General features: G+C 40.5%; 8 protein-coding genes across 11 annotated transcripts in view; 4 read left to right on the plus strand and 4 right to left on the minus strand.

The window, feature by feature from the left end:
* The first annotated feature begins 29,458 nt into the window (after positions 1-29,458).
* atp1b1a (ATPase Na+/K+ transporting subunit beta 1a) lies at positions 29,459-37,607 on the plus strand. Its single transcript, XM_063465739.1, has 6 exons — positions 29,459-29,697; positions 33,951-34,079; positions 35,341-35,493; positions 35,597-35,766; positions 36,614-36,694; positions 36,808-37,607. The coding sequence occupies exons 1-6, from the start codon at positions 29,604-29,606 to the stop codon at positions 37,060-37,062; spliced, it is 882 nt and encodes a 293-aa protein (XP_063321809.1). The 5' UTR covers positions 29,459-29,603; the 3' UTR covers positions 37,063-37,607.
* Positions 37,608-38,079: 472 nt separating this feature from the next.
* Positions 38,080-60,344, minus strand: nme7 (NME/NM23 family member 7). 2 transcript variants are annotated; one of them, XM_063465737.1, is made up of 12 exons: positions 60,242-60,344; positions 58,239-58,340; positions 57,872-58,038; positions 56,124-56,234; positions 54,736-54,786; positions 54,408-54,615; positions 54,209-54,314; positions 47,783-47,847; positions 47,102-47,170; positions 46,249-46,350; positions 38,712-38,819; positions 38,080-38,210 (listed from the first exon to the last, which is right to left on the minus strand). In XM_063465737.1, the coding sequence occupies exons 1-12, from the start codon at positions 60,242-60,244 to the stop codon at positions 38,178-38,180; spliced, it is 1,125 nt and encodes a 374-aa protein (XP_063321807.1). In that variant the 5' UTR covers positions 60,245-60,344; the 3' UTR covers positions 38,080-38,177. The 2 variants fall into 2 exon arrangements, with proteins under 2 accessions (XP_063321807.1, XP_063321808.1); XM_063465738.1 differs by having other exon boundaries at positions 60,186-60,302.
* Positions 60,345-60,684: 340 nt separating this feature from the next.
* zgc:172121 (uncharacterized protein LOC337599 homolog) lies at positions 60,685-65,360 on the plus strand. 2 transcript variants are annotated; one of them, XM_063467016.1, is made up of 8 exons: positions 60,685-60,963; positions 62,592-62,659; positions 62,729-62,886; positions 62,965-63,068; positions 63,748-63,909; positions 63,992-64,197; positions 64,369-64,448; positions 64,531-65,360. In XM_063467016.1, exons 1-8 carry the CDS (start codon positions 60,805-60,807, stop codon positions 64,593-64,595), a joined length of 1,002 nt encoding a protein of 333 aa, XP_063323086.1. In that variant the 5' UTR covers positions 60,685-60,804; the 3' UTR covers positions 64,596-65,360. The 2 variants fall into 2 exon arrangements, with proteins under 2 accessions (XP_063323086.1, XP_063323087.1); XM_063467017.1 differs by lacking the exon at positions 62,592-62,659.
* Positions 65,361-65,467: 107 nt separating this feature from the next.
* On the minus strand, positions 65,468-74,645 carry LOC134620734 (basic immunoglobulin-like variable motif-containing protein). The gene is made up of 10 exons (XM_063467014.1): positions 74,356-74,645; positions 71,522-72,064; positions 71,311-71,440; positions 69,313-69,408; positions 69,101-69,205; positions 68,924-69,018; positions 68,713-68,845; positions 67,771-67,854; positions 67,597-67,693; positions 65,468-67,517 (listed from the first exon to the last, which is right to left on the minus strand). Exons 1-10 carry the CDS (start codon positions 74,384-74,386, stop codon positions 67,221-67,223), a joined length of 1,611 nt encoding a protein of 536 aa, XP_063323084.1. The 5' UTR covers positions 74,387-74,645; the 3' UTR covers positions 65,468-67,220.
* Positions 74,646-78,020: 3,375 nt separating this feature from the next.
* Positions 78,021-80,118, plus strand: si:ch211-201h21.5 (uncharacterized protein LOC555526 homolog). Its single transcript, XM_063467167.1, has 5 exons — positions 78,021-78,203; positions 78,952-79,134; positions 79,277-79,388; positions 79,465-79,601; positions 79,679-80,118. The coding sequence occupies exons 1-5, from the start codon at positions 78,021-78,023 to the stop codon at positions 80,042-80,044; spliced, it is 981 nt and encodes a 326-aa protein (XP_063323237.1). The 3' UTR covers positions 80,045-80,118.
* A 1,020-nt stretch (positions 80,119-81,138) lies between these two features.
* tmem131 (transmembrane protein 131) lies at positions 81,139-117,253 on the minus strand. The gene is made up of 41 exons (XM_063466758.1): positions 116,987-117,253; positions 111,486-111,547; positions 111,308-111,348; positions 108,071-108,139; positions 105,932-106,052; positions 99,778-99,894; positions 99,556-99,678; positions 99,387-99,467; positions 98,945-99,095; positions 98,807-98,863; positions 98,643-98,704; positions 98,446-98,554; positions 97,938-98,046; positions 97,685-97,838; positions 97,171-97,341; positions 96,798-96,908; positions 96,284-96,418; positions 94,072-94,176; positions 93,909-93,995; positions 93,602-93,754; positions 93,436-93,511; positions 91,857-91,971; positions 91,626-91,764; positions 91,428-91,537; positions 91,270-91,342; positions 90,974-91,125; positions 90,746-90,888; positions 90,087-90,273; positions 88,113-88,298; positions 87,204-87,359; positions 85,276-85,697; positions 85,011-85,192; positions 84,797-84,927; positions 84,432-84,550; positions 83,524-83,658; positions 83,281-83,431; positions 82,991-83,109; positions 82,818-82,899; positions 82,331-82,434; positions 82,091-82,248; positions 81,139-82,008 (listed from the first exon to the last, which is right to left on the minus strand). Exons 1-41 carry the CDS (start codon positions 117,153-117,155, stop codon positions 81,730-81,732), a joined length of 5,406 nt encoding a protein of 1,801 aa, XP_063322828.1. The 5' UTR covers positions 117,156-117,253; the 3' UTR covers positions 81,139-81,729.
* A 12,751-nt stretch (positions 117,254-130,004) lies between these two features.
* cnga3a (cyclic nucleotide gated channel subunit alpha 3a) lies at positions 130,005-137,533 on the plus strand. Of its 2 annotated transcripts, none has more exons than XM_063467792.1 (9): positions 130,005-130,251; positions 131,685-131,810; positions 131,937-132,026; positions 133,367-133,540; positions 134,502-134,561; positions 135,008-135,220; positions 135,339-135,440; positions 135,514-135,620; positions 135,722-137,533. In XM_063467792.1, exons 2-9 carry the CDS (start codon positions 131,716-131,718, stop codon positions 137,116-137,118), a joined length of 2,238 nt encoding a protein of 745 aa, XP_063323862.1. In that variant the 5' UTR covers positions 130,005-130,251; positions 131,685-131,715; the 3' UTR covers positions 137,119-137,533. The 2 variants fall into 2 exon arrangements, with proteins under 2 accessions (XP_063323862.1, XP_063323863.1); XM_063467793.1 differs by having other exon boundaries at positions 130,006-130,251; positions 133,412-133,540.
* A 112-nt stretch (positions 137,534-137,645) lies between these two features.
* ube3a (ubiquitin protein ligase E3A) overlaps positions 137,646-142,777 on the minus strand; it is a 17,721-nt gene continuing 12,589 nt past the window's right edge. The window contains exons 8-11 of the mRNA XM_063467791.1: positions 141,495-141,650; positions 141,337-141,410; positions 141,097-141,240; positions 137,646-140,981 (exon numbers count right to left, since the gene is read on the minus strand). Of these exons, the coding sequence (XP_063323861.1) occupies positions 140,861-140,981; positions 141,097-141,240; positions 141,337-141,410; positions 141,495-141,650 (495 nt within the window). The 3' untranslated portion in view covers positions 137,646-140,860. The remainder of the gene's footprint in view (positions 140,982-141,096; positions 141,241-141,336; positions 141,411-141,494; positions 141,651-142,777) is intronic.

Consider the following 142,777-nt stretch of genomic DNA (forward strand, 5'->3'; position numbering starts at 1 on the left):
TCTAAATGGACAGTGGATGGCAGCACAGTAGCTATTTCCATCTTTTATATACAGCCTTTAGCCCAAGAATGGTTTTTTTTCCAACCACCACATGAAGTTTTCCATATATACTAAATTTACTGTGTGGAAATTAAACATGAGAAACTATTAAAATGAGCCTCAGTGGCCCTAGGAGGTGCTGTGGGTGACCATAAACATGGGTGCTGCAGTTAAGTGCGGGTCACTCCCACATACTCAATGCTGTGCTGTGAATTTTCACTACCATGCCAAGGAAATAGTCCCAAAGGAAAACACTGATTACCCCTGCTCGTGCAATGTGTGATTTTAAAAAAACAGAACACAAGAGCCAAGCTGCTTAGGGAAACTACTGAGCCGTTTTAAAGACATTAAGCTCTACATTTGTGACCTGTTTTGCATGGTTATAAGGAAGTTAGAGGAACAGCTTCAAGTTAGCATTTAATATCATAAAAAAAACTGGCATTAGACCTCAGCAGAGCAATATCCATTACAAACAGTAACATACATGACACACCTTTAGAATTTGTGAAAACCAGGCACAAATGCACATGCACATGGCACAAAGTACAGTGGATGATTGCAAAGTTTCCTCGCTGTTTGGCGAAAAACCATTATTAAACATCTCCACAGTTTCTCCTGTTCCTGTGAAACAGCACTCCTGTAAAAGCATGACTGCTGTCAGAAGATGTGCTTGGATTATTTATGAAGCGTGGTGTGAGAATCATTTCTGCAGGTGTTGCTTTTGGTCACGCTTGCTTATTTTATGTCCTAATTTAAAAAATAAAAATCTGACAAGAAGACGTCACAAGGGATCTGGAGCACATCTTTCACCTCATTAAGGTGCCAACACACTGTTTTGTTTTTTTGTATATGTAAATTTAATATAGACAAAAACACGTTTGGAGACTGGATTTATTTTATTTTCATTTATTAATTTAATTTAAAGATATATTGTTCATATGATTAAATATGAGTAGTGACCTGAGTACTGGATTATAAAAGGTGAGGGATTCTTGGAAGAAAATATTGAAATATAGCTAAATATAGGGTCCTATTTTTAGCATATACTGATCCATCCAGACAATAATAATAACAATCTTTTTTTCATCTTTTTTCTCTTCAGCTACATTTAAATAATACCAGTTTGTCCCAACTCCTTTTTACACATAGGTTGTACTTTTTACCCTGCTATATTATTCTTATGACTTTAAATGTTTTATTTCTAACCACAATGTTTTTTAAATATATTAATTGCTTGGAAAATATGATGCTTTATTATAGTCATAAGACATCACTTGCAAATAAGTCAATGGTAAGTCATACAAATTTTTACACATATTTAATTATGTCATAAATTTGAAGAAACACACACACACACACACACACACACACACACACACACAAACAGTGTGGTGAAAGTTATGATCAAACTAAGGTTTCACATTTAAAGATACATTAAAATGTTAGAAAATATATATATATTTACTACAGATTAAAGTCGTCAACTGTGTATCTAAATGTAATAGACAAAATGTCTGTGTGTTTATTTCTTCTACAACTTCTACACAATCAGGAGTTGCAGTATATCAGGTATATCTTGGAACTTGAAGGTTCTTACTGTATTAGATTTTATGATGTCATCATGTTGCCAAGCAAATATCCAGCAATTGTCTGAAACAACCCATCTTTCCCTTTTATACACCAATTACAGTTGACGAAAGCATCATTTTAATTTCAATAGGATAAAATTACCCCTTTTTGACATTCACTAAAAAGTCTACCTGTCTGTTTTTAACTCTTCTTAATCTGATTAAATATATCAGATTACAATAATACAATAACAGTACATTAGTACAACTCCAAATCATAACAAAGATCACCTGAAGACGCTTTATATTGCAAGGTGAAACTCTACTACAATGATACTGAAAAAACTCCAACAATCAGAAGACCCCCTATGACCAAACACTTGGCAACAGTAGGAAGGAAAAACTCCCTTTTAACAGGAATAACCAGGCTCAGTTAGAGTCAGCCATCAGTCTCTAACTGGTGAAAGAATTATTTTAAAGAAAGTAGCAACATTTTTTACTTTAAAGGCAATTTTTCAGATACAATCCCAAACATTTGAAGCTTCCTGCTTCTTAAACATGGAATAGTTATTTGGATAAAAGAAACACCGTCAAACTGTACCTTTGGGTTCTCGGCTATAACTATCAATTATTTGATTGAGAAAATAATCAGCAATTTATGATTAATTAAAAATTATTATAAGAATTATTACCACAATAAAATGCCGCTTACAGTCACAGTAGACCAATGTTAGGGGGTTCAACATACAACTTTTATTAGTGCAGTGAGGACAGAAATCCATTCGATCACTGTGTGCCTGAGAAACTGATCCCATGTGAGAGGCCATCGTCAAAGCATCTAAAAATAAATAACAGCACATGCTCATCAGGAATGTGAGTGAGTCACTGCAGGAGTTCCACAAAAGTCAAAATGGAGCAGATCTGGGGGGGTATTTATAGACACTATTGTCTATTTAAAAATCTCTATTTAGAGCAGTTCTGTTGCTGCTCTGAGAATGTAGGGCTTCATTCATGATACTTTGATCTGAATGTGACATACACGCTCTACAAGCCGAAGATCACACAGAGGCGGCGGCCGGGCCTCTGACTGAAAGTGGCTTCTCACGGTGTCGGTGTGCCGAGGTCTGAGCTCCAAAATCTCCTGCATGCAAACGATTTGGCAAATGAAAGATAATTTAACATAACTGGTTTCTAACATCAAGATGAGTAACATGAACATGCTGAAAAGATTTTTGATGCAGTATGTGAATAAAAAAAAACATCTTTGAATCAGATGTGCACAAATAAACGCAAACAGGCATCTGCTTTTCATCTTCAAAGCCCATCATCATTCAGACAAGAAGCAGCAGAACCCCATTTGTTTACTGTGTTTGGCTAAAGAACACAGGAAAGTCTGTTTGTATAAATGCTTCATAATTTACCCACAGAGATATTAAATGTACAATTCACACCATACGTCAGAGTTTACACCTCTGTGGGTCTGTTTGAAGGCACTTTGGCAAAACACTAAAGTCAGCATGAGCACATAACTGATATTTGCCTCTAAGACCTCAGCCACACAGCCCTGGAGACCAGGCAGCAACCTCTAGGGAAAACACGGCATTCCCTAAATGCTTGGCAAGTGGTTGCTGGAGGTTACTGGCTGTTGCTGGGTGAAATTAGTTGCAAAGACGGTGCTGTACCAAAAGCCTCCTCATGATTGCTTTGGTTGCTAGCAGGCTGGTAGACTGCAAGTCATTATTTCCCAGATAATTGCACTGAAGAAAAAAAGAAAGCTTGAAAAGGCACCAAAACCATAAACATCCAGAGATCCAGCTCAGGGACTGTAATAAGCTGAGGTGTAGCCGGCCTAGGTTGGCATCCAGATGTCAGTAAAAGCAGTCGATGTCACGAATCTACAGAGCTTGTAGATTGATGTGAAGTGTTAAGATTTAAAATTCAGACACACAGATGCAGATAGAGTAAACAGAAAACACACCTTTACTGGTGGATACGAGTCTAACAAAGTCATATAAAGTCAGACCCAGCAGGAGTCACACCAACAAAGCCACTGAGAGGGAAACGAGAAACTCTGACCAACACTAAGCAGGAGACAGCGCTATATATACACACAGGAGGGCAATCGGGGTGGGGGGGGGGTGGAGACAGCTGGGAAAAACAAGACACAGCTGAACTAATCACAGAGGACAAGACAAGAGACACCAAACACAGAGCCTGAGACTAACAAGATACGCACACACAGGGGAGGAAGGATAAACAAAACCATAACCTGCAGGTTTTAGTACTTCCACAATGACTTCATGTATCGGATTGCTGCTTGAGGTGAAGCAAAAAAATCTTTTTGACCTGATGGTGGAAGAGGAAAAAAACTGTGGACTTTTTGGAAGACACTAAAGCATTAAGGTTATTCTTTGTATAAACACACTGGCTGAGAAAAACCAGTTTTCCCTGCCCAGTGTTTCATTCAAACTCTGTATGGAGAACAATGTCCTGTCTATTAATTACTCTGGGAAAAAGGCTAGTTTCTAAAGTCTGTCAGCTCAATAAAACTCAGTGAAGCTGGTATTTGGACACGAGCAGCTGCCAAGTAGATGCTGTTCCTCTCAGAAATGTCTTGAAACAGTTTGTACAGGAGCAGAACAACCTGTCGTCTTCCAACTGTGTACACTGTGTGGCCAAGTAAAAGAAATACAAATATTCAGCAATTCTTCTTATCTTTTGTGAGAAATGTTTCCATGTAACACATTGGAAGTTTCAGGGGCTGCTGCGGCATTCAAGGTCATAAATGTCCTTTTAAACTAATTATTCTTTGGCCACACTTCCTTCTACATAAAAAAACAACAACACATAGATTTATAGCTAACAAATTTTGTTTCCAAGAAGTGAAATTTACATTTACAAACTCCTAAAAATGGATAGTATGGCCAATTCCGAGCATATGTCCCACTCTTTTTTCCCCACAACTAAACACAAAACCTAATTTTTCAGCTCCATTGACAAAATGCATGACTCAAAATCTATGTGGCAAAATGTCACAAACTCATCAAATCTGCAAAATGTCTGCAGCTCCCTCACACACACAGAGTCAAATTTTTTTAAAGTGTTCAGGATATGCAAGTCAAGTTTTCCAAACTGCATGTGGCTGTCTCTCTGCAAAAAATACAAAATAAGAAGTAAAAACAGAAAAGGATCAGAGGGCTGTAATACAAAGTGAGATTGAGCCTAAATGCAGAATGTTCTGTGTCACACAGGCTCCTTTCACCATGGTAACTCATGCTGAACATGGATATGGTCAGAGTTTCAGGTTAAACTCGCCTGGAAGTTGATTTTTTCAGCATGCTTTCAGTGTGATATGGATCGAATGAGATTTCTACATCTCCTTTTTTTAGTCTGTGGTACAGTAAGCTTTAATGTTTAACGTTTCTGAGCTTTAATCTGAAGCCATTACCTTTGAAAAAAAAGCTGCAGCGCTGAGACCACACTCAGCCATAATATAATGAGCTGGAATTAAAATGTCAGTTTTACTGCTCTGTGTATGAAATCACAGAGTTAACGATTTTGTGCAGCATTAATGTCTTGCCTTCTTTTGAACTGCGTTGTATTTCACTGTTTATAGCTTTTGTTTTGACCCGGGTCATAATTTTGTGTATTGTTTTTGCTCCTCCACGTCTGAGGGTGGCATTGTTCGTTTTCTCTGCATGGATTTCAAAGTCTTGTGTAATCCCTCCAGCACACCCTGACTTTCTAGCTGACAGGTACTAGACACTTTATGCTTAATAGCCAGCACTGATATGAAATTTGATCTGTGGTCAGTTTGAATGCATTTTGGCAACTCAAATGTGGAGAAAAACTTAACCAGTGCTTTCACCACCGGTTTTGCCCTCAATGAATGCAGCAGGGTGGCCTCGGGAAAACGCGTGGCGACATACAAAGTGATGAGTACATATTGAAGACCATCTTTGGCAGGGGGACCTACTCAGTCAAATACAAATTGGATGTAAAGAAGCTGGAGGGATTAACTGGTTGAGTTTACCACCCATTAGTGCTGGGCGATATGACGATATATATCGTGTGGACGATAGAAAAGTGTCTATCGTGCCATTTGTCTTCTATCGTTTCTAACCCTAATTTAATAAATTATTACATAAAATATATCATTAACCCTTTACAACCGGTCGGAGCAGGCACACTCCGTTTTCCCTAACTATTTTTAAATCCCTGTAGAACTGGAACCACGTAGCGCAATAATTTTTTTTAGGAGTTGTACTTACATCTTATTCCATTAGCTTGTCCAAGGTCACGGTTTCCTTCCACATATAGCTTTGCAAAAATTGCATAAAAAGCACTTGCAGCAACAAAAACATAATATTCCAGAAACACGCTTTGCCGATCCGATCAGCTGTTCATAACACTTCCTAGTTGGAATATAAGTCAGCGCGAACTATCGCATGTCCGCCATTACCTGTCCGAAACCGGAAGTGACGTCATTTTCGCGGAAAATGTAGTTTTTTACCTTCAAAGCCTATGTTGGTGTTTTTAAAAGTCATGTTTGACTTTATGCTCTTCTGTATCGTTTCTGGGATGCTTAGAAGTCAAATTACACTGTTGAAAATAGTTTATTTTAATGCACATGCTGTGTTTTTGCAAATTTGCATTTATTTATTTTCATTTTTCCTGTAGTATATAAAAATTTGTGTATCTCAAAAATAAAACTATTAAGACACTCAAAATAAATTTCTTGTGGTTGGAAACTATTTTGTGCAACTTTTTTGTATTTACAGTTTTGAGGGATAAGCCTCTTAAATTTCTAGAAACTAGAAATATATGTAAAAAAAAGATTTTCAATTTTTTTGTAGTTTATTGCACTTTTTGCAATTTAAGTAGTTACTATGGACTTAATGCATACATATTATTAAAATTTGGGCTATAACGGTTGCATTGTTGTATAGCAACTTGAAATGCTCCCACAAATGGCACTACAGCATGTAAAATGTAAAGATAACCTCTGGCAGACTTGGTTCTATGGTAGGTCTTAAAGGGTTAAATAGCCTGTGGCAAATATATTAGTGTTGTCTTCTCACTATACATCCTCTTAACTTTATGCAAGAGAAAATAAAGTATAAAAAAATGATATTTTTCGCAAAGAAACTCCATCTTGTGGTTTTGCGACATGGTGCTGCTTTACGTGCACCCGGATTTGCGACATGCTTTATGGTAACTCAAAACAAAGACTCTCCACTCGCTGTTTACAGACTGCATACTTTCCAGATGACCACAGGTCAGGTGGTATATCGTGATATATATCGTTATCATGATATAAAATAATTCATATCGTGATAAATATTTTTTCCATATCGCCCAGCACTACCACCCATTAGACATATAAGACATGATTGACAGTATCTGGCAACATCAGATTGAAATCCTGGTCAGAAAAAATGGAGGAGCACTCTGTCACGAGTTTTCCTAATTTCTAAGTGCCCAGACAGATGGTGGTCATGGGCCAGGCTTAAAACTTGTAGACGCTAGTCTTTTGGCACCAAAACCTGATTGACCACTTCACACTCCATTCCAGACACTGGAGACCACTTACACAGCAAAAGACTGGTTAAATAGGTAAGACACAGGTTGGGTCACAAGTGATTGTTTCTGGGCAGCAGACAAAGTAGCATCAGATACTTTAATGAGCTGCTCTCTGTCTATAGCCAAACAAAAATCATCTGGTATCACATCAGATGACACAGTTTCATTTTAACTTCAGGAGAAGGGCTAACAGGAGCATCAGACTCCACCACATCACCGAGCATAGGAGCCTGGGCACTAGTAACGATGCATGCCAGAAAAACTGAAGAGATACCGAGCCCAGAGGGGGCATGAAGGCAAGTATCAGCAGCTGTTTTTTCAGTGACTTCGGGCGTGGCAGGAAACACCTTTCCCCCAGCCAAATCACATCAAGATCAACATCAGCAACTGGCAGCTCGTCTCGCACTCCCACTCCCACTGTGCCAGACACCAAGGGGGAAAGTAGTGCAACTGTATGAAGCAACACACGCAAAATACTCCTTTTTATTCCCCACACTGGTCAGAAAAAGCACTATACCTCATCGTGTCACAGAATCCTTTGCATCGGTATCTCTTAAAATAGTGATCGCAACTTGGTCCACCTCACTGGCAGTCAGTGAAAAAAACCTGAAGAGATAAAAGGCTTGGACACTTTATCTATCTCTACCGAGTGGGGTTTTAAGTTTGTTCGAGCCAGCTGATGCAAAGAAAGCCTGGCTGTGTTGAACTTTGTTCGCAGTTACACTCCTCTGACAACAGCATGTACCTTTGAGCAGAGATAAAACTGTTTTGATACATTTTTTGTGGTTTTACCAGAAGAATTAAAGGTTTTGTGAAACGTTTCTTTCGTGTGTGTCTTTGCCATTAAAAAAAACCCTAATTGGAGACTGCTGTTTGTTTCCTGTTTCTTAACTGTGAGTCAGGGTTGCTTTCTTTTAATGACTGCAATAACTGTAAACTTACCCTTTAATGAGGCCAAATCTAAAACAGTTACTTTAAAGGAGAAATATTATGCTCATTTCCTGCCCCATATATTATTTTAAAAGTAGCTTTCCGTGGTTCACATTTTGGGATGTCTGTCTTAACTTGTTTAAATGTTTGAATACATGCGAGATATTTCATATTTGACTATAAAAATGAATATTTCTTTTTTTGGGAAAATAAGCAGCACTTTCCACAGCTCTCCATCTACTGAGAAGCACAGAAGATAAGGCTGGATTTTCACCAGAAAAGGGGTTAGGCTTGGCCCTGCTGGGGGTTAACAGGGTGCTATCCACTCGTTCTACCGCCTACTGTGTGTTTCAAAGCCTGAACAGCTGTGTGGTGTATGTCTACCAGCAGCTCTGCTTCAGACTTCAGATGCCCCACCGATCTACTATACGTTCTCTAATTATCTTCTATAATTAAGGACCATAAGTGGACCAGGGTGAGCAGATAAAGTAGAATGGCATCATTGTCATTGTGAGCAAACAACAAAACTTAGCAATGTGGCGTCAACATGGTGTTTAAAATAAACCATTGAACACCAAAATGCAGATGAATAAATACCATCAATAAGTTAGAAATATTTAAAATGGACAGAAATGCAGCATAGTTAGCTGTCAGTACAGACATTTATCAAAAAAGTGTTTAGGTCTTTGGAAAGAAAGAGTCTCTGAATCTAGGGTGTTTTGTCTGATATGAAGCTTCTTCCAGAGGGTAACAGATGGTGAGCAGTCCCTGATAATGTTTTTTTGTTCTTTTGAGGTAGTGAGAGTTGGTTATGTCCTCCAGGGATGGCAGCTGGCAACCAATGATTTGTTCTGTTGTTCTCACCACTCCTTCCAAAGCTTTTTTGTTTGCTACAGAGCAGCCTGAACAGCACATTGGTAAGCAGTATGTTAAAAGAAACTCAACTGCAGCATATTAAAAACACATGAGTAGTCTCCTCTCCATGTTGCTCTTCCTGAGTGGAGTCTCTGATGTGCCCTCTTCACCTCTTCATGAGTAGTGTTGGCTGACCAATTGGTTGACACAGCACAGAGTGGGGCAGGAGGTGGGTCTGAGTTACGCTGTTGTTCAGTATTACCTCTTTGGTTATAGTGGTGTTCAACAAAAGACTGTTCATAGAACACCATGCTGATAGTCGCTGAATTATCTCTGTATGCTAACTCATCTTCGCCTGAGGAACAGTGAACACGACGGTGATGGATGAGTGGACAGGACTACAATTATATGTATAGAGTGGGTTAAAACAAAGGACTCAGCACACAGCCTTGTGGAGCTCCAGAGTAATGGATAAGCAAGTGTGGGGCCCAAGTTTGATGTTCTGAGAATTATTTCTTATGAAGGCAGTGATCCAGACACAGATGGTAGGAAGAAAGCCCAGGTTTGTTGACTCAAATGTCTGGGATAACCAATTTTTAAGAACAAAGGTGATGTGTAGATACAAAGTTGATGATCCATACCATCAAGCTGTGCAAAAGATTTGTTGGGGTTAGGATAAGGAAACTGGTGACGATCATTGAGCAGTAGCATGGTTTCATCCTGAGAAAGAGCATGCTTTCTTAGTGAGCACTGATGGAGTATCAAGGGCTAATGCAAAGTTTTGGACTCAGAAGCAGGCACGATAGGCAACAGATCACTCAGAGTAAAGACTTTATTTAATACAAAGGACTTGGGCAACAGGTAATCACAAGGAGTGAGCATCACATGGGATAGATTCATTGGTAACAAGGAGTGAAGATTCTGGAAGGGAGGCATCCAGGTGAGTGTGCTGTGCAGTCTGTCCTAAAACTGCAGGCTCTTAACTGCAGGTAATGACATGCAGGTGTGTCTGTAAAGAGCAGGAAACCAGCTCACCAGAAGGGAGGTACCTGGATGCAGAGGCAGGAATGGAAAAACAACCTGACACTCAGCCTGGATGATGACACGGAGAAGTACAGAGAAGGTCAGAAAGAGCTTCACTGTGTGGATCAGAGAAAGCAGATGACTGGCTGCTGAGATAGGAACTGTGGTACTGCACGAGGAAGTCATGAGTGGCAGAGAAGAATATGAAGGTGGTACAGGACATGTACGAGGACAGTGACAAGTGTTGATGTTTATTTGGAAGGCCAATGAATATTAATTAACATGAGCACTTAGATTAACCCACTTAGATTAATCATATAAATATACAGATTTAGCTACACAGGCTAATTTTCATGTGCTGTCCCTGGCAGGTTGATGGCATATAAGATTATTAAACAAAACCAAAAATACAGCGATCTGTGAGTATAATTAAAGACAGAAACATTTGTAAAATAAAACACATACCCCATACAGGTGTGGGTGGTAGGTCTGAGCCCCTTCTTGTTTGCAGTGTGATGGACAGGTTGTCAGATCAGGTAAGGCAGACGTCTCCAAGGACTCCATGATGATTGTAGATGCCATCCAAAGAAAGAGGTAGACAAGATGGTAGCGAGACCTACTATGATATATTGTTTGGAGATGATGGCACTGACAACAAGACAAGAGGCTGAGCTGGATGTGGCAGAGCTGAAGATTTTCAGATCTTCATTGGGGTTTACTAGAATGTACAGGATTGGAAATGAGTGTGTCAGAGGGACAGCTCAAGTTGGGCGGATTTAAAGGCAAAGTTAGAGAGGCCAGGCTGAGATGGTTTGGACATGTGCAGAGGAGGGATAGTGGATATATTGGACATATATTAGACAAAGGATGCAGAAGATAGAGTTACCAGGCAGGAGGAAAAGTGAAAGAACATAGAGAAGGTTGATGGATGTAGTGAAGGAAATGTGATGAAGGATCTTAGGGATAGGGTGAGAGTTTAGTTTAGAAACTACTGCTTTGAGGCAGGTTTCATCTGATTGGTTTGAACAGTGAGTGGGAGGGGCTTCAATACTCTCAGCCAGAGATGCGTGACCATATTGGGGATTTGTGTTCTCTTTCACATCATACAGAGCTAACTGTATTGATGAAAACTTTTAAACTGCGTGGGAACCAGTTTAAAATGAACATCCAGTACCGGAACAAGAAATAAGGAAGAGAACATCATTTCCTTAAACAAGTTAGTAATTTATCCTTTATCCAAATAGTTATTTTCCCATACAAAGTAAGGAATATTAGCAATCACTTTCAGAACATATAATGCTTTTACTCATAAGGCTGATAATATTGATGATTGCTTCTCTCACCCCAACCGGTCACAGCAGATGGCCCCACCCCTCCCTGAGCCTGGTTTCTTCCTGTTAAAAGGGAGTTTTTCCTTCCCACTGTCACAAAGTGCTTGCTCATAGGATTGTTGGGTTTTTCTCTGTATGTATTATTGTAGAGTCTACCTTACAATATGAAACGCCTTGAGGCGACTGATGTTGTTTGGTGCTGCATAAATAAAATTGAATTGAGTTAAATTGATGACAAGGCTAACACTCATCTTGCTGTTGTGTTACACAGTTGTGAAATGGAGAAGGCTGCGATAGAGTTTGAGGGTGTGGTTAAAAAATAAGCATTTAACAGGCGGAGAGTTTAGGAGTCAAAATGGTCACCATGGTTATATCAGTTTCCAGTAACTGGTGCAATGGGTGTGATTTCATCAGAGTGAGTATGGCTCAGATATTTCCTGTGACTTCTCGTCACTTCTGCTTCACTGATTGATTCCAGTGTAGTGCTTGCTGCCATTACTGTTAACTTTAATAAAATCAGCATCCTCATCCTCAGTGGATTTCAGAATGGACTCTGTGGAATACATCGCAGTAAAGACCTCAACGCTGCCTCTCAGCAGCTTTCTTAATGGAAGCAGTCGCTATAGGGAGGGTCACACAAGATACTATCAGGCGCCTGAGTTTAAGGTGCAGACCATGAACCACAACATCCTGTCCAAAATCCTGAGTGGGGATAATTCTTTTATGTTACTCTCTCTCTCTTTCATTTTATTTTCTGTAATTATGTTAGTTGGTTAATGAATAAAACAATGATCCTTTTAGGGGCTCGAATATTTTCATTAACTATTAGGATACTGTCTTAATAAACATCGGTCATCGAGGTGCTACATCCTGAGCGCCTTGTATAATTTCAATAAATAAGGTGTATAGTAGGGATGGGTATTGATAAGATTTTCACGATTCCGATTCCATTTTCATTTCTGTATAACGATTCGATTCTTTATCGATTCTCTTATCGATTCTTTTTTTTTTTTTTTAAAAAGGAGAACACTAAGGTCGATTAGCTTAGAACTTTGTTTTATATCTTCTCTTTGAACAAGATAGAAATTTAGGAGTAACATAGCCTTACAAACCCAACAGTGAGATCTTAAGAGATCCAGCCTATGGCTCTTCAATGGGGTGTCACAGGGTCCCCGGGGAAAAAAATTGTAAATGTAAAATAAAATAAATATTCTTCTGTAGCAATAACAAAGTATAACATAAATTATTCTGTAGCAATTACACAAGAATATCCAGTAATGTCCCTGCCTACAATTAAACACATTCTGTCATGCGCCGCGGCGCGCGTGCACAAAAGGGATCCAGACGCAGACTCAGCAGTAGCAGAAAAGACACTTTATTATAATAACGAAAGGCGACCCGGGAAAACTAGGGAGAAAAACGAGGAACTAAAAACCCGGGGAAATAATGACACGAGGAAGCCGGAGTCGGGACCGTGGGGGCTCGGGAGGGAAGTGTGGCAGTCCGTGAGCAGGAAGTCCGTGGAGATAGTGAAAGGGCCAGATGATGCACCGAGTGATCCAGTTGAGCAGGAGGACAGGCAGGTGGCAGACACTGAACGCCGGATCGAAACCACTGTGAGGTGATTAACGGACTGGCGTGGAGCATCCGTCAGCGCCGGGTTAAGTAGCTCTTCAGGTAATCACCGCGATGGAGAGCAGGTGTGCCGGTGATGGCCCAACCCGGGGGTGTGGCTACCCGAGCATCACACATTCCACAGACACAGGACCACGGACCATGACACATTCACTTACCGAAAATCGGGGGCATCTGGTCTGGCAAATGCCTTTTACCACAAACTTAGTCACTGCTCGGTGACATTCTGGCCTGAAAGGAGACGCTACCGGTAGACTGCAGCGAAAACTGCCAGCATCTGAGCCAGCCAGATTCTGTCTGTCTCTCTCATCATGGTCACCTAAATGCAGCGCACAGTAATGGCAGGTTTTGTAATAAGGCAGATCGCGCTAACATAATATGCACTGTTAGTTGATTATTTACCTGCCGCATTAATGGGAGAGGACGTGCAAACGTTACAGCTGCTGCTGGGTTGAGATTCACGAGTCCAGAGAGGAATTAAAAAGACGACATTCATTTAAGGTTATCGCGTGTTTTGTGAGCAAATGCTTTTGCATATTCGTAGTGTTTCCTCCCTTAAATGAAATATCTATTTTGCAAGTATTGCAAGTTGCCCTGTTGTCATCCGTTCTCGTAAAGTATGACCAAACTTTTTAGCGTTTGAGCCGCCATGTTTCCTGCCAGGTAAATGAGGCTCCGCAACGCGGTGACGTCATTCGGGGCGACTGGAATCGATAAGGGAATCGTTTGCAAAAGTGGCAAACAATTCCAAGGAATTGAAACAGTGGGAACCGGTTCTCAACAAGAACCGGTTTTCGATACCCATCCCTAGTGTATAGGTTTAAAAAGTACAAGAACAAGTGTTCATCTGATCACCAGGTTTCAAAGCGTGGAAATCACAAATTGCACATAAATTGTGTAAGTGACAGCTTGATAAGCCACTCAGAAAAAAAGTTGTCTTAATGAGAAAGAAACTAAAATGTCTAGTGTCAGATTAACTCAGGGGTTCCACTAAGGCCCACTGAGATAAATAAGGGCTAATTAGTGTCCAATAATTAAAATATGGTGCCAGAAGCAAGCACGGCAGGTCTCCTTTAACATAATTGACTTTGAAAATATATTGTCACCTGTAGCTATAATAACAAAATAAATAGTGTGATACTTAGCTTCTTAAAAACCTAACTATCTCTGGCATGTCGTGTTGCGCAACTGCAACTGTGAGGATGTCAAAAGGTCTCTCGGCATGGTGCATTTTTCCCAAAAGCCATTGCTGTTTAATAGTGCTTCACTGATTAAATTAAGAGGCCAGCCAAAAGGCCACCATAGTAACGTGGACAAAACAAATCACTCTGCTTCAGGCTGTAACCTCGTTAGAACAATGCGTCGTGGTTGTTTGGAGGCTGTGTCTGAGCCATGGCTGCTGAGGGAGGCAGGCAGGCAGAGATAAGCCTCACTGACAGTAGTGATAACATGAGAGCAGGAATAATTGCCCAGAAATTAATCACCCCCCGAGTACTTCAGGCACTTGATACCCTGTTTTCATTTATTTGTATCCACTGAGGCCACAGCATCCGCCTCAGGCTTCAAAGTAATCTGAAAGATGATGTGCGAGCATCAAAATGATTAACAGATAGGGAACTATACTACAACAAAACTAATTTACATGATCTATTTTCTCTGATTACAAATATATTTAAAATCTCCCTATTATATGTTTAATATTTTGACACTGTCACTTACAAATTGAGTGAATAGGCTTTAATAGTTCTGCTTGGACAACCAGCACAGTTCAATAACTCTGATCTCCTCTGACAGATCCTGGAGAGTCAGAGCAAGAACAAACTTATTTCCTGTGGTTGTACTCCTCTACTGCAGAGGTTTCAGTAATAATTATGAAAGTCAAATGTAAATTTGAAGCCTCCTTACTTTAATCACAGAGTTTTATATTTTCAGTACAAAGTGTGTTGCACCCACATCATATAGCATAATGCTAATTGCTGACTAGTTCACATCACGTCTTCTTTTACAACATGTGGATGATTGGGTGTGTCTGCATCGCTTACTCGAGGAACACCTGGTGCCAGGATACACTATAGGAAGAAGGCGAACCGGTGGAGGCATTGTGATGCTTTGGGCAATGTTTTTTTCAATATGTTTGAAAAATGTCACTAATGATTTTTTCATTAAAATCATATTTTTGAATAAAAAATAGCTTTAAAAAATATATATAGATATTATTTATAGCTCTCTAAGAAATACACATCCTGGACATTCATCTTTAATAGCATAGTTTTTCAGACTTTTAGGTCCCTGGTTTTCTAGAACTTGCAAAGCACTGCAGAATTTAATTTACCAGAATCCTGTAACTGCAAACTATGGCTACTGTCTAATAACAGTTCTATAGTATTATGCGAACTACCTCCAAGCACAGCTTTAGTGTGGTCTGTTTGCTAAGGTTAGAGAGTGAGGTTTATCAATAGTTGATCAAGACGTCACAGCAGACTGTATAAAAATTTCAAGGCATATTCATAGCCTGTATAGAAAAAAGCCACAGTTGCCTTGATGTCAGCCATTAATACTTGACTTTACATTTTGAAGCTTTAGTATTAGTATGTACAGAGTATGTAGTTATCAGCTAATAACAGGACTTCACTAACTTCTGTTTGCTATGTAATACAAAGAAGGTCATTCAGTCTATACACAAACCTGTCTCATCTGCAGTGGAAGTGGATTAAAAAAACACACACACACAAATGGACTTAGCTAATGTTTTTCCTATTTCCCTCTCTTGGTAATATTCAAATGACTCAGAGGAAATCAGAGCGTAAACATTTTTTCACTAATCTGAGTATTTATTTTCCTCCTACTGCTCATCGGAGACTTTTCCAGCATATTTGAATTTCAAATCAAAACTGTTTGATGTTACCTTAAAGGACAACTATGTCCAAGGTCACTTGTCATGTCACAAACTAATTGGACTTTTTCTAAACTCACTGCTGGAAAGGGAACCTGGTGAACCATCTTATATCAACATCCAGACTGAATCTGTCAAATCCTGCTGATTTCTGTCCTGTTTAGGGATGGGTACCGGTGTCCGGTGCCATGATGGCACCGGTTCTGACATAAACGGTAGTAACCAGACCGAAAAGCAGCGCACATTTCGGTGCTTTATTTCGGTGCTTTTTTTTCCTGAGCCAATTCTAGCCAATCGTTTTACGTTTCCGAGGATAGTAGGCGGGCCCAGGTACGTACGTTCTTTTAGAGCAGAGCTACAGATTAAAAATGCCCAAGGCGAAGCGGTCAAAAGTCTGGCTGTACTTCACAGCAAAAGATGCAAACTCAGCAGCCTGCAACAAGTGCTTTAAGCTGATACTGTGATACTGTGCAAAGGAGGTAACACCTCGAATCTGATGAAACACCTGGCGACGCATAGCGGGTTTTTTTAAAGCTGAGAAATGCACCGTATTTGATAGCTTGCTGTGAGATCTCACACCGAGCACGTCTACTGCGGGTGTGGTGCCTGTTATCGGACCCGGAGTTAGCAACATCCCCCAAAAACTCGAAGAGTAGAGTCCTGGCCCCTAGCCCTGCCAGTGTAGCAGAAATGATGAGGATGATGATGGCAGCAGCAGCCGTTCTTCTCTGCGTGAGTAGCTTGTTCGTGTGTAATTTATGTTGAGTAGGCTAACCATGTTATTAAATTAATGCATGTAAGGTGAACTAGCAAACACCGTCGTAGTTACATGCGGCTGTCTTCTTGTTTGATGGCAGATACTCCCTTCACCCTGGCCAAAAAGGCTAAAATGACCACAAAGAAAAAGTGGAAAACAGTTAAACATGAGAGGTTTTTGGACCAATTTTGTGTTTTTTCCATTGTTTAAGCACTGCTTCCAGCCAAGAGTGATATATGCCCTATAGCTGCAGAAAAGGCTAACATTGTTATCTTTTTACAAAAAACAGCTGAACATGAGAGGTTTTTGGACCAATTTTGTGTTCTCCATTCTTTAAGCACCGGTTCGAGCACCGTTTAAGCACCGGCACCGTTTCAAAAGTACCGGTTTGGCACCGGTATCGGATAAAACCTAAATGATACCCATCCCTAGTCCTGTTACATAATATCAATTTACTCACATCACTTTTTTTCCCATTTTTTTAAATGACACACTCAGACTGCAAATTTATATCTTTGCTCAATTTGAAGAAGTAGGTCAGTGAATGCTGATGGGTGGTGGGGTTGCATGTAAACACAACTATTACCCTCTACTGCTGCAGGTGACGCTTACATTTCACACTGGAAAATATGGATTTAGTTCCATTTTATTTTACACAGTGAGAATCAAGTTTAAATAAAGCTTCCACGATGCTTTTTTAGAAAATTATGGAGACAAATTAACAGGATCCTGGGTGAGAGGGACACTGATAAATGATGCCACACGTTGTAACCACATTCTAGTTTATCCTGATGTCATTTTCTCTTTTTGTCCAACTTAGAATTCTTACATAATAACTGTAAAAAATTGATCAAACAGTCATTAAATTGAGAAAAATGTATTTCTGACTCACTAAATAAGCCATATCCTGTGCACTGATCAGGGTCTAACTACGAAACTATTTTTTAAGCACAAAAAAATAGCATTATGCTATATTGCTAGTAATACCTGAATGGCTCTACCTTGCTAAGAACCAAAACAAATCCTGTTCTTCCTCGCTTTTTCTGGAATGCGCTAACTTGGGACTGACGTCACTCCCGGGGGTTGGTTTTGTAACTTCATAGTAACATAGATGAAGATAACTATGCAGCTGAGTGGCATTAGGCCAGGTTGGCATAAAAAGAAGAAAATAAAAACAGCTTCAGTCCTGAAGAGCACAGAATAGCAAAACAGGTGCAATAAAAAGGAGGAACCAGGATGAATTCTATTTTTACACACTGAAGAGAGAGGGTGGAAGAGGGGAGATCTGTGAAGATCATGATCCCGAAAATCTGGAATGAGACAGCCACTGAAGGAAAAAGAAAGATAGGACAGTCATAGGTAAAGCAAAGAAAAATATGTCACAGTGTAAACAGGATTATAGTGCAACATTAGACACGAATCGATTCAGTGAGACCAACCCAAAGCACTAAAGATAATTATAGGTCATTTAAATTATAGGGGCAGTATGATAGCAATTAACTGAAATTTTAGACAAAGATGAGTTTTTAGTTTGGATTGAATGGGCACGGTGGAGTCAGACAGTCTGGTGTTTTAGAGGAGGGGAAAGGTTTTAGTGTCAGGGATAATACATGTATTTGAAACAAGGGAATGCATTTTATGGACTTATTTTAATCAATGTCAAAAGTTAATCTTCCCTGTGTTGCACAGTACCAGTGTTGAGCACCTGTATCTTGAGAACTTGAAATCAGGAAACTCTGAAAGGTGAATTAGTTTTACCTTTGGAGAGAACAGGCTACTTGTTCTTTATACTGAGCTAGTCTAACTTTATTTATCTCTCTTGTCATCAGTATAAGATCTGTGCAAAAGATGAAGGATGTTTTAATTCAAGAGAATAAATCAGGAACCACAAGCCCACATTACATAGATAAGGCTTTCAAAGTAATGTTTATAGTATGGTTATGAATTTAAACAAAACAAGCTGTTCTCTTTCTGAATGTACACAATATTCTCAGTCTCAAGTTTACTCCTTTCCTTTTGAAGGCAAAATCCAATTATGTTCCATTTTAAGATGAAAGATGAAACCCCTCTTCAATCAACCATCAACAATGTCAGAGGTTAATTGTTGGTTTTAAAGTGATGGCAAAATGGATGTGAGATGAAGTGTTTTGTGATTGTGGTTTATAAAATGCACTTTGAATGGCCAGTAACTCTAAGCTACACAGATCAATTCAATTTATACGCTGTCACTTCCTGCTTCTCAGAAAATAATCTGACTGACATTTACTACTTTGGCCTTGTTCTCAGCTGGAATATTTACAGGATCTTTTTGTAAGGGTCCTGTAAAATATGAAAATTTTTTGTACCAAATCCACTAAAACAGCTTGGTTTATATAGACAGGGGCTCGGAAAGAATGTGAAGGTCTTGTAAAGCCATTTCTAAACATCTGCAGATTTCAAGCTCAACAGTTCAAACAACAGTATGAAAATACAAGTGACTCAGATGTGCAACCACCTTGCTGAGGTCTGGGAGAGGACCCAAACTGTCACCCTCAGATGAGAGAAAATTTGTTAGGATATTCAGCAGCAACACAGGAACCACCCAGGCTCAAGCCTGACATGAACTGAAAACTGCTGGAACACCAGCATCACTGTCAACAGTGAAGCCAGTTTTACATCTCCATGCCCTGAAAGGGTACCGCCCAAGAATTAAGCTCCCTGCTCCAAAATTGACACCTTCAACCTGACTGAAACGGGTGCCCAAGAAAAGTTTTGTGGTCAGATTAAATATATATTAATCCACATATTTGGAGAAATAAAGGCGAGGCCTTCAAATCTAAGAACACTGTAACAACTATCATGCGTGGTAGCATCATGCTCTCGGGAGGTTTTGCTGCCAGTGATATTGGTATATCCCACAAACTGGATGTAATAATGAAAAAGCAGGACTACCTCCAACTTCTTAAAATTCACCTCAAATTGACAGCTAGATTATTGAAATTTGGATACAATTGGGTGTTTAAACAGAACAAGGATCCCACACAGACATATAAACTGGTTTTGGAATGATTAAAGAGACTAACATTAAGCTTCCGTAATAGCTTTCCCAAAAGTCTGACCTCAACCCGATTAAAAATTTGTGGACACTTAGTAAAAGATTTAGGTGAGTGTATGTACATATTTGTGTATATGTTTATATTTGACCCTGTGTGGATTAGAGAAGATCCAAGATAAATTCAAACATACCCAATTCTCACCTAATTCTTGTTTTTAAAGTCATTCAATAGTCAGTGGTAACTTTATTGTCCCCAATGGGAAATTGATTTGCAACATGTCAACACACACACACACACACACACACACACACACACACACACACACACACACACACACACACACACACACACACACACACACACACACACACACACCAGCCCAAATTTTATCAGTAGCATTAACAAAGTGCAATGTGAAGTAGTGATGGTATCAACGCTTATGGTTTAGTGTTGTTAATCATGATAATAGCAGAAGGTATAAAATACACTCTGTGTCTCTTGGTTTTCACTGCAGACAACCTGAGAGAAGCAGCTGAAAATCTCTAAAGAGAGGATGGTCTTAACATGACAGAGGTCGCCATCATCGGCACCTGCCTGTTATAAACTGTTTTCAAGAGAACAAGCTAGACCTGAGACCTCCCTGAAATCTGACCAGCCACTTTAACCAGCTTACCAAGTCTGGTCTTAATAGGCAAGGAGAAATTACCATACCAAGCAATGATACAAAACATTAGAACATTTAAAATTTTATAAAAAGGTGTCATCATTCCAGATGAAACGTTAAAAACTCTCAATCTCCTTTAATAGTACAGTCGTTGTTGGACCTCAAAAATGGGACTCAAAGGACAGAATAAGCAATCCAAATACAATGGCTAACCTTGTGTTGTGGATGGATCATCTCTGATTTTCTCTTGAACACCTGAAGTTTTGTCCATTTGTTTCTACTCATCAGGACATTACATTTTATTTTAACACTTGGGAAAACAGCAACACTAAAATAAATAATTGAAACAGAAAGAATTTGGGCTGTTTCAAACTGTCAGACAGGCGTCAGAGTTTGATTTTGAAGGAACTGAAGGAGCAACGGAACCTTGAAATGGTTAATGATGTTAGAGATGGAGACAATCAGCTAAACCCTGCTAATAAAGTCAATTTCTGTTTACACTGCACAGAAACAGGCCAAAGAGTAAGGAAATCCTTTCTATTCCTGCCAGAAAATCAGTCCCAGCTGATCAATGGGTATGATTAGTTCCCAACATGTCTAACTGTCCTTTTAATAAATCAGAGGTGCAGTCAGGCAAATTTCTGTGTGTTACCAGACGAACAAAGGGGTGTTTAAAAGTGACACAAAACAGCTTCAGTTACTCTATGGGTGACCAAATAAAGAAACAGAACTCAAGGGCTGATGGCCAACCAATACATTACGCCCATTATGTTTTCACTACACTATTAGTAATAACCTATATAATAACCATTTACTGTTTAAATGACAGCTTTAGCTTTTATGTTCAGCTAAAGGCTTCAGTGGCATTAAATGCTCTATAATTCTGTAAGTCTTTGAGCTACTATACAGCATCGCTTAATGAATAGCCACCAAGGCTAAAACATAGTAAGCCTTCCACGGATTGGCTCTGATAGAACTCTCATGGGTTCGGTTTGTAGAGAGACATCTCTTTCTGTGATCACTGTATGGAAAATAATGTGACGTTCAGTTTATTGATTTTGCTGTGTAACCCAGACAACCCTGCAGGGCATAATCTCAATCAACATACTCTACAGCAAGCATTCGCTACTAAGACTCTGTACAGCAAACAATTCAGCTCATCCAGTTACAGTTTACATTAACATATTTAAACCCCACCAGGACATCGGCTCACCATGACCCTTATGTTTTCAAAAGCCATCCAAGCTGCTATTAAGAAAAGAAAAGTCAGTCTGGGGAGCAGGTTAGCATCCACTGGACTGCCAGAAAACCATCACATACATTGTAGAAATCCACAACTATATGCCAGCTAGTTACACTCATATTCCAACTAGGTTAATCTTTTAACATCCACCAGGTTGTGGATCCAGGTTTTGGCTAATGTCCAGTATTCTACAAAATGTCTGCCCATTTTGAAAACCCAAATATAAAAGCCTTATGAGAACGTGTAAAATTTTAAAACAGCATCAGCTAAGATCAGCTGAGAAAGAGTGGTGCAGTGAACTGGAAATTGGCTAATTCATTTCAGTAGAAAATATTGATGCTTCCAAGGAGAAAAAATAATATGGGTGGAAATTTTCAGAAGTAAATCCCATCTTGTATGCTGCTATCTGGATGTTTCTGCTTTAAAAGAAAATGTACTTGCTACGTTATGTGACTTCATCCTCACTTTTAACCCTTACTGATACTGCACATATCCAGAAACTACAAGAAAAACACACCAATTTAGTGGTTTTAACTGTTCTCATGGCAAATGAGTTTTTTTCCACTGAGTCTCAATATAGTCTTAAAAAGAGAAGCCATTCAAGTTCAGTGTAATGAAAACTCTAGACTTAAATTGAGTCAAATATCATGACCATGTCACATGATATGACATTCACAGCAGTTTACAATGAAAAAAATGGGCTGTTGTGATTGGTCACAACTCACCTATGATAAATGCTTTTACTTTTTTCAGAAATTGAAACATTCGGTTTCATGTTTATGTAAATGTTTATTTTGATCACTGAAAATGATAAAATAAGAAAATACTTCTTACAGGGAATCAGGATAGGCCTCTTATTTGTCCTGCTTAACTTAAGGGTCCATTTACCATTTGCCAAGACAGTACATTCCCATTATACCCAACGCATGGGTACTTGACACACCACTGGTGACTTCATCACACAGCCACATTAATTTATGCTGACACAGAAGCTCTGCAGTATTCTCCTGAACAGTAGTTATCGCCAGTCACATAAAACCACAATGTCAGGGCTGGTATAGAACGAAAATAGGTTAAAAAAAATGGGAGTTTCTTTACTGATATATCATTAAAATGGTGGTAATAACTATACATACTTTAAAAGCTTTTTTTCTTAACTATTTACACACTTACCTTTACAACCACCCACAATGCTGTGGGAGTTTTGACAGTATGCATCAAATCTGTAAATATTAGGAAAGGAATGAATTGAGGAGTTTCATCACAAATATAGCAAGAAATTAAAGTGTGGTTGTTAAAACGCAAGTGTTTTACTTATGTCCCCATAGTAACACAAAAACAAGAAGTGGGCGTGTAAGTGGGCGTGCGCACGCGCTTGTGTGACGTCACCGTCATTGGAACGTGTCCTTTGATGTGTTGTGTCTGCATTCTACTTATAGGGCTCAAATAGGAGTCAGTTTGACACTAAACCCAGAAACACACTCAACTTTGAGAAAGTTTAAACAGAGAGCAGAAAACATCACTGACAAAAAAAACTCCAAATAACTTTACTTTGTAATTACTATGAAACCTTCTATAAGTGAAGACATAGAAAACATCGAAGTGAAGGAAAATTATCCCGAGATCACTTTAAAAAATATTGTCAAAAATACAGAGCGGTCAACAATGACTGTCAAAGACTCTGTATCTACAGATACACCACAGGGAGTCGTTCAAGTGAAGGAAAACTCTGAATCCACCTTGAATGAACAACCAGTGCAGACATCTGCTGATCCCTTTTCCCCCTCAGGGGCTCCAATGGGAGCAAAAAGCCAGGATCAGCTTCGTTTATTTGTCTCTGTGCTCACAGTAAAATTACTCTCCAAATGTCACGCCATTAAGAGCCGGAACCAAGAGGAGTATGTCACACACATAAAGCGCCTGGTGTCGCAGACACTGGAGGGCCTCCCTGTGGCTGAAAACTCCTGCCCACATATAAGGACAACCAAACAATTATGTAAGAAAATTCTTAAGGAGCTGGAGAAGAAATTTAGTGGAAGGAGGAATCTAGAATCACTGATAATACAACAGGATCAAGCAGTAGATGAAGCCATTGTTCAGTGTTTTAGAGCCCACATCACCAACCCAGCAGCAAATGAAACATCCAATCACTGCTGGTGGAAAGATGTTCTGAAGGGTGTGGGCTTCGCTCTAATTCTCCTTCTGGGGTTAATTTTCATCGCATTTCTTCCTCTTTAACATTCAGAAATCCTACATCAGGAAAATCTTTTGAGAGAATGTGTTAGACATTAGTAAAGGAACTTAATTCATAATTCAAAGATCCAGAACTGAAAATCAGCAACAAGTGAGATCGCCCAGCAAGCGGTTCCACTCTGAGGCAGATGACACCTAAAAAAACTTTTTTTCCACTCACCCCCCAACCAGTCACGGCAGATGGCCGCCCCTCACTGAGCCTGGTTCTGCCGGAGGTTTCTTCCTGTTAAAAGGGAGTTTTTCCTTCCCACTGTCGCCAAGTGCTTGCTCAGAGGGGGATCATATGATTGTTGGGGGGGTTTTGGGTTTTTATTTTATTTTATTTATTTATTTAATTTGACAGCATGTAAAATAAATTCAAAATAAACTGAGATGAACTGTTCCTGCTTGATATTTTAAGCTAAAGCGAATTGAGCATTTGCTGTTATGGCTTCCTAATGTACCTGTGTCTTAATTTTTACATTTCTGTAAGTTAAATAACAGACTTCATTATGTCCTTGATGTTCGTGACTCACTTCCATTTTAATCATTTATCTTTTAAGTTTTATGCTATTTTTAATTTATTGTTTACTTTTAAGTCACACTGTGTTCAAATGCACTGTGTTAATGTATTCTTTACTGCCATATGAGATGAAAAGAGAGATGTTTTTATGTTGGCATATTTTAACTGACAGACTGTTTTAGTTTACACTTGACAAGTACTGCTTGTCTTGCTTTCCCCTGATAGAAAGTCACTTTATTTCTACCTGACGTAATTTATATTTCTGCATATTTGGTTTTGTTGAAAGTGGAGCTTGACATAAGAACATTTGATGACAGAAGCACCAGCAGAGTCCATTCACTCATCCAGAAGTGGTCCACTAATGGATGAGTGCCACTTGATAAATGTGTTTCTAAATAAACTGACTTGACTTTCTAATTTGAATTAGTCACAATAAACAACAACAAAAAAAAACAAAACAGATAATGTATCTATTAATAAGAAACTATGCCAGTGTTCAACAGTTTAGCTGTGAAGTGCGAGCTGTTTCAGCTGTGGACAGTCTGTGAAGTAGAAATATGAAGTACAGCACACACTCACACATGAAAGAGAATAGCTTTTGCACATTTCTACCGTTCATTCAAAATTAAAATGCATTAAAACAGGTTTTGGCATCTACTGAAGATGAAATGGTGGATGATCGCAGGATCCTTTCCTGATAAAGAAAAGCCCTTTCTTTCACAGCATCCAGCCAAGTGCATGACATTTATCATTGATCATTACCAGTCAGTGTCAAGAACAGGAATGCCAGATTAAACTATGTCAAAGAAAAACAAGCAAAGCAGCTCAGTAACAGTCATTTATTGGACAAACGATGCACAAATTTAGCCCGTACCAAAATGCTGGGAAATGAAATGGATTCAAAGAATTTATTAAGGTTCCTAATCAGAAACACAAAAGTTCACCCCAATAATCCCAGACAGTGGTAAAGTCCAATTACTGAATGTATTTTTAATATTAGTTAGCAATATTACATTCACTTTATCACATCTCTTTTAAAATTTAGACTCTAAGACATTTCTGTGAACTTGGCATGAAAACAGTTCATTAGTTGAAGTTCTTTTTTCTTTTCTTCTTGTTACACCTCATTTTTTCATGTTTTGATTTGAGGTGTTTTGGTACATATCCAAAGAGCTGATCCAACAGTGGTTGCTGCATAGACTCACTATTGTTGGTGAGCTCAAGACCAGCTCAAATGCTGCATACCACAGTCCATCCACAGTCGCTCTCAGAATGCTGCACCTCCTGGTAATCTTGGCAAACCCTTGATGTCTGTTAACAGTGGGCCGCTGTGTTATCACTGCACTATCAATGGCTTTCCAAAGGAGTGCATTACACTGTTCACTTTTAATATTATTGGTGAAGTTAAGGTGCTTTTTCGTTCTTCTTTTTGACATATTTGAACTTTAACTTCTGAATGTTTGTCTTCTTATTTCCTAAACATAGTTTTCTGAAACAAGTACTAACAAAGAAATTCTGTTTTGATAAGATCTGCTTCCACAAACTGACATGGAGTCGTCGCTGCTTTTAATCACCGTCTACCTCAGGTCATTTATATTTCTGTATGTGTTCTCTGAGCTAACTGTATTTTTTTTACAAGAAGAATTGTGTTGCTGGTGTTTCTGCATCATATGGAAGCCTACATTTTTATACAGGTGATAAACCTTGTACTCGGTCCTGTCTGTCTTATTCAAGAAGTAAGATCATAAATTTGCTGCATGTGGAAATTTACAGAAGAACATGTCACTTCTTGTTTGCTTCAAACAATGCATGCACAATGTCAACACGGCGAATGTGTTTTGTGAGTGGGAGTGGTAGATGCAGCGCTTTTAAGCTTTGCATGTATGTTTTATTCTATGTCTCTGGTATGCATTTTATATTTTATAGATCGTTTAATATTACGTGCACCAGCCTAAGGGCAGCAACTGGGAAGCTAGCAGCAAATCTAGTAAAAGGCATCTTTTTCTCACATGGAATCGATATTGTTATACAAGATACCTGACAATTAAAAAATTAAAGTTGTCTAAAAGGTGTCATACAGGTCACATTGTATGTTTCTAATTTTTTAGCTGTTGAAACAGTTTTAACTTATTTCAGCTGCAGTTCTGTGTGGCTGGTTTCAGTTGGGCTACATCTACAGATCAGCACGTTTTTAACCACAGCGTTCTTGTGACGATCACAAGGACCGTGTCACTACTCCCACAAAACTTTAAAGTCAAAATTTACAAAAAAAAAAAGAAACTGAGAATAGCTTTCCATTGGCTTCAACCAGTAGAGTTAGTCATTTTGGTCTTCATTGGTTCATTTCCTTTAGTATGTGCTAGTTTCCATCATATTCCACAGACAACGGCAAAAGGTTCTGTCTTTATGGTGACAGATTTCCCTTACTGAGGATAATATAAGCAGGAAAATACAGTGACAAGTTAACTGCACTTCACCCATGGTAGTAGCCTTTGATAAAACCCAGACTGTCCTGGAGTGCTGGCTTCTGTAAACCACCATGAATCAAGCAGTGCCATCTACTTCTGCTCAGCTCCTTGTAAAATTCCTTTGTCTTATGCAGTGTTCACTAATATATTTGGCAATGATGACTACCTCTCGGGTGTCCAGTCATGACTTCGCTCTCGGATGTCTCACCATAGCGGGATCTGTGATTAATGTGATTAACAATCGTGTGACTCTGAACTTCAGTGCTTAAGTTGTAATCACCTCTGTAAATGATGAATTCAGCCACCAAAAACAACAGATTAGGTGCTTTTTAGAGCTGCAGGTTAAAGTTAAATGTCATGCTGCAATGTACGTCGCTCCCTTCCCTTATCCTTTCATGTTGAACATCTCTTCCTCTTTTTTGTTCTGGTCACATGGCAGTTTGTTGCTTCACATACATAACTCAGACTTTAACATAAATGAGAATAATTTTCATTCTAAAGTTATTGTATTGTTATTCTAATTAAAAACAGCAATTTGCTACCATCTAGTAATAATAACAAGGTTGTTGTGTTTAAGTGAGACTGTCCTTTTGTAAGAAACAGGTTTCATAAAATCCTTACGCAGCCTTTGTGACTAATGTTTGCTGCTGATGTATTGGCCCTGTTTCCTGGTCCGAGGCTCTCCTTTTGTTTAACGTGTCGCAGTTCTTTGTCTTTTCTGTTTTCAACAAATGCGAGTCCCCAAAAACTATTCAGTCATCAATCTCAGCCTCTCCACCAAATATTTGAGAAAAGAATCAGTCTCGGTCTGACTAACATTTCAGTGTGGACATGAAAAGCAGGGTCAGGATGTTTATAAAGAGTAATACAAACCACACTGCACATCATTCATTTCTAACCTTGTGCTGTGGACGGATCCTCTCACACGCTCTCTTGGCTGAAGTTTGGTCAGTTTGGGTCTATTTTGGTTGACCCGGCCCAGCAGCCAGACCCTGAACTTAAACAGGTAACAAACAGATGAGCAGCCTCCGTTTCACCTGTTCATGTTTCTCTGTGATGACTGCTTTGAAGTGTCTTTGTGCTGGTTTTCATATTTGTTTTCCATTCATACCTAAATACTAAGAGTAAGATTATATGAGAAGAATAGGGGTTTGTGTTGGTGTGTGGTGCTGTAGCCTATAGATTTATGTCATTAACTGGTAAATATGAGATAATGCATTTCAGGTCATTTTATGGAGAAATGTGAAATAAATTCATTAATGTACCTCTTTACTTTAAACAGTTGTTCTGACAAAGAGGGGAAATCCTCCAACATGCACAAACATTTGACCACACAGCTTGTAATTCATTTGCACGAATGTGATGTCTTTGATACACTGCATAGAGATGGTGGTGACTCTTAAAGCTGAGCCAATGAAAATCAATAAGGAATTGAATTGATAAATGATGTCGATAAAGGAATCAGAATCACTAAATTCTTATCAGTTACTATCCTTACCTGTGTCGTTATCCACCTGTCGGTCAAAGAGGCCACGCCTCTAACATCAAACAATAATAATGTTTAAAAGAGGGTTGTTTTTTTTTTAAATTAACTCTATACAGTTGCTATGGAGTCTATGGGCCCTGATTCACTGCTGAAGCCTCTAGTGGCCATCAGAGGAACTGCAGCTTTTTAACTTCCTCATTAGCTTCATTTTGGGCCCCCGCAGGGGCGGATCTAGAGAAATGTTCTTAGAGTGGCGTGAGGGTGGCATGGAAATCAAATAGTGTGGCAAAATCAAAGCTTTTTTGTTTGTTTTCCACCTGGAGACGTTTGCCTACATTGCAATCTGCCTTTGTGACATTCATTAGTACCCTCGCTTACACACAAAAAAACAACAACAATGACACAACACACTAACTATACAAGATAACACAACACGCTAACTATACACTCCACGCTAAACGTCGAAAATCTCTCCCATCTCAAAACTCGCTCTCTTTCTTTGATGTTTTCGTGCTGTCCTTAGAAAACTCTTTTTGAAAAAAAAAGAAAAAAAAAAAGGCTGTGACATTGTAAATAGTATTTAGAAAAAAGCATGGCTTATATATATATATATATACATACATACATGTGTATATATATATATATATATATATATATATATATATATATATTGTGGCCTGTCATTACAATTTAAAGACTGGTGTGTACTTTGAAGTCTGAACTTTGGGGGGGGATTTATATTCATATTGAATATAGAATTTATATTCAGTGTTAACTGTAGCTAGGCTCAAGTTGTTAATGCTAACTTATTTTAATAGACAACACTGTCATATGCAAAACTAGGGTGGCAAGAGATCATTGTAGGGTGGCACATGCCACCCTTCTAGATCCGCCCCTGGAGGTTTCCTGACAGTACAGGTCATATTTTTCTTCCCGTCTTTTTCTCCCCCACCCCAGAGTCAGCGTGATGCTTGCCATGACCGCAACGTAGACTGACTGAAAGTCGTCTGCAGCAGCCGTTGGTCGCGCTCTCCGTGTGCTGATTAGCCTTCCTACCTCTAACTGCCGCTCTCTGTTTGGCTGTTTTGCAAAGAGCAGGGGCAGGTTGTGATTTGCTAGCCTCAGCCCTCCTCTCCGGGGCTGGACTTGTTCACGGAGTTTGCAGGCGGAGTCACTGGTTTCCCCTCTGAGATAAATAGTGCGCGGTACAAGTGGGAGCAACGCGCAATCGACTGTCCTTTTCTGTTTCCTGCGAGGGACAGTCGACAGTCTCAGCCTGAGAACTGAGACGCAGTAGAACCGTTAAAGCAGAGAGAAAGCGACACGGGGGGAGTTACCATGTCTGGAAATAAAGACAGCGACGGAGGATGGAAGAAATTTGTGTGGAATTCGGAAAAGAAGGAGTTTCTAGGGCGCACCGGAGGCAGCTGGTGTGAGTACTCTTTTTGTTCTTTATCTCCGGCAGGCGGGCTGCTGGTTGTTGATGGAGCAGTTGGGCTGGAGCAGAGTGGAAGCCGACCGTGCTCACAGCGGATTATTTGTATTTTGACTCGGTGTTTTGCCGGTGCAGACATTCGCACCTGTTAGAGCTCCCAGCCGGAGGCGCGCCGAGTCGTGACTTTGCCTTTTTAACGGAGGCTGCGTGCGCAAGTTGGTGTTTAAAACGAGAATGAAGTGAAAAAAGGTGAAACACGAAGGAGGAGTGCTCGGTACGGATCGATTGGAGTCCAAAACAAGGACAGTAAATGAGGACAATAAGCCAATTTGGTCTCCGTGGACGTAAATGATTTCCTCCTTTTGGGGTGTTTCTGTGCATTTTTCAGGGCTCCCGCGGTCATAGGTGTTCATTACGAAGGCGTAGCCCTGATCAGGTCATTGATTAGCTGCAGTCTTTTATGAAAAGGTCATCTTGAAGGACAGCCGAGACTTTTACCTGAACCAACAAGTTGGTGGCTGCCGCCGTTCATTTTGTTATTCTGAGTGTCAGCCCTCCGCGGGGAGCAGGAGAAGGGCTGAGGACATTTTATTCCTGCCTTTAATAAACCCGAGCAGCTGATCCCTGGACCCGACACCCGGGCCAAGCTCTGCCTTCCCCACGTTTTAACTCGAACCCGGGATTATTGGATCCGGCTCTAATCGTTTCAGCGCCGTTTTCAATACTTTAAGACGCCTAACGCGGTCCGCAGCGGTTGATGGTTTGATGGGATCACTGCCCTGCATTACATAGCGCCAATTAGGCTCGTTAAACCGTTTTGCACGTCAGATATGGCGTGTATGTGTGTGTCTCCCCCTCCTCTCCAGACGCCGCACGGTGATCACGACTCACATGTCTCCCGGGCCGCCCCTCTCTGTATTTTTATCCTGGAAGAAATGAGGCGTCGCTGTGTGCGCGCGTTAAAGCGCATTCTTCGGGGCTTAATGAAAGCTTCAAACTAACACGTTTATTTCTGAGAAACGGTAATTCTCTGTGGCTCGAAGCACAGCTGTGTGTGGCGATTAAAATCAGGCGCTGCTCTCGGGTGGAACATTTCACTCACTCCATGTTCTAGGTGGTGGTGTGGGGTTACCAGGCTGGTAGTTCAGTGTCCCGGCTGCTCTGCCCGAGGAGCACACACAGTGAGCCATGTTGCTTTAGCAGCAACAGGTATGTCTGCTCTAAGCATCTCAGGCCATCAGTGCAGCACAGCCCTGATCACACAGACTTTTTTGAGGCTCAGAAACCGCCTCTGAGTGTGACCCAGTCTGTATCCCCTCACTTAACACAAGCCTCTGTGGTTGTCTTATATTTGGCCATTTCATAACCACTGATTTATTTTAGTTTGGGTTAATTAAATGGCACATGAATATTCTTACGCTTCAAAGTCTTCTTTCATTTCAAGACTCTAAAGAAAGAAGCCCTGATTTGTATTTTTTGGAGGTGACTACAAACATATCCGGATCATGAACACAGCACCGTCATCTGCTCATTGTTTTCATGGTGGATGACGGTCAGGTTTTTCCATAAAGGACTTTTTTTCTGGTTTGAAATGGGCCTTTTGGGGTGGAGGGGTGTCAATTAACGTCACTTAACAGAAGTCTGTGCTTTTTCCTGTTACTTTTTCTGCCATTTTTTTCCTTTTAATAAACAAAAGCCTTTTTGTTTTGTTCCCCCCCCCTCCCCCTCAGTCATCCTCATAGCTTCAGTGAAAGCCCAAAAACATGTTTGACTGGACCAGGGATTTTTATTTTTTTTATTTTATTTTTAAACAAATAGCTGGGTTTAATTTAATCAAAGTTCAAATACAGTTTCATCAACTGGCACAAAAGCAGTCAAATACAGATAACACCGATTGGTACCTTTGGGTGCCTTTACCTGCAGCATCATGTGCTGGTAGATTTATAATTTAAAATCTGCAAAGCTTTAAAACATACAGTGTGCAGTACAGAGTAAATCATTAGCACATTAAACTGTGTTTCAGTAAAATGCTCGTGTGCTAATTGTGTGCCATGTGAGTCGCTTGCACTTCCTGCACTTTTCAGAAAGTCACAGACAGGAAGTGGAGCAGTGACAGCGTCAGTCTTGGCGCTCGTTACGTCTCCTCCACGTGTTTGTCTCAACATGTCAGACGGAAAGTAGGCTGCGGGGCTGTTGGAGGCCTCTGCGAGCGTGGAGACACATGTGGTATGAATACGGGGACAGTCCCTTCACGGCATGCTGCAGCAGCCTGCTGGGGGAGGTGCTCTCCATTCAGAAGCTGCCTTTCACCACCCCCCACGGCTCCCTCCATGCTGTTTACTCTGAGCCCTGCAGCGTTTCAGGCCGCTCCGATCACTCAGGTGAAATCACACAAACTGACAGCCAGACAACAGGCTGTACACATACTCAGCCACAACATTAAAACCACTAACGGCGCGAACAGCCGCCCTCACGACGAAAGCTTCTGAGGAATCTTTAGTCCTGGCAATCCAATGGGTCTTTACTTTGACACAGACCATCAAAGCCCTCCTAGTGTTGCCACTTGGCAGCCATTTTGAAGCATGATCTAAAATGAGCTGAGTTTCAGAGGCGTAGAATCTCCAGTCAGCTCTGAAAACTGCCCCAAAAGTTTGTTGAATTTGCCCCAGAGAGGTTTTTAAAAGCTCTTTTCTCCTAATGAATTTTTACTTCCACCACTATATTTCTGAGTGCCATGTCTCTTTCTTTTAACATCTGTGGTGCCTTCAAACATCTCCCTCCCTCATGATAAGGTGACTGCTCCAAGAAAGTCAAGCAAAGCAAGCACCCCCAGCACATGGAGAAATTGGCCTGACCTCAATTTGGTCTGATAAAGCCAAAAAAGTCTGCTGCTAGTCACCATTGCAGCGCACACAGAGGGTACAAAGTTTCAGGCAGGTGGTTCTAATGTTGTGGCTGATCCTGTTCTGATTTCAACAGACCAAGACGGTTAAAGAACACCCAATTGGATAGTCCTTCCTGCCGCTTGCCACGCCTGTTTTGACTTCTTTTCACTTGCGCGCACACACAAGGAATAAGCGGTTATTTGTTTTGCAAATTCGCCTCCCCTGCACAGCAGGCGGTTATTGCAGCATATTTTCCCGAGATGGCACACTCCTAGGAGTTCACAGAACTGTCAGAAACCCGCGACTATTGTCAGGCACTGCTTCATAGGACACTAGCAGACACTGCTTGGGGCCTGACTAGACTCATCCCAGAGTCTAATCATGCTCTGTATTGAGGGGGGGGATTTGAGGAAAAAAAACCAAACAAATTCTACTTGCGTCTTTGCTATCACAGGCAGCTAGCCAAGTGGCCTTTTAAGGCCTTAAAGTGAACCTGCTTTCAGACTCGCTGAGCTCTTTTCTTCTTGATAGAAAATCAGCATTTTTAACCTGCCACAGATCATAACTGGGTGTCCGGGGCCTTTTCGGGGGTGACTACGCCCTTAAGCACAATTGTTGATCACAGAGTTACAAAGAGTCTTTGTTACCCTAGTTAACAGAGGTTTAAGCATCTCCCACCCCCACTGTTTTGGCCATCTGAACAAAAACCTTTTAAAGCTTGCTGAAATTAAACCACACTTACAATTTACAAGTTTGTTTGATCTCATTATTTTCCTCTGGAACACCAAAAATATGATGGGGAAAATCAGGAAATATGATACTGATCGTTTGATTGCATCATACAGGGAAGCATGTGCCGTTACAGTTTTGTTCACTCGCGTAATGAAGCGTTTGCCTTGATTCATCACGTTTCTGTGCACAGGAACATGAATAAGGGCTTCTTTTTTTTTTTTTTTTTTTTCCTTTCTTTTCTTTTTTCTTTTTAATCCTCCTTAAGTGTTTTTACTGTGAGCCCGTTGAAGGTGACACAGCCGGGGGGTCTGCAGGACTGAACAGTGACTCATCCTGTTGCTCTGGAAGCACAGCCATCCCACCTTCTGCGTGATCTGTTTAAGCTTTAAATTAGGTGAAAAGAACCTGGGAAAGGGGTTTATGAAGGATATGTTGCTGTTGGGAAGAAATGCGGTACATTTTCCTGGGTTTTGGGTAGCTGATGCTAGGTATGTTCTAATAAAGCAGTCCATCTTATCACCTTCAGGTGCTTGTGACTCCTGAAATCTGAGGCGATGTTATATTTCACATTTGAAGAATTTCTTTCTTGCTTCTTTCATCTCAGTAATTTGATTTCTTTTCCTTCCTCTACAGTTAAAATCCTCTTGTTCTATCTGATTTTCTACGGATGCTTGGCTGGAATTTTCGTTGGGACCATTCAGGCATTGCTGCTAACATTAAGTAAAGACAAACCCACCTATCAGGACAGAGTTGCTCCCCCAGGTAAGCACATCCTCTTCCTCCTCACCTTTCTGACTTTGCTGCTGCATCAGCTCAGTGATCAGACAAAAAGCCTGTTGGTGGTTCGTGGGCGTTACAGACGACTGTTTGGGAGGGGTGTGCCTCTGAGCAGCTCCTCTATCGGCAGTCTTTCTGACCTTAAATAGGTTCGGCCATTTTGTCCTTCACTCCCCTCAGCCAGTCGATGTTCCCCCCGTGGGCAACAGGGGAACTAAAACGTGTGCTATGATTATGCATCACAGCTGACACGACTGCATGTACATGCGTGACTAGAGTTTGTGGCTCGTTTCTTCAAAGGAAGAAAAAAAGTTTTGTTTTTCCACCACAGCTTTTAAAGGCTTGAAGGGGGGGAAAAACCTGTGTAATCTCGTGAGAGTGGCATCAGACAACGCTGCAGCAGTTTAAAAATTTCCTGTGAGCTCTGAGACTGATTTGAGTGCCAAGCCTCGTCTCGCGGTTTGCACAGCACATGCTCTGCCCCTTAGCAGTATTTTTAGCAGCCATTCTAGATGACTGCCTGCATGTGGCTGCCGTTTTGTTCACAACTGTTGACAATAAGAGATTAGGGTGAGCAGAACAACAGCGTGAGCGTGGAGAGCTCTGAGCTGAAGCAAGTTTCCAGAAGTGGCATGATCAAGGAAGCAGCGAGAAAGGTTCTCTTTTTTTTCTTTTTTCTCTCCCTTCGGAGCGTGATCCCGCCTCCCACTCAGAGGCTAAAAGTTTCCATTGTGAGAGAAACACACGTGAGAGTGGATGGGTGGGGGTTGGTGAACTTTCACAAGCCTCCTCTGACACTCAAACTGCTGCTTCTCCTCTCGCCGTCTCTACCGGCAGCTCGAGTCCCGCTCATATCTGCGGCAGCAAATAAAACAGGTCCTGCAGCGAGGCCGACAAGGGTTTCACGACTGTTATGTTGCCTCTAGCTACTCTCACTGTCACACTCTCCCCTCGCCACGCCTCGCGTACCAACTCTGTGGAAAATTACTGCTGTGAGGAGCTCTCAGAGGAAATCCCCAAGACCATCACATTGTCCTTAGATAATGGAGAATGCTCACAATGGCTCACGTGCCATGTCATGTTGCTTCTCTAAGATATTTACACTTTTTTTTTTTTTCACACAAATTGAGTTGTTTTTTTTTTCTTCTTTTTTTTTTAATAAGATGTTTTTTCTGTGGTTTTTATTTTTATTTTTTTTATCCCATGACTTTTGTCTTCCTACCAAACCAGTGTGGTGTTTTTGCAGGTCTGTCACACACCCCACGCTCAGACAAATCTGAAATTTCTTTTAAGAAGAGTGAGCCGAGTTCATACAGCAAGTATGTCCAAAGCATGAACGAATTCCTTGAGATGTACAATGACACAAAGCAGGATGGGGACTCCTATGAGGACTGTGGAAGCAAGTATCATACAATGCAATCAGCTTTCACCATTTGTCACTCATGAGTGGATGTTTGAAGATCTAAACTTAAATTTTGTTTTCTTACTTGTGGCATTTTCAGAGTTTCCTGGCACGTACAAAGATCGAAGTATGGAAGAAACGAAGAAAGTCTGCAAGTTTTTTAGGTCTTGGCTGAAAGACTGCTCAGGCACAGACCCTGACTATGGCTTCATGGAGGGGAACCCATGTGTTATCATAAAGCTCAACAGAATTGTCAACTTCCGACCAAAGGTATAGTTACCGCTTAAATTCAAAGGCTAATATTAAGTAGCACAAAATGGCACCAGTCCCTTTTTTTTTTTTTTCTCTCTCTCTCTCTTTTAATGAGCTTAGGCTCACCTCAGACATTAATTTAACCTGCAGGCATGAAGTAAACTGTAGTCCTGGACTGTGCTGCTCTGTATCTATATACCTGAATATCAGTATAATAACAGCACAGCCAGCTTGGAGGTGATATGCTGTGTAGCTAAGTTAGAGCTAGCTGGCTAACATCCCCCATTTTGGCTGTAAACTTGTAAAGCTTTGCTTTGTGGCCTTAAGATGTAAGTAATCTGTACTCAATCATCTGGCTACCTTAGTGGACTGTTTCTGAGCGAACAATCGTAGCACTATAGAGCTAGCAGAACTGCCTTTTCAAGGAAAAAAGATGTTGTAAATGACAATGGAAAAACATCTCTTTCCCATCTACTCGTAGTCTTACTGCCTCTCACTAAAACAAGTGAGATGTGCCTGCAGTGAGCTCTTGCTCACAGAGTAGAGTTGGCGATCATTTGTCTCAAAGGTCAGATGTGTGGTGTCAGGGGAGCTAAGGGGTCAGAGCAAACAAAACCCAAATCCACAAACAGAAAAGTGAACCCCCCCCCCCCCCCCCCCCCCACAAAAAAAAAAAATTACAGGGAGTGCATTTCTGTAAAGGGAAACCTTACAGACATGTGAACCATCCATGAAGCTTTTTCCGTTATGTCTGAAAATGGAAAAACCTTCTGAGGAGCTGGAGCTTGAAGTTGCATTGTGGTTAATGTAGGCACCAATAAGTGAAAGTTTAATTTAAACCAGTTATTGCTTGTTTGTTCTTTAGGCTCCTTCAAACAGCTCATTACTAGAAGACCTGTCGGCAAAAGTTAGCCCTAACGAGATCCCCATTTACTGCAAGCCTAAGGTACGTTTGCAAGAGCGTGTGGCTGTGGCCTTCCAGTGCACAGATACAGGGAGAATGAATATTTGTCTTCAAAAGGACCAGCTGTAAGTCTCACTCAAGTATTGTGTTTGCAGAGAACTGAGGATCAAGGCCAGATCGGAGAGATAAAGTACTATGGGATAGGCCAAGGCTTTCCTCTGCAGTACTACCCATATTACGGCAAACAGCTGCACCCTAACTACCTGCAGCCCTTGATGGCCGTTCAGTTCGTCAATGTGACGGAGGGAAAGGAGATCCGCATCGAGTGCAAAGCATTCGGAGACAACATCAATTACAGCGAGAAGGACCGCTACCAGGGACGCTTTGACATAAAGCTCACCGTGTCGTGACCTGAGCTACAGCGAGCACTCAATTTGAAAACGAATACAACTTAGAGAAAACAGTTCAGATAAAAACCACCACTAGTCTTTGAACATTCATAATATACAGGACCTACACTTAATCCGTGTGCTTTACACTAGCTTTTCTGTGTGTTCGTCGAGGGTTAGAATGTAAAATACAAAAGTAGCAATAGCAAATATTTATTCTACTGTACATGAAAAGATTCCTTGAGCCATGGGAAACGTTCATCCATTTACTGTAAAACGGCAATTCCACTACTGACGTGTAGCGAGTTGTGTTTTCTGTCCCGAAATACTTCACCCTTACGTGGTTTCTATATATTTTTGGAGTGTCCAGTGCTGTAGTCTAGTCCCAGCTGTAACCTCTTTGTCTTATGTCCGCTTTAGTGGTCCAAGGTGTGTGCGCGCGTGTGTGCTCGTGTCTATGTGCAGGCGTTTACAGGAGTGTGTGTTCATGTGCTCTGACTAACTGAATTACTGGCATGGTACTCTGAACGTTTAAGGCCCACGTCTGAGTAAATAACTGCTCTGTGTTTGCGCTTCTTCGTCCCGTTTATTGGAGGAGGGGCACATTTGTTTTGTTCACCTTAGCTGTTAGATATGGTTTGATTACATTTATGTTTGATACTTTCATGCAATTTTTTTTTTTTTTTTTTTGATTTGTAGTGTAGAGCTTTGTGGGTCCAGCCTAGAAGACCGTCACCTCCACAGAAACAGTGGCGACTCAGTTCTCTGAAATCTGTTTTGCTGGAGACATCACGTGACATGTGATGCTACTTGCTATTGAATGTTTTAGCCATTTTCATGGTGGACGAATTTTATATTTATGCAGTTGTACATTTTATTTTATTTTTTTTCCAAAAGTGTAACGTATGAATCTAATACCAAAGTCGCTGGTCAAAAAGTTCAAGAACATCAGAGGCAATGCAGTATCCCGTGTAATACGTTTTAGTTGGTGTTAAAAATACTTAATTCAGTGTTGAAGATCAAAACACTTGTCAGGAGTCTGCTCTTGTTACTTTATTTAATCTGCATAAGGCTGGAACAATAAACAGAAAAATGAGAAAACTGGACGTGTTTGACTGTGTAGTTCAACATGGTTTTCATCCATCCAAAATCTTGAAGAAATACTGCACCTGGAAAAGGAATTTAAGGGACATTTATAGATACATCTGATGAATTAACACTGACACCTCAAATGTCTCTGCACAAGCCCTTTCTTTGCTACTGTTCCAGTCAGGGGAAAATGGCAGCTCAGTCAGTCATAGGCTAATGTTTAACAAGGAGGCATTTGTCCAGACTACAGATCAGGAGTTTTCCTGAACAATGACGCACGATGGGTCAGGCCCACTCCCTGCAAAACAATGGTTTTGTTTCAAATTCCTCTGCCATTCTTGCTTTTCTAAAACCAGTGTGATCTGAGGCTGCCCCGGCCCACAGAGCGCAATCATGAGACTGGACATGGCCTCAGAGTCCAGGAAGGTTTTGTTCTTGCTAAATGTGAGGTACTTATTTATGCAGGGGCTCAGACACGATGAAGAAATCTATCTGAAAAGAATGGGAGGAGCTATACAGCTAACACATTATGGGTGTAGTTTCAGTGTATGGAGTGCACAACATGCGCATGTGCCACCCACCTCTAGAACACCGTCTTCGGGGAGGTCAGTGCAGTGGACGGCGTTTTTCACTTTGTCTTTGCCGTACAGGGCGCGCAGCGTGGTTGGACGAAGGTGCCGTGCAATTTCCTGTTGGATGGAAACATCTGGATTATAACGTGTTCATTAGCATTGCACTTCAACATTAAACTAAGTGAATTTGGCGGTGTGACGCCATCTCTATCCTGGTGTCATAGTCTGTGGACAGTTGTGAAAGTCAACATCCTGTACCGGCAGAGTGATTACTCAGCGGCCAAACATGTGATCCTGTGGAGGAAGTGACAAAACATCGACACTCAGCAAACTTTCCACTGACTTAGGGGTGGGGGCCTCGCTTTTCAAGCACATTTTCACCACAGCTTTTCAAAAATGACTTCACTTTTTGCTCGTCTTTTGCAGAGACCAACAGGCAAAGCAAACTAACCTTCATTAAATAAATAAATAAACCCTCCCTGAATATGTAACACACTAAATGCTGAGTACTGTACAACGAATGGCTGTTTAAACCTTTCAAACGGACCTTCAAACCTTTTCCAATATTTTTGTTGCTTCTCTTATTTTTATTTCATTTCCATGATGGGTAACTTGTTGACTTGTAGTTTTACAATCACATTTGGAGCCTTAACCTCCCTGTCTGCTCGGTTAAGATTTGACTTTCTAGCTGCGGGCAACTGTTTAAGAAATGGTTTAGATTTTCAATAATATACAAAAAGGGCAAAAAAAAAAAAAAGTAAACTAGACACTCGATTAGTAGAAGGTCCAGGCAGCAGACAGCTAGCAGTGATTTAAATGTGACCGAGCGTTTGCTGTTACGAACTGGCTTGATTCATCAGTTTCTTCTACTAACTTAATTATATGAAGACTTTATAGTAAATATTCTTATACCTCATATCTATTACATGTTTAACTTACCATCTACATTTTAAAAATTGATATGAAACCATCCTTGAAGTTTAAATTTTGAGTTTTTAATCTTTAATTTTAAGCTGTTTTTTGTTCGCATTGGGGTTTTTTGTATTTATATAGAAAGCATTTTGTGACACTGTTTTACAAATTTGACTTTCAGACTAAAACCAATCCCCTTTCCTTTATTTATAGTTAAGTATAAAATAAATTTTTTTTCATTTTAATTTCTTACGGGCTACAAATCAAGTCTTTTTATTCAACACTTTTGTCTGACCGCTATAGAACAGTAGCCATCTTCTTCCATGCAGCACATTTATCTTCAGAGTCTATTTCTGACACTCCTAAGGTCAGAGCTGGCCTGGCCCGTCCTCTTGAGTTTCCAGGAAATGAAACCCTCCCAACAATGTCTGCCATCAGGAGAGGGGTGTCGGATGAATAGTTCATTTACCAAAATGCCTGTTTAATCTAAAGCAAATCTTACGCAACGTGAAGTAATATTTGATATGCTGGGAAAAGCAAAAAATATGATGGTGTTAACACAGCAAGGGTTGTGTGGTCTTTGTGTTCGGCAGCAGGGAAACATTTCTGACTTGTTTATCCTTCGGTGGATTATGAGCCTGCAGACAAAAGACAGGAACCAGTTTGAAGGTCACAAATCACCCAAGGCCGCCTCTCAAAGAGATGCATTGTCTTTCAAAAAAACCAGTTGGAAACCTATCTGCTGTTCGAACAATCGCACTACACAACACGTAAAAGACTACAAAGGAAAATAAAGACTACAGGTTCAAGGACTCGTAGCTAAAGATCAGCTGGGAACTTTGTGTCAACTGAGTTTTTTTTAAAGCTCCCTTTTAAGGTTAGACATTTGATTAGGACGTCAGTAATGGCGGCTTTCCACCAGGCTGCCACCGGATTTTGAAGTTAACATCTTAGCAATAAAAATTACACTTACAGCTTAAAAACTAACCACCAACTAACACCCATTACATCAAAAAAGGAACTGTCACTAACAAAAAGTTGTTTTATAGGTTTGGCCAGCAAAAGACTACCAGAAGCATGATGAATCTCTTTCACCTCGGCCTTCTAGAAACAAAGTCAGGGATGGCAGTTCATGCAAAAGACAATGAAGATGACTTTACTGAGTGTGCAAACAACGCTGAAATTTGGTTGAAAAGTGAGGTCAAAAGTTGTCACTATTTTAGGCCATACAGAAGAAGATGTCCCTCACTCTCAGAACACTAAGTTTGGTTGAATTCAAGTCGTAGACAAAAGGGGGACATCTTTTCAAAGGCTGTGATTGGCTGAATTGATTAAGCTCAGAAAACATCCATGGATGTCCAGCGTTCAACTCCAATTTTACAATCTACCAGTTTCTGATCAAGCACATGTTAGCATGCTAACAAGTAAGCAGACTTCCCTCGTCCTGGAGTGAGGATTGTGGATCCCTGGAATAAGGCCTGTGGTTATGGTGAATCCTACACTTTTTCTACAACATAAAATACAACAGTAAAAACACCTTCAACATTCGGCATCATCATGCTAAATACAAGCGGTTAACGGTGCATTAAAGTCGTGCACCTGCGGTACAGCTTATTTACAGCCTAACATTAACTTCTAAGTTCTTGCAACTGCGTTTACGGTTCAAATGAATTATACAACTGGAAATTTTTGTGGAGATTCTCCTCACCTCTGGAAGACAGCAGAAACATCAACAGGTCTCCTAATATGGCTGTTCGCTGAGTGTGCGTGCTGCTGGTGGGAAACAGAGTATAACATCCTGTGCAGAACTGCAGCTGGTTTATGTGTCCCGTGCCACATGAGACTAAAGCCAGCGATGGCAAAGGGGAAGTCAGGGGAAGATTTACTTAGCAATAAAAGAATTCTTTGCAAAACACTGCTCTCTGTAATTGCATTATCTACCCATGAGTGGCCTGCTGTCAGCGTTTAATTTGATTTTAATGAGTCCCATAGTGTACCAGACTGATGCTCACATAACAACTGCTAACTCTGGTGGCCAGCAAAGACTGGGGCAGAAGGACCTGGTGGTCACATGAACATCCAGATATGCCTGATCCTTCACGCCCTGCTGACTGTCCCACCCTGCTGAGAAGAGCAAGACATTGAACTGATACTTGAGTACACCCACTGTACTGCACTCTTTGAGCCTAAAGTTACAAATACTACAAAAAGTGAAGTGCTTAGATTGAGAGTTTTCATGCTTTTGCAAAATGCAATTTCATTTTTAAGATATTTCTATCACCAATATTGAAGAATGTAAGAAGAAAGAAATTTCAATAAGGCAGAAATTATACAGACAGAAAAAATTAAAAGGGAAATAAAACAGCTCAGTGAGAAAATGTCTAAGTACAAGCAAAAACAGTGTAAAAATCTGAAGTTACAATAAAAAGGCTCTACAAAAAAAAACAACAAAAAACTGAATAAAACATTGCAGGTTTGAAATTAAACCACGGAGATGAGGGAACAGATGATTGGCTGCTGTGTTATTTCTTTAAAAAAGGAAAAACTCAACTAAGCAGTATATCCTGTCTTCGACCTCTATCCTTGCAGCTCTTTCGCTGGAAACGATTTCTTGTTTATCTTTTTCCTCTTTTATTTTCATTCCATGAAACAGATAAAAGAGAAGCAGATCCTGAAGCTGCTGCCAAAATGAAATATGGGCACGGATGTCTCAGTAGACCAACTTTAAAAGGAACAACGAACGTGTCTGGTTACAGTTTCCATCGTTAGGGTTTTGGGTGCTCTAAACTGGACTAAATTTAGCACGGAGACCTCTACAGAGAAGCCGATACTTTTTTCCACTAAACCATTACGCCTCAAAAATCAATAGGAAAAGCATATTTTTCACCATTACAATGCAGGGCTGGTTTGATAGCCTTGTGTAACGGGAAGTTTGGGCCTGTCGGATCATCTCTTACAGTAATATCTTTAGTTGGAACACAGTGGCCATCCACGCTGCTTGTTGAAGGGCGGGGGAGCGTATAATCTAAGAAAGTAAAGCTGTATAGACGACCGTTGTGTCTGTCCACTCTGATAAGAGGACACATCACAAGACACGGTGCAATCTTATGACTGAGTGAGTGCAGCGCAGGGAAGCTGAAGGGTGGAGGTGTGAATATACCAGCACTCTTTATGCCTAGTTAATGCACTTGGCTGTATATTTGAATAGTTTCTGCTCCCTCCTGTATGGAAACACTGGGATTAAATTGATCTTGCATCCACTCTGGCATGATGAAGTGGGTTCGAGGTCATTGAATCTGTGCTGTGTATAGATTAGTCAAACAGAATTAAATCAATAGTCTATTCTTACCACAAACAACTGACCCTTGACTATGAATAGACTTGTGGGGGTGACAGTGTTTGTGCAGTCTAATCTGTCAGCCTGATAGTGACGTCGGGAGTGTCTTTACGCACACATGGACGCACGCGAACACACACTACATTTGATAAGAAAACATACCCTACTGTGCCCGCTGTTTAAAGAATAATGAAGTCTACAGGGGTAAAAACCATGATTTTTGTCAATATTTAATCTTCATTATTTAACTAAACTGAACTGTAAATATTTACCAGAAAATTCAAATTTTTTTAAAACTGGAATGTTGAACCTTTGGACCAATTTAAGAAAAAAAAGAAATCAAATATCAATGCATTTATGAGTTTTAATTTCCATGAGGTGACGTAAAGGTCTTAGAAACTACAACATGGTTATTAAAACGTAAAAACCCCTGACCTTCTGCTTCCAACATTATGAGTGAAATGCAAACTATTTTCAATCTACTGTTGTACTCTTGACTGAGCTGCTCATATATTTTTTGTGTGCATTGTTGACGTGGTCAAACTCTATACCGACTGGATTTAGCTACATGTGTCTGTCCACAGAAAACAAGCAGAGCGGGCAGCGGTTCCTGGGATAGATTGTGGGGTTGTGCTTGCAGAGCTGGTTCTAATGTTAGCCTGTAATGTTGGGCACTCAACCATTTATCCAGTTTTAAACTGTAAGGAGGCATGGACAGTGTTTTTGTATAATTAAGGAAGTAATAAAGTACTCGATAATCAGATTAAGCATGACCTATGCATGCCAGTAAACGTGAGCATCAGTTGCATAACAGAATGAGAGCGCGTCCCATATCTGATGACGGTTGTGTGTGAAGTGTAATAATAGTTTCGGGTTATTGTCCTCATAAAGTTCCCCACCCAGTGCCTTTTCCCGTTTCTATCAGCCAGTAATTTGTAACTGTTAATACACGCTTTCATTTTCATCCTGTCTAGATCACTTTAACTCACTTGTCACTGCATGTTTCAGTTCTCTGTTCAGTTGATGCATAACAAAAGCCAGTGGGTGATCAGCCCCGTTCCTGCTTTCTTTCACTGGCTTCCAGTGAAATTTGGAATTTATTTTAAAATTGAATTAAATCCATTCAAGGCCATCCGCTCATACAGCAGACCTTCTGATGCCTTAAACTTGTGCTGAAACCTACAGTAGAAACTTTTACATCTTTTAGATGGGTCTTCTTGACCAGAAGGCCATCTTGGCTTAAGCTGAACTAAACACTGAGTCAGTCTGGAAACAAAAAGGGTGCACTTGATTTATATCACAACACAAAAATGGCAAAAGTCAAATCCTTTTACGTGTTTTCTTGTTCTTCTGAAGCTGCAGAAGCCAAAATTGTAACTGAAATTAAAATCCAGCTAATCATCCAGCCCTGATTTTCTTCTCAGAGACCTCTGCCCTTATGTGACTAATCTGATGGATCACAGAGGTGAACTCTTCTGAAGAGTAGGAGTGCTGATGTTTAGGTGATTTGTCAGATTATAACGAGGTGAGAGTGAGGCCATGTGGTGATTAAACTGTTTGACCTCCCAGTTAGTCAGAAAACTCTGAAGCAATCAAAGCGGTTAGAGTCCTGTATGGGGCAAGAGGGCTAAAAAGAAATGACAGCAGCTCAGTGAACAGTCTCCTCAGACTAATCGGAACCACAGCTGCAAAAGTTATGCATTATATTTATTAGCTTTATAGTAACTTTTCAACTAAGTTAGAGCTTAGATTGCATTTACCCATTTCAGTTTGGAAATGTTTAGTTTTTAATGTGGATTTTTATTGTATTTTCGTTAGTTTGTAAATTTTGTGTTTGTTTTGTTTTCATTCCTACTTTTAGTTTTTTGTTAACTACAGTAACTATTAATCTTTGTTAGGGTCAATGAAATAATTTCCCCATTAATCTAAACACATTTGTTCTTCTGTGTGGGTTATTCCATATAAATCAGACAAATCTGAAAAGGTTTGTAGTAGCCACCTGATTCCTCAATAACTGAATATTTTTACCGGATCGATGGAAAGTTTTCCTTCACCCTATGAACATTTTAATGAGTAATGGGCTAAAATTGTAGAATCCTCATCATTTCATAAATACACCTGGTGACAGACTGAATTTTGGTAACAGAACTTAAACGTGTTTTTTCAGCCTGAAAATTTCATGTGGACATCCTCCTGTGCTTTTATGTTATGTAAGTTATGAGGGTTCAAAAATGCTGGGAAAAAAAATCAAAAAGTACCAAATCTGGACAGACACCTGTACGCTATTTAGAATAATTTGTTATAGACTGAGCAGTGGAAAATACGTCTTTATTTCGGCATCAATGAGCAGCGGCATAGAGTCATGTGACCTGGAACGCATTAGCTAATTAACTTAAATCTTCAGCAGAGCTGATTACAAGTGAAAAACAAGTTGAGTGTTTGATATTTTAAGAAGAATCACAGCTGAGTTGTCAGCAGCTGCTGCACCTGTAGCGGGTGCAGGTGTGGAGTCTGTCACTGTTATGGTAACCGAGCAGAGCGTCAGATCATCAGATTTCACATCACACACCAGCACAGTCACGCAGCTCAGGCTTCATTAATACGCGCGCGCGTACACACACACACACTCAAATATTTTTTTATCTGTCTAGTCTGACAACAAACAAAAGCTTAAAAAAACAAAAAACAAAAACCAAAACCCCAAACTCCTTCAGCACTGAGCTATGTATTATTTTTCCTGTAAGCAGCATCAAACCAGTCGAAGCCAAAAACCAAATAGTGAGCTCAGTCTAAATTAGAAATATCAGGCTTCTCCTTCACTGCTGTCCAGCTGCCAGTTTTAATTACTTCTCAGCAGATGTTTCCCAAAGAAGGTGAATAAGAAGAAGGTGCAGAAGATTTAGCCAAGCAAACGGGTATGTAGGGCTGCACAAAGAAGGGGGGAGGAGCGTGAATATAATTGTCTAAACTGGATCTACTCAGGACAATAAAAAGTTAAGCCACAGCAGAGAAATGTTATCTCTTAAGACAAGATACTTACCGTGTAATGCTGAACAACTTAAGACCTTTCATAAAAGGAGGATTTATCGCTGGGCTGCTGGATTACTTAAAGCTAGGTGCATGTGTGTGTTACATGTTGTATAATCACTTCATTTTTTGTGAAGAGGACATTTGGAAAACTCCCTTTTAAAGACTGATGATGGAAGGATAATCGTTTGCAGAGAATATTGATGAACATTTTGACATTTCACTTGTTGAACAGGCTGCTCCTGCAGAATTTAAACAGGAAACACTCACCGGATCAGCAGGGCCACAGAACTCCCTGAAGGTCTTTGGTGCGTCTGTGCCATGAATCTCCAGGGCCATGCAGGGTCCAGAGCACAGCTCGGTCACCATGTTCTGCGGGAACCGAGTGGAGTTAAAACCCACCTGGTGCTATTATTTTGGAGTGACACTGTGTACTTATATTATTATATTATATTTATAAACATAGGACTTCCTGCTAAGTTTAGAAAATATGTTTCAATAATTTGATTCCAGATATTGGTCGCACTCATCCTCCTCGTGCTTGCTGCTGTGGGTGAATATTATCAGGTGTCCAAAAACACTCTGGCGAGTGCACGTTTGATATGGACCATGAGAATCGTTTCATTTTTGCTGCCACACATGCATCACAAGGCTGACACTAAAGACGTATCTCTGACTAAACAGCAGTATCTGACGCCATTGGCGCCATTATTACATAATGTCTCCTATCAGCTCCTATCAGTTCATTTTACACAAACTAATGATGTAAACAACTAAGATTACTAATCATCTGTATGCATTACTAATATACTTTCAGTAAAAATAAATATTTACTCAAGTTCAACATTCAATTTGTTTATTAATGATGATTATCACAAAATGTGTGTTTTTTTTGTTTTTTTTTAACTTAGATCAGTTTAAATACTCATTATGGCAACAATCAAAAACTGAGCTTCAAATATGGGCTGCTGGCTGGGAATCTGACACGTCTTGTTACTCTCTGAGGAGCTTATGACTTCCTTATCGCACAGAATTTGTTTTGGTGTCATCAAAAGTAGCAAGGGGCAGAGCAGTGATTCTAGGGCTTCCTGTGAGGGCACAACAAGGCAGTGTTTATACTCACAGGATACTCTGTGACGATGCCGTTGTAGACTTCAAAGAACTCTTCGGCGTTCACCCGGTCCATGTTGAACTGCGAGGAAAAATTATTAGACATGAAAAACAAGCAGGAAATTACAAAATGGAGATAACACTCCAGGAAATGACAGATGAAAAATAAAAGGATACAGACAAGAAAAATTTGGCTTTAATCAAATGGACAGACTTCACTCAGTTAGGATGCTCTGTGCTTATCTTCTGTTACTTTCTGACTCTGTATCTGATGCCATACCCAAGTATTCCTGGGGAAACACCTGTATAATTTTGCTCAGTGCAGCCGCTTGGTAAGAATGTCCCCTCTCTGCTTGTGTTTAACATCGCATCTATTTGATTGCAAATTAAGATCAAGGATTTTAGCAGAAAATCTGGTTTCCTGGAATTCTTTTTCGATTTATCAGGGACCTGTTATTTTCATTTCCAGGTCCATATTTTTATGACTTAGGCTCTTCTAGAATAGCTCAGCATGATTCACAGTTCAGATTGTCTGAAACAAGCAGTTTTAGCTTCCTTTAAGAACGCTTTCTATCCCCATCTTTATTGACAAAGTATGTGTGCACAGGCCTTATTACTTTAAACTCTGGTATATTTCATATAAACATCTACCATTACCACTAATTTGCATGAAGACCAGTGGAAGAAGATTTACCATCTGAAGAGCTGAGATCTCAAATCCAGCAGTGGATATGGAGTTCAGGATCTTCCCAGCCAGACCTGTGGATATATCAGAACAGTTCATATCTGCAATCTTCTATAATCTTTCTGTCAAGTTTACCCAGGCTGATAAGTGAAGTGTATAGTGGGGCAATAAAACCTGGAGTGAGATCCAAAACAAACAACCTCTGCAGCAGCAGTCATGATTAACTGATTAATATTTTGAAGTTAGAGTTATTATTAGTAAACGTGCAGTGAAGCCATCATAAAGTTTCTGTCCATACATGAGTGTTTATTGTGCAGTGACCTCAGTTTCTCCTTTGCATCGAGATTGTGTTATTAGCGTCCTGTTAGAGGAAAAATGATTTTCTTCCTGACAGCCTACTATTTAGAAAAAGGTGCACGTCTCATTGCAGCCATCTATTACTGTAAAATCTGGCAGAGCTGCAGTGACAGTGAAGGTCAGACTGATGCAGACACATAACTGAATGAGGGCGCCAGTCCCATAATCTCAGTCTGACTTCCTGATAAAATGTCGTCTGTGTGCTCGTCAGACCGGACTTTCCATTAACTCTAAACGCCACCGTGTGGATTCATGACTTGCACTTTTGGCATCGATGAATCTCCTTCAGTCCAGTTGTGAGGGAAGGAAGCAGCTCCCGCATCCTCTGTGCCCTCCCCAGGCAGCAGTCGGCAGCCGGTTCAGGATCGGCACACGCTCTCAGCAGCTGGTGCTGTTGCTAGGAGATCGTATTCTGGGTGCCTGGCAACAGTAGCTTCTCTGTTCCAGTCATGTCTGAGTCACCGCTTCCTTCATCACTGATGTGATTGGCTGAGTCCTTCAAATGTAGCTGTCACGTCAGTTAGCCTTTTAAGTGATCCCCGAGGGATCGGGGCTGTTTGGGCACTGATGATCTCAGTTTGGTCTCAGCTGCAGCAGCAGAACATGGACAGATGAACAATTTTCTAAATTCAGTTTAATAAAATTCTTAATTATTCTAAGCATTAATAAAAAAAGGGGGGGGGGGACATATAACTTTAAAAGTCGCATTTTTAAAATTTAACACAAATAATTTACAGGACAATATGCACTTACAGGCCAAATTCAATTATCCTTACGGATTATGCTATAGGATAAAATTCTTTGTGATTTTCTATTAAAAATGTATTTTGGAGTTGTAAAATTATTTTGAATCAGATTTTTTTTAATCTCAAGAAATAAAAGGAAGCTGAACTAACAACACTAAACCTTGGTGTTCGAAACTACTTACTATTATTCTTTATTTTATAACCCATTTCTGACCCTGAACTAGTTTCATATCTCATTGTTAGTTGGAAAGAATTTAATCTGAAAAATCAAATTGTTTATGCAGAATCAAGTAAACTGTCAGAAGATCAAAATGAATTCATGAAATTGCAAAGGAAAGGTACTGAAGACACTTAAAAACCAAAACTATATAAGCTGAAGTCGACTAAAGTTATATTTCACAGGAAGACACAAACAAAACATATAAACAAAAACATTTTAATAATTCTCTCTCTCTCTCATCTCTGTTCAGGCCTCTGGTAGAGCACCTGAGCTCATAATTATTGCTATTATCCATATATTTTCAAATTTACTGACTAACAGGAAAGAAGAAAAAAAGTAGTAAGAATCATTATTATTTTTTGATTAAGATGCCAAATTTAGGGCTGTCAACATTAATGCGTTAACCCTTCATCACGATTAAAATTTTTAACACAATTAACCCATCTGGAGTGCAGAATGGACAAACTGCCTGAAATGTGTTGACAGAGACATTTCAGGGATTAGATGGGTTAGTTGCATTAAAAATTTTAATCATGTTAATTGTGATGACGTGTTAATGTTGACAGCCCTAGCCAAATTACAGTTATTTATTGCAATCCTGAACAGAAAACTAACTTTTCAGGGTTCACTGTTATACTTGATTAATATCTGACTTCTCAAACACTTCCAGTGTCCAGGCTAATATTTGGGTATAAGTAATGAGGTAACCAGATAAGTTTCCAACACATTCCTAAAATTTGTATGTTTTCCTTTTTTATGACAGATGATCTAATAAAGTTGGAAAGCACTGTACAGAGCATATATCAATATATCAATAAATATACTGATACACATATTTAGATACAGTGTACTTGTCCAGCAATTTTTCCCATTCTTTTAAATGCATTTCACTGCTTTATGACTATCTTACTCCATCAGCTCTACATAACTGTTTAATATCTGTTGCTACAAAAAATGATTTGACTTCAACAAATGCAGACCTGATTTTGAGGCGAATGTCCCTTTAACTATCAGAAAACAAATGAGCAAAAAAAAAAGAAAAAAAGAAACTTTCAAGTTATCGTGCCTACAGCACAGCTTTCCCAGCATTATGTCAGCAAATACCTGCTAAGCCACCAGACCACAATGATCACAGAGAAATTTGTGGTTGGACTTTGTGAGATTGTGCAAGATCCTCCTTAAATAAAGATAAACAGTCTGTACTGTAACAACATAAAACAAAAAGTTCTTGAAAGCTAAACAGAGTGAAAACAGCCTAAATAACAGAGCAGAGGTACCAGGGTTAACCCTAACCCTTCTTTTTTTACCCAAACAATAAATAAATAAGAGTATAACACAGGGGAGAGCTTTTTACAATAATTAAAGTGGACTTAATTACAACAGCATCAATGTGTACAGTCAGCACTAAATGAGCAGCTCCATCATAAGCCACAAGTCTTCATTCACACATACTTCACATCTGAGGTCATTTACTGCGGCAGCAGATTGTGAGATTAACAGTTGCTCAACGAAACCCTAAAGAAACCAAAGAAAGCCTGAGTGCAAGTTATGCAAGTTTTTTTTTTTCCCATTTCACGCGTTCTCTCTCACGTCTGTTTCACAACATTTGAACAAGTCACAGCAGGGAGACCACAGGTGTAATGTTAACAATGGCACCATTCCCTTTAGGTGTGGCAGGAAGTCATACAAGAGAGCAGCATGCAATTCAGCAGGGTGTTGGCGCACACACACACACACACACACACACACGTGTGCATTTTAAAAATGTCCCCCAAGGAGAATGGTCTGCACTGTGGAATAAGACATTACGTTCCCCTCACCAACCCTCTAGGCCACAGCTTTAGAGTTTTACTGACCTGTGGAAAAAAACAGGAATCCAGTTTTCTTAACTCGAGAAAAATGTACTTTCTTGCACCCAGGTTCAGTCTGTCTCAGTCTCCTTGTTCCTCAACTCATCCTTGCTGTTTTAAACCATCTTGCTGAGTTTAACATCTTATCTGCACTTGAAATCAATTTTACAGTCTCCATGCATCTCTTTCTGTTTTTCCATTAATGTAAAAAGTACCGACAGCAGGAAAAATGTGTTTGGAAGACTTTGCAGGTGGAAGCCTAACTGTGAAGTTCAGAAATGTCATCACTGGAAAGGCCATGAGCTGGTCAAACAGCCCCATGCCACAGGTGGTTAACCTGTGCCTTAACAGAACGCAATTTCAGTCTGGTCCACAACAGTAAGTGTAAGATAAGGTATACTTACTTTACTACTACTTGGGGAAAATAAAACTAAGACTTTGTTCCGGGACTTCTAGAGAAAGCAGCAGCACAGAACAGATCATCAATGACAGCAGAAAAGACACTGATTAAGTCAGATACAGCATTAAAGGAAAAGCTGGGGTGGAGGTGGGTTGCAAAGCAGTTTGCAGTTGCAGTACTTACTGAGTACAAATTAAAGCACCTTAAATAACACGCTGCACACAACGTTAGCCAGTTAGATTTATAGAAAGGTATCAGCTGATGTGGACTGGCACTGAGATCAGCTGATTTGCTCAGAGTGTGGGAGAGCTGTGTGGTGCCTGAACTAACACTATCCTTGGTTAATGGTATTATTTTTGCTGTTCCAGAAAAAAATTTAAAAATATAACCTGTAATGGAAATGGATTTTTAACCCAGCTCAAACATTTTACGATTTGTTTAATCAGATTTGGGTGGAATTTTTCTTTTAGGAAGGTGCTCAGTTTAGCCTGAAATAACTGTCAACACAGCTGTCTAGTGGCAGGACTTGTTTCTAGAAGGACTTTGTTATAACTAAGGCTGAAAGGAACGTCATTATTGGTTACTTGCATTTACAGCAATAACAGGGAGCCTGGTCCAATCTGATACTAAACAAATGACCACTGAGGACAAACACTTGAGGCTAAATGAGGAATAAATTGAATTAATTCATGAGGGACCCTAGTGAGCTTGTTTACTCTAATGCACAGCGCTCCAGGACAACGAGCCCAGGTCTCTCCTCAATCAACAACTCTGTGTGTGCATACTTCAGCTCTTATCCAGAGAATTTCAGATTTCACAGGTCAGAGCTCCAGAGGCATGCTCTGTGAAAAGGGATCAGGGCAGGGATTTGGAAAAATCCAAATCCAAATGTGGTAACCACGCAGTGCCTCCTTGTGACACAAACGCAATAACAGTCATGCATGGAATGAGTGTCAACCAACAGTACTCATGTGCAAGTATTTATGGTAAAACTGATTATTTAGATCAGTGGTTTCCAAACTGTGTTCATCGAGGTTGAAAACTCAGGAATGCTGTGGGACTTTGTGACAACTATATATTATTTCAACTTCTCAAAAAATAACAACTTCATTGTTAGTATTTATAAAAATCCTTCAAAAGAGAATCAACAGTCTGTCTGTGCAGCTGTAAGGCAGAGGGAATTATGACACATGAAAGGTCCTGACTATTAGTGAGAAAGTTAATATCACAGGAGTCAGTACCTTGTGTTGAGGGAACTAAAAGGGAACACCAGTGCAGATGACCCACCAATTAAACACAATAAGAAAGAAAACCACTGCAAAAGTTACATGTGTCAACATCACGTCAAACTAGCTAAAAAGGCACTCCCTCGGAGAGAAACCTTTTAAAAGATTTCCCAGAACCAAAAGCTTCAGACCTCTTTGTCTTTTTTGTAAGAGCGATTGGAGGTAAGGTATGAGGAGGAGCCAGAGCACAAACTAAACAAACCCTCAAAAAAACAAAAAAAACAAAGCTGTAAGTTGGGTAGGAGGCGCATGAAAGGGGGCACGCACGCTTTCCTAAATACTTCACACTTTATATAAACAGAACGTGGTGTCAATAAATGACAGATAAAATGTCAAGTCTGTCTTCACTGACTTTCTCATCCAATGGATGGACTCCAACTCCACCATGTTTAACTGGAGTTTGCGACAGAAGTTTTTGTTCTGTTCTGCAGCTTCAGTGAACCCGGCAAACTGGCACCTGAACCAGATACAGGGATTAAGCTAGCAACCTTCCAGTTAGTGGATGACTTGTTCTACCTCAACCTACTGGTAGGGAAACAGGAAGAGCTGAACAAGGATTGCCCAACAGTAAATTCTCAAATGATAAAATAAAATGAAATAAATAAATAAATGTCACACGTTATACCTGAGCTCTATGTGAGGGAAACCCTGAATAAAAGATAGAAGCAAAATGTGTTATTTTATTAACAGCAAATGTTAGCCAGGTTTTTCTTTATAATAGTCTGACTATTATTGACCGACTATAGTCTGACTATTAGATTAATTTAAGTAAATTAACTAAGTTAACTCTAAGATCTGGAGGCAATCAGGCTGCCTGAATATTAGTACTTACGCTGATATTTCTGGTTTCAGTGGTGTTAAATGTCCTAAACATTGGTTGTTTTTCTATTTTAGGCTTCAGCTCATGTACACTGGTCTAATTATTTTTGGTATTTTTGCTGTGTAACTAGTCAATGCTGATTGTTCTGCTGTTTGTCTTAGCCAGGACATGCTTGCAAAAGACATTTTTAATCTCAAGAGTCATTTTCTCCTGAAAATAAAAAAATAAAATAAAGATCTATGCTCTTCATACAGTAACAAAACAGAAAAAGAGTCAATTTATGGGTTTGTTTGCAATTTGTATTGTTACCTTCTTTCAGTCTTGCAGGCCTGTATTTTATTTTATAAAATAAAAATATTGAGTGGGTAAGTCATATGCTGAAAGGCAGCATGAACACGGGTTCAGTCCCCCCACCCCCACCCGGACTTTTTCCAGTGTGCTATCTCAACTTGGGCTTTCTCTATTGCCCCGTCAAATAAAGGCTGAAAAAATGCCCCCAGCAAAAAAGACTTAAACTTGTAAGTTTCTAGCAGAGAGAAACTAAACAGTTGGTGGGAAAAGAACCATGGAGTATTCTGAAGAAGTCTGCCATATCTAACCAAATTCATGGATTTTAACATGTTTCGGCACTTTTTGTGAGCTGATGAATGTGTGGCTAACTGCTTGTATCCAATTCAGTCTGCTGAAATTTTGCTGTGGTGTGTGATTTGGTTCACCTTCAGGTACAGCTACTGTTAGTAACTGTGTTCTCCTTACCTTCGGATATGGCGTGGGGTTTGATGATGCAGCATGTGCAGTCCGTAAAGACGGCTGTGTTAGGGGGACCGTGCCCAATCGTGGAAGGGAAGAAAAATTCAGTTTCCTAACAAGAATAAAAACACTTTGATCATGTCTGGGCTACCAGGGCAGATGTGAGGATGAATAAAGTCTGGAGGTCACAGAGTAACATCCTCACTCTCGCTGCTGCAGCGGGTGAGTCGGAGCCATGCCCGACATTTTTGATGCCATCTGTTCCAAATTGGGCACGGACGCTCTGTGGCGCCTCCCTCCGCGCCACAGCAGGGTCTGCAGTTCCCAAGAGCCCCCTCCAGATAGACATGGCCTCATCACCCATCAGCTCCATGGCAACCACCGGGCCCGAGGACATAAACTGCACTAGGTTACTGCGAAATGGAGCAACGTGTTTGTTTACATTTAGTGTTAGGATTACTTTGAATAATATTTTTCTTCTATCAGATATCTTTTCTACTGAAATCTGAGGCATCATTCACCGGGGCACTCACTTAAAGAACGGCTTGCCTTGATGTTCAGTGTAAAAGTCAGCTGCCTGGCTCCTGCAACGCAAGAAACCCATAAAACAATGAGTAAATGAGCAGCAAAATGAGGCTGTTTACTGACAGAGACATTCATAGAGGTCATCAGTCTTCTTATCTCCCAGCTTTTTATCTGCGGTAATAAACTCATTCTACAATCACACTATTTAAATAAAGTGACATTTTAACATCAACATTAATTTCATGTCCTTGGATTTTGGGAAGTAAATGATAGGCACTCCCCCCCCCAATGATTCCACCAAGGCTAGACATAAAAATTCCACAATTTCAAATGTGTAGGTGATAAGAGTTATGATTAATAAACTGGTACCAATTACAGAAAAATATTCTGAGACAATTACTACTCAGAAGTGGTTTTTTACAGTTTTACAATTGACCCAGTTATAAGTTCTGCTACTTTTGGGAAGCAAAATTAAATGTAAAACTTCTGAATTTTATTACAGGCAATGCCAAAGATGGCAGTAAATTCAAACCTTGAGCCTACAGTGGATTAAGTGGTGGATGTTCATGTTAAACATGGTCAAGGTTCTAATAATGAGGTTAGGGTGTGCACAGTAGGGCTGCAGACTGCTGTAAATGCTCATACAGTTTTTCCACTCTTGGATCTATGTTTTTGTGTTTTGCGACATGTCATAAAAAGGGGATATCCTTGGATTTGATGATCTGACTCCACAAATTTAAAAGCAGAAGGATGTTTAGATGCAGAAACAGCAGGTTACAGACAAATGCATAGACAAAATGCTGTACATAAACCCCAGGTATTTAACTTATACAAATACAAAATAATCAATAAAAAAAAAAGGTTAATTTTACGCAGAAGAGTGAACAGATGAGTCAAAGACCACTCATTTTATGTGAGCATTCTCAGAGACTTGAACATAAAGAGAAAGTTGATACCACCGTTGTGATATGACTGTTATCCCGGACTGGGCTTTTAGGTCTTGTTGAGCCATCACAGAAATCCCGGATATGTTCAATGTCTTTGTTGTATAACCCCTGAACTCAAAGTTCACTCAACTTAACAAGCATTATACTTCAAACTGTACTTTCAAATTAAACACAGAAAGATCAGATCAGGGTGAGACTGGGCTAATGTTGTGAGGTGATCCACCTGATAAAATTGCTAGTGTTTAATTAAAAGCAGACCTTGTTTGCCTCTTGGCTCGCCATATGTTCCTAATGTGTGTGAGAACGGAGAGCCATCCGTCTGTTTATACAAGGACACTGGCACCAAACAGCCCGTGTTTCCCTCTCCCACAGCTTGTTTGATACTTTCCCACAGTGAGATTATTAGTATTATTATTTTTGGACGTTTGGCAGAGAGGCTGTGACTTTACCACGTGAGCCTTGTCATCTTGGCTTTGGTCACTATCAGGTTGGAGGAGTAGATCAGCTCAAGGATATCTCCGATCTTGGTGACTACGTCTGGCTTTATCAAAGCAAGCGTTCTGGAGACACAGGGAGAGGAGAGGGAAAATAGGAGATGAGATTGGACAGCAGATGTCACAGCCAACAGAAGGCTGCACATCAAGATCACACTCAGGACACAAACACAATAATGTAGGTACAGTGAATACAGAAAGTCTACACAGTTATAGTACCAGGCTTTTGTGTTATTCAAGATAAATAATTTGAATTTTTCCACCTTTGATGTGACCTTTAGCCTGTCAAATAAAAAATAAATAAATCTTTTAAGGGGGAAAAAAGTGAAAACTTACAATAAACTGGTAGAATAAACATCCAAACCCTCAAACTAACAGATATTTAAAAATCCTCACTAAATTAAAGCATTCAGCCTTTTAAGTTCGTGTCATTGCAGCACATTTAGACCTCCACTATTGGCCCACTTTTCCTCACAAAGGAGCTCCAAATCTGTCAAATTGTGAGAGCGCCTTCTCTGCACAGCCCTCTTCAGATCCTCCCACAGACCTCCAGCTGGATTCAGATCTGGGCTCTGGGTCATTCCAAACGTTTAATACGACCTTCAGAGGGGTTGTTGTGCTGATAGCTGAAACTCCTCTTCAGCTTTCTAACGGACATCTGAGGGTTGTGTGCTAACTGACTTGACTAGCTAACTGACTGGTATTTAAAATTGGTCACCTTGACTGAGGCTCCAGTTCCACCTATAGAACCCCCAAAGCATTATGCCGCCCCCACCGTGCTTCACCATGGGGATGGTATTCTGTGGTCATGGGCAGCGTAGTTTGTGGAATTATGGTCATAAAGTTCAACCTTGTTCTCATCAGACCAAAACACATGCCTTTGGGAGATTTGACCTATGCCGACGTAAAGTTTTGCTGGGTTTGGATGTTGTTGTGTTTTTTTTAATAATAGGCTTCTTATTTTCAAGCTTCAGACATATGAAAAACACAGTTAATGTTGTCACCTGTGGTGCACAGGAAGTTCCTGTCAAAAATTCTTGCAGCTTGTTTAATTTTCCTGCAGGCCTGTTGGTGTCCTCCCTGACCAGTTTTCTTCTTCCTCCTCTTCAGCATTGATCATCTTTCAACTATCCAGTTGCTGGTGATGTCACTATTCTGCCATATTTTCTCCACTTATCGATGTCCATCTTCACAGTGTCCCGTATCTTTGTAGTGCTCCTGTTACTTCTCTACTGATCTTTATTGATTTACAGTCACTTCAGAGCATTCACCGTCCCTTAGTGTATACTATACTACATTATCTATTTAAAACGAAATCTACAATCTTTATCCACCAAATATCAACAAAGTCATTCATAACCCAGCACTGGAAACTCTCACTTATAAAAGCATTCAAGCCTTTAATTCAGTACTTTGTTATACAGCTCCATAGGTAAGTCTTTACAGTGTTTGCACACCTGGATTTAGTCTTTCCATATACATTTTATTCTGTGTCTACACAGCTTGTCAACGTTTATAAAAATCACTAATTTCAACATTCAAGCGCCAACAGCTTTACTGTAATCTCTACGTGGGTGTTTTTAATGTCTGTTACTAGGTTACAGTTAAAGAATTTATTTGTAAGGCCATAACTTTCCAAATAGATCAATCATGTCTACATGGGTAGACACCCCCCCAAATGTAAGTTAGATGAATGATCATACCTTTCTTTTTTACTGCCGAGTTTGTTTGCTGTGTACTGATCCCCATAATCGATCAGATGTAGCTGTCGTGAGAACACGTTCACTCGATTCCCAATAAATAAGTCCTCCTGATGGATGTCATCGTATTTGGTCCTTCTCAGAAATATCCGCTGGTTCTTTACATCAAACTGTAAAACAGGTATATTTTTCAGAAATGCTAAAGAAAAAATCTGAAATTTTCATCAATATGGAGTTAATTAAAACAAATAAGCTATTTACAAATTCCACTACAAGGTATTCATATTCTGGATTAAAAAAAGAACATTCATAAACACACCTTCAGGCAGAAAAAGAGAGACAAAAAGTAAGCACTGGAGCAAAAGCGTACCATTTCTACTGAGCCATCTCTGGGGTAGTAAAACAGTTGGTAACGCCGCAGGAGGGCGGAGGTGGGGTCATACCACTCAGTAAGAAAGGCAAACCGGTCCTCCTGAAAATAAATAAATAAATATAACTTAGATATTAAGCTTCTTTCTGCAAAGGAGAATTTCTGGCAACCCCCCAAAAACAAAAGAAAATCAACCGATTCTTTTTTCACCCACATGATTTAATTTCCTCTAGCATATTTGACATTTCTCATTATAAAATGATCAAAAATAACACAAAATTGACCATTTATTTCAAAAAACTGAAACTAACTTATGAGGACAAATCACGTGTGTTTTTTCAACCCCAAAGGCCCAGTTTGAGCCAGGAAAACCCTGAATCTGTGCCAACAAATAAAACATACTGAGCTTTTAAAAGGTCACCATGTCGCCTGAAACCACAGGCCAATGTTCAGGTGAATGCGCAAGCCTCACAGATGTAAACTAGGAGGCATGAATCCACACAGCTCAGGTTTATTTTTACATTTTGGTCCATTTCCACAAATGTGTTTATTAACAGAAACTGAATGCAGTACATAAGGTGGTCAATATTTACAGTATCTGGCTTTTTACAAACCAAAGGCTTCTGTTATTAATAAGCACAGAAATGTTATGACTCAATATGATCAGGTATGCTCACCTGACTAGTAGCAGACTTTATTCAGTTCACCTTGTCAACCAAAAACAATTCAGCAAACACGGATAACAATCGGTTAGCACTGTTGCCACTAAGCAACACAAGCCTGGATTTGGTTTGCAGGTCACTTCCTGCAGATCAGACCTTTCACCAAACGAAAACATTTGGAGCATCACAAAACCAAAAATACCACAGAGAAGATAATTTTTTGGGTGTTCTACAGCGAATAAAATATGGGCTCATGAGATTTGCAAATCATTGCATTTTGCATTCTGTCTTCCATCTTCAGGACATTGAAGTTTTGCGTTTCCACACTCCTTATCTTCCTCATGACGTTTCCTATTTAGATTAAGCCGTTAGGAAGACACAGGAAGTGATTTCACAGACTATTTCGCTGCAGTGATTGTCCTAATCACCGCCAGGCCAGTGTTATCATGTTTAAAGGATGATTTGCTGAAGGTGTCTCCTGGTCTTCTGCTCATCATTAATCCAATTGTTTTTGCAAAGAAAACGTTCCCTATCTCTTGCCCCACTGCTTCATGAAGCATGGCGATAATCCGGGTCTTGTCCCGAACAAGCAAAACATCAATGCTAAATCTACTATTACTTTCTAAGTTTGTATATTCAAAGCAGTGCTCCTTAAATGTGGGATGGCACCACTGGAAAGGCTGCACTTCAGGCTATTTATTTTGTAATGTTTTATGTTTTCAATTATTTTTAAGATGCTCATAATGTTCGTCCTCTCATATTCTGTTTCATTGCATTTTGTTTTCTGTAAAGTATCTGCACCCACCTCCTACAGGTGCTACACAAATATAATTTGATTGATTAATCAGACTGCAGTTTAGCATTAATCAGTCGTCTAACGCACCATGTGAAAGATGAGGATGTCTCTCACAACTAAAACCTCAGACCATCTCCTCCACTCAGCCTAGTTAATAGAATAAACAGAAAACATGGGCACCAGCTGAATGGATAGAAACTCTTTGAGCAGAAGTTTGATGCCAGGTTTACCAGCATTAAAAGCACCTGCTCAGCTACACCTTTAGCTAATTTAATCACAGCTGATGTTCACCATTAGACATTAACCATACAGCTACCTGTAGTATCTGTAGTTAAACTGTGTATAAGCCATAAATGATATTTTTGAAGGAGCTAACGGCTAACCCGTTAGCCTGAAGCACTGATGTTTAGAACTGCTCGGCTAGCTTGTGTTTATTATGCTAACGGTAGCAAACAGCAACCTGTTTCAGGCTCTAACGGAAGTTTTTACCTTCACCGAAGCCCTCACGCCGCCCGGTTTGATGACAGGAGGGAATCTTTACTCACCATCTTTTAAAACATCCCAGTAAACTCTGTGTGACAGCACACTGTTGTCAGCTAGCAAACATTAGCCGTACTTCGTTTCTATAGTAACTGCAGAGGTGCATTCACGTGTTCATGGGAAGTCTGACCTTTCAGCACAGTTTTTGTTATTTGTTTTTATGCAGACCTTAAAATGTAATATATTAGTCATAAATGATTGGATGGATATCATTAATCAAACTGTATACATGATCATTATAAAGCAGTACAAAAGAAAAGCTGCGCTGTCTTGCTCCAGTGGTTGTTTATAAAGTAAAGGAGCGAGCAAGAATCGGGTTCTGGTGAAATACACTGTTCATTTATTGTGTAGGAGGACATCTAGTGGCGGTCTGCTGATGCTGCGAAGAAGTTCAGTTTTGAGCGGCCATAAACGCACCTTTTCATTGCACTGTTACCCGGAAGAACAACATTATGAAACATGAAGGATCTGATGTTGCACTTCACTCTCTTCTGTGTGAATAATTAAGCTGCCCGGGGGTGTTATTTCAGAGCAGTCAGCGTTAATAACTTGACTGAATGATCTTCTTATGAAAAGCAGTGCAAAGAATTCTCCAGTAAATTTTTTAATAAAGTGTTGCTCCATGGGCTCCTCTGCTCTTCTCACACAAATGGTTAATGATGAAGGGCCATTGATCCTAGATGGTGGACTGGCAACTGATCTGGAAGCGCATGGAGCCAAACTGCAGGTAAATCATAAAAATAACCTGCAACAGGTCACCATTTTCTATTGATTAGACTAATTTAATTTCTCTCTGGAGATGTTTTGTGTCTATTTTCAGTCAATCCATGTCTCCATGGTGGCTGTGCTATTTGTTTTGTAGTTGTGTTACTGACTTATACAAGTAATTTTAAAGCTGTGGTTCAGAGACCTTAGCCAGGCTTATCAGATCCCAACATACTAAATATGTGAAAAGTATGTTTAGTGTTTTATTTCTGTATATTTAAAATTTTAAACATCAAACATGTAGCAAAATACTCTAAATAAAAAGAATGTTCAATAAAATAAAATAAAATAAAATTTGAAGTTAGGATTATTAGGGTTAAATTTAAATACAAGCATTAAAGCAACAGTCTACAGAACGGTGTGTAGGATGTAAATAAAAACACAGTTAAATGACTGCAAATCATAAGCCCATATCTTATTCACAGTAGAATACAGAAAACTGAGAAAAAACATTAACAACAAGGTTATTTTGAAGTTGATGGCAGCAACATATCTATAAAAAAAAAAGGGGTGGGACGAGGCCATGTGTCTGGGAACTGAGGAGAGCAGCTGCTGGACTTATCAGGAGAGGAATGTCATCCCATTTTGGTCTGATACAGGATTCTAGCTGCTCAGCAGTCCCGAATCTGCTTTGTTGTGTTTTTGGTTTCATGATGCTCCAGACGCTTTGCTTGATGAAATGTCTGGACTACAGGCCTGCAGTTCAGCACCCAGACTCAGATTTGATGAAGTATGCTGTTTACCATCATCCTGCTGAAATACACAAGGCCTTCCCTGAAAAAGACGTCACCTGGATGGGAGCATATGTGGCCCTGAGAAGTCCAACCCACTGAATCCTAGAGATTCAAAAGTGCACAAAACAAAACGGCACATCTGTTTGTTAAGTTAGAAAAACTCTGTCCACTCCACCCCAGAAGCTTCCAGTCGTCACCACACCTGCATTTCCTTTTACACGTGCTGGTGAAACTTGTGCAACTTGGGACTTGTTAATTGCTCACAATGCTTCACCTGGGATGTAGACTGCAGCTATTCCCTACTTAGAATCACAGCTTGCTGAACTTTACAGAGTCAGTCAAACCTGAGCATCAAAGGCCCATCAGTGATCTGAGTGTACTCTGTATCTTTGCAGAAGAAAATACCTGCATGGTTTTGTATTTATTTTCAGAGAGATGGTTAAATGACCTGAATATATCCTCTGGCCTTGTTCTCACAGCCTGTCTGTGACTGTGAGTCACTTGATTTTCACAGCTTTTATTTTTTTTCTCATTGTATTATCTTTACTGAATTTCCCAAATCTGCCCTCTTGACACATTCCCTCCCTATAATGTAAACGATAATAATTACAAAAACTAAAAAGATTAAAACTAGAAAATATAAAACTATAATAACTCTGAAGGTTGAGATGCTGTATTGTTACTTTCTAGTACATGATCTATACCAAAACTTGTGTTTTTATTAAATATAAAGTACGTAAACACGTGAATAATATTTTTATCTGGTCTTTACAGATCAAATATAAGATTTTTTTTATTAATATTGCTCTGTGAATCTGGACTGAAATTCGTGTGTGTGTGTGTGTTACATATGCAGGGAGACCCTCTGTGGAGTGCCAGGCTTTTGCACACTGATCCTCAGGCCATAAGAGATGCTCATTACAGGTGTGTCCATGCAAAATGTTGGTAAATACAAATCAATCAGCACTTAATGTATACACTTTGTGTGAACAGGTTCCTCCTCAGTGGTGCTGATGTCATCACGACAGCCACATACCAGGCAAGTATCCCAGGATTCATCAGCCACCTCAAGGTGAGCGCTGAACGCGCCAGAGAGCTGCTGATGTCCGGAGTTCATCTGGCCAAAGAGACGGTGAAGAGGTTTGAGTCAGGTAGGAGAGCTTACGCTGAGCTGTGCCGACTCTGGCTGTAAACTGTGATATAATCTCACTGTTTATTTCTCTGTAAAGGGCAGAGACGCCCCCTGGTGGCGGGCTCTCTGGGGCCGTACGGGGCCTTTCTCCACGATGGCTCGGAGTACACTGGAGCTTACGCAGAGCAGATGAGTGTTGAAGTAAGTACCCCTCAGCCACGTACTGGACTTTATGCCTGCTTTGAGAAGATTACCCAGAATGTTTATATCTCCCGTTCTGGTTCTGTTTATATTTTAGGTTCGTTCCATGTAAAATCATTAAGTACCTCCTTTTTTGAGACAATAACTTCAGTATATTTAATGACACTATGACACTTTTTACCTTAATACTATGGCTATTTTCAGAATTACAAAAAAATTAAAGCATTTTGAGTACAACAGAGATTTATATGACATTTTAATTGTTAAACACATTTAAGCTCTGTAAACTAATAATTAGCAGCAAAACTGCAGCAGTTTAACATCTCTGACGCAGGGGAACAAAAACCAGCATAGGTACCCTGGATGCTTTATATGTTTTTGGATAATCCACTGGAGAATACTTCAAAACGTGCATTCTGGGTAAACATTCAGCTCATATTACCATATAAAAGCATATGAAAGGTCTTCTTTTTTACCTACATTGTACTTTGAGCGCCTTAAACTGAAAATATTCACAGTATGAAGGGAACATTTCGCATGATTCTGAATCTGAGGGGGTCAGATTTGATTATTTATGTTGCCTGATCCTTCTGATGTTGTTCTCAGTAAGTTTATAGATCCATTTACTGCTGAGACAGGTGTGAATAAATGTTCTCAGGTGTCTTTAATCTATTCGAAGGAGCTTAAAGTTTGGCACCGGCCTCAGATTGACTGCTTAGCAGCTGCAGGAGCTGATCTCATCGCCTTTGAGACAATCCCGAGCATCAAAGAGGCGGAGGCTGTGGTGGAGCTGCTGAGGGAGTTTCCAAACTCGAAAGCCTGGCTGTCATTCTCCTGTAAGGTAATCGCTGTAGATGAACAGCGATGACGAAAGATACATATTAGTTCGTTGTTAGTCACACAATGACTCGCCTCGCCATCAGGACGAGAAGCGTATATCGGACGGGAGCCTGTTCGCTGATGCCGTGCGGGTCGCTGGGAGATCCACGCAGCTGCTCGCTGTGGGAGTCAACTGCTGTCCTCCAGACGTGGTGGAGCCGCTGCTAGACTCTGCTGGACCGCTGCACGTCTCAAACATGAGCTGGGTGGTGTACCCTAACAGCGGAGAGGAGTGGGACACTGAGCGGGGGTGAGTCTGAAGCTAAATTAACACACGACTGTCTAAACGCCTCACATCAACGTGTTTACATTCTGTAAATACAACATAAAGCTACCATAAAAACTTGATTCCTTAAAGAGAAAAAAGAAAATCTGCTAAATATCTGTGTGGATTCAGTAAAGGATCTTTTTTCATTCAAAGGTGGCAAACATCAGGAAAACCATCAGCATGGACGCCTGATCTGAGCCACATGTGGGTGAAGCAGGGCGCTGCTCTGATAGGTGAGCTCAGCTGCTTTCTCTTATACTCAGTCTTCTTCTGTTTTGCAGCATTTTCTCTGAGCACCTCTTCTATGTCTTACAGGGGGATGCTGTCGTATCGGCCCTGCTCACATAGCGGAGCTAAGACAGCAGTTAAAGGGGCGTTGAACCTCCAGCCTCTGCAGAGAGGCCTCAAAACTTGGCTGCCTGCAAGAACAGGACATGCTGAAGGAGGCAGAAACCTGTCACTGCTGACTTTGTGCAAATTCTAATGAAATCTGTGATTGATGACATAATGCTGATGCTCACACTCTGGCTGAGCGGGCCTTCTTGTTTATGCACGGCTTATGTTCACTATAAGAGCGTGAGGAGACTCAGAAGAGAGAGAATAAATTATAATATCTGATTCAGTCGTGTTGTGACTAACTCACTTAAAAATGCCACTGAGCAAGTTAAAATTCAATTAGTGGCTCCCATCCAACACCAGCTCAGAATCAGCTGTTTTGTTTTATAAAATAAGCTTTCCTAGTTGCAAACATGCAGGTGGGTCCAAATCTGATTCACAAATTTCTGTGCGGTTGCGTGGCTTCTCTCCGGGTACTCAGCCTTCCTCCCACAGTCCCACAGCCCAAAGACATGCAGTTAGTGGGGTTAGGTTAATTGGAGAATCTAAATTGCCCATAGGTGTGAATATGAGTGCGAGCGGTTGTCTGTCTCTCTGTGTTAGCCCTGTGTCTGGCTGGTGACCTGTTCAGGGTGTACCCTGCCTCTCGCCCTATGGTAGCTAGGATACACTACATCCTCCCTGCATCCCTGACAAGGATAAGTGGATGGATGAAGAGAATGGATTGATGAATTTGTCATATTTGCTCAATCCAGCAGGAAAGGTAAATAAAAACATTTTGTGACTAAGACTTTCATGGTAAAAAGGGTTCTACATGCTTTATTTGACATGAAATGAGACTCAGGGCCGTGTGAATACAAGCAACACCGGAAGAGTCACAATAAATGTTAAACAAAAAATACGAATGCTGCAGGAATTCTTAAAAATCCCATTTTATTGTAAAATAAGTCAATAAATAAACCACTACATCAAACCCACTTAGGTACACAATGACTGTGTGTGTGGGTCAGAGACAAACGGACCCACAAAAGGTGCAAAGAAACATGTAAAGGAACTGTTCGTGTCTGAAATAAACCATGAGTGTCACTCTGAGTGTCCGACGTTTCTACAGCTCCTGTGTTTAAACACCAGGATCGTCTACCGTCCCCCCGGAGATTTCACGAAACACAACACAACTCCAGCAGCTTTCACGATACTTTAACTGAACGAGCCGCTGAACGCCAGGTGAGAAACGAGCCCACCTCCTGTACCTGTACGCTGAGCTGCGTCTGAAAGAATGTACAGTGGATGTGTCGGTGCAGCTCAGATTAAACCTGCAGAAACGTGTTTGTGATGAGCAGCAACGCTGTGAGGTTTGCTTTGAGTGGGTCCGACTTCTCAAAGCTCCTATTAGCTTTTATTTATTATTTATAGATTTATTCATTTATGATCTGCGGCCAAATCTCTTTGGACCCAGTATGAAAAGCGGGAATGATTACAGCAAACCAAAGCATCCTCCGTGTTTCTATTAGAAGAAAATGTTCTGCTGGGATATTCTGCAGAAGTGTTGCATATTTTCTGATTGGTCAAATATTTGAGCTTTTCACAACAGGCGGCTACAAATGAGTTTATTAATTTCAGTTCTTCTGCTGCGTCTCGACGCAACAACACAGAGCTACTGAAGAAATTCTGCTGCTGCCAATCCACGTTTCCACAGGCCGAAGAACCAAACTTGCCGTAGTGTTACAAAGAGAAAGTCGGGACGATTTACATGGGATACATGTATTTGAGAATTATTGCTGAATTTTTAAAGGTTGGGTATTTTGGCCCCAACACTCAACCTTTTTCCAGAGGAAATGACTGTAACTGGTTCAATGTCGCCCCGGTTAGAAGGACGCAGACGACTGATGGCCTCAAAGTTTACTTCGTTAGTTTGTCGGTTTACTGCTTCAGACTCAAAACACAAGGCTGGAAAACCATTTCAAGTTACTGCTGACCTGAAAGCTGCACGCAATGCTACATGGGCCAGAGATTTCATGTGGAGCTGCCTCTGTAATGATTGCAAAGCAGCTGTCTCCATATTGCTTGTCTTCACTGCTAAAGGACAAAGTGAGCAAAGAAAAAGGATATGGCCACGGGAGACACCCTCAGGAACAAGAAGTGAAAACACCCTAAAGAGAATATCTGCTTCAAAGCACTAAAATGAGCTGAACATGTCGTAGTCTTAAATATTCAAAAAGGACTCTTGTGATTTCTGTAAAGCTTCTACTGTCAATAAATTCAATAAAAACTGCTTCCTGGTCACTTCCCTCTGTAGGTTTTTAACTGGGAGGAGACCCCCTAGCAGACCCATATCTCATTTTGACTGGGAACACCTTGGGATGCCGCAGGGGGAACGGGAAAGATCACTGGGAAAAAGGCTATCTGGCATAACCTGCTGAGCATAGAGTAATACGATTTTGGATAAGCAGAAGAAATGGAGATGATGATGATTTAAAAAAATGAAACTATGTATCTGAGCTGTTTTTGGAGATTTAAAGAGTCCTAACATTTCACTAACAGTGCATGTTGGTGTTTTCATGCCGTTTATTAACAGTAAACTGCAGAAAACCCCAGACCTATTCTTTAACTTCATAACTTCACTACTGTTTAGATACTCAGTCCTCATCCTGCTCATCCCTAAGAACCTTTCAGTCTGTGATGTCTTCTTCGAGGTCGCTGTCGGGCGAGCTGCGCTGTCTGTACTCCGTGCTGTTGGACAGGCGTTTCCAGCTGGTGTCTTTCTGGCTTCCCATGCTGTGTGAGCGGCCCAGCTGGGCCATCCGCTTGGCTGACGTCCTCTCTTCGCTGTCGTCGCTCGCGTGGGCCCTTTCCGTGGCAGATTGGTGAAAGTCGTGCCGCAGGTTTTCCAAATTCAGCGCCCAGGGGCCAAGCTTCTGCCAGTTGACCCTCTGGAAGGCCATGATGCAGTGCAGGTTTCCACCTACCTGAGAATGAAGAAGAATTTTAATTATTCACCATCTCAGACACACAAACATTTAAAACAGCTGGTCTGAGAATTGGAACCTTTTTGGTTTTGCGACGCTGAATCCCCCTCTCTGTGTGGCGAATGTCCAGGTATTCTGGATTTTGGGTGTTGAGGTCAGTCACGATATCCAACCACCTGCAGAGAGAACTTCCCGTTAAACTGCTTAACAGCAGCAGACGTGAAAATGGAGTAAAAACTGAACAGAAACATACTTTTTACAATGAATAGCCGGATGTTTTCTGCTGGGTTCCCCGATTAAGATCCAGTATTCCATTTCATTAGTGGGAAGAGCGCCCCTTCACAGAAAACAGGACAACATCTGTTACTAAAAACTAGTCAACTAATCTGTTAATATTTTTATAAAAAGAGCTATTAAGACTACAGATCTTCATATGGTGACATTAAGAATGTAAAGTCTCTTGTTTAAGTCCATAAGATTTCACATCTCAGGACATAATAAAAAAAAAAATCAGCTGTTCCTCAGAGGGTCAGAGGTCAGGTTAAAATTAGGTAAATTAAGTTTTTCAAAGTGTGCTTTCATGGACTTTAACCTTTAACATGCTAACTCTGGCCTGTAGAGTTATGGAGTTTATCTAAGCACTGCAGGGTTTGAGCAGGGACTGAATATGCTGGGATGTCCACTCCTGGGAAGACTTAGCACACACCTGAATGCTCCAAACCAGCAAAGTGCCGAAGCCTCTGCTTTTAAAGAGGTGTTCACACTTCCTGAGCACCTCTAAGAATAAACAGTTTCCTGTTACTTACCCTCTAATTCAAGTGAAGACTTTGTCCTCAGGACTGCAAAGAGTCCCATCAAAACATTTTTTTCACGCAGCCAAAAGATTAAATAAAATCTCTAACAAACGTAAACTTAGAGCAAACAATGCAACAAAGAAATATGACAAAACAAAACAACTCTACACAAAAAGAAATGAGCTATATTAAAAAGAAAAAAAAAAGTCAAATAAAATGAACGAGCATCATCAAGTAAAAATCTACATAAAACAAAATGAGCCTTTAATGTGGATCAATGCAGTAAACCGAAACCTCATTCATTATATTTTGTGCAGGGGCTAGCAGAAAAATGTCAAAACACAGCTTTTAGTGAGCACTGATCTAAATGAGCAGTTCTAACTGCTGTGACGTGGCGTTACCTGTACGCCTTTGCTGCTTTGAGCGGCGTGGCTTCGAACCCCACTGGGCAAAAGTAGTGGTTCTGACAGTGGTAAATGTAGGCCATGGACTCGTCCTTCAGGCCTTGTGTCAGTTTCATCAGAGCTCCTTCAGCTGAAAAGAAGAACGAGTTTAATCACTCAAGCTGCACATCTGTAAGAATAACAGCGCTGAGTGGATCAGCTGACTCGCCTGTTTCTCCTGCCGTCTTGTGCTTTCCGTGTGGTTTGTACAGAATATAGGAGCAACCCCGCACTCGGAAGTTGTCGTTGATTTGTCTGAACCACCTGTAAAGAAAATGCACTGACTGCAGACCTGCGCACTCTTTAGATTTTTTTAAAAAAAGTAAAAGACGGGAGGTTTGTGTACCGCATCAGTGTAGCGTTGCCGGTGAAGGGACCAAACTTGATTTCTTCAAACGGTGGCTGAAACCCCAGAATATGCAGAGCTTCCTCCTGAGAGATGGGTGGCAGACTGGCAATGCAAACAAACATTTACACCTTTTATTCATCGCCCACACTTCATGAGTTGATTTTTTTTATTTATTTTTTTATATATGAGATAAGATGCAGGCTGCTCACTTTCCTGCGCCAAGCGTGCTGTACAGGAAGTTCCAGCAGGAAACCAGCGAGGAGATCCCACAAGACGTCTTATACTGTGGCCGACTGATGCAGTACCTGCAGAAAAATGGATTATAACACAAAAGACAGACTTCTGTTAAGGTAACAGGTCCTCTCCGAAAGAAGACAAGAGCTTCTGGAGAATCACCGGGGTTGCAATGAAAATACTTTTTTATGTGGGGTTTAATTTCTTCAAGTATTCATATTGGTTTATCAAAATTGCCAGAAATAACAGGAAATGCTGGACTACAGTAGGAAGGTAACAAATATTCACTGCCTTAAATCAATGTGCAACCATTCAGCAGAATGGCCGAGTCTTACTCAGGAAAAAACCCGGAGGACAGAGGCAAACATTTGGCAATGCCCTCACAGCTTTCACTCATCCGCCTGTGCAATTACAATTCCAGATAAATGAACACTTCTAGATGCAGCTGTCACAGCCACAGCGACAACAAAACGAGACAGCCATTGTCTGTGCTGTGAAAGAAAAACTCATTCAAATAAACACAAATGCGATGACCGTGTCCTCGCTCTTTGGTTTCTAAACTTTACTGCCCTTCTTTAGTAAATCCTGACCCCAGGCGGCAAAAAATGGCATTGAGCTGGCTCTAAAGCTCTGCAGTGAAAATGGAGAGTGCAGAGAGTCAAATCAATCTCCCCCCTTTTATCTCAGACAGTCAAAAAGCTCCTGGCATGTTTGCATCCATCCTCTACATGACTGCCATCATGTGGCCACAGTCAGCAGTTGTCGCTAAAGTTGCGCTTATTTCACGCACATTGGAGACCGTAGCTCCCTCTGTTATATAGTCGTGTCTGTCTCCCAGTAACACTGACCGGAGCTGAGAGGCCAGCAGCTTTTTTCTGATGGTTTGCATATGCACATTTTGGATAAACCTCTGGTCTGGTCTGATAGGAAACAAGAATGCAAGGGAAGCAACCCCGGCTCTGCTTTCACTGCTCTGATATCAATTATGATTGACCCTTTGTGTGGAAACACAGCTTAGTGGTGGAGTAGCAAGTAAAAGAGCTTCAGTGATTTACTGTTGTAACAGAGGAGCTTGCTCCTGCTAATCACCTCAGCCGACATGTGTGATGTAGAGAAGATGAAGTTTGAAAAGGATGTTAATAACTCCTTTAGTACATTAGCAAGGGAAGCTATAACCATAATGGACATAATGGACAGTGGCTCTGACCATGTCTGGTCTAATAAAACAGGCAAGCTGAGCAGGTGCAGGCTCAGCAGCACTTTCAGAATAGCATCTATAAAAATCTCTAAATGTAATAGGTTTAACCAGCTGTTTTGCCAACACTCCACCAACATTTTCCATCCATATTTTAATCCCCCGATAGATATTGACCATTAACCACGTCACACAACACTCAACACTTTTAATTCAGATTATTTTTTTGTGATTAATATTTTAATATACTTTTGTAGACCTGTATTTATCAGCTCATTAACTTTTTTAGAGATCATCGCAAACATGCGATGCTGGACATTAAACATTAAACAGAAAAACTATTTAAAATGCACTCAACCTTAAACATACACAGCAGTTATATGTTTAAGGTAATATAAATAATACACAATTTAACACCGAGAGAGAAAATTGTTCTGTAGAGTAATTATTTTTACTTTTGATATTTTAGGCACAACTTTCCAATAAAACAGTTTCATGTATACTGAGGTGTTTTCATAGTGTTTTATTGGTTCTTTTCCTAAACAGATCCAAGATACAAAAATGTGAAGATGTCCATTTAGAGTGCAGATAGGCAGCATGAACGGTATGTTTTAATCTGATCTAGTTTATCTTGTTAAATAGTGAGTAAATATTAAAGAGAGATGTTTTTTGTTTGCGTGTACAGGGAGATGGAGGGGGATGGTCTCTGCTTTCCTTTCTGTAAAAGTCACTGCACGAAAATGGAGGAAATGAAAATGGAGGCTAAATATAACATTACCATCTTCTGAGGTCGAGCACTTTCCTCTGTTTGATCTCCTCCAGCGAGGCGTGAGGAGGGACATCTTGCAGGTTCCTGCTGGGTCTGTCGGATGACTTCATCTTCTTAGTGCCGCATTTCTTACCATTGCCTGAAAAAGTGTTTCAGAAAACATCAAAGTGTGACATCATGTAAAACAAACTGATTAAATTCGCTTCCAGACCTTTCTTACTTGCTCTTATTTTCCTTGTATATGCAGTGTTGAAGTCTGCTGTGTCAATCTCCCAGGCCAAAATAGGCTTGGACACGTCCTCCATGTCACAGTCCTCGCCTGTTCCCCCATGGGAACCTCCAGTGTGTGCGGCACTGAGCTCTGTGGAGGGTTTGGGCTTTACACGTGGGGATCCGTCATCCTGCTTCTTCGAGAGCGCGTCCCTGCCTGCGTTTGGGGGGCAGTACACGGAGGCAGCCTGGTTTAAGAGGGCATAATCAGAGCAGACTGTGTAGAACTTCTCACGGGAGTGTGTGACCGGGCAGGTCCACGGCAGGTGGAGCTCAGCACTAGAAGCCCGCCTCACCCTCGCGGCATCCCGGGCCAGGGACCGAATCAGGCTGTGCTCCTCCTCCCTGTCTGCGGTCCGCTGCAGCCCTGATGGCTCCGCAGACCCAGACAGGTTTGTTCCCTGACCCTCTGAGGTGTTAGGCATCGAGCGGCCGCCGAGCTGACTGGCAACAGAACCGGACGAGGCGGAGCGTGATGATGGAGAAGTGACCTCTGCAGGGAAAAAAGGAGGTTATTCAAAATATATGAGAAGAAGATGAAAGTGCACCTCACACTGTGCACTCAGATAGGAGAAATCAGTCAGCTAATAGTTTTATCTGACACAGAAACATCTGTATTACATCAGGATAGCTCAGCTCTGCTGCCACAAACACAGACACAGGGGAATCTTACATATGTTACATATCACAACAGATTTTTATTCACCAAGCTCTTTCTGTGTATTTGTTCTCCCCCTCCTTATTCTATGTAATTTTTACCACACTGAGCTTGTCTTCCATTACTGTATTTTATTTTACCAAACTATTCTACTTTATTTTTGCCTTTTTGTTGCACGTGATGTTTAATATTTTTGCTTCTGTGAAAGGAATTTGCATCCAATCACCTGCCTTCAAATGTATTTGGATCATACATTGGAGAGAATGCAGAACCAAAAAGCACCTGAAACACATTAACCAACTTTCTTAGTCTAACAGTTACCATAACTAGCAAAATTCATCATTATCAAAAACTGCCAGTGGACTTTTCAACAAGATTGCTTAATAATTAAGTAATTAAGTCCTACAGAGTGAGGGGATGCCTGAGGAATGGAGAAGTGCACTGGTACTGATTTTCAAGAACAAGGGTGATGTGCCGAGCTCCACGCCACGAAGCTGTGGGAAAGAGTTGTTGAAGCTAGGTTAAGCAGCAGCAGTATGCCTTCATGCTGAGAAAGAGCTCTACAGATGTAATGTGTGCTTACGGAGTGTTGATGGGGGAGTACAGAAAAGGTCAGAAGGAGATTGACGGTGTCTGCATGGATCAGAGAAAGGATATTATAAGGCGCCAAAAGAGGAACTGCGATACTGCATGAGGAAGTCAGGAGTGGCAGAAAAGTATGTTAAGGTCGTGCAGGACATGTATGAGGACAGCGAGACAGTGGGGAGGTGTGTGTTAGGAGTGACAGATGGGTTCAAGTTGGGGGTGAGATTACATTTTTTGCAGTGGTGATGGGGAGGCTGACGGATGAGGTCAGGCAGGAGTTTGCAGATGACACTGATCCGTAGTGAACAAGTGGAGTCTGCAGAGGTGGAAGTCTAAGGAAAGAAAAGCGTCTGCACTTCTTTAAGTGGCTTGAAGACGTTTCATCTCTCATCCGAGAAGCTTCTTCAGTTCTAGGGTCAAATGGTGGAGAGTCCCAGATTTAAACCCTGTGGGAGTATCCCCTCAAAAGGGACAAAAGGACCCCCTAATGATCCTCTACCTAATCACATGAGCCAAGGTGTGAAAACGGGTGTGGGTCACAATCAGCCAAGGTTTCGGGTGAGCTCATTGTGAAACCTAGCCCCACCCTATCATGTGATTTCCTGAGGTCATATGGCCCAGGATGTGAGTGGGCGTTAAGGCGTCTGGGAAAGGGATCTCAAAACTGGATTATAGATGGCAGACAGTTGGTGTCGTAAACCACCGCCTCTGTTCAAAGATGGTCGCTCACAGTGGACATAAATGGCTTCTTTTACTCCTCTTTCAAACCATCTGTCTTCTCTGTCCAAAATGTGAACACTGGCATTTTCGAAAGAGTGACATTTGTCCTTTAGATGCAGATGGATTGCTGAGTCTTGTCACGTGGAGGTGGCTCTTATATGTTGTGCCATGCGTTTGTGAAGTGGCAGCAGAGGTGGAAGTATATACTGGAGAGAGGATGAATGGAGATCTGTAAAAGCAAGTCTGAATACATGTTTGTGGATGAAAGAGAGACGGATGGAGCACAGGTAACGAAGATAGATCGGTTTAAATAACTGGGGTAACTAACTCTCTCGACCGCGGACGAGAGAGGTGAAGACAGGAGAACAGCAAGAGTGAGAGGGAAGGTTCACAAGATGGTAATGAGACCTGCTTTCATGTATGGTTTGGAGACAGGAGGTAGAGCTGAAGATGCTCAGATCTTCATTGGAAGGGATGGTGGAAAAACATGAAGCAGATATCAAAAAAGACATTTTATAGACAAAGTGGAGTGTTAATAGGCAGAGGGTCTTATACAAATGTAAAGCAAGCTAGCGCCTTCATTTATATACAATCTTTAAATCGTCCCCCTGGCAAACCCAGTGTTGGTCCACGTTAACGAAAACACCTGAAACTATGAACATAACAAATTCCAAAGCCATAACCCCGAGTGTCACTTGTCAGACTCACGGAGAGACAAACAAGCACTGTTCCTCTTAGCCTTTAGCCTACAATGAGTCACCTATCATAGAAACAGACAGCATGGCTCTTGATATCCACCTAAACATTAACTAACGGTTCACCTGTAAAGCTGATGCGATCACCCACAAACATCCAATTTGGTTAGCGGACGTAAACACGCCCAGCCGTCATTTTCAGCATCACAGATAGACTCATAAAATCTTCAGTAATGACCACCCTTGGCGGGGAGGCGGAAAAAGATAAAGCTGAGAGCAAACTACCAAATCGTCGCACACATTAGCGCGAAAAATGTGGAAAATAGCCGAAAATAAGCAACAAACGTCGTCCTCCTGACCCGCAGCCTCTTCCTGAGTAGGTTCATCGGACTATACCATTCTGAGGAGCAACCGGGAGGCAGGGAAATATCAACGTTATTAAATTCTTATAAGATTTAAAAAACAAAAACAAAAAACAGACAGTTTAAATGAGCAAAAACACTTTTCATCGCACACATGTGTATGTTATTGCACTGCATTAAATTTACTACATATTTGGACGTGTGCAGCTTGGCGCCTCCTCTTCCCGTCTCAATAAAATTATTTCTCAGTTTAAACCAATCACAGTAGAGCACTTGGATGGACGAGTCTCGTCAGCGTCACGTGATACATTCAGATAGTTCCTGGAAGTGCATACCGGGCAATTTAAATTTGTAGACTCAGAGACACATCCGTCGATACATTTATTATTTGTGGTAATTATTAATCTCTAAATGCATTAATTTAAAAAATATTATCTTATATGTAGTTTCATTAATATATATGTATGCGGTAAGTAAACGGTCACCGTTACCCACGGCGTTAACGGTTGTTACTATGGCTTTAGCGCCATTGTAACAAGTTAACATTGTTTTTCCATCCACCCATCCATTCTCCTCCGCTTATCCTTTTTCAAGGTGGGGGGCTGGAGCCTATCCCAGTTGTCATAGGGCGAGAGGCAGAGTACACCCTGGACAGGTCGCCAGTTTGTCACAGGGCTAATTTAGAGTTATATCTTTGGACTGTGGGAGGAAGCCGGAGTACCCGGAGAAAACCCACGCAAACACGGAGAGAACATGCAAACTCCACACAGAAAGGCATATACTTAAAACATTTTCCAAAAACCCAGGAGTTGAGAATCTCAATATCTCCATTGGTATTGCCGAGAACAAGTTAAATGCAGACATGCAGTAGGCTTGAATGGGAAACTGCCTGCTGATATTTAGCAAAGAATCATCAGTTACTAATGTAACATAAACCTTTATAAACCTATAGACATGTAATGACATGTAGAGCTGCATATCCTGTAAATCAAACTATCTACTGTAGAGTTAGTTTCTGTGTATATGGAAATAAATATAATGATGTTAGTCTGCAGGCACATTTTGAGGCAGATCAGTTTGTACTAAAAAGGGAAAGTTGAGACTGAAGGCAGACGCTGTCCGAAGCATCTTTATACATCGCCCTGTGGTCCAGAGGACGATCCCTGTACCACAATGAACACAAACACATATCAATACAGAGTGCATAGCTGCTGATCACAGCTATACTGTTAAAAGTGTATGTCACTTTTAACAGTATAGCTACAAAAAATGTTAATAATAACAGCATGAATAATAACATAACGGTTAATATTTTTCTGCATTATTTCAAGGTATTATTTTAAACGTTTAAAGGTTACCAGTGCCATGCCCTGTACTCATACCAGTAAGAAAGACTGAGGGAAAAAAATGGAAGAGATTGAGACAAGACAGTGTGACAGAGGGGACACGGCTATAAGAGAGAGACCGGAAATGTGTCCCTCTGCGGCTCACGAATTACTCGAGCGCCTGCGGTGGCTCTTTGAAGCTCACGCACGCAGACCTAAGGTGAGTCCGTTCATTGGAGATCCGACTTAAACCTTTAAAAGCGAAAACATAATTACATTACTTGCAGTTTAAACCGCACGATCACTCTATAAATACAGATTGGCCGTTTTTTAGTGGACATACTGTAATTTCTTTCTTCTAACAGGTGACCTGACTCTAAAAACTATAAGCAAACCTGAACTTTGATCTTTGCGCGTCCTCTGGCGGTTGTGGCTTGCTATTGGATCACTTCCTGTTCCTGTTACTACTTACAGTGGTGTCTTTCAGCAGGTTCATCTGTGCAGCTATTTTAATTACATGCTTTTGTTTAACGGCTCATTTCACATTGTAACCTTCACGTCCTTTATCAGAAACACACTCTTTGCTGAATCATCTGCAAATTATAAATATAATATTCACTCATTGTGTGTTTAGGAAGCTAACCTTAGCTCTATTAGCTTAGCTTAGCCGAATCACTAGTAGCATGACTTCTCCTGTCCCTGGTGGTGTGCTATATGATAACAAGTAAAATACAGGGCCAGTTTTACCGATACGGATACTTCAAAGTTATAAAAGCAGTTTATACAGAGCAGTGTGCTTGAACATGTTACAATGGTCACTAAATCACAGTGATTGTAACTTTCCATAATAATTAGTTAACACAGCAAAACAACCCTTAAAGCTTTTCATGTATTTTGAAACGTTTTGGTTTTTTTTTAATTTAATTTTTCTTTTTAGAAATCGGGTTTTAAAGCACCTTGGGTCAACTTCTGTTTTAAATATTTGTTCATGGTTAAGATATGTTCATTTTTCAGTTCCAATACTAGAATTTATTTAACACATTTCAGTTGACTATATTATTTGAATAACCAATAACACTTCATTTTATTTACATAACGCCAAATCAGATCAGCAGTTGCACCAAGATGCTTTTTATTGTAAGGCAAAGAGCTAACAATCAAGATGACCCCCTATGAGCAAACCTCACTTACTTACTTACTTAAATACTTTATTAATTCAGCCCAGAAGTAATTGAGTTCATTATTATTAGGTTGTTTTAAAAACTTTCTGAAAAGCCTTCAGCTTTCAGGGCTCTCTTTGGTGGAAGCAGCTCCCAGTTTAGTCAGATTTGTGTGGGATATTTTGCTCTTCGTAACAAGTAACAAATATGATTGATGTGATATTGGTGTCAAAACTTTTTTTTTCCCTGTAAAAAGATTTTAAATGCGCCTTTCAGTACCTTTCTGAACTAAAATGACACCACTGACTCAAGAATTATCTGTAGGTTTTTCATTGCTAATAGAGCATTTCCCTGGCATTTCTTGTTTTAACAAACACAGAAAAGAAAAAGGGCCAGTCAACCCAAAGACCGCTGAGGGGTAAATCAAACCTGATAACAGGATAACACTCCTCAGAGGTCATGGTGAGGAATATTAAACTGCTGTTTAATCTTTGATTGAAGACTTGAAGATTAAAATGTCAAAAAAAACAACAAAACAAAACTGTCTGTTGCCAGAAAGAGTAACCTCAGAGTCCAAAGGGTCATTGAGGAGAAGTTAATCTGTATGAGTGTCTCCACCTACCTGTGCTGTCACAGCCAGGTGTGAGGCAACAAGAACCGAGGCAGGCTCCAAAGGTACAGAAGTCCACTAGAGGAGTTTCTCTCAGCAGATACAGGTAATGATGACAAAGGTCCTTCAGACAGCTCTGAATACTGAGCAGGATCTAGTGTGTGAGCTGAGAATCAGGATCCTGGAGATATTTGATAGGCAGAGCAGTGAAAAACTCTGAGAGCTCCTCTCTAATGAAAAACCAGGTGGTGCGTATGTCCGCCTGTTAGGAGCTCATCATGTTTTACTGTTTTACTGTTAATGGATTGTGTTGTTTGTAATCTTACAGAAGACCATGGAAAAGAAGCTAATGATCATCGACACCGATTGCGGCATAGACGATGCTCAGGCAATAATGATGGCGTTGGCGGCGCCTAACATCCACATCCTGGGCGTCACCTGCGTGTTTGGGAACACGGCGGTCGACAATGTGTGTCAGAATGTTTTGAGGGTGCTCTCAGTCTGTGAGCGTAACGGGGTACGTTTACTGAAGCTGTCTGAACAATCACAATCTGAGAAAATGCAGATTTGTGTATTTTAATATAGATGTAATGTTCTTAAATGATTCATTTTATATGAATTGTTTACTGAATGTTTCACCTGCTGTGCAGCACTTCGGTTCACGTGTGTTTAAATGTGCTGTAGAAACAGTCTGACTTTAAGTTGTTACTTTTCAAAGTATTGATGTAGCGCACAGACTCATTAGTCACAACAATTAGGGTATTGTCGAAATTAGAAGAGCACAGACCTCCAGCTATTCAAATATCAATTATTAAATAAAAACAGCATCACACACACACACACACACACAAACACACAGATGTTATGTTTAGAAACAATGATCTGTTTCTAAACTCCCCTCTCTGAGGTCCCTTTAAGGATTTTTTTTTTCATACCTTTTTAAATCATCCATTGGTTGTTTAAACAGATGGAATTTGTCTGCCTTTGAGGGTCAGTAACAGGCTTCCTGTCATGCATGTTCATAAAATGTTAGTTTAACCAGATTAGGAGAAAGGCTCCTGGACTAGTGAATTTCTGCTCACATAAACACAAATGGCAGCATTAAAGTAACTTCCTTGGCGGAGTTTAATATATTGTAATCTTTGGTATTTTGTGACAAGTCTTGCTGAGCCTGACCAGCAGGGTTTACACCGCAGTGTTGTGTCAGCAGAACTCAGGTGTTAATCTCTAAGGAAAGCTGCACTAATCTGAACTTCCTCCTGTAGATTCCAGTGTTTCGAGGTTCTGCTGGCCCTCTGGTTGGAGCGGGAAACTCACCCACTGACCACTTTGGAAGTGATGGACTCGGAGATGTGATAAAGGAGAAAGATCCTCGTTGGGAGGAGAAAATCAAAAAGGAGCATGCAGTTAGCGCAATGATAAGACTGGTGTCCGAAAACCAGAACCAGGTTCCAAAACTCCTTCATTTAGTCACAGTTTGATCTTAAATTGTGATGTTTCCCAAAGAGCATGATTCTTTGTTCAGTTAGGCACAGATCTCAACAATTCCCTTTGAGAAAACACTAATGGAAGAAAACATGTCCTCCACAGGTCTCCTTGGTGGCTCTTGGCCCGCTCACTAATCTGGCGCTGGCGGTCAGACTTGACCCCCGTTTTCCCCAAAAGCTCAGGGACCTGTACATCATGGGCGGCAACATGGAAGGTAAAACGGCCTCGTGGTGACCGGTGTTCGAGCGTGAGGCGTTTAGGAGTGAATAATGGTGCTTCTGCCTTGACAGGAAAAGGAAACGTGACTCTGTGTGCAGAGTTTAACTTTGCCATGGATCCAGAGTCGGCCTATATCGTTCTTGAGGAGTTCCTCTGTCCTACCTACCTGGCATCGTGGGAATATGCGTGCAGAAACGCACTGGCGTGGGTAAGATCTCCACACTTACAGAAGTGCATGGCCCTGCTGTGTGGGTCACTTCAAACTGAAATTCCTGATTTGTGCAGGAATTCCTTGAGGAGCTCGTCAATCAGGACGCTCCAGCTGCACGCTTCATGAAGATGATAACGTCTAAATGCTGGGCTTATTCCAGAGAGGCCATGATGACTAAGAGAGACGTGTACTTTGGGCCGGGCTTTGTCTCCTATGATTCCTACGCGATGGCGGCCTGCATCGACCGCAGCGTGGTGACGGAGAGCATCGAGTGTCCCGTCCGCGTGGAGCTCCAGGGCTCCATTGCTCGAGGCATGTTGGCGCTGGATCGCACAAATCAGCTGAAGAAGAGCCACAGCGTGTTTGTGTTGACTAAATGTGACACAGCCAAGTTCAGCGAGCTTCTGAAGGAGTCCCTCAGACAGCCCTGCAAGAAGTAAAGTCTGGACTTCCTTCATTTAACTGCTGCATCACTAAGTGCCCTTTGACCTTTTACTGACATCATTTTATAGCCACAAATGATGTCAGGGAAGATGGTTACTACTAAAATATTCCCACCTGACCCATCACAATAAGCTGGATTCTTTGGAATGTTTTATTTAATAAAGCAATGCAACCTTTTACTGTTATAGGCTATTGTGATTGTTTTCTGAGTTAAAATCCCTCAAGAGTACATCAGAGTGGCCTGAAATCTGCAGCTTAATTTTATTTACAGCATGACGTTTTCAGAGCTAAGGACATTTAAACTGCAACCAAATCAATTTTAGACCCACTCCAAGTGTCACAATCTAAAAATAAAAGCTATATCAGAAAATTATTTGGACACAGGGGGATTCACGGCTAAAAGATGAGTGAAATTTTACAAAGAATGCACTTGGTAAAGTTTTTCTACGATTAATAATCAGAAAACGGATCGAACATTGAGGGTAACAAAGCTTGAAACTTTGTCACATGAAAGTTGTTTGTACTCATCTCACAAACACACCAAATCATACTGATTACAATTTTATTCTTTTTCCCAATAATAAACTTTTAGCATCAGTAACATGCAACGTAACAGCACTAACGTAAAATCTCTTACATTAAAAATTACAATCTGAGACATAAGATGAGGATGCTCATCGTGTAATATACACATATTTATGGATGAGGAACAGAACCAGCATTGTTACCGTGGATATTTGATCTGTTTTCTTCAAATAGTAGTTTTGGGTAAACTTTTAGGGCTTAAGCTTTCAGGTGGAGCGCACAACAACCTAAACCTCTCTGCTGTTCCATGTCCAGTCATGGATGCTCTGTGTAATGAGGTCAGTGTACGTACCCGAAGCTTCAGACAGCTCTTCACTCATTCTGAGGTTTTTCTACGTCTTGGGTCATAAAGGCTGGCTTTAGACACAGAATGCACTGAGGGGCTGCAATGAGGCCCAGTGTCATATAAAGAAGGATCATTTTGAATCACGCAAAGCTGTTGTAAAATCCTAAAGCTTGAAATGTTTCAATGGAATAAAAAACCTGAAACATGAGCGTTTCTGCTGAAATCCTTTATTTAATTTTGCTGACAAATCGAGGTGATGTACAATACAAACCTCAAACTTAAATATTTTTTTGATCACCTGACCAATTTATTCCCACAGAAGACTTTGAAGAAAACAAAAGTAGGGGGGACATGAATTTTCTTGAAGCTTTTTTGGGGGCTGTTTCATGAAGAACAACTCTGGATTTATTCAAGATCCCTGCAGCCAAATAAAAGCCTGGTGCAATGACAGACCTCAAAGCCACCAATAGGAATCAAAGTGATGGTGAAAGCGGGACTTATGGCTTCAAATAGACGTCTGTTCCAACATTAATACTGAACTTTAGAGATTTTGCTCCAAGTGTCACTTTTTAAGGACAAACGCAGCCTTCACCATGCTATCAGCCTCTTAACTTTAGGGAAACCTGTTAAAAGAAATCCAAATAAAAGTGAGCATCCCTCCCCACCCCCACCCCCCGGGAATAAAAAGCTGCAGAGACCTATACGCAGCGCTGGGCTGGTGATCGCTCCAGGCTGCTTCCTGTTAGGAATCTGATTACAGGAGAATTTGCTTTCTGAGTACAGAGACTTAAGTGCTACGGCGTGGCCTTCTTAGTTGGTGTTGTTGGAGGAGCTGGGCCACGGCTCAGAGCTGCGCCTGCTCAGGGTGGGGCCCCACATGCTCCAGGGGTTGTAGGTCCGACTCATCTCGGTGGAAGCCACCACGGCTGGCGGTGGCGATGGGGCGGAGCTGCTGACGAGATCGGTCAGAGGTGTCGAGGTGGTGGTTGGAGGGAAAGGGTTTAAGGCTGGCTCTGCACTCGTTGACCAAATGGAGCTGCCGAAGGGTGTGGTCGTAGACCACGGGTTGCGGCCGTTTCCCAGGAGTGACTAAGGGGAAAAAATTTAATAAAATCATGAACAGGAAGTCGGAGTATCTGCGAGCTGCATCATGTCACAGAAAAGTTCTCACTGTGGTTGAGGCAGGCGTAGAGCTGGGGGTGCTGGTCCAGGAGTGCAGGGGATCAGTGGGGCTCGGTATGTCCCAGATGGAGGAGGGGACAGCGGTAGTGAACTCTGGCCAGCTCTGCTGAGGCTCAGATGGCTTTTGGAGACTCATTCCACTGAACACTAAAAACAACAGACACCACACACATTTTAGCTGGAAGGCTGTGAACAATCTGAACACGATGCTCTGCATCCGTCTGCTTACCTCCCGTCAGGTTGAAGTGGTTGTTGGAGCCAAAAGCGGAGAAAGAGTTGGCTGACTGGTAGTTTGGACTGCTGGTCGTGTCGATTGGACTCCACAGTCCAGAGCTTTAAGATAAAAAGGAACGCTCAGTTAATAGAGCTGGCCCTCGGACACCGATCCAGAGTACTGCACATTACAGCAGTGTGCTGATCTACAAACAAGGACACAGCCACTTCATTTCAATCCAATCCAAACATTTGTGGAGAGAACTCTGTGACGAGTTTCAGGACAGAACCAAAGCCTTGGCACCTGTTCACAGCTTTGAGCCATTCACCTGCGCCAATGCCATCCTCATTATATCTGCTCTGTCATTCCAAATAAATGAACACTCCTGTGGCAGAGCAGAATATCACCTCATGCTTATTTCAACACTAATTTCAGCTCAATTTGCAGTAAACTGCCTCTAAAATGAGATATTTGTGCTGGTGCACACTTTCCTTCCTGTTACCTGTCTGAGCTGTCGCTTTCAAAGGATCTCATGTGCTCCAGACTCTTGCCTTGGCTGTCAGTTTTACCTGCGCCAGAGCCACCTGAGGGGAGCAGAAAACATCCCGTAAACAAAGCACAGTGGAAAAATTGTTCCCACTAACATAAAGGATTGGTTCAGCGCTCCATATTCACCTGGGCTTTTGTCATAACCTTTAGTTACAGCGTCAGCAAAGGTGAGATTCCCGTTTTTGCCCGGCTGCGGGAGGGCTGCAGGCAGTTTATTTCCTGGGGCTTTCTTCTGGTTTATCTCACTGTGAATATACAGCACGTTACTAAAACAGCATGTGTTCAGTACTCTCTTGTTAGAATTGCAGCATGCTTTATTCTGACAAATCAAGATAAAACAAGTCCTGTCTATGGCCTTGGCGCCTCTCACTGTTAACAAGAGTCCTAAACGACTGACTGTCCTGCATGTGAATCACCTGTTGCTGCTGACCACACTGCTGTAGGTTCCTCGAGACAGCAAACTGGGGGAGGTGGGTGGAGGGGAGCAGGTCCCAGCTGTGGCCGATCGCTTCAGGAAAGGATCTGCATTTATTGTCTGCAGGGAGATCTGCTGAAGACTGTCAGCTGCTGCAAAAGGAGACGGAAGTAAAGCAGCTCGTTAGACTCGTCGAAGACCGGTCTGAACGCGAGCCAACGCCACCGATTGGGTCTGGACTTACGGATGCTGTTTTTGGAAAGAGGGACGTCCCACTCGGGTGAAGCGCACTCCTTCTCTCCTTCAGAGCTGCTGCTGTGTCCCAGCTCTGACGCTTTGGGGAAAAAGGAAGGCCGCCCGTCCTCCAGCTTTCCGTCTACTGTGAAAAACACGCCAAAACCACCAAGGTCATTCTGTGGAAAGTGCCTCTTAGCTGCCTGCTGGCCTTAGTGGATCTGACTCTCTAATTGGCTGATTTTTTTTTTCAGCATGTTACATGACGCCATGCAAAGTTTTACCTTTATAATATGAATATGTTCTGAGGTATCGACCCTCCAAGTACACAGAGTGGACTGAACTTTGGCACTGCTTATTCGTGTATTTTTTTTCCTTCCTCGTAATTTCGAAGACAGACGCATGAAATCTATGTTTGTATAAAGGTATAAAGGAGACGTTTAATATCCTGCAAGTTGTTTTGAGCAGCCTCCCAGCCCACATGAAAATATGACCCCGCAGTGAATTTTCAGAAACAGATGCAGGGCACTATTGCTTTCTGATTCTGCTCCTCTACATCACAGACATTAAACTGCTGCTTTTTATTCAAGGTATGAGTCCATCATAGTGACGCTCAAAGAAAAAAAAACCCATAAAGAACAAAAACATGATTATATCTTGCTTTAGACCATCAGATAGATAGATAATCAGGTGCTACACCCACTAAAAGTTAAAGGACTGAGCCGTCTTTAAATGTGTTTTTCAGCCCTGGAAATTTCAGGTGAATATCTGCTGTATTTATGAAGACTCAAAAATGGCAGTAAACACAAGGAGAAACCCCTATGTACTTCGAAGGCCTGTAATACTGAAAATATTCACAGTATGAAGGTCAAATTCTGGATGGCATAATTAAATAAAGTTATTGTATACAAAACTTACATCTAGGTTTCTGTAGAGGTCTCGTCTTTGCGATGCTGGTGAGAGGATGGAGAGATTTGGAGGGGAAGTTCTTCCGCTGCTTGGTCTCCAGCGGTGTTACGTAGGGCAGCTCGAGAGAACTGAGAACACGAACGATTTGTCAGGAAGAGAACAAAGTGGAAGCAGTGGCTTTTAGTTTAACTTGTAGGTGACTGCGTGGAGTCACACTGAGCATTTCTATGTGCCACTGATGTTTTTTGTCATATGCGAGTACAAATAGAACATTAAGAAAAGCCTTCTGTGGAAAACGTGAGGTCATAAATGAGTCCACTGTGTTATTTTAGTCACTTTAAGATGGAAAAAAAAAAAGAAAAAAAGACTCAAACCTGGATTTTTCTGCTTGGTTCTCCTTCTTTGTGGTTCCTTGTTTCTTCGTTTTGGGTTTAATCAGAAAATTTGATGTTTCTTCTTTTGCCGTTTCCAGGGTTATTGTCCTTCCTTTCTTTTTTACTGGTTCCTGGAAAAAGTGAAGCATATTTTTAGCAAACAACAAATAGAGAACAAGAGCTGGCACGTACTTTTTTTAAATTTTTTTTTTACCTCTTTAATGTTGGTCTCCACATCTGGATTGGAGGTCTCTGTAGTCGTGGAGGAGCTGTCGTCGTTGTCGGCGAGATCTTTGAGCTCGTCTCCCTGAGTCTTCACTGTTGACTTTTTCTCCTTCTCTTCCTTCTTCCTCTGGGCTTTTGCTTTAGCGCGCAGCTTCCCTTTGGATTCCAACACTGCAAATGATATCAGCACACACTGTAAAACGCTGTGAACGACCACAGAGAATTTCTCCTCTCATTAAAAGTTGTGTCTGTACCTTTGCTTGGTATGGACTGAGAACTCTGCTCCTGAAGAGTTTCGGGACCGAGCGGCTCTGGACGGTCGAGGTCGTTGTCCATGGCTCCAATGAGGTTGGCGAACTCTGCTTCGTCGGGGCAGATGCCTCTGTGAGGCAGCGACGGGCCGCCTAAGCTTGGACTCTGGAGGTCAGGCTGTTTGGTGCTGCGAACTTTGCGGTTGGTTACCTGGCAGGGAGCAGGAGGGCCTTCGTTGCCCGAGGCTGAACTTCCTTTGGTGAGCTGGGAGGAAGGAGGTTGCATAGGTGGGCGGGTGAAGCTGATCCTGGACCTGTTACCCTGGCTGTCGGAGTCTGGCGAGGGACGGCTGCTGTTTTGTCGGCCTCCCCGAGCTGCCCCGTTGGTGGATGCGTATAAACCTCTGGAGTTCTGTGGTGGGTCGCTATAGATGAGTGTTCACAAAGAAGTCTGTCAGTAACTCTGTACATGCTGCATCTTTATAGTTTTAACATTTAAACTGTCTCTGGGCGGTGATAAAGAACATCAAACACGGCGGCTTTTCAAAATCTTAATTTGAGGCAAAATCATCAAACCTCCTAGGAGGTTTGACTGCCGAGTCTATAAATTATCAAATTATTTTAAATAATTTGTTAAAATAAATGTTCAAATAAGCTCCCAGAACACTCTAAAGATGGGTGCTGAGTGAGAAGATTTGCATGTAGAACTATTTGGTCTCAATTTGAATTCTCAGCTGTATTGAGAACAAGCACGAGATAAAAAAGTTTATCCGCAACTATAAAGTTTTGCTTTGTGCTCCGTCTCAGTCCGCCTCCGATTAAAATTCAAATCGACTGAATGGCCGGTGATAACGGCCAATAAGCTGTTTCAGTGCCAGACATGGTAAAAACTGCAGGAAGCGGTTAGCCACAGGCAAACGGCCATCAGCAATCTTCTTGGCATGTCAGAGGCATTTAATCCAGTTAATAAACAGCAAATCTGTGTTCAACAAAAACAATCCTGCAGCAAAGAAAATGAGACTTTCTTCAAATGTTTGGACATTTTAATGACTGAAGCCTGAAGTTTAAGGAGTGCCTGATAATAAGGGCCAGATCTGGACTGCAGGTCTAAATTTTGAATGAATGAAAAATGACATTACTGAGAAATGATGCTCATTGGAGTAACTACTTAGTGCACACAGAGCTGTGGGATTAACATGAATTTATTAATCTGTGAATTCTATAAATTTCAATGATACCTATATGAGGAGAGCTCACATGAACGCATGAATGTGTAGAGCTAAGGATGTTAACAAATGGGAAATGCTGGGGTGCCCATCATGGTCGTTGTTCAAAAATGTATTTTAACATCAGCTTCCAACTCTACAAGAAAGCAGCTCTTAGTCTACAATAAACACACACACACACACACACACAAAAGCTTCACGCTCCCGGGGAAGAACAGCTGGAGGTGATGGACGGTCAGTTTCCAGGTTTGGTGAGATCCGAAATATGTGCGAACAGCATCCTAATAAATGACTTCAACATGCTGAAAAGGACTGACAAGCTGGCTACGGACGCTTGGACGGACTTAACGAGTCCAGGTGAGAGTCACGCAGGTAAGTGTGCACCAGTTCTTTTTGTGGTTAGGTGGCTAGGAGCCAAAAAAATTCAGTTTGGTGTGAAAACGACACTAATAATAATAATATTACGTTCACCCTCACATTCAGATGTTTAGAGGTTGGACACTGATCCTGTTTGAACTTTAAAAAAAAAAGTTCTGCACACAAACACTTGAAAGGCTAATTTTTAATGCGCGTTTGCTGCACCACTTTTACATCCTCTTTCTCGCCTCAAAAATCAGTTCTCTTTACCGAGATGTCCTTTGAAAACACCCGCTTATGCCACGTGATTGGGCTTTGCCCAGGTTGTCACTGAGCATTTACACTTACTTTGAATCAGTGTGAATTTGCACAATGTCCCTGAGATTGAAGGGTCTCCCCGTCTCCAAGGTGGAGTTGGATTCCACAGACACGCGCCTCTTGAAGGGCTCCCATATGCTCTGAGCCTCCAGGTAGGCCGTGGTGATCACTATCAGAAACATGGAACTGTAACACAAACAAACAGCACACATGAACCGTTTGTCAGATTGAGATCAAGCTTTCTGCTAACTTAGTTTAAACTGTATTCCAAAGCCGTTGCTATACAAGCATAATTGAGGCTTATAAACAATCCCATGCAAACATGTGACCTACCTGCAGAACTAGATTAAGTATCCTACCATTAAACCTGAGTGCAGGGTTACAGCGTGAGCGTGACAAGGCTGCTGCTATAACAACACTTTTTGTTTCAGTGTTTTAAACAAACATCGGGTTCATTAATAAAAGTGCAGCTCTGTCTCCAGGTAAGAGCACCTGTTAGCCTTGAACACCACCCTGTTCCCTGTGGGTGTGTGCAGGTGGAGCTGCATGAAGCCCCGCTCACAATGAGTGAGCAGCACTAAATAGCTGAGAGCAGAAATGCGTGCACACAGATCCTCTCTGCTCTTTCCTCATCCTCGTCTGTCTTTAGTGAGCATACAGTCTTTGCTGTTGCTTTTCTAGCAAGCAAATAAAGTTTTATTTAAATCTAATCCTGCTTTAAAATAAAAAGAGCAATCCCAATGATAAAGAAAGAAGAGCATTGGTTATGAGCAGGAGGAGAGGAATTAATATTAAAAGTTAGATTAAGGGTAACATAATCTTGATGGCCTAACTGCAGAAATTCAGGTTAAAACCCTGAAGTCAACTCTACAGCTACTCAGTTTTGTCACGTGGAACTGTGTTCTGCATGTTTTGCTTGCGTTGTGCGGCGACACCCACCTCATAATGACAGACACAATGATGTAGAGCTGGAGCTCCCAGGTGGGCCTAGGCAGGGTCTCTGCACATGTGGCTAACATGTGATAGGGCAACGAGGCATTGAGGACAAACACAAATTCTGAGCCGCCGCACGACACCAGCTTCAGCTCCCGGATCACTCGAGAGGAAGTGAAATCGGGTGTAAACCTGACAAGAAAGGAGAGAAAACACTGAGCAGCCTGTCCTGCGATCCACGTGAAACCTGTTCATGGGAGGAAACACCTGGAAGGTATCTTTATGATTTATGAGCTAATGAGTTATTTATATACACAAAGATATGTACAGTATAAAGATGAAGGGTGTGTCTGGTTTCAAAGTTTCTTTGCCTTTAATAAACATTTGAGAGGCTTTTGTCTGAACGTACACGCCTCAGAGGATCTAGCCAAATTTCTCTCTGTGTCTAAATCTTTAAAAACATCCATTGTGTTTCACCTGACTGTCCCGATCAAAACAAATTATATTTACAGCCCAATATCACAGGTAAACTCTCACCGAGGCAGAAACAAACCAAGGACAGCAAGAAGGTTGCGTACATATAAAAACTACCAAAAATAAACCCTTGTTATTCAAACTCATCAAATAGGTGGGTAAATCAGACAAATACACCAGTTAGAAAGATCTACAGTAATAAGTATTACTATTGGGACATGAGATGCAGTATTAATGTTTGAATTGTAACCAGGTGTGTCAGCACCTGGGTGTTTCTGTGTCTGCACAATAACAACAGCGCCCTGGAAAAGTACAGGAATTCAAACGAAACAAAGCCATGAAAACACATTTATGGAATTCACTCAGCTTATTCTTTTCATATAACACACACACACACACACACTTTTTGTGTCCAAGTGCATTGTTCCTATTTGGAATATTCGAGTCATGACTTGCAGGAGTTTTTTCTAGAACCCTTTTCACTTTGAATACATTTTCACTCCATTCAAACAATATATATTCTTTTATATTCTGATATCCGTCCGTTTGTACGTTTTCACGGGTGGTGCAACCATAAACACGAAACTTTTATCACAAAGCAAAAAAGGAACAACAGTAAAAATGCTTCATCATTCAGAGGACCCCCTGAGGTTGAATATGGAAAAATTAATTACACAATAAAATGCACACCAACAACCCCATAGGAGAGATTTCAAAGTGCTTCTGAAGCAAACTCTTAATGAAGCCTTAATCTTTGAAATTTACACAACCCCCCCCCCCCAAAAAAAAAAACGCAACAGGGTTGACCAATCTAGCTTCAACTGTAAACATTATCAAAAATGAAAGCTTGAAAGCTGATCTATAAAGCAGCTTTAAAGAGAGGGCGACCACAAAGAGCTAGAAAATAGCAGAATAGATTAGCTTTAGCATAAAGTAAGCCTCGAATACGAGTGAAAAAGCTTTATAAACTCGTGCCCTGATAAGTTTGATAAGTCATTGTCATAGTGTCCTATATTCCCACTCTTCAGTCTCACTGCTGTGTGGGTTTGGGTCTTTTCATACACCTGTCAGGGCAGGGTAAAGAAAGGGTAAATTTCTGCCTCAGGGCTTCTGCAGCCGTAAATCCTTCTCCAATCACAGCATGGCTCTCCTGGCCACACCACTGGGCCAGATTCTGACACCTCTTTGTTACGTTTTATTTTACAAATTTAGGGAAGCAACGTTTGAGTATCAGTGACTGTGTTTTTGTAGAATTACTGGAAAAAGTTGAATTAATGCAGGTGTTTCCATTATTGATTCCCCTGCCTGACAAAAGCACTTGTAACTACTCCCCAGTCAAGTTAACTTTCAACAAAGAGAACATTTAAACAGCACTTAAATGAGCTTCTGTGCCTCAGATGGGCGTATTTGGGATGGCTCGTGTGGTGAAGGGGGGAACGCACGCACACACGCACGCACAGGAAAAACCCTGACGATGGAGGTATGTGTGTAGCAGTGAGTCCTTACAGTATGACGAGGTCTTTCGAAGCATTTGGCTTGAGTGCAAATTCTTGACAGTTGAGAACTTTGAATCCGAATCCTTCGCAGGCTTGTCCATTGATTTCTGCCGATTTGATGGTGATCGGGAGCAAACCCGTGTTCTCCACTCTGAACGTCTTTTTCAGAGTGAAGTTTGGCTCTTTCACTTTTGTTTCTGAAACAAAAAACAGGGACAATAAAAAGATTCAACTTAATGTTTCAAAAGAGGAAAAATTAGATAGAACATACTGATACACACACAGTAAATGTACTGGAATAAAACCTGTTAACAGCAGGGCTCACTACGTGTTTGGATATTTTAATTTAGGATGTTTAATTAATACATAATGTTGTCTTTTTCTCTGTGATATTTTACATGCCTAATCTGTTTTATTTCATTGCATTTTTTGAGCTTTACTTTGCACATATATGAGTTCTCTTGGATGGGGCTGCCTTTGAAATTGAACACTGGCAGATTTACTGATCTATAGAAAAATAGACCAGCAGGCCAATTACTAACATAATGAGTACATATTCCTGCCAACAGACAGTTGAACTTAAGATGAACCTCTACAACGCTGCAACACGAATGGCTCACATTGATTGGGTGACACTGCTCTCTTGTATTGTTTATAATATAAACTCACTCTCTGTGCAGTCTTTCAGCAGAGCTTCAGTCATTTTAAACCTCAGGGAGCTGCCTTGTCCTGGAAGCTTCCCTGCGACCTTCAGGCTCTCTGTCGTGCCTCGTCCGTGAAGTATGATCGTGTCGATCACCGTCAGGTTGTTTCTAAACAGATGCCCCAGTAAAGTGATTAATTTCAGTGGAGGAGTGCATTTTTGTTTTAGTTTCTAACATTAAAATGTGGTATTACCTGACTATGAGGAGGGAGGAGACACTGTGGTTTCCAATGGGAGTAAATCTTATGTTGAAAGACTTGACTTCTCCAGGCAGCAGGAGGAGGTTGTACACAAAGGGCCTGGTTGAGCCTTCTACAAAGCCTGTACTGCTCCTCATTAGCGATGTCTGTCACACAAACGGAGAGACTGTTAGAGCCAAACAGCTTCCACATGCTGTCAGATCCAAGGACAAGAGGACAGTGATTAGCAGCACAATAAGCAGCTGATTCTACGATTTCCTGAAAAGCCACCAAATCAACAATGGACTTACTTGATTTCTGTGAACCTGGAACTCGAAGGTGTTTGTGTTTATATTGATGTTGGATAAGTTTCCTAAAGGAAACCTGGAAAAGAAAAGTAGTAAAGAAGACTGTCAGTGTAAGCTGAGGGGAAAAAAGAATAAGCAGGAGTTTTGTTGTGACTTCTTACCTGTCGGCCAGTTTTCCAGAAAACACAGAGGGGTTGGGTAGAAGCGCCAAGGGGAGTACTTGGACATAAACAGGGACATCTGCAGGGTTTTGCAAAATCACCTCCTCGTCCTGCGGAGAAACGATGTCATGCCTGAGTTTGAAACATGTTTAAAACACACAAAGCCTGTGTGCCGTGTGCTAATGGGCGAGTACTCACAGAGGAGCTGTTGGTGTTGGTCAGGGGGAACGTGATTCTCTGTGAAGAGTTGACCAGCGAAGGCCACGTCAGGTGTGCGGTTATTTTAGCCTGCACGTTTTTCTGGAGATCTGTGTTAACTTCAAAGACAGCTTCGATCCTTTGGTGAGAAAAGAAGTTACATTTTTACTTTATTTTATCCTGGAAAGAACTTTTATTTCATAGAGCGCTTTGAATGCACAACATGCTTACTTGTGCACAGAGCGCTCCTTGAGCTCTTTCCATCGTCTGAGGAGCTTCTGGTGAAGATCGACATCGGCGTCCCAGATATCCTCCTGTAACGCCAGCCCATGAGGTTTAGCCTCAGCTGTGGAAGGAAAAAATAAATAAAATTAACCATGAATTCTCAACCATGGGCTCAGACTAGATTTATTTTAGGGCTGGGACTCGACCATAAACCCACATCTCTCGAGGATTAGGGATGCCACGTATCGATGATAACTGTGAGATTTAAAAATGAATCATCAGTATTATCTGTGTGTGCTATGCATGTATAATAACATCAGAAATAACACTTCAGTTGTTCTTTTTATATATTTCTGAGCCGACTTTACTGCTGTTGTTTACAGACACCTCACTTCTCCTTTCCTTGCTCTCGGTCTCAGTGTGTGCACCTCCTCACATACAGAGTGGAGAGATCAAATAATATTAATGAAGCTGCGATGAAAGAGTCCAAATAAACTAAATAACAAGAGATTGAAGCTGCTGCGGCAGAAAAATCATCGTCTGACCAAAACTTGCAGTCATGAAGAAAAAATGACTGCAAACAAAGAATAGCTTCTTCAAGCTGTATTAGCACTCCTACAGCTAACTTTTATTAAACACAGAACAATGAAATCAACTGAATTGACAGTATTAGACCCAATATTCAATCCAGAGTAAATCCAAATTTACTCTGAATCCTCCAGTTCTCACTTAGCGACATTAGGGAAGGAAAAAAAAGTCACTTCAAAATGAGCAGATGTTGCTCCAGATGGAATTCACCCAAAAGGGCTACAACGAGTTTGTAAAACTGTATTAAACAGCAGTTCTATGGCTACTGGTACTGCTCCATCTCTCTGTAAGCAGGTACTTGTTCAAGCCCTGCTGAATAACCACCTGGACCCCATCTTACCCAAAAAACTACCAGCCTGTCTTCCAGACTTCCATTTCTTTTAAAAGTCTGGGAAAAAAGTCTTTCTTCATTAACAGAATCCACTGATAAAAGTTTGCTCGGGCTCTGGGGGCTGTGCCATCCTCGTCCTCCTTGGCTTCACTGCTGTATTTAACAGCACTGACCACAACGTGTGTACATCAGTGCTGGTATCTTCACTACGCTGGTTCATCTTATACCTGAATAATAGATCCTTCTCTATGTTTACTGTAAACTATTCTTCTTCACCAGCAGCACTGTGCTGGTGTAGGGTTCTATCTTAGGTCCCATCCTTTTCTCTCTATACATACTTCCTCTGGATCAAATCATCAGTAAACATATCTCCTTTCACTCCTATGATGAATTGATATCAATAATGATATTCACCTAGATGCAAAGGAAAACAACTCAGTTTGTCCAAAATGCTGCTGCTAGGCTCCTCACAGACGTGTGACAAAGATCATGTCACACCTGTTAGCACCTGTTAGCTTCTCTCAACTGGTTGGCAGTAAGCTTCAAAATTTGAGACACTAAAAGGATCCCACCTCCTCACAGAGACATAAGTCCGGTCCAAAGGGGTTGTTGTTAAAAACACAGACGTGGACACAAACACAGAGTTTAATAACAACTAAAACTTACATTTAAGCACAAATGGCAGGCCCACATAACAGTGATCACCACACTGCAAGCCGGCGTCAAAATAAATGTTTGCCACCTGTAAAAAAAGTAATAAAAATACGTTTGTGTCTCAAAAGAAAGCGTGACCCACTTTTTGTGTTGTTGAGGACTGGAAGGATTTTTGTACCTTAGACTTCCGTCTGGGCTCCAGCTCGTCTTTGCTGTTGCGGAGACGTTTGTAATAAAATCGGATGTCTTCTGTCAGGGAGCGGATCTGCTGCAGTCTCACTTTCTGTGTGAAGGAGCTCTGTATGCTAAAGCTTTGGTGAACTACCTTCCCCTAAAGAAGAAGACATGTAACTTAATCCAACACCTCAGGCATTAAACAGGAAGCTGCCTGTTTTTTTTCTTTAAACTTAAACACTCATCTTCTGCATGCTGCCAGCACATGACGGCTGTGAATTCAGTTGTGAAATCAATTTTGTGTTACTTACCGGAAATGAAGGTGGCAAAATGATGTGTTTGGGAGAGCTGTTTAATGTGCCCACTGCGATGACAGCTTTCACCGGAATGGTTAATATCTGAGGCCAAAAACAACACCAGGTTATGCTTTTATGTTGAAGAAACTGCCTGAAAACTACACACCAGCCAGCCTACCTCATAATCTGTGGTGAGGTGTACAGCCCCGTCATATGTGCCCTCCAGAGCTTTGGCCACTAGTGTCACTCTGAATGCTGCGTAATATCCGGATGCTAATATAACCTGTGAAAACAAACAAGGGTTTTCTGTCTCTCAGCACTTTGTGAACAAGCTGCAGTTTCTCTAAAGTCCGTCCCCTCTTGTTTTTTGGTTTTTTTTGCACACATCATCAAATTGCTTGGAATAACAGTGTTTTATCTCCGATCTTGTCACTGTGGTTGAAGAGCCTCCACATCCGAGACAGCAAAACACACATGCAGTAAATTTCTTTCACAGGTTTCATTGCCTTCCCTTTAAAAAGGAAATAAGTACTGAAATACTGAAAAACAATCAAGAACATAGTTTCAATTTTGATTTAAGATGATTAAAATATTTAAAACCAAACACTTTAATGACAGAAAAGATTATCTGAGTGAGAAGACCTCTTGGATTCAAAATGAGATGCTGCTTGGAAGGAAAGAGCTTGAAATCAAAAGAACAAACAAAACTTAATTCTTTGATTTTTTTATATGAATGACAAAACATGCGACTTGCTTACTCCAACAAGTTTTCAAGATAAAAAAAAGACTTTTCTGGAATCTATTTTTCCCAGAAGGATACAAAAAGAAGTCTCAAACTGAGCTGCTATTCCCACAAAACTAACCAAAACTCCATCTGAAACTCATCGTTTTTCAAGGTTGTGTACGATATATATATTTACATACTTTCCAAACTCTTTTCCCCCTTGAGAGGTTTCTTTTTTTATCATTTTGTTTCATTTTCTGATTTGTTTAGCTGTACGACACTGCGGTTCACGGAGCTTTTAGATAAATTGACTTGAGGGAATCTCTGAGTGCTTCAAACGGTAGCTAGAATGACTTTCAGGGTCTACTTTACGAGCTCAGCTGGTCTGACAGCCTCAGTAATATGAGAAGATGCTTCTTCATTAATCAGCAGGCCAAGTGGTGTATTAGCTACCAGCAACACTGAGGAAAACATGCTGCTACATGAAGTTTGTCTCAGTCACTTCCTCCAATAAATAAGTCTCTTTTTTGTTTTTGTCCAGTGTTATTATCTTTATGCTTCTTAAGATAAGAGAAATAGTTCATTACACCATTTATTCCTCCGCTAGTAAAGTCTTATCTATTTAGGAACTACAGATTTCTAGACTTTTTTATGATACTTTTGTGCTTCTACCAACTTCTGCTCAGCGTCTCTCATTTCTACTTTTAAACAACTTCCTGTTTCTTGTGATCTCTAAAGTACTCACAGTAGTGTGAATTACTAACAACAACATTAACTCAGCCAGGCAGCAGCCTGATCTGTGTTACAAACCTCACTCCAGATAAAATCGGTACAAAGTGAGAAACCTCTGAACTTAAAGCTCAAATCTTAGATCAACAGTTTCAGCCAACTGCAGCAGTTTAACGCCTCTGACACAGGAACAGAAACAAGCGGCGGTGTGCTGTGTGTTTGATCTGTTTCCTGATAACTCTCTGGAGAAAACCTGAAATAGTGCATTTTGGGTAAACTTTCAAGTTTCACATCACCCTGTGGACGAGGTGGGACCTCAAATTACTTGCTAAAAATACAAAAATCTTTTGTACTTGAGGTTTTATAATGCAAAGAGGTAAAATTCTGCATTTTGCATTCATTAAATATACTAAGGTTAATGTATGAATGTGAGTCAGCTGTTTGTGAGGATGGGGGGCACTGACTGGAGGACACCAGGCCCAGCTAAGCTGCATCTTCTTTAAGCCTCCATAACAGGGCATTTATGGTCAGCATTGAAAAACAGAACCGGGAGCTTCAGATTAATGAAATACTTTTGCTTATGTTAATTATTAGAGCCAAAAAAGTCAAAATTGTAAACTGCGCTTAACAGTTATTTGTTATTTATTAACCTTTTCATGTGAGATTCATGCTTTTTCTCAAAAAACATGAACATAGATATTTATAAACTGTCACAAGTTTTCAGTTTAAATTTTTACAAATAAATACAGAAGTGGTGACCTTGTTCATGTGTCTCACGAGAAACCCCCCTCCTTACAAACTACAACCACAAAAGCTGAAGTGAAACTCATGTCGTAGGATTTCACTGGACTGGATTGCATCAGACTGAAGCTTGCTCTGCTCACTCTAGCTTCCTGTGGGGATTAGCGTTATGGCGTTCGGGCTGTGGAGGTCTTACCGTTTTATGATGGGAGGCTGAGGTGTTCTGCAGCTCTTCCAGGTGACCCTGGGCCACCGTTGTGTTTCCTTTTTCGGTCTTCAGCAGCTCCATGGAGAGACTGTCTCCTGTGACCAACCAGGACTTAATCTCCAGCTGGAGGACAGAAAAGAACAAAGTGGCGCTTTTTCACTTTTGCCAAGCAGCATGTGTTTACTTTACATGGTTTACACTGTGGAAACAACCTAACAGCCTAACCCTAACCAGCATCCGTTCATCTACAGTGGAGTTTTTAACCAACAAACCACAACCAGGTTTATCTGAAGATAAGGACACAACAGCTAACTCAGTTGTGTCAGCTGCGTTAGCCTGAGTTTTACTCAGCACTTTGCAATCTTATGAAATTGAGCACGTCCATGGGGGAAAAGCTTTAGAAGCCTAACGATACTAAAAGCTCTGAAACTTTCATCCCGAGATGCCGAGCTGTGACAATTTACAATCGATCACTCCAATATCAACTTGTACGGCTTCTCACCTCTATGGGGTTACTGTTGACCACTACAAATATGATGCTGCTGGTGTCTGTTGCACTGCGGACACCAAAGTCCAGCAGGTTCTCCTTCAGACTGGGAGGCAGAACCAGAGGCTGTAAAAACAGGCAGTAAAAACAGCATGTTTACACAGACAGACACTCTAAAGTAGATTTAAGTACCAGATTCAACAGCGATGTATTATGAAGCTATAATGCAGTCTGGCATTAGTGAACCAAACCACTGCGAGGCAAGAGCATCTATAACTAGCACAGGAGCTTTCAGTGGATATTATTTTATTGTTTAAGAGTAAACAATTGTATTTACAATGATAGACCGAGTTCGCCCGTCTGCACCCACTTCACGTTCACTGCGTACCTCCAAGAAGCCGGTGTAAGCCCGAACAGGCAGGTGAAACTTTGATGCGTTTGTGATGAGCAGGATGTTGCTGTCTATGTGGATTGATGGTCGAACTGGTCGGAAGAGGAGGGAGAAAATGTAACGCGACTCGTGTGGGGGGATGAGGATGGGTGTGCTGAAGTTCTGCACCTAAAACAGAAAGAAAAACATAAATAAATGAAAGCGATGTCAGCGCGATGCTGGAAGATCAGACTTCACAGTCGGGATGACCTTGGATGGGTCGTTCCAGAGAAATCAGTGAGTATCTCCAACCCGAGACCCGAAAGCAGGTGATTGTTTTACTACAATAAACAATGATAAATTCCATGAGAGCATACCGATGCACTTTGAGAGGCTGTAACGTGGAAAATATTCATATTACGAGGGTAACATTTTGCATGTCTATTCAAATTATTTTACCCAAAAAGATTCAGTTGAACTTTTCTCAGCTTTGACTGTTTTATGTTTCTTTGTTTAATGCATTTCTGCTCACATTAAACATTGTTTTGGCCTCTTCAGGGAGGGACACATTGTGTATCCGGATTGCGAAGCTGAAGGCATTCGTGAGGAAGATGGGTCTGTCCACTGGGTCCACGGGGCTGTCCCTGATGTGGAACAATGTGGCTGTGTGGTCAAAGCCCAGGTAGCTGCCACAAGAGGAAGCACACACACAGCAGTGAAGCTTCAAATTAACTCTTACAGCAACATTTTCATTTCTCTCCATGTTCATCCTCAGAAAAACTTACCCGTCTAAAACCTCTGCTTGGTATGGGATTTCAAGCTTGGAATAACTCTTCTCTTTTGCTTTAACGGTTATTTTTCCAGATAACTGATATGGTCTTCTGGCTTTTGAGGCTACAGAAAAAAAAAAAAAAAAAAGATTCAGAGAGCAGATAAGACACTGCAAAACACATCCAAGGGCCTGCAGGAGGATGTTGCGCAATAGAAAGGAAGGAAATAGTAGTTTTTAGAAGTTCCTTCCAAGTCAAATGAGAACAACTGAAGCTTTTGATTATTTATACAGATTTGTATCTTGACGGTGAAATTATGTTTCAACTCTGTACCAAAGTTGAAACGTAACTTTATAAAGAAAGCTGCCAAAGAAGCATCATGTTCATGAGTTTCCTCAGGAAGAAGATGTGATTCAACCGAACTCTTATGAATGACCATGTCACAGGTCAGTGTTAGAGACGGCGACAAATTCAGCTTCCTGTGACCTGCCAAGTAAGAGAACTGAAGTAAAACTCAACTTACCATCAAAACTAATACTTGCGACTTTGGTATATCTGTTCTCTCCAGCTTTGAGTGTAACTGCTTTGAAGTCTATTGTGACGGCTTCGTTTGACGGTGTTGTACGTACACTCTGAAAAGCAGCATGAATACAGTCATGGATTCTTAGTGGCCTTGAGATAATTGTTGTGTTCATGCTTTATTTTGCTTTGGATACGCACCGTAATGGGAACATCTTTTGTTCCTGAATTTAAAAGGTGTAGATTCAGCAGCTTTGGACGATCTGCAACATGAGGAAGTAGGAGGCAGAGATCAGAGGGAGGAGTCAGGGGATAGTTTGAAAAAGAAAATACTGAAAGATGTCATTTCTTTAAGGAAAGCAAACCTTGTGATCTGAGTGTACCAAAGTCGAGCATCTCTGTGGAGGAGTATATACCAGGGGCTGCAAACAATGAGTGAAACACGAGTGTTAGAAGAGAATAATGATTAAAAAGAACTGTCACACAAAGGTTTAACAGCACACCTGATGTGACCTCCACCTCTACGGGGAGAATGATGAACTGGTCCTCATTGGGAGCATTGGTTTTGATTCTGATGAAAGCCGTGTGGTTGTCCACATCTCTGGACGAGAAGCTGGCTCTCATCACCCCTTTTGTCTCAAATGGGGGAATCTCCTGGAGGAGGGGAGGGTTGGTCAGCGTCAGTGGGACCGCCTACTGTCCTTTAAAAACCTCACTTTGCTCTCATTCCCATTTTACTCTAATCTGTATGATTCATGGGTCAAAATAATCCTTCAGCTCCTCTCGCTTTAAGACAACTTTTGCCTGATTGGCTTGAACAGCAAGTGGGTGGAATTTCCCCCATCACTAACAGCATACAATGACCTCATTATTGGAAACACTGGCCATATTTAATGTGAACAAGCACAACAGGTCCATAGCTTTAAAATCAAAAGGAGGACTCACCCATAATTTTATAGTGCCTCCTTGTTGGCCTGTGGGAAGCTCTAGATGCAAATCCCCACCACTGGAGTACATCTCAACCACCTGAAGCAAAGACAAGAAGCAGACCAAATCAATCATCAAATAAAATGTGCAAATAAAATAAACAAAGGGTACAATGTGTCCGTATTACCTGCAGTGGTTCACTGTATGGGTTGTGGATGTTTATAAGAGGTGAGAAGCTGCTGTTTACTGGGACTCGGGCCCCAATGAAGGGTCGCAGTCTGTAGGGGTTTGGTATACCAACCCCGAAAACCTTCAGTTTCAAAGACAGATACGCAACATTAATCACATGTTTCACACTAAAAAAAAAAAAAAAAAGAGAGAAAAAAAAGGTGTGCCACTTCATTTGTACCTGGTATGTAAACACTCCATGATGTGATGTATTAATAAATAATGTATTTTCTACATTCCCAACTACTCGAGCAAGAAATACCACATCAAATGATGTGTTCCCTCCTGGTGGTATTATCTGTTGATAAAAAAGAGACATTATAAAAGACATTAATAAAGAGACACCAAAGAACCCTGAATACAAATCTGTAAAAGAATTACACCCCCCCCCCCCCCCACTCCTCTCGTTACATTTGGCTAATTGATGATGATTCTGTACACTCTGTTTTCATGCCCTAGCACAGGGGTGTCGAATTCCAGGCCTCGAGGGCCGGTGTCTTGCAGGTTTTAGATCTCACCCTGGGTCAACACACCTGAATCAAATGATTAGTTCCTTACCAGGCCTCTGGAGAACTTCAAGGCATGTTGAGGAGGTAATTTAGGAATTTAAATCAGCTGTGTTGGATCATCTAAAACCTGCAGGACATCGGCCCTCGAGGCCTGCAGTTTGACACCTGTGCCCTAGCAGCCTAGGTAAGCCTGCAGAGGTATGTAGGTGAATACAGCCTGATAACTGGTTAGTGGACCATCCTTAAAGAAAAACTACCCCCCCCACACACACACACACACACAGGTCACGACAGAAGAGAAAATACTTCATATGAATATGGCCATGGATCTGTGTCTACTATTTTCTAAATTATCAGATGCAGGCATTTATTTAACTTATAAAAAAGAATATTTTTAAAGACTGAAAGTCGATTGAAGACCAGCTTATTACAGAGCTGTCACATCTACCAGAGTTCGTGGATTTGAACATATTTCAGCACTTTGTGTGTCATGTTTGTATTCATCTGTTCATCATGTGGCCCTTCACTTCAGTAGCTAAGCCAGTCTGACCCTGAAGGATAACGTCACCAACTCCAGCTCTAAAAATGAGAACCCAAACAGATCCCATGAGGTTATTCACATGCTCTGACCGACAAACTTCTAACCTCACAGATATCAACGCCCACTTCCACACCACCTGATCGTAAAAAGGTCCAGTGCTATGAAAACATCACAGCTCCATGATAACTTTAGCATTTTGGTGGTGACGGTTTTTCAGTGGGCGATTGCTCAGGGGGATTTCTGAGGTTGATTCCATCCTGCTGCATTTATAACAACATAAGTAATCCACAACATGAGCTGCCTTTAAAAAGGAGGAATAAATTATCTATGTTTGTATACTAAAATCATTCTCAAACATTCTCGTATAGACTACAGCCAAAGCAGAATCTCCTGCTGTTGGAGGTCAAATGTTAAAAAAGGGGTGTTAGATGATATGTAATAGGTTAAATAATAAAAGCCTGATCAGAGATTAATCCAAAACGTGCACTTTAAGATGTGCATTATTCGTTTATTATGTGATCAAGTTTTTAACTCTGAACCTTCATCAAACAGGAATTAAGCAGACTTAACAATTTAAAGCTTTTTGTGCATAAAAATCTCTGAACATTGTGGAAAAGGGAAAAAGCTGATTGTGTAGTGGCATTTGGCCATGGAGGGATACCAGATGAACAGGTATTCAGATTAGGACATTACCCAGTTCGTCTTTTCAGTCTACAAACCTTTTTCTGGTTTCTGTGTGTGTAAAAAAATAAGCTAATATAACACTAACCTAATGCTAGTAGGATGTCAGGAGGAAAAACAAAACAAAAACCACATGTCAGGGGCAACAAACCCTGTACCTATTTGAGTCCAAAATCCAAAGGTATCCATTCACGTGCAACGAAAAACAGTAACAAATGTTTGGTGTTGATCGCCTGACTAACAATTCAACTTTTTCCTCAAAACAAATGATTTTTTTTACTGTAACTTGCTCTTTGCCGCGTTCAAAGAGACATTACTAAGAAAACAAAAGTGAGGGTGATGAAATATAGGATTTTGAAAAAAAAAAGTCCTCTACAATATATTCAAGTGATAAAGGCACGGGTAGAAAATATTACCACATACTTTAAAGCAGAGACTCATGAGGTTGGGACCCGCTGGTAATCTCTTGTTAGTACAACTATAACTAAGATTCAAAGCACATGTTGAACTACAGCATGTGATCAGAGGAGGAATCTCTGGGGATTATGGTCCCCAAACATATCTGCTACAGCAGCACATCCAGGCTAACTGCATATAAGCTCGTGTGAAGTTTGTAATGGTGCAGTTGTCCTCCTGAGCTGTCAGAGTTCACCTTTAATAGCACAGTTCCCAGCAAGTTCTAACAGAAGAGTTTGCCTTTATCTCAAAAACGTAAAGACTCGCTGATCTCAGTTCACATGTCGTTTCTTGAGGGAAACATAAAGCATAAAGTTTACGCTGTACTATTCTGGTTTCCGACCTGCTTATGTGGGCTGCGTTATTCAAATAAATTGAGCTGCGTCTTCGGTTTTTGCATAATTTTTCACTCCCATTGGCACATTTCTGCAATTGCAAGCTCACACCAACTTGCCCCGTTTAGTAAATATGTTCAAAATGCGACACTTTTCCTACAGAAAAAAACTAAACAAAAAACCCAAACTTGTTCCTGATTAATGGACACCACAAGAAAGCTACAAATATGAATTAGCTAGAACCTCTCACTTGATTTTTTTTTTTAAATAAGTGGGATCAATGAGTTCAAATCCATTTTAGACACAACTTTAACCGATCAGAGCAATGACATGCGTGACCTAGAGCTGAACGGGAAACGGCAAAGAAGGCCGTGATTGTTGAAGAACTGCCACGTTGCATAAACAGTTATGACTGGCCTGCATGAATAAGGGTGAGTGGAAAAGTCTGGCTGAATGGGAGGGGATGGAATGCACTGAAATGTGAGCTCTCATATTTGTGTGGTTACCTAATTCTGCCTAATTCTCTGATGGCTAATAAAAAAAAAATCTCCCTGGAGGAGTGAACCTGTCTGGCCTAGAATCAGTAAGCCTATTCAAACAAGCCTTAATGTCGCCTTAAAATCTGCACTGGCTTCAGTCCCACAGAGCGACTCGGTGTTTCTCAAGTTGTACTTCCACTTAAATGCAGCTATTAAAAGGACTTTGATCTTCCTGCTGACTGCTCAAACATACTTTTGTACTCTCTGGAAATATTTCCTCAGGTTATGATGCAAGATGATAAAAAAAAAAAAAAATCCAAGCACATTTATCTCAGCCTCACTCCATGACAGATAAGATTCCTAAAAATTCGTGCATTCACCAATTCAAAGAATTGTGAACAAAAAGACCTGACTCAGATCCCCGTGCTGCACACCTGTATACGCTGTTGTCACCACAAACACCTTGTTCTAGAAGATGATTCACTGGCAACACCTTGACAGTGTCTCAGCCTCTAAGACACAAACTGCCTATTGTGAAGCCACAGAACAGGTTTCTCATATAAAGGGAGGACTCTGATGCAGCACAGAAAAGCATTCAAAAAGCACGTACACATGATGCACACACCTTCTTATTCATGGGCTATTATTTCTCTCTTTTTTTTTTTGCTATTTTCTAAACACCTAAATACATCAAAACTACCAAATGACAAAAGCAGATTAAAAAAAAAAAGTGTAAACAAGTCAAAAGTGTCCCGTTTGCCTCAGTGACATCTCTGAAAGGTTAAAGCTCCAGCAGCACGTGCCCAACACATCTAGACTTGTAGTCATCATAAAACATTACACACACATTTTAAACAGGACAGGTACAGAGCAGGAAAAATACAAAACAACCAAAAATATGTAAATACACATAGAAAGATATGTGTTTTAAATTTTCTACTTATAAAATAAAAAACAATTTCTTATCTTTTATTTGTAGTATTATTTTTATTTATTAAATTGATTTAATTTGTTTGTTTGTTTTTTACTCAATTAAAACAAATTATTTACTTTTCAAAGAAATGTTTTAATTTTTTTTAAATTTACTTATTACTCGTCAGTGATTGGCTCTAAATCACATGACCATACCCAGCTCATTCTTACTGCCCCATTGGTGGATATGCATGCTGGACATATTTTTATCAGTTGTTTTCTATGTTTTTTTCCAACTCTATACCAATCTTATTTTAAATGTCTGGAAAATGTTTGATGACGAGTCAGACAAAGCCACCAGTCAACCCACTCAAATAACAACTTATGCTCTCTGCATTTTGAAGTTGGTAAAGGCATAGAAGACACTTCTGCATCGTTTCTACATCTTTGCACCAGCAATCAGTGCAATTCAAGTACTGCAGTAAAGACCATCCCTACTCTGAAGCTTTGATTATACTGCGTTGTGGGGACAGACATGAACAACTGGAGACCCAAAGGCCGAGTAGTCATTTGTGTTTCTCTATGAAGTCCACCATCATGAGGCGCCCCAGGGTGCATGCATAGTTGTTGCACCGTAATGTAAATTCTCGGCAGAATCCACAGTCACAAAGCTAGGCAGTCACATGGAGGTCCACATTAACCCTCACGCTCACTAATGACAAATAACGTCACTTATACCCAAGCAGACCTGAGCATAGTCGAAGATGTGTGAAGTATAATAAGACATGTTGGGCAGACAGTCCCAGACCTTTAGATTCAGATGCTGTGATGAAACTAGCTCTTAGGCCGCCTGGTAAAGGAACACCGAAAATTCCCACTGCTGGAGAGATTAAATTCATTAGACTTCCCTCCCCGAGAAATAACCAAATCACAGCCCCTCATATTAAAGGCCACATCCACATTTCTTCAAGCAGCATCAACTGTTGGGACGAGACTCCAAACTAAACTATGACCAGATCCTGGATACAAACAATCTGCGAGGAAAAAGCTTTCTGCTGCTGGAAGTTTTCAGATTTCTGATCATGTTGGAGCAGGCTTTGGTGTGCATACAGAGAAACACAGTCCATGCAGCGTTGTTTGTGTCTACTATCATAAAGGGGAACTCACAAAAACATGTATAACAACCTGCCTTCAGCTTAAGCCCTGCAGTGAAGAAAAAGTCATAAGGTACAAAGAACCTAATAGTGGAGTTTAAAACAACAAAAACACAACTTTGCCACTGCAGACACTGTTTGTGCTTTTCTTTAATTTCTTGATCTTTGGCATTTTCTTTTTTTGTGTGATTCTTGTTATTTGCAGCAACCCCAGGGCTTCCCTTCTTGTTGGTAGCCTCTGCATTGATCAAAATCCCATAATCTTTCTCTCTGTGCAGACGAAAATTCACAAAAACAACTTTTTGTTTTCCCAGCAGGCTCTGTGAGGTCACAGTGATCATTTTTCCACGCTTTACTAAACTGTGTCTGAGCGCATGATCAAATCCAAGACTAACTTTACGAATAGTTGCTCTTCTCCCATATTTTCCCTGCAGGATGGTTTCCCTCCCCCTTTTTTTCCTAATTGCAATAGAACAACATTTAAAGGCTAAATGAAAGCAGATATTCATGTTTCATGAAGTGGTGATCATTCAAAGTTTTATTTAAAAAGTTCCTGCAAATGTTTAACAAGAAAATCCTTGAGACTTTAATTTGGTTAACATTTGTTTTCTTTTTTTTTCTTTTTTTTTTAAGATTTAAAGGATATTTTGGTACCCTGAAAACATGACAGCCAAACCATTCTCTTTGTTCTTGTCTTTTGTATGAAATACATTTTACTGATGATCAAATGGATTTTTCCACTCAGTGCGGGAACAAAGTCACTGCATCTGGTTTGGTATGAGTCAGAACAGCGTGAACGCAACTCTAAAGAACTGGGCTCATAACACACAACAGATATTTTGCTTTGCTTACATAATTTGATGTGTCAATAAATAGGTTTGATGGCTTTAATTTTGATTCTACAATTTAAAAAAAAGACAAAAATAAACACATTAAAACTCCTCACTGCTTCCGTATGTTGCAGAGCATCACATTACCAGTGACAACCAATCAGTAAAGACACTTCATGAGAGTCACAGGTCTAGCCTCTCTCCTGTGTGTTTACTGTGCACTACCATTCATCCATGCACAGTCTGACTCGTGTGTATAAAGACACACAAAATGATAATACTGATAAACACAAAGTCACTACACTGAATTCATTTTCAAGATTAAAAGCGATCAACTTGCTTACACACACACACACACACACACACACACACACACACACACACACACACACACAAAATAAATGTGGTTTCAAAGGTTTTAAAGTGACAGCTACTTACCCTATTCTGGAAAAAGGATGCGTGAAAATGTGCTGTTGTTGCTGATATTGATATCAAACTAATTTCTTCTGAGCTAGGGTTATGTAAATAAACTTTTTCCATTTTTGGCATTCCAACGGGCCTGGAAGGAAGAAGAGAAGGCTTGGTTAGAGTATATAACAATATATGTAAAGTGGAGCCATAACTCACATCTCCAGCTTTCCATTTTTATATTCTTGGACTGTATTACAATAGCTTTGCATGATTCACAGCTCAAATTAATTGTTTTTGCATTATCCTGGGCTTCGTGCCTCTGTGTAAACAAAACTGTTACTTAAGCCAATTTTCTTCTGATTGGCTGCCCCTCATAAACAGTGCCTGAGATGAGCATAATAGGGATATCCCCTCTCACTGAGATAATACAGATCAAAGAGATCCAAGACAGGAAAATCTGGACTACATACGCTGACCCCAATGTTTGAAACCCTGGCCATGTTTAATATGAGCATCCACCATGACGCATTCAAAGAAGAAACTGAGCAGCAACTATAAACATGCCATGAAAATTAAAGGTTTATGAGCTTGGGGAACCGACCGGTTTAGACTGTCTTACGTTAACAGATACTTCACAGAGATTTTTGTGCATTAACCCACAGGTGTAACTTTCCTGTGGGGACAGGATTTGACATTCAAAGGAGTGACTATCTCTGCATTGTTAACCCAACACCCCAAGCTCATCATAAACTCTTTGATTTCCTGCCTCAGAGTGAACCTGTGGTTTCTGTTATATCAGTATGCTATGAAAATCAGCTCGCAGATACTTGGAACTCGGCGTGTTTATGATTCTCATTACTGAGTGAAATAAAATTGAGGGAAGTTAGTTTTCAAATTCTGCTAAAAATATTTTGTCTGCTGGTTAAATCTAAAATAATCCCCTGAATGCTCTTTTACACAAAAAAATTATTAAATACATTTTAAAAAGTCATAATTCTAAAGTTGAGCCACCATCATCATAAGCACGGTGACACACTCTTAAGCTTTAATTTTCATGCCCTTAAAACATTCACAGCTGATAAGCGAATTGTTTACTAAGAAAGTAGGACAGGCGAGCATGGGCCGAGACAGCCGGGTGTCTGAGTGCGAGTGACCCCCGCTCCTCCGAGCGCTCCTGAACCTGCACCCTGGTCATGTAAAACTTAGCCACGCTGGGTGGGTGTGCCTGACTGGAATGTGACCCATTAAGCCCTGCGTAGGTGAAGCTTGGGTCTGTAAGAGCATAAGAAGCATATGTGGTTTGTAAAATGAATTCCACTCAAATATTTTCTTAGAATTTATTGTTGACATGCAGGTGCACTCTGAGTGGAAGTGCACTGCAGAATGACTAAGTACCTAAGAGCTGTATGAGTACGGCTAATATTGGTTAATATTATGATCACAGTTATTTAACATGTTTACTCTCAGACCCACAGAAACAAACAGTAAATTTATTAAACTTTTTTAAAAAAGAGGAGAAGAAGAAACCGGTCTTTTTATCTTTCGAATGATTAAATGGGGTCAGCTCTATATTTCCATGTACGGTTATAGTTTTTTTTTTTTTTGGGGGGGGGGGGGGGGGGGGGGGGGGGGTAAAATGTAAAATAATGTTTACCATGAATTTGTCAGCTTGTCCTACAACCTTTGATATGTATGCTTAATTATACTTGAGCTTTTTTGATTGTATGTTTCTCTATAGACTACACTGGGATGTTTTGCAATGAATCGTGACATTTCCTGTGGCAGATGTCTTGATTTCAGGAGTTGATAAAGTACATTTCTGTATAAAATATGACTGAGCGATAAAATAGTTTGGCTACCTGAGGGAGAATTAAGTGAATTTCCTTGAACTATGATCATATTTCAACTCTGTAAACTCCGTAAATATGTAAACGTGGCGTTAATCAAAACTTCCACAGCCTGGTGGCGACTAACTTTTTAGTGAAGGATGTGGTAAAAAGCAAAAAAGACTTTGGCACGATACTGGTTTTATCTTTTAAAAATTGCCGTAAGGCAAATTGAAGTCTGATCCAATATTCACCCAAGTGCAAGTTCAAACAGGACCAAACGAACAATGTGAGAATCAAAGAGTAAATCACACCACTCCAAAGAGAAAGAGAGACTCACTGTTCGTGAAAATCCAACATTGGAGGTTCAAATCGTATAGGTCGACAGTTCCCACGGTGTGTGGACGTGCTGCGAGAGACAGGAAGGTGTGACAGCAGCAGAAAAATCAAAATAGGAAAAACAGCCTCCATGTTGGTGTGCATTTCAAACAACTGAGAGGTCAAAAACATGAGCGCACGGTCAGTCTTCAGACTTTTTTTGTGAGTGCGTTAACCAGCAGTGTGACCACTCCCGTTGGCAGAGCATGATTTCCATATGTAAAGCCTCCATGAAAATCTAAAGATTCACAGGACAGGGGAAAAAAAAAAAACCCAACAACAAAAAAACCACCTCTCTCTTTGTGCCACCCTTGGTGTGTATCACTCCCCTTACAATGACAACTACTTTTGAGAATCGGGTAAAACTGGCCCCGTCGCGCAGCTCGCCAAACCTGTTTGACAGCAGGTGTATCTTAACAAGAGAGAGGGCCGCCCCTAGATACATGCAACTCGTCTTTTTGGCCTTTATGCAAATCGCATGAAAAGAAAAATTCATCAGTAATGCAGACGTGGCACTCAGTGGAGCTTCGGGTAATATATGTAATGTCACCGCCTTTACAAACACCACCACATACAAGTGAAAATGTTTCATTTTTATTTTTCAAGAATCTCTCACAGGTAACTGCTCTAACACTACCTGGCAACTTATAGGAGATCAGTTTCACCTTTTTACTACCCAGACAAAGGAATCAGCAGTGCGCTCCAATATCTGAGCTTACAGGAGACACGATGAGCTTCCATCCCCCGCAGCACACAGCAATGTGGCGGCCCTGTCATCGCTTCTGCCATTGATGAAACAACTACTGACAAATTTCGTGACATTAAGGAGTCAAATGGGTCCTGGCTGTGAATCCTGTCACTGGGCTTAGAGCTAATGTGCTGAATGCCGGCGTGTAACTGGAGCAGCCTGAGGAGGTCACAGTTAAGACTGGGCCTGCTGGCCACAGATCTCCATATGTGCGGTGACAAGTTAACATCAGCATGGCCAAAGACGTCAAGCCAGTGTGTTTTTTAAAGATTCTGTTGGTTTCATGGTACATCACATTATCATTAAAACCATTTGTGCATTTGTGGGTGTTTTTCTGTCAGCAGAGCGTGTATTTTTTTTTTTTTTTTTTAAGTAAGGTCATCATAATAAAACAAACTAAACACAACTAAAATAATAAATAATATCCTCTCTGGCTCTTAAATACAGACCTTAAGAAGCTGCCAGGGGCTTGGCTGTGATCAAGAAATCCATCCGTCACCAGGCTTCGCTTACTCTAACAGTGGCTAATCTTAATCTCGCTAAGTGGTCACAAAGGTGGTTATCAACTGCATAAGTCAACACCAGGTTTCCTAATGTGGTGATAAGCACGTTCGCATGAAAGACGTGGTGTTCTGACTGATCAGTAGGTACCTGTTGATCTCTTCTCTCAAACAAGCTGCTCCAGAGCAGAACAGGGGTCCAGCACAAGTTACAGTGGTTATTTACACCAGTAAGAAGTGAACCACATTCACAACAGTGAAAGCACCTACTCCTGCTTACCACAGCACACCTTTGGCGTTCTGTAGTTCTTTTGTGCCACTTTCTGTTTTCAGTTAGTGTTTCATTTCCTGTGACTTCTGTGCTCCCTGGTTACTGTTGGTTGGTGTTTTAGTACTAGTTGTTTATCTTTTGGTTACTTCCTGTTTTACTTTGGTAAGCTCAGTCTCACCAGTGTCTCATTCCCGTTTTACTTCCTTTTTTTTTGCTGGGATTCCCTCCCTTATGTTTCCTTGTGTTCTATTGCTGGCTTTCCCCTTTTTTATTATTTTTTTGCCTTCACTGAATAAAGGCTCCTTTTGTTTCTTACCTGCCTGCCTCTGCATTGTCTCTACCACCTCCACACCAAATATACAACACCACTGTAGCTGTTTGTTCACCAGTACAGAGGTTATCTGACAAATTCATATCGCAGACAGACCAGTTTGAAACACCACACACACACATACACATAAAATGAGGAAAAAAGGGGAAGTTTAACATCTAAAAAGGACTGGAACACACACACACCGACCTCAAACATAACTGTCTAGGGAGTGGTTACGCCATGCCCCTAAAGATAACGTTTTTTATGGTTTAAATGCTGTCTGAGCTGTATGCTGGACCCTGATAAAACATCCATCTGAAAGGTATGCGAGCCCTCTGTGACGCTTCAGTACCCCTATACAGGAACATGATGCAACCAACTGACTTTTTACACACTTCCTGTAATGAAAATAGTCCTTACTTGTTTGAGCACTTCTGCCTGTTGTTGTGTCAAAGCTGGGATACAAAGAGCCTGAAGCAAATAATAACTTCCTCAAAAAAAAAACAAAAAAAACAAAACACTTCTGTCACATTCGACTGCATGAAAGAATCCTGCCTGCTTCTAACAGCTGCTGCAGGCTAGAAAACCAATGTCACTGTGGTTTGCTCTGCTAGACTCGACTCATCCTAGAACATGTGGCCAGAAAAGCGCTCAGGGTGACACAGACAGAGAGGCTTCTTTGATGATCAATGGCACAGATATTTGTGGATCATCACACGTAAAAAAAAAAAACATTATCTGCATCACTTCAAGGTGTGGTCAACTCCATCAGCTTGTGGTGATGCTTACACTTCATCTCTGGTTGGTAAATGACTGAAGCCACTGAAGGAATGCATGAAAAATAAAATCGGAATTTTCTTGAAAAGAAGGAAATAGAAATAACAGAACATTTTCCTAGTTTATTTAGAGTAAATATATGACTTTAATCTTAAGAAAGAAGACAAAAATAATGGCAAATTTATAAGACAAATGCTTTCAAGCTAGAAAATAACTTTTTTTAAAAATAAATTTGCCCTTTTTTTAAATCGTGCTTTTTATTTGTTTTTGTTTTTAATGTCTCTGTAAAGCACTTTGAATCACCTTGTTGTTGAATTGTGCTATATAAATAAACTTGCCTTGCCTTGCCTTGCCTTGCCTTTTCCCCCACAATAATCTCATTTTTTTTGTATAATTTTACCCCCTAAATGATCTTAACATGCTGTCACAGCAGCCGCATTGAAGCAGTAAAACTTGTTTTGCTTGAACACAATACACTTTGCGTTTGCTTGTTGTCCAGGCAAGTTAATGTAGAAGAACACGGTTTAAATATACAAATACAACATTTTATTGAATTCATGCTAGTATAAAAAAAGGAGGATTTCTCATACCTTTGTTGATGATATAAACTAAAATCGATGTCAGACTCTCCCTGCAAGCACAACACAAACATACAGTAAGAATTAATCACTATATCAATAACCAGAGGGTTAATTTGGTAGCTGAGCAGGGCTTTAGCCTCTTCTTGCTCTGTGAAGGTCCGTTGCAATACCATTTTAATGGCCTTACCTGTAAAAGGCTGCCCTCGCCAAAATGTAGAACCTCTAGTATTGTGTCTGACTGAATGAATGCTGCAAAGAAAAAAATAGGAAGATCAGAGAGAAACACATTTTTACACTACATAAAAGAAAGCTAAAAGGGGTAAATGTTCAATAAATAAAATCATAGCATACTGATGTGTGTGAGCTGCTGATTGGGTTACCAAAACCAACTAACGCTTCATTTGCATGGCAAAGCACCTTTTTGAAATCCCTGAAAAGGTACAGACAGCAGCTGCTGATTGCTGTCGAATTTAACAAAATAAAAAGCAAGTTCAAAATATCATTAAATAAACCTTTCTGATAGTGGCTCCCCATAAACAAGTCAGTCAGTCCTTCCCTGCTGTAGATAATATTACCACTAGATAATAAGATAAACTTCCTGTATGAACTTTAATCTTGTGTACTGAACTAGAGACAAGAGAAAGTTCAGCCTTCAGATCTGTGCTCCTTTTCTGCTCCACGTGCGGTGAAAGAAGGATCTAATCCAAAGCTACTTTCACCAGAAGGAATCCCGGCTAGGTGATGAGCCTGATCTCAAATATACCGTAATAGAAAAGGAGCTCATTCATCTGCTCTAACTTGTTGTGAGGAGCAACCTATCACACAGCCTTCGACGTTTATTGATAATCTACTTTTTGAAGTTTTCTCCAGTGACTCATTAGCTAAGAGATCAGATCAAAACCGGATTTTTGAGTGGGTGCGAAAGTGATCTGGTTGCAGTTTTTAACTGATTTTAAATGTGTTTTTCAGCTCTGAAATTTGAAAACCTTCATTAAGTATATAAAAAAAATGTAGAAAAAGAAACAAAACAAATCAAAAAATACAAAACATCTGAATTAAGAGTTTAGAGAGGGAACAGCCTCACCCCAGTCTCCGGCTAAGGTGCGCTTCAATATTGCATTTAACTGACCAACCCCAATAAACCCAGCTATCTTATTTTACTTTCTTAGTTTGATTCTCAACTCCAATTTTCATTCAGATTTCATTAAACTAAAACATTCTTTCACAATTTTTTTGTGTTTCAGTTTAGTTTGAGTTCAGTGTACAGGTTTTGCCACCAACAGTCTCGAGAAGTGGGGTCTACAGGGGGGCAGTGCCAAAGTATGTGGTACAACCAGTGTGTTCCAGTTGTGTTAGCCAGCCACGGAGAGAGCGAAGTTCTAACATTCAAAGAGCTAAAGAGCTGAGCGTTAAAAATAATGCCACGTCCACTGCAGCCACCAGTTTTGTTTTCGTTTTCTTTAACGTTTTTTTCCTGTGCTTCTCCCACTCTGGTGAACTTCACTGTTAGTCTCGTCTCTGTTCTGGCACATTCATCAACCAATCAGCATTTGAACGATGCGCTGCGCCACACACATTGAGCGATGTGCATTTAGGATTTTGGAGGACTGCACCAGAGCATTTTTCTCCAAAGGCTCTCTGTAAAGCATTAAAAAAAAAAAAAAAAAAAACATACGCAAACAGACACAACCGCGGGAGCAAAACCTGAGCATAACCCAGGTCTCAATCACTGCTGTGAACACAGTGCAACTCTGCACGTCTGTTTCAGGGTGTTATATAAGTGAATCCCCAGTAAACACCATTATCAACATGATTTTAAAAGGCCGGATGTCCCTTCCATCATCTGCAGAGCTTTAAATTTTGCCTTAAACTTAACAGGTCTCACAAGTTGTGCTACAAGATCGACCTTTTTCTGTGTTCACAGCTCACTGTCGGCAAGCGGAATTGTTACGGTAAACTAACTGCTACATTTAATAACACCCTGCAAGCTACAATGTGTGTTTTAAATTCAAATATCTGAGCAGAATCAGGGGATCTAAGCAGTTAAGAAACATTTCACAACTTCATTGAGCTGATGAGACAGAGCCAACATCAGGCTGAGCAGAGGTGTGAAAAAGCTACACTTCCTGCTGTACATCACTAAAACAAGCTTACAAATAAAGAAAGCCTCAAGCTCTGAATACACGTCTGCACAAAATTAAACTGAATCACTCAGATGTCCTGCACCCTTTAAGACCTAAAAAAAAATGTTAAGCTCAATCCCGTCTCTACAGCAGAGTAACACCAACCTCAGCTCAGTATGCCGTGCTCACTGACTGTTAAAATTATATGTCTTTACAGTGGCTTGAAAAAGGGGTGGATGTCGCCATTTGACTGGCAGGAATAGCACCGGCAACACCTCTGTGGGTGTTTCATTATACAGTGTCACCAGTCTGTGGTCCACAAGGATGATGTGGCATTGGTAGAGATGCAAGACTCCATGGCATCAGATTTTTACATGAAACTCCACCGCTTTAGTTCTCGGCATCCTAAGCTTATGAGTTTGTCATGAGATCTTGAAATCGTCTCAGAATGGACACCCGGAGAAACAAGCGGTGAAACTGGTACGAGAGTGAAAAGTACTTTGCAGGCAGACATGCTGATAATGTTTCCACGTAGAGGACACCCGTCTTTAAAAAATATATATACAACACTTCTAAGCCATTTATGTAAATCTACATGCAAATTCTGTCTTATTTGCTGCACAGTGACATTAACGTGTCTGTCATAGCCACTGCCTCGCCACCTCCAGATTACAGACAGATCAGTGTCTGAATCGAGTAGATCAGTGCGATAAGAGAACATGAACGCAAGCAGCTGTGAGTTTGAGTCTCTCGTTGAGTATTTTTTTCTCTCTCAACTTTCTTACCTAAAACAGTCACGATAGAAATATAACTTCTTAGCGTTTAACTTTAGCTACAAAGCTCTCGTTGTTTTTCTTGTGTTGTTAATCAATCGTGTCCGTTTTCTCTCGCCCTACAAGCTCAAACTCGCCGCTGTTTAGTTCAGCTCCAGCTAAGGTGAACAAAGGGTTAGGATGAGATCCATCCACACCAAAACAGCCTATTCAGCCTCATGGTGTGCAAAGTGTGAAAAAAAACTGCAGTGAAGACAGCAGTTACTCAAACTTTTCAACAAAATGCATTTCTATCCTTGGTTTGGAGATGCCAGCATTATTCCAGAAGAAAGAAAATCATTCCTCAAGGTCATATTGTAGCTCACCTGATTGAGCAGGTGACTCATTTTCCAGAAGCTATTGCAAGGGCCGGGGTTCAAGTTTACCCCAGAGTTCAAGTCCCTGCATGGCATTACCCACCACTCTCCCTGCTTTCCTGTCTCTACTGATCTGTCATGCAAAACATTATCCTTAAAAATCATAATTTCTAGATCTACACCAGGCGTTTGAATCAGAAAGATAAAATTTCATTGCAACTCTGTTTGTGGAACAAACAAAAATGATCTAAAGGTAGTAAAACTCAAAGGTTTCTGGGGATGACCCTGGGGAAGGACCATTTAAACCTATCCAGAGCTTAACCGTCTAAAAGATGATGCTAAATAATCATGAATACTCAACAAAGGGTAAAATTATTACATCATGAAGTTTGTTTTTGATGCAACGCTCTCACTTTTGCTCCTGTTATAAATCAAATCACACCCTTTTTACCCTCCCTAAAAATGCAAACTCACTGTTGAGTTTAGTTGAATAAAAGAGAGCGTTCAGTCAACAAGGTCGATGCAGAGGAAGTAAAACTCAACATTTCCTCTGTGAGGATTAATGAAATGGTCGCCTTTGTCTCTGGATCACTCGTAGTCTTCAAATCCCGTACAGGATCTAACTCCCAGCTGGATGACCCTGAGCCCATCGCCACCCTCCATTTTTCCTCCTCTTCTTCTTCTTCTGTTGAATTATGTTTAAAGTTTGAGGAAATACTCGGTAAAAACTTGCATGATGCTTATCAAGTTAATGAATAATCATAATGAAAAAAATTAGATTACAATATCTACCAAAATTGAGATTATAATATTGTCACGATTGAGCAGGCTTACTCCAATTTAAAAAAACGTGATTGTGAGTCAGTTTGACCACAATAATGTTGTAGTGAATCTCTGATATGCCAACAGCCTAAATTTAATCAGCTGACTCAGTTTGCACTGTTGGTAAAAAGCATGACAAGATGAAGTCAGACTCTAAGAGTTGCTAAATAACTCGTGAATTCATTCAAGTGCATTACTGGAGTGTGTGGCATTATCACAGATCTATAGGAACATTTCAGGCAACAAAAAATAAATAAAGTGTTAGTTAATTAAAAGCCCGTATTTTTAATTAACTTCACACGCTTCGGTTTTTATAAAAAATCATTTTAGTTGAACTACAACTTGTTGGATCAATTTTTAGGGTGGACAAATACATTATTCCCCAGAGTTTGTTGTCACAAATCAAAATGACAATATCAACTAAAATATTGTGGATTATATTTGTTAACCTAGTGCAGTACTGTGATTTTAACCAAAATAATGTTGTTAAAGGGCGAGACTAAATCCAGTGCCGACCAGACGGCTTTGAAGAGTGACAACTGCAGTGAAGTCATTGAATAAGCAAAACAGCAACACAAATTATCTGTAAAATGTTTCACACGGGAAAACTTTTAGTATTTCTAGATTTCTAGACCTAAACGAGCTGATTGAATTACAAAGACGTTAAGTACTTGTATTATTTATTTATAAAGAGTGTAATATACTGTAATATACAGAGGATGACTCGTGAATTTGGACAGTGATACAAAGCTCAAACTGTCCCTGTGTGCCTTTTACACCTGTTTTCTCAATACATCACCCATGAACTACAAAAATAATAATCTAACAAGTATCTGCCAGTTTTTAAAATAAGTGGTGTCTTTCGTTTGGGCTCGGGGAATGTTTTTCATAAAGCCAGAATATTAACATTACGCAATGTTTTTTTCTTGCTTGGTCCATGAGCCACTGTGGGTCTGACACCTCTGCTCTGAGAGTTGCTCAACAAGTAACGCAATCACCTGAGTGCACTTCTTGTGAGGTCCAGGTTCATGTGGACTAATTCACAGGCACGTTTCGGGGCTGGCTCGGACCACCTTGGCCCTGGATGACAGCTGTGTGCCAGTCACAGTGACCTGACACGATCAGAAGATCGATAACAAGCGGCTGGAGCCCAATCAAACAAACAGTCGAGGCTTTTCCTCACTGAGCCCGGTATGAGGAAGTACTGCTGGGCAGCTTGTCCCCTACAACTCCCCTCTGTCTGTGCTTCAAGCTCACCCAGAGGCTCCTCTGAGCCAGCTCTAGGGCTAGCCGAGGCTGTAAACCCTGTCATATCTCACAGGTAAATTATTAGCCCATCTAAGCCATATAAGGAAAGAATGACAACATAACAACATGCTACAGACGAAGCTAACGTCCAGAGAAAGGCCAAATACATTTGGCTAACTAACGGCAGTTCTTTGTCAGTTTAAACACAGCCTGCTCCCTGTTAGCGTTTAATAATAATTCAGCACTGCTGAGTCGCTGTTAGCACCGAGCTGGGGTAAAGTTGGCCCGCAAAGGTAGCACTAACCACAGCATACACTTGGTGAGATGTCTGCGGAAGTTAGCTCCTGCTAAAGCTAAGTTCCAAACCTTGTTTATTCGCCCGCGTCGTGTGAATAAAAGCAATAAATAAGATCCTCAGGAGCCCCACGCAGGCAGCTCTCCGTCTCCTCCTCTGGCGACAGCTCTGGGCTCCGGCTTCAGTCGCCATGCTGCACGTCTTTCTGTTACGATAACAAACGAGCAAGTGTGCGGACATGCCCGTGTAAACCTCTGCTGCCTCTGTCAATCATAGCCGTGAAGAAAAAAAAAACTCCCGAGAGCAGCGGCGGCGGCTAACTACCAACAGGACGTCGGCCTCTCTCTGCTCCCGCTTCCTCTTCCGCTCCATGTGACGCGTCACCGGCTGCCACGGACAGCAAGCGGTCATTAAACAACCTTATCACCGGGATCAAAGCCCAGCGGAGACCCTTCAGACAGCACAAATTAAACGTTAGAACAGAATGACACCGTAAACTTATAAAACTAACTACACTTAAATTAAAAAACGAGGAATATTTGATAACAGAATCAGTCAATTTTGGAATATATACTTTAAAACTTCATTCATTCATTCATTCATTCATTCATAGTAGTAAGGTTAGTCACTTTAACTGCCTCAATCAGAACATAACATGCGTGTCTTTGGACAGGGAGAACATGCAAACTCCACAAAGACAGGACCAATGCTGACTTAAACTCCACCACATCTCTCATTCTTCTCACTTTGGTCATATTTTACATCTTGTTTGTGCAGAATATATATTTCTAATATAAAAGTGTTTTGAATTTTGGTCTTTATATACAGGGTGAGACAGAAGTGCTCAAAGCAAAGACAATGCTCCTCCAGAACATGCTGTCAGCTGCTTGAGAATCCCTCAGTGTCTGCTTGGACCCAGACCCAGATAAGTGGGAAAGGATGGATGGACTATAGTTGGGAATGAGACTGCTGCATATAGTCTTTCAACTTTTTTTGTAAATGTAAATAAAAATCCAATTATTCTTGTGTTTACAAAGGAAATGAAAATAGTAATAATAGTAAAAGCTGTCAGGACTTGAATCTGTACAAGTGCTGTGTGTGTTTAAGTCGACTTTCCGTCATTCTCCTGGATTTTTGTCCTCTTTGTTAAAAGCGTATGATTCTGAGGTTTTCCTTTGCTCTTTCTTAACCACTTGAAATAAAGTTTACTGGAAAAAAGAGACTTTCAATTGCTGTTTATGTGCTGTAATCATTTAAATTATAAAAAGAAAACTGGGTGCTAAAATTTTTCAGCTCTTGCATGTAGACATGGACTGTGGACAAGGATTGTCCTCAACAGGAGTCCTTCAGCATGCACAGCAAACGATCTCTCTGCAAGAGGAACAAGAATTTAATGTGATGTATAAAGGGGAAAATAATACCTTAGTTACTCTGGCTTCTGAGGTTTCTCTATTAAATGGTTCCAGTTTGCATCTCTGACTTGGGTGCAGTAATAAAATGTGTTCCTAAGCTCATGCTTATGCTCCATTGCAGAATTATTATTTCAGTGCTACAGTTCAGTGCTATTTTCAGTGCTACAAAAGACCAAAGTCACTTGTGTCAGACAAGTGTTTTAGACAAATGACATCTCCCCTAATTCTTTGCCATTTACATCAAGGAATTATTTCTCAGGCAAGTACTTCCTGAGCTTTACTATTTTTTGCTTAAAGCGAAACACCTCAACCGATGTAACAAACAACACCAGTGTGTACACACTGAACTATGCTCATACATGTGCTGTGATCTTCCTTTGGTCCAAACATTTTCACTAAAGCAGAAAAGCAGCAGTGAACATCCTCCAAATACTGGCTCCACCAAATTTACTTATATAGAAAAACATTGCCTACAGATAAATGTAACTATGGAGTACAGCGGTTACTGATTGACAGAGATAAATCCAGACGAGTGCTGACAGGTGTTCACTGAATCTTTTAGAGGTAAAAATGGAGATAACACGAGGTCGTGGAGCCTGAAGACTGCTGCTGCTGACACAACCTGTTCTGCTTAGTGCTCTTTAACCCTCTGATGTCTGTGGATCAGTGTTTACTTTCACTTCACGCCTTGTCTATGGGTGTAAACAAATGTTTCCTTGAACTGTAAAGTGTGACTTTCATCACTGATGTCGTTCTAACGAAACATAAGAGAGTCTCTTGTACTGAAAAAAGCAGAGCTCGAACTTTTACAGGACAGTGACTATCTGCAAAACTTATAGTAAGATAACACAAAGATTGGACTTGTATGATAACGAGAACAAAGGTTGGTGATTTACTGCTGGCTGCAAAGCTTCTTATTATCATTAGTCATTTTACCCAGGGGATAAACTGTATTACTCATTTACACTATATGGAGCATCAAGTATTGATATGATGCAAGCACAAATCTGTGACACAGATTTTTTTCAGTTAGTTAGTCTTTGTATAGGCTTATTTGATTTATTATCAAGCAGTCTTTGTATATTTTTAAACCTGGTAAAAAAAAAAAAATCAATAAAATAATCAACAGTGTGTCTACAATTTTTTCATTTTTTAATATAAATGTGAGGTTCTAGAAGCATGTCTCAATGATTATGTTGAGACATCATAAGTTATGATGCAATTAGATGTTTTACTTGCTTGTGAAACATAAAAGAGGAACTTCTCTATGTTTTCCAGGCATTTCTGTAATATCTGAACTAGAACTACAAGTCACTAAATGAGATCAGTTCCATTATTAGTGAAACAGAGCAGCTGACATCTGTATTGAGGTAATAGTGCTGTGTCACTGACAAATAACCATCTATATGTGTCACCATGTGATGTGTGCTGATCCAAATGTCAGATGCCTGAAACAGAATATTCCAAGGTAAGATGCAATTTAGTATCTGATGATCAAATCCAAAAACAGCAAAGTCCAAGAGATAAAACACAATCCAAAACAATAAGAAGCCACAAAAACATAAAAACAAAACATACATAAAAAAATTCCAAGGTGGAACACGGGACTATATATCCACAGTAGACTGATTACTCAAGAGAGGAAAAAAGTAAAACTAAAAAAGGACACAACAGAAGTCTGACCTTCAAAGTAAAACAACCAAAGGATAGAGAGCAACACTAACAGATACCTCCTCTCTCATTTCCTAGATTGCACACCGTGGACTTCTTGCCAACTCATCTTAAGCTTGATTTAGCCTTCTGCAGGAAATTCCTTTTATCCCTACACTGCAATCCTTTAACGTGATGTCAGTAAAGAGTCATTTGGCACATTTGTAATACAAAATATTTTTAATGGCTTAACTGTGATCTCTGATTTCAGATCTAACAGTGCTGATGACATTTTTTATATTTAGGGTCACTTTCAATTAAATTCACAGCAGAGTGCAATGTGACAATATGTCACCTATTTTAATCACACTGAAACAGAGAAGTGCAGAAAGTTGGTTCATCTTACAGAACTGAAACAACATTTGAATAACAAAAGACTGCTGCTTATTTGAGTCCTTCTTCTGCCTTGGCTTGTATATTCCAGCTTTCATACATTGCAGATAGAGAGAGGACAGAGAAATATCACCCTGAGAGAGATAACACAAATGAAAAACCAAAAACTAAAGGTCAGCATTACAGGAAAGATAATGAAATCGCAACAAAAACATCAACCGAGTTAAAAAAACAAAACAAAAGCAAACCTCCAACCAGTGAATGATGCAACAGTCTGCCACATTTACAATATATATAAATATTTTTTTATGAGTGCATGATGTTTCAAACTGTTATCCTTGATCTTCAGGGGCTTTAAGGCAACTTTGCCCATGTCATGTCTTTAGCACATTCAGAGGTAAAATTGTATGGAGTCATGGAATCACCCAGGTTTTAGATACATCATCCCGTTTAAAGCATGATCGTCTGTCCCAGGCAGCTCAGTCTCTGGGCAATATTTAATTGTAAGGTAACTGTATTGTAGTTTGTATATTAATTTCATTTTCTTCTGCCTTTTTAAACATACTTTCACAAGTTTGTAGTTCAGTAAATGTCAGATAAGGGTAGCAACACTGACATTAACTTTGACTATGCAAACATTATGTAGGAGTAGGTAATGGATAGTAGGTGCTGATTTATAAATAACTAGACATGAAAAGCTTGAGCTTATAATATAAGTTATACTACAGTATGTTTCTAACCAACTAGGCAGCTCATTCGCTCTCTCTTCACAATACTTTCTTTAAAAATTGAACATGTTTCGGAATCAACTTGTTAAATGCTGTCAGTACAAACATGGCAGTAAGAAACAGTTTTAAGTAGTTCTATATAGCTTTAAATATCACTTTGACCTTAATACCAGTCTACTGACCTTAAAAGACAGGTCAGAGGTCAAATGTGACATGATACTCTAAATGTTGACAATATTCATCACACAAGTAAGAATCATCTAAGTTTTGTCAGACCCTAAAGACCTGGGTGGATGTAAGCCAAATGTTAATGAATTTTTAACATGACCCTACTCTGCACTCCTACAAAGTCAGAATTCATTTAAAATGTTTCAAGCTATCGTGTTTAAAGACAGACTGGGGACACACATTCATGCATGCATGCAAAAGATACCAAAACATAGTTTTAGAAGTAACAACTGTCACTTTGGAAGTCAGTGCCAAATATAGTGATCATGATCTTGTTACTGTTTTCCAGGCATAAACCATCTGTTTTTAGTAAAAAAAAATAAATAAATAAAAAAAAAAATCTGGATAGCAGCAGCTTATTTCCTTCTACAACAAACATACAAGACACACAGGCCCAGTTTTTGGAAATGCAAAACATCGTGGCTCAGCGTCCTTTTTTTCAGGCACAGAAGCTGGTATTAGTGATTTTTCGAGGATTATTTCTCATAAAAGTATGAACTACTAGGTAATTTATTATTTAATCATTTCAGCTTCTAGGTGGTTTAATTTCATAGAGTTAGAGCATTAATTTTGGCTGTGCTGATTCAGTTACGTTCTTGTTAGTGGCCATGATTTGACAGATGAAACTCTTCTGGAGGTATTCTTTGCAGCAGGGCTGACACATGGGGAAAAACACTGCCACAACTTCCTTCTATAGAGCTCCAATATTGAAATGCTGTGTTTCATAAGGCAACGCCTTTTCATATATGCAGGAATGTGTACCTTCAGGTTTCTGTGAAGCATATCCTAAAGAAAAATCTGTTCATTTTAGATCTGATTGGTCACATCTGCCTTGTTGGAGTGCCTTAGATATTTAGCGTGACACAAAAATGGCGTGACTTTGTTTGGGTCTGTGCTATCTTGATGCTTTGAATGTTTAGCTCAGAGAAACCTGCAGGACCTGCTATCGGAAAATCTGAAGCAACACTGTAAATGTTTGGAAGATTTATTGGCAAGTAACTCATATTTCCTTCGCTTTGTTCTGACTGTAACAATGCCTCACAACTCACAGCGTAAGTCATGCGTGCATTGCTGCATGTACTTATGCATGTGTTAATGTTTTGGGCTATTTGCAGTCCAAGTTTTAGATTTCTGATGTATCAAAACTTTCTTATGCAAAGTTTACGTGGCATTATGTTAAATACAGCTAGACTGGAAATAACTAGTGTAGTTTCCATTAAGTAAACCTGCTAATTTTTTAGATCCTCTCCCAGTGCCTCACATGCACAACTAGAATTTTTAGAAAGCAACAGAAAAGGGAAACTATCCAAATTATGTGAACTGCATACGTGCAGTAACTGCAGGCGTTTCCATAAATACACCTGGCAAGTATAATGTGGAAGAGAGAGACACACCTACCTGAAAATGAGCCAACATTAAGTGTTTTTCTTGCTGTGACTAAAATCAAAGGACATCATCAAACATCATCAGACTGCAATAATCAATAGACTGTGCAATAATCAATAGACTGTGCAATAATCAATAGACTGTGCAACAATCAATAGACTGTGCAATAATCACTGTGCAATAGACTTACAATAGTTGAAATGTACAAACGACTTGGCTGTCTACATCTCATCAATGAGTATATTTCACTGGTATTCCTATTTATATATATATATATTTTTATATATGTGTATATATGCTACATTTATGCTTATATTCGCACACTCTCATTCCCCTTTATTTGGTATTCCAACTCCGTAACATGCAACTTCTGTTGGTGTTGTGCTACTGGAAACTGAATTTCCCAGAGGAACCCACCTGACCGATTAATAAAGTTTTATCTAATCTTATCTAATCTAATCATCAAATGAGTGCATGTAATCTCACAAGCCTCCAATAGAGGGCAGACATGTAATACCCATAGGGCGACGAGCTGCTCACACTATGAGAGTAAACAGGGTCCTGAAATCATTTTATCACCCTTATTTTCCCTAAAGAAAGACTGTAAATAAAAATCTGAGATGACCAGGGAAGAGTAAACGCTTTTGGGTTAAATCTGCATAAATCAGATTCAAATAAGATGCAAAAAAGACTAGCACTGCATTTTAAAGGCAAATGACATTCTGAGCCTCTTTAAGGTTTAGTGGCTTTTTGCACAGTATTTACACTGCATACATAAACCTAAACCACTGTGTGTAAAATTACAAACACTAGATAAAGTTTTAATTCTAAAATCTTACTAGCCTAGCTTAGCAGAGTAAGGTGCTTTGTTGGCTGGATATCTGATGCGTGTGGAGGAAATTTGAGCACAGTGAACTTATTGTCAAGAAACTAGTTTAAGATATCAGTTTGATAATATATGAGTTTTGTGACACGGTCTGTTATCTTGCTGGAAGCAGCCATCAGAACATGGTACACTGTTGTAATTAAGGGATGGACATGGTCAGCAACAATAGTCCAGCATGCTGCAGTGTTTAAATGTGCTTAATATCCCCCACATCACTACACCTCCACTACAACTGTGAATACATGGCAGGGTTTGTGTGAACTGTAGCTGAAGCGTTGTGTTCAGAGATGCTCTTCTGCAGACTCTGGTTGGAAGTAGTTATATTTGAGTTATTGTTGCCTTCTCAACAGTTTGAAGTAGTCTGGCCATTCTCCTCTGACATCTGGCATCAAAAAGGTATTTTCTGCCAGAGAACTGCTGCTCACAGATATTTTCTCTTTTCGGAGCAGTCTCTGTAAACCTAGAGACGGTTGTGTGGAAAAATCCCAGCAGATCAGCAGTTTCTGTAACACTCAGACCAGCCCTTTTGACACCAACAACCATGCCATATTAAATCACCTTTCTTCCCCATTCTGATGCTCACTTTGAACAGGTCATCTTGATCGTGTCTACATGCCTAAACGCACTGAGTTGTTGCCATGTGACTGGTTGATTAGATAATTTGGTTAAAAAAGCAGTTGAACAGGTGTACCTAACATAGTGGCCAATTCAAGAGTACGTACTTGTATTTGAAGATAAAACATTACTTTGCTACGATGAAAGAGGAGGCTGGAGAAGAAAAAGACATGTTTTATGTATAGACTTCTGCATTAGCCTGTATGTGTTTATCTGTAGGGCAGCAGAGATGACGCTTGTTGATTTTTACAGCACGTACACTCATGCACTTACAGCAAAAGCCACATCATGAAGTGCCTTCCCTTTCCCTCAAACACCCTCCAGTCTTCCTGTTCAGGATGCATTCATTCCTGTGACATTCTAGTTCATGTTGACATGATTGCAAAATGTTCTTTAGATTTTTAGACTGAAGTCTTCATTCGCTGTGAAATCAGTGTTGTCAAGCAGCTCAACGAATGAAATTCTCTTGTGATTTTGATGTGAAACACGTACACAAACACTTGTGTGGTCCACTGATTGTGAGTGCAAACTGAATAAACAGCAGCTGATTAGGGCACAGGTAAAATAACTGATTATGAGTTGATTATAAAACAAGCATCTTTAACCTATCACCAGCACTTAATGGCTGCTTTCCAGCTGGGGTCTCGATTCACTGGTGCCAGCAAGTGTCAGAAGCAAACTCCCAGAGAACCACATTGATGTTGCTGATTCCTGTTCTTAAGTTTCTTCTTCTTCTTTTTCTTCTTTTTATTATTATTACTACTACTTATTTAGAATGTTAGTTATTATTAATTTCAGGCTTTCTTTCACATTGTGTCTTTTGTCCTGTTTTCCAACTGGTTGTAGGAGATTTCTGTCCCTCCCTGAGCCTGATTCTGCTGGAGGCTTCTTTCTGTTAAAAGAGAGTTTTTCCTTCTCATTGTCACCAAGTGGTTTCTCTTCTGGGCTTCTTTGAGGGTCTTTCCTTTACAATATAAAGCACCTTGAGTTGACTGTTGGTGTGATTTGGCAATCAGAGAGCTTCAAAGAGGATCAGCACATTTTAGAAACTGTAAAGGCATAATGCCCTCTCCATACTATTTTTCTTTTGTATTACCTCTTAGAATTACTATTTACAACTGAAAGTCTCCTGAGAGAAGGTCAGAGGGTCAGGAAGGTCTCTGTGCTGCCTCTGAATTCTGTTAATGTGCATTTCCACAGCAATGTGCAGCGGTACTTATTAATGCAGCCCTTAAAGGCCCACACATGTTTCCTTCAGGTTGTCATAGAAACTCCGTGTAGGCTAAGTGCTTGGAGGAGGATAAATCATCTCCTCTGTTTGGTATGAAATACAGACGAGTGAAAGTACTCATCTCCAGCAACTGATGAACAGGCTGCAGCTAATCAGAACAAGAGGACCCACGGCAGCGCCACGGACACTTGAGCTGATATCGGCTGCCGTGACACATCTGAGGCCCTGCTTATTGTGTGCAGATGGGTGACGAATCAAAGGAAGGCGGATTTTATTTCGTCTAAATCTTAGAAAAACCTTGTAATCCCACAAAATGTTTCTCTGTCTTTTGGTTTCTTTCTGAAGTTTACGCTTGTGCCATAATAAGCTTAAAATATACCCAGTAGTTTGATAAGATATATATGTGTGTGTGTATGCAGAGCATTAATTTCCTGCGACTGTGCTTTTTTAAATTAGCAAATGCTAGCGTGATAATATGCTAAATTGAAATGGTGATCATGGTTAACAACTTTTGTTCAAAAAAGTCTCTCTCTCTATTCTATGAGTCTTAATTTGTGCTTTTGTGTCTAATTTAACACCCGAGTAAGTGGACATTGCAGATGCTAGCAGTTATACTTGTGCTGCTGTTTTGGCGGTGACATCTCTGCACCATTTTACCACCAACTCATCCATTCTCTTCCAGTAGGTTAAAAAAAAAACAGGGGAATTAGAAGTAGCTGGAGAAGCACTGGTGGAAACAGTGGGACTCAGCAAACCATACAGCGGCAGTGGTGGATGTCTGGTTTTGGTGTGGGGATCTATGGTGTAGACTGAAGATGAAAATATCAATCTGATCCACAGTTTTTAGCTTGCTGCCATCTTTTGGTCAGATTTGTTCAACATTTAACCAAATAGATAAAGAAACTCTCATAATCTCCAGCTGTATCGTAATTTGCTCAGTATATATGATGGTTTTATATGGCAATAAACCCAAACACATCAGCATGTTTAACATGAAAATTTGAACTCAAAGCACCATTCAGCTCAAGAATAGCCTCAGGGGGCTGCTGTCCTTCGGTTTCTTTATATTAGCTTAATCTTGTTATCCTGTTGCAGGCCCCGAGCTCAGGCTAATGGTCCTCAGCTTCATTCTTCAGTGATACTGTTCATTCAAACAAGTGAATAATGAGTGAAGCAAGCAAAATGAAAATCCAGTCAGAGGGTTTTTAGTTTAATTCTGCAGTGGTCTTTGGTCATTTTCACTCTCTCCCACTGTCTCCTGGTATTATTCAACTGCTCTCTGATTAGGAGCATGTTTTGGCCATGTGCCTGGTGCACAGCTTTGTTGGTGCTCGGCATCTTCTGCAGATCAACAGTCACATTTAAACTCACGTATTTTCAATTAGTATGTGCTGAGCTTTATTCATAGTGTATTTAATGTGGACAACAGATAAGAAAACCATGAGAAAAAGGTCTGGGCTGTGCTGTGCTGGGCTGCCAAATGGCAGCTGGTAAATGGAAAGAATGGAGAGTAACTTAACAAGTACAAGGTACATGTGAATTAAAAACAAATGCATCCATGGAGCTGTTTCAGGAGAACAAATGAACCTTGATATGGAGTTAGATATTAGCTCAGGCTTTACTGTATCTTTTCATAAAGAAAAGCAGGAAGCTCCCATCTGTAGCAGCCTGAGGATGCTGCACACACCCTCTCAGGCCTGGAGCGTATGCAACTGTATTAGTTAAAAAAACTAAAGTAATGTGACGATAATTCAAAACATAGTAAAATAACTAATGGCAGTGTAAGCCACAAAAATGGCTTCATGTGGTTTAAAATGGATAAGGACATGCTGCTAGTAACAAAGTGCCAGAAGATACCATTTAAAATGGGTTATTTGCAAAATTAGATGTAATGCTTAAAAACAACATTTGTTCATTCCTTGAGTTTGGTCCCTTTTTATGTTTGCTTAGGTCATTGTTTAAATGGGTTTGCAAATAAAAGACCTTCCATTGAAAATGGTCAGAGGACTGACCAGTTTCTTTGCTGATTTTCATGTTTTTATAATGAGAAGCACTTAAAATCAGGTGAAATGAACCAATCTGGGACATGAAGATGTTGATGGAAGCTGATGGTCCTGGTCAGGCTTTAGGTCAGCCTAACAAAGGCTGCTGTATACCAGCAGTTTGGCTGCACCACTCTCCACGGGTCATCTGATCCTCTTTATTTGGGACTGTTCCCCTCTTCTTGTTTAGCTCAGAGCGAATGTGCTGCCAGCTGGTAATCAGGTCTGATTAGAGACTGTTCACCTCAGTTTATATTCATCTCGTCGATGACTTGCTGAGGGCTGTAAATGAATTTGATGCCTGTCTGATTGACTTGGAAATGCACAGTCAAGCCGACATGTTAGAGACAATTGCACTCTGACAGGGTTTAGCATGCAGTAATTACCATGTGCCTCCTGGCAGAGAACTAAAGACGCTTTTCACAGATCCCGGTGCACCTGGACACTAAACCTAATGAGGCGTGCGGACCGAGAGAGTCACTGCTCGACCGGTTCATCACAACACTGAACTGGAATCAAACAAAAACTAACTTTATGTTTGGTCTGTCATCTGTGAGACTTAGTGAAAGTAATGATCCCACTGGCCAAACCCTCTGTGTACACTATAATCACCTTTTCTGTGTATCTGGATTGCCCTAAAGCCACTCTAAGGACAATCCCAAAGTCTATTACATAGCTAAATCCCTGTGTTTCTTCTGGCAGACGAAACACAGCAAAATCCACAAGTTTTTCATCTCTGCTGTCCAAATGAAAATATTATTTAACAGTTAAATTATATTTAAGTTAAAAATAAAACAGCTTTAAAATCGAAAAGATCTCAAATTCAATCAAGCTAAATGTGATGATTAAAAATAGTCTTCAAAAATAATTATAATAATATGAATTATAATTTAAAAATAATAATTTTAGAGGCTGAAAATGTGTTGGCAGTTCACAAATGCTTTTGATGAGACACAAATAGCACACAATACACCGATAGTTCTCTCAGCTGAAATACAGAAAAATAAAATACTAAAAGTTAAACTCGCATACAGTTTCGCTGCATATGTCACGTGTTGGTTAAAATACACAAACATATGTCAGTTTTTTTAAAAAAAAGTCATATTACATTTTTATCTCTAAATTATTCCCATAGAAGATAAAATGTTCCCCTGCCCCAAGGGAGCATTAGCTGGCTGAAATAGGTGCTCAAGTCTAATCTGGGATTAGAACTGAAGCTCCGTATATTGCCAAGGGATTTATCTTTTAACCTTATGTGTGCAGGTGATGTATGAGTGGAGGCGGGGTTATGTGGAAGAGTGAGCATAATGATGCTTCTCTCTTTGATCACCCACATTATTGTTCATCAGGTGACAGACTCCCTGTTCATTTCTGTATTCACATATGAAAGTCATATCTGCTCCTCTCATTGGGGATCCCTCAAGGCTCTGACCTTGGACCACTTCTGTTTTTCTGTACGCATTCACAGCTGTAATATTTAGCTAAACCTTCAGTAGCATCTCCTCCCTCAGCGATTGCTTCACTAATATTACTTTAAATTTCCTCCATCTCAGCCTTCCCCTAGGACCCTGTGATAATGTCACCATGGAGTCATCACATGAAGCCCATCGCCAGTAACATCTAATTATCTGTGATGAATCTTGTTATTATTTTATTGGAATTTTCAATCATCTCTAAGATCACCCAGTTGTTTCTTACATTTGACAAACATCGCAAAAAGCAGTATTCACTTTAATTCTCTGTCATCTAGATTCCTGTAACTGTATGCTACCTGAGCACATGAGTCCATTTTTGTCTGTGGTTCACACCACTGGTTACATGTATGCCATAGATAGTTTAAAAGATAATTGTAGCTACTGTGATGTCACCTATTCCTGAGTGAAGTTTACCAAGCCTCGATCTGAATGTTTTCACCTTCGCCATGTTCGTTCTTTGAAATTTGAAATGTGACACTGAATGCATATAACCTTCCTTCCCGACTCCTAAAATGACGAAGAAGTTACAAAACAGAAATAAGCTTTTTTCCCTGACATGCATGCCTCCACATACAATGATTCCTGTTTTATCGCAACATCGAAAAGTAACGTGATGGAATTTGTGAAGCACAAAAATGCCATGAGGAGGAGGTCTGGGTGGATGGGTTAAAAACAAAAGAGACTTTAAAGTAGGAGACCTCCCAGTTTCAGTTTGTCAGTGTGTTTTTTTCTTATCATGACCATCATGATCATTTGTTCATCAGTTTTGTGTGCGGCCCTTTGCCATATGTTTGAGCTCAGTAAACTGCAAGGGCAAACCTTCAGCAGTGAATACACACTGATGACATATATGTCACACCAGTAACAGAGAATTTTCTACTGTGAATTCGAACTTTTAATTCAGACGATTTTGCAGCAAGCTTTTAATAGAAACAATAAAACGTTGGCAGCTATTTTTACGAGCACTGCCTGGCCCATGAGCACTGTGTTTGCCGTGAGCAGTGATGGCAGCTGGAGGATGCACGGGACTCCTCCCCTCTCCTCTCATCTCAGACCTGCCCGCTCAGTGTGCGCCGACTTCGGGCAGCAGAACCTCAGGGGTCAATTATGGACGGCCGGTATCGGTATTTTTAGCGACTTTTTCACGGGTCAGAGCGTCTGGAAATATTTCTGTGGATTAAAAGAAGAAAGAAAGAAGTTATCTTTCTGTGTGGGAAGATGGGATTATATCGGAGGAATCGTATGAGAATTGCTGCCTCGCAAAAATCTGCGTGAAAAGGCGTCAGACAGGTGACTTTTTCCTTCTTCTATCTCCAAAAATTTGACCTTTAGATCCAGTTTAAATATTAAAAAAATGCATTAAATATTTCAATTGTGCATAGCATTCCAGGGCATTATAATAGATATAGTGAATTCAAAGTGAATTTTCCCGTTAAATCTTGTCTTGTGTGTAACTTGTAACCCTCAAATAATCAACTTCAAAGGTTTATGTTTGGTTCTAATAAAGGTTTTGGTAAAAGATAAAGACATGTGCATCTTAAGGCATGGGATATTTTAATGAAAACAAACACGTGAGATTGTTTTGACCCTTGCAGAGCAATCCATTTTGCAGGGATAGAAAAAACAACCCATCAGTATGCGGCTTTAGTTTTGATTTAAATGAGCTCCTTCACCTCAGTCAGACTGTGTACATTTATGAGGGTACAGGCAGGTTAGTGTGGATTTTAGTGTGGAAATTTCAAGCTATAAGTGATGTTTATATCCTTTATAGCCTTCCAGAACTTTGCAAGCATTTGTATTTTTGTGTATTTTTTATGTTTTTATTTTTGTTTAGTTTATTTGCATTTGGTGTATTTTTATTAGTTAATTTATATTTAATTTCCTGATATATAACACTTTTCTGTGTGGTGACTCCCAGTAGAAACCAAGGAAGCAAGACAATGCAGATTAAAACTCTTCCCCTAAAACACATTACGTGATTTCTGACCCTCAGTGTCCACACACAGTGTCAGAATATGATGTAACTCACACTCACAGACGGCCTGCTGCTTTTACCTTTCGTCACCCTTGGAGCTCTCGGCTTCTTGGCGATTGTCAGTGTCATTTAATTTAAGTGGGGACTGCTTAACTCTCTGGTATTAGCACTAATCTACATGAGTGCACGTGTTACAAACATTGCTGTTCCCCAGAGATCAGTGAGTCAGTATTGACCATCATCACCACTAAAAAATAAAAATAAACACAGAGAAACATACATAACAACAAAATAATTTAAACCAAAAAAGGATTTAATCTCACACCTGTTTCCCTCTTTTTTTTTTTTGGTTATAACTTTTTAAAGAGGTCATAAAAACATAAAAATAAGAGTTTTTTTCTCTAATTCATTCCAAAACATCCTGGAGAGCTTTCTACAGACTCCTGCAGTTGTAGTCTACTTCTTGTTCAAATCTTTAACGTGCTGCACACCACTGAACATTTGCAGCGCCCCTGTAAGCCATAGCTTAGTTATTTTAAAAGCAAGCTGATGGTTCACAGAGAGAGCGCACTGATCCTGTTTAGTGTTTAAGGGCATTATCGGGATGTATTTTTAGGTGCCACTCTCAGACAGACAGTGAAGAGTGGCGTTCGGTAAACACATTAACACATGAGTCACTGTTTTGTTGATCTTTGATTTCAGGCCCGTATGAGCCCCATCACATTTCACTGATTTGTCTGTGTTCCAGTGTCCAGGCCCGCAGAGCCAGGCAGGAGAAGATGGCGAAAGTCTGCAGTGAAAACTCCTTTTCAGCGAGAAGGCGGCTGTCCGCCAATGACGATGAGCTCGGCGTTATTGAAAATGGGGAGAGCAGGTCTGATGTTAGCATTGCTGGTGATTTTTGGGGGACTTTTGGATCCTTAACTGACTGAAATGAGACATCTTGACTTGTTTTATGAGGTCTTGTCAATATAATCATTCCCCTCCTGCTGTCTTCCAGAGTTCACTCTCTTTGTGGGGACAACTGTGACAGAGCACTGCGCTCAGAGTCCCACAGAGACTCATTTACAGGTGCCGGGGCAATGGCCAGGTAAATGCCGGCTGCAGTGCTTAAATTAGCTGGTATTTACCAAAGGTGGAAAGAAACAATTCTGAAGTTTCTCCTAAGCTATTCTGAAATGCAATATACTGCTGATGAGCAAACCAATGGTTATCAGGTGGTTATAAGTTAGAAGTACTGCCTCAAACATACACATGCACCAGCCAGTCTGTCTTTTCATTTATAGGCACATCTGCCCACACAAATGAATAGCTTCATGTTTGGGCACCAATTATTGCCGTCTCCAATTCGGTATCTGACCAAATGTCAACATTTTTTCTTCTGTTCCTGAGTTATGACTTTGAAATTAGCCAGAAATTAAAAAAACATAAATAACTAAAAAAATAAATAAAAATTTAATGTTAATGCAAAGTTGATATATTTTGGATATAATGACTTCACCAGGTTAAAGACACTAGCGTAAAGGGTTATTCCAAGAAAGACTTCTCAAATGACGCTCCTCAGAAACAGCTGATTTTGGTTTGTACAATAACTTATATTTACTGACGAGATTATATTAGAATAATTAAAAACATAAAACTGGCACTGAAACATATGAAAACTAAACATTTTCATTCAAAAAAAATATGACAAGACCAAACTTAGATTTGAAAACTAACTGAAACTAAACATAAAAGTTCACTTAATTACTGAAATTCATCATCTGACACTGAAAGAGCATGAACCACAGTTTGAGAAGTCTGAAGTGCTTGAGGCGAAGGAAACTGAGTTCTTTCCAATTCACCTCTCAGTCTGAGGGGCTTCTTCAGACGTTGCTCCACTCTACCATCACGTGAGTTGTTAGAGTCGCAGAGGTGAAGGTGTGAATGGTGGTTTGAGCACCTGGAAGGGGACCTCAGGACTAAGTTTGAAGTAGCTGATAGTTGGTATTATAGACCACCACCTCTGGCCAGCTATGGCAGCTGGATGTAGGTGGCCTCCTTTACTCCTCTCTCAAGCCAGCTGTCTTCTCTGTGACATATCTGATGTGTTGGCTTCCCCTCTAAGTTGAAGACCCAGCAGGAGGTTAAATACCCAGGACTCCCAGTCAGTTTTGAGTCCTGGGGAAGATGAAAGATCTTCAGGAACTAAAAAGAACTCTGGCTGCCTTTTACTCAAGCACTTTAGACAACCATGACCTGGATGAGTGAGAACCACTGACAGACAAACCAAGTGTCTAATGGTAGATGCTTTATTTTACGGATAGCCTCCAAGTAAAGGATCTGAATGTTTCTTCCACTGTGGGTATTTACCTTTGACATGACTGTTGATGGTTTCTAGCCTAGACTGGTGTCACTTTGTGCTGCTTTTACCTCCCGCTGACTCTCTAGACTGTCTTACTTCTTCTTCATGCTGCGGAACTGGGCGTCTCACAGAGTGAAGCCTGAACAAGAGAGACACGACTCGTTCCTTGAGCGCTTCAGAGGCCCAGAGCTCAAAGACACGTCCAGTCTACACAGCAGTGCTCAGTCTGCGGGGCATCACGACGCAGTCCGTAAGAGAAAGTAAGCGTGGTGTGATGAGAGCTGCTTTGGTCAGTTTAATCTAAGAATTTTCTCGAGCCACAGCAGTTATGATTTAACACAAAACTGACCAAAACAGGACACTTTACTCAGGGCCCTGTTTCCAAAAAAGTAAAAGTGTGTGGAATATAGAAATGATGATGCAGTGAATATGAAAAAAAATTAAGACACCATGGTGTTTACCACTGTGAGATGTCTGCCCATTCTTGCTTAATAGGATTTTTTGTTTCATATTGTGGCTAATGTTTAGTCGTTTAGCACCCAGACTCTTTGCTTGGAGAGCCATGTTGCTGTAATAACGTCCACAATGTGGTTCAGGATTCCTGCAGAATGTGCAAAACTTTACCTGAAAACTGAAAGCATGTTGCTCGACCCGCTGCCTATCGAGGTTGAGCCCATGGTCTTGCAATGTCCAAAAAAGAATTTAAAATTTGTATTGATTAGATCACTGAACAGTTTTATAGGCCCAAAGAAGGCCAGAGTTTCTAAATGGATGTTCTTTTTTCTTTATAGAAAAAAATCTTTTTTTGTACTTGGCACGAAAACAGCAATTTGTTTATTGAAAGATGTGCTTTCAGATGTGTTCCTGAGCCCAAGCACGCATCTCATTTCAAACTATTTACATTATAATTTAGCTTTTATTATTTTATGAATGGATAAAGAAGCGCTTTAATATCTTAAACAAGAAAATTAATGTCACAGCCAACAGTGGGGGAGCTAATAGCCAAAAGCTAGCTCCCCATTCCCGTTTACCCCATTCAAAGATCAGGGTGCAGATAGATCATAAACAAATTCTTTTGAACACCCTCCCAACCAATAGGAATGTGTGTAACCTAAAAGAAAAGAGGGGTTTTGCCATAAAAATATCACATTTATATGATGAATGAGAAGCCTCATGCAAAAAAAAGTAAAAAGAAAAAAAAATTGTCTTTCTCTCCAAAAGCCTTGCCAGTAAGTGGCCGCTGGCTACTTACAACATGAATAACTGCAACAACACAGACGAGTAAGTGTGTGTCAGAAAATAGAAAAGAGTTTCCTTTAGAAGTGGACATTATCGATATTTGTTGTAGCTACAACGGCACGTAGCATAGCTATGTTAGCACCAAACTCCTTGAACCATGTCTTCACATCCTCCGCTTCTCGATGCTTTGCCTCCCACCCCTTTACCCACCTCAGGGGCTTTGTTGGAAGTCATGATGTGGATTATTCTGATCCAACTTTGGGGAAGTTCAGATAAGGAACTGTAAAGTCATAAAGTGTGCTTAAAATAACAGGGACTACCTGTAGTATGATGCCATCTGCTGGACAAACGTATGACCTGCACCATGAATCCAAATGAATTGTCTCTGTAGACTCCTTTCAAGGTAGTTTCCTAGTCTTCTAGCAGTCCTTCATAGACACCTCCGTCCTTTTTCACCACTATAAAAACACTAAACTTGTAATCCATAGCAAAAAAGAGGACAAAAAAGAGGAGATTAAAAAAGATGAGAAAAAGGAGGAGAAAAAAGATGAAGAGAAGAAGGATGGGGACAAGAAGGAAGAGGAAAAGAAAGATGAGAAAAAAGATGAGAAGAAGGATGAGAAAAAAGACGAGAAGAAGGATGAGAAAAAAGACGAGAAGAAGGATGATAAGAAAGATGATAAAAAGAAAGAAGAGCCACCGTAAGTACCCGTTAAATTCAGAGTCTGCGGCAGCTGGTAAATTTAACTACAGAAACCACATCTGTCACTTTCATCTCTGTGCAACATTAAACATGTTCTGATGCTTTGCTGGTTTCAGGAAAGAAATCTGGATTATGGATCCCGCTGCAGATCAGTACTACAGGTGGCTCTCCATCATTGCAGGCCCCGTGTTTTATAACCTAATGATGGTCATAACGAGGTAGGCATCCTTCACATATGAATAATTATTCACTTAAAGGAGCATTGACTTATTTGTTCTCCTTGTATTTTAGGGCCTGCTTTAATGAACTCCAGGAGTCGTATATACATTTATGGCTAATCCTGGACTACACCACAGACATCATCTACTACGCAGACACATTTGTCAGATCAAGAACAGGTCAGATTCCTGACGGCATTTACAGAAATGATGTTTTTGTACACCAATTAGGCTGTACTGTAGCACAAGATCTGGCTTCTAATTTGGTGTTTGTCCCTCAGGTTACCTGGAACAAGGCCTGCTGGTAAAAGATTCCAAAAAACTGAGAGATAAATACAGAACAACTTCTCAATTCAAATACGACATGATTGCAATGATACCCACTGATCTGCTGTTTCTGAAATATGGAATCCACAACCCGGAATTCAGATTAAACCGCCTTTGCAAACTGCCAAGGCTTTTTGAGTTTTTCGAGAGGACTGAAACCAGAACCAGCTTTCCAAACATGTTCCGTATCAGCAATCTTGTGCTTTACATTCTTATTATCATCCATTGGAACGCTTGTTTATTCTTTGCCATTTCAAAAACCATCGGATTTGGGTCGGACACTTGGGTTTACCCCAATATCAGCCACCCAGAGCATGGCCGCTTGGCAAGAAAGTACATCTACTCCCTATACTGGTCCACGCTGACCCTCACCACTATTGGAGAGACCCCCGCACCTGTCAGGGATGTTGAATACCTCTTTGTTATTGCCGACTTCCTCACTGGTGTGCTGATTTTTGCTAGTATTGTCGGTAACGTTGGCGCTATGATCTCCAACATGAACGCCTCTCGCGCTGAGTTCCAGGCGAAGATTGACTCCATAAAGCAGTACATGCAGTTTAGAAAGGTCACCAAAGACCTGGAGGCCAGGGTTATCAAGTGGTTCGACTACCTGTGGACTGAGAAGAAAACCTGCGATGAAAAGGAAGTTTTAAAAACTCTCCCGGACAAGCTAAAGGCTGAGATTGCCATCAATGTCCATTTGGATACGCTGAAGAAAGTGCGGATTTTTCAGGACTGCGAAGCCGGTTTGTTGATTGAACTGGTGCTCAAGCTGCAGCCACAAGTGTTTAGCCCTGGAGATTACATCTGTAAGAAAGGGGATATTGGCAGGGAGATGTACATCATCAAGGAAGGGAAGCTAGCGGTGGTGGCTGACGATGGAGTGACTCAGTTTGTAGTGCTGAGCGATGGCGCGTACTTTGGTGAAATCAGCATCTTGGGTATCAAGGGCAGTAAAGCGGGCAATAGAAGAACGGCCAACATCAGAAGCGTGGGTTACTCTGACCTCTTTGCCCTTTCCAAGGACGACTTGATGGAAGCCCTCACCGAGTATCCAGACGCCAAGAAGGCTCTAGAAGAGAAGGGGAAAGCCATCCTGATGAAGGACAACCTGATCGACGAGGCGGTCGCCAATGCCGGCGCCGACCCCAAGGACATAGAGGAGAAGATCGTTAAACTGCAGAGCAATCTGGACACCATGCAGACCAAGTTCGCCCAGCTGATGGCGGAGTTCACGTCCAACTCGACAAAAATGAAGCAAAGAGTCTCAGCGATGGAGGACAAAGTGAAATCCATAAAACCAGAGGATCTGTCTGAGGTGGTGGCCGACAAAGACAAAAAGGTCCAGTAACGCAAGAGACACTCAAGAACTTTACAGCACGAGGGAGTGTCACTTTTTAAAGGCCCACATTCATATCCATTTATACAGCATGTTTATTATCAGTATAATGTGTCAAACTGTGTACAGCAAATGTATATTTCTGTGTGTATGCTACGACTGACAGCCAATTTCATATTTTTCATATATAAAACTACTAAGCGTGTTGGAAAAAAAAAAGATTTTCATAATAGTAGAATGATTTTTCCCAGAAAATCTTTTTCTTCCATATTGATCTATTTGTGAAGTAAAAATGCAGCTGACACATCCATTTTACACTGCTTAAAAATGTACAAAGTGAAATGTCAGTGCTGTTGATAAGTTACTGTCGGCTATCGGCTGTAAATCTAATATGTGAATAAACATTAAAGTGTTCATATAACATTCACTTTATACTGGTACATTGTCATGTTGTGGGTGAATGAACATGGGGAACTCACAGTTTTTTTTTAAATCTGTTGTAACTGAGGATCATTAAAGTGTTGCTGCTGACTTTAAAACCCCTGAAAACCCTTTGAAAACTTCCTGGTCCACAGAAAACTGTGAAATACCTCTTCTTCTTTTTTTCAGCCAAGCTATGTGATTAAAGGCACATAAATGTCATGCTTTTCCTGTTCTAAAGTTTTGTCAGTAGCACAAATTTTGTGTTTTGGAAACTTTTTTTTACGTTTCTATGACATAATGAAGAAACACAAGCATTTCACAAGTTTCAAGTTTTAGTGGGAAATAAATCTCTGTAATTTCCTCAGTTCTATAAGACATCCTGAATATCTGCTTCTGATCCTTTCCTGGATGGACCACACTAAAAACATTCTCAAAGATCAGCTTCATCGCCGATCAACCCTTAAAAAGTGGGTGGCTGATGGATCTCCGGTGCAGAAGCTGATAACCAGCATGTCACAGAGAACTGCATGAGTTATGAGTCTTTGCATAAACATGGTTGCCAATAAAATCTCTGAAATTTTGATCACTCTTTACAGAAACATGAAAAAAAGAGAAGTTTGACAAAGAATATTTGTTTAACGTTTCCCCTCAGAGCTGAATTGCCCTTTAAAAGTCTAACATCTACTTTGACCACTCAAGTGCAGCAGAAAAGCAACTCAAAGGTCAAGCGATGACACATCATCTCTTATTTAACTGCTCAGTTCTTCTATTTCTCACAGATACACATAAATGTGACCTTGCACCACTCTCTTGACTGAACCATTATCACCATGTTTTGTGAAAAGTCTGATTTTAGCTTCATCAGCGATGAAGGAAAACCAGCTCCTCTTTAAGCGAGTATCCGAGTACCCCGCTGTGTTCATCAGCTACGTGCTAACTTATTCTGCTGCGTGTTGTCGAGCTGCTAAAATCTGATGGCAGTTATTGAAAGGAGAGGCGATACGCTGTGGCGACCTCTAGAGAGGTTTGAAACCAAATTTTCCAAAAGTAAGAACAAAGAAATGAATCTGTGACTGTGAGACGAGCCGCAGTCATGATCAGGTATTTATTTTAAAAACAGAGTTTCAGCTTAAAGTCTTCCAGTGAGTGTTATAATGTTGTTGTTTTTTTTAATTCACCTTTATTTAATTTGCATAACAGAAGCTTTACAAAAGAGTTTCACGTTATCTGCACGTTCTGTGTTTGTACCTGAGACATTTGGCAAAATAAAACATGGTGTGATTCTTTTTCTTGTGTAGGCCTTGGACATTTGGCACCTCATGACTGTGCAATCAGTAAGATTAGCAAACAAACCAAAAGAAAGAGGAAGTGAAAGTCTGAATCGACCAGTCAGGAAGCATACTCTGAAACCAAACTGTCAGGTCACAACACAAAACTGTTAGATCGTAACCCGATATAATCACATCTGGATATAACATTTATTTTTTTTTATTTTTGGGTAAAGAAAATGTTTAAATATAAGCTTCTCTATGAGGTTGCTTTGACTTCAATAGCAGGAATTAAAAAAGGCTTCAGTTCAGCATATAGTAAATGACAAAGAGCACCATTATGCCCAGAGTGTGAGCACCGAATGCTGCTACATTACGACAACTGCAGAAAACACACAAAACAAGTCAAACTAAATGAAAAATATCCTGAATGTGCTCTGTGTAAGTGCACTTTCACAAGTTGACAAATACAGTTTGACGTTGGCTCAGAAACGAAACACGTGTGAAAAAATTTAAATATTTAAGTGCCTTTCAACTCTGGGAAATCTACAGACTGTAAGTAAAAGATGGACACAACTGCAGCTAAACTAAAGTAAAAGTAGGTGTGACAAAAACATTTCAGTTACTGTGGTAAACATTGAAACTAGAATTAAAAAATACAATATTTTGTTCTTAAAAAAGCAAAAATAAAATAAAACCTTGTTTAGTTTTAGTCTTGAGGAGCGTGAGGAGATACTGCTGCGTGTGCTTGGTGAGGCTGGGACGTCCCTGTGTTTTAATGCCTAATGTGAACTTCTCAAATCTGCACCTGAAAAACAGTCCTACAGACTAAAACTGATAAACGGATAAAAAATGAAACTAAAAACATGCAATAAAAACTAAACTGAGACAAGCAAACCCAGTCTGGAAACCACACTGATTAAAAAACAAAACATCAAAGTGAAATATAAATAAAAATCAATTAAAAATACAAAACGGTAGTAATGCTGACCCATGCTAATGACATCGACTGGTTCATGAGCTCCCGCTGTGAAGCCTCAAACTGAGTGTCACCCCATAACTGTTATACCTCCTGACATTTAGGCTTCAAAATCCAGTTTCTTTCTGTAGTTAGCAAGCTAGTTTTATGTCTAAAGATGATCTAGTACGGATTTATATTTTTAGGTTTTAAGGAGCACTGATTTAAACTCTTAAACTGGTGAGGGAGCCCTGTTTTCCTTGGAGTAAAAAGAGCGCAAGCAATAATGACAGATGAGCACAGCTGTGCACGCACCACATTACTCTGGCTGATGTGCTGAAATGATGTGTACCGATTTTATAATTATTCATAGTAAAGGTTGTGCAAAGGACAGGAAACAGGAAAATGGGAGGCCTCGGAGGCCAATATCTCGTCAGTCACAGTAAAGCACAGCTTCCTTCTTAGCTTTAACAGGGGTCACGGCTAACTTGAAAATACTGACTAAGACCATTAACTCATCGCGCGCACAGACGTCACCGGTGACGGGATGTTTACAGATATTTCCTGTGGACGTTCAGCCACCCTATTCCTTGTTCACTACACTCTGACGTCCTCTGACAGCTGTTGTGCTTGTTCTTTTCACCACACTTGATAAAAAAAAGTTTACATTGCATTTCATTAAGCCTTATTAAATTATATTTAGCTCTTAATTATGACATTTGACTTTTTACTTATTTCATATTTGCTGCGTTTCGGTTACATTTTATTTCTCTGCATTGATCTGTGAACTTTTTACATATATTTTTCCATTGTTCCATCTTTTGGGATAATGACATCTCATTCAACCAGTGGAGTCTCCCCCTGCTGGTCATCAGAAAGAATGCAGGTTTAAGGCACTTGAGCTTCACTTTTCAAACCAGGAAGTGGCGTCCATCTTTTAAATACAGTCTGTTGGGAAATCTAATGCATATGAAGTGTGAAAGGCCAGCAGTGGACTGCAGTAGTTTGGTTAGGCACAGGGTTATTACAGTATTTTTCTCCACTGCATTTCCCTATCCACTTTCTTAATACTCCCTTTTTTGGCTCTGATAACTTTGCGGCTTCGTCACAGCATCCCGAACCCTTTGGCATAAGTGATGGCCTTGAGAAGTCTCTCTCTCAGCTTTTCCTTGGAGGAGTACTCAGGGAGCAGCAGTGCATTAAAGCAGGTGTGGGAGGTTGGTAGCCTGCAAGAAAAAAATGGCAGAAGTGGGGAAATCTGAAATCAGCATCCACAGAGAGCTTTGAGTTACGGATCGTTTTTTAAGATATGCTGTTTCTTAAATCTGGCCAGGGTAGCACCTGTCTGTGTCAGAGCCGTTCTTCGCAATGATCATTTTTAATTTGCCGAGCCCACCAACAGGCGCCCTGTCTGAGCCCGTCGTGAACTGAAGAAACAATTTCTTTTGGTCTTCCCCGAATGAGTGCACGACTTCCCAGAAATCTCTGCGGGTGGAAAATTGAATAAAAACATTAAACTGATGAGAAAATGTGCATAAAGCTCAAGTACTTCCAAACATGTTTAGACTTTATCAGACTCACTTGATAACCTGACTGTCTTTGCTGTAGCCGCCGTCATATTCCGTCGTCTTTTCGAGCGCTTCAAAGTCCAGTTTCTGTGTAACGATCGGAGACTCTAATCAATGCAGCACCGAACACAATTAAGATATAAAAATATAAATGGGGATGCGCTCTCTCACCCTGCTTCCACAGATAAGCAGCTCTACTTCTTCTGGTCTAAACAAATATTTCAGCGGGGACTCATTTGTGACCATTAGGAAGCCTTTTTTGAAGGCTTTGAATTGTCTCTCCACACTCTTGTTCAGGATGTAATCAGCATACAGATCCACAAACTCCTAAAAAAGGAAGGAAGTTAAATATATCTGAAGCAGTTTTTCATCATTAACTTTTTATAATCTGTATTTTTAGAGAGCCGACTCTACAGATTGCTCTGTCGAAGAACACCGGCTGTATTACATAACACACTACTTCGTCTTCATCGTGTGTTCCTGTTTCTGTACTTGTGAAATGTACATTTCAGTCAAAAGAGGAACAGCAGAAGCGTCAGTTAGTGCTCCCTTATTTATGTAGCGACACATTTGGTCAAAACTGCGTTGAGTCTAGAATCAGACTTCCATCTTAACATATTATATAGCCACAGAAATGTCTAATTTTTAGGTAAGCTTAAATAAAAATTATGCATGGTTTTAAAGGAACCTGAGATAAATTAAAAGAAGAGACCAAAAATCAGAACAAAATAATAAACCAGTGCCTCCCCTCTGACTGCCTCAGAATCAGCTGATTTTCTTCTATAATAACTTTACTTATTACATAAATGTTAATAGAATATCTAATGAAGCAATGCACAATGTTAGACCTCAGTCACGCAGGCTCAGAGGCTGGTCGCTGACCTCCTGCTAACCCTGGTCACCAGGGAAAAGTGTGTATTCCTTGACTGGCTGGCAAGTGGTTGCTGGAAGTTGCTGAAAACCTTGTGATTGCTTTGATCGCTGGCAGGTTTGTCCATAAAATGCTGGTTTGTCTGAAAATTCACCTACTCGCCAAGCGGTAGTGAAAAGTTCGACACAGACGTTCCTAACTTTTTGGGGTGTAAGGTGCAATATTTTCCATTTTAAATGAACTCAAAAGTCATATATTTTTAATCCAGTGGATTACGGTATACCACTCAATACACAAAATCTATTTGTTTGCACTAAAGGTTCTTCTACACGATCCAGAGTTTAACAACCATATTTGGGACACATATACATCTTAGGCCATATATTATGACTATCGTATATTATGATGTCATCATATTGCCTAGCAATCACCTACCAATGGACCAAATGACTCATCCGTGGCCAATAATACACCAATGAAATCAAAATTATATACACAAAACTCTGTCATTATTCATGATAGAGGACATCCCCACCACGTTGACTAGCAACCCCCTAACAACAGACTAAAATCACAGACCAAA

This window comes from Pelmatolapia mariae, linkage group LG23, assembly GCF_036321145.2.
Source record: "Pelmatolapia mariae isolate MD_Pm_ZW linkage group LG23, Pm_UMD_F_2, whole genome shotgun sequence".
Taxonomy (NCBI): domain Eukaryota; kingdom Metazoa; phylum Chordata; class Actinopteri; order Cichliformes; family Cichlidae; genus Pelmatolapia; species Pelmatolapia mariae.

Excerpts from the sequence above, each read along its gene's own strand:
- tmem131 (XM_063466758.1), bottom strand. The coding sequence starts at position 117,155 with ATGTCCGCACACTTGCTCGTTTGTTATCGTAACAGAAAGACGTGCAGC. Across the intron at positions 98,047-98,445 it reads CGCAAGTATTAGTTTTGATG|CCTCAAAAGCCAGAAGACCA; the intron begins GTAAGTTGAGTT and ends TTTTTTCTGTAG. Across the intron at positions 83,659-84,431 it reads ACCTCTACAGAAACCTAGAT|TAGACGGAAAGCTGGAGGAC; the intron begins GTAAGTTTTGTA and ends TGTTTTTCACAG.
- si:ch211-201h21.5 (XM_063467167.1), top strand. The coding sequence starts at position 78,021 with ATGGAAAAGAAGCTAATGATCATCGACACCGATTGCGGCATAGACGAT. Across the intron at positions 78,204-78,951 it reads CAGTCTGTGAGCGTAACGGG|ATTCCAGTGTTTCGAGGTTC; the intron begins GTACGTTTACTG and ends TTCCTCCTGTAG. Across the intron at positions 79,135-79,276 it reads TGTCCGAAAACCAGAACCAG|GTCTCCTTGGTGGCTCTTGG; the intron begins GTTCCAAAACTC and ends TGTCCTCCACAG.
- nme7 (XM_063465737.1), bottom strand. Across the intron at positions 54,315-54,407 it reads CACCCGCTGCAGCAGCGAGA|GAAACTGAATTTTTCTTCCC; the intron begins GTGAGGATGTTA and ends TATTCTTGTTAG. Across the intron at positions 47,171-47,782 it reads AGATCTCAGCTCTTCAGATG|TTCAACATGGACCGGGTGAA; the intron begins GTAAATCTTCTT and ends TTTTCCTCGCAG.
- zgc:172121 (XM_063467016.1), top strand. The coding sequence starts at position 60,805 with ATGAAAAGCAGTGCAAAGAATTCTCCAGTAAATTTTTTAATAAAGTGT. Across the intron at positions 62,660-62,728 it reads ATAAGAGATGCTCATTACAG|GTTCCTCCTCAGTGGTGCTG; the intron begins GTGTGTCCATGC and ends TTGTGTGAACAG. Across the intron at positions 62,887-62,964 it reads GGTGAAGAGGTTTGAGTCAG|GGCAGAGACGCCCCCTGGTG; the intron begins GTAGGAGAGCTT and ends TTCTCTGTAAAG.
- LOC134620734 (XM_063467014.1), bottom strand. The coding sequence starts at position 74,386 with ATGTTTGTGGGTGATCGCATCAGCTTTACAG. Across the intron at positions 67,694-67,770 it reads CCGGCTATTCATTGTAAAAA|GTGGTTGGATATCGTGACTG; the intron begins GTATGTTTCTGT and ends TTCTCTCTGCAG. Across the intron at positions 67,518-67,596 it reads AGCGTCGCAAAACCAAAAAG|GTAGGTGGAAACCTGCACTG; the intron begins GTTCCAATTCTC and ends CTTCATTCTCAG.
- cnga3a (XM_063467792.1), top strand. The coding sequence starts at position 131,716 with ATGGCGAAAGTCTGCAGTGAAAACTCCTTTTCAGCGAGAAGGCGGCTG. Across the intron at positions 132,027-133,366 it reads GGTGCCGGGGCAATGGCCAG|ACTGTCTTACTTCTTCTTCA; the intron begins GTAAATGCCGGC and ends CTGACTCTCTAG. Across the intron at positions 135,621-135,721 it reads ATTTGTCAGATCAAGAACAG|GTTACCTGGAACAAGGCCTG; the intron begins GTCAGATTCCTG and ends TTTGTCCCTCAG.
- atp1b1a (XM_063465739.1), top strand. The coding sequence starts at position 29,604 with ATGTCTGGAAATAAAGACAGCGACGGAGGATGGAAGAAATTTGTGTGG. Across the intron at positions 29,698-33,950 it reads GCGCACCGGAGGCAGCTGGT|TTAAAATCCTCTTGTTCTAT; the intron begins GTGAGTACTCTT and ends CTTCCTCTACAG. Across the intron at positions 35,767-36,613 it reads TTGTCAACTTCCGACCAAAG|GCTCCTTCAAACAGCTCATT; the intron begins GTATAGTTACCG and ends TTTGTTCTTTAG.